The sequence below is a fragment of the Lepus europaeus genome, chromosome 5, assembly GCF_033115175.1.
Source record: "Lepus europaeus isolate LE1 chromosome 5, mLepTim1.pri, whole genome shotgun sequence".
Classification (NCBI taxonomy): Eukaryota; Metazoa; Chordata; class Mammalia; order Lagomorpha; family Leporidae; genus Lepus; species Lepus europaeus.
Window position 1 is genome coordinate 137,137,385 of NC_084831.1, and position 144,179 is coordinate 137,281,563.

At 42.1% G+C, this 144,179-nt stretch overlaps 1 protein-coding gene across 17 annotated transcripts; it reads left to right on the forward strand.

Moving 5' to 3' along the window:
- Positions 1–6,773: 6,773 nt before the first annotated feature.
- PRRC2C (proline rich coiled-coil 2C) lies at positions 6,774–114,890 on the forward strand. Of its 17 annotated transcripts, none has more exons than XM_062192772.1 (36): positions 6,774–6,983; positions 36,901–37,078; positions 38,513–38,690; positions 40,553–40,662; positions 41,638–41,763; positions 43,889–44,112; positions 49,532–49,614; positions 50,196–50,329; positions 50,410–50,497; positions 51,743–51,884; positions 53,745–53,798; positions 61,042–61,666; positions 65,444–65,613; positions 65,810–66,059; positions 67,568–67,778; positions 68,985–71,234; positions 73,499–73,707; positions 78,047–78,201; positions 79,785–80,580; positions 80,852–80,934; positions 84,854–85,039; positions 85,179–85,430; positions 87,155–87,247; positions 90,183–90,284; positions 96,740–96,941; positions 101,400–101,603; positions 102,531–102,643; positions 103,316–103,452; positions 107,228–107,459; positions 107,697–107,819; positions 109,009–109,227; positions 109,562–109,665; positions 110,066–110,192; positions 111,075–111,311; positions 112,842–112,894; positions 113,334–113,497. In XM_062192772.1, exons 2-36 carry the CDS (start codon positions 36,967–36,969, stop codon positions 113,404–113,406), a joined length of 8,457 nt encoding a protein of 2,818 aa, XP_062048756.1. In that variant the 5' UTR covers positions 6,774–6,983; positions 36,901–36,966; the 3' UTR covers positions 113,407–113,497. The 17 variants fall into 17 exon arrangements, with proteins under 17 accessions (XP_062048756.1, XP_062048757.1, XP_062048746.1 ...); XM_062192773.1 differs by having other exon boundaries at positions 112,842–112,890; positions 113,334–113,482; XM_062192762.1 differs by lacking the exon at positions 112,842–112,894 and having other exon boundaries at positions 113,334–114,890.
- The last annotated feature ends 29,289 nt before the right edge of the window (positions 114,891–144,179 follow it).

Sequence of the window (144,179 nt, forward strand, 5' to 3'; positions counted from 1 at the left end):
TCCTGAGGGCCATCTTCAGCCAGCACCCCCAGGAATCGGCCAAACAGCCGTGCATGGGGCACGTTCGATGGTTCTTTCCCCGAGACACAGAACATTTATTTCTCAGATTGATAACCACCCTCTGTATGATAAAGACACATGTGCCAGTCAAGTTCTACTTACTAATTTGTTAATAACATTTAAATTGATGGCCTCAAAGAATTTTAAACAACTTGCCTTCTGAAATCCTCCCATTGCAGGAATAAGACCCCAGTTTTTAAGATGATAATGATGAACTTTCTGTGGAAATACAAATAATTTGAGGAAACTTGGTTCTGCCTACTTTTCTCCATCCTGGCTGAGGGATTCAACCTGCTCTGTGAGTAGTCAGTCCTTGAGTTATCAGCACAGCCTCCTAGCAGAGATGCTCCTGTGTCCACACAAACCATTCTCTACAATGGCCAAATAAACGCTCCAAATACTAACCGCTTATACCTCTAGCAGCTAGCACATAACTTGCACCTAGTATATAATTCATACTCAATTCACATTTGTTGGAAGACAATGTGACTGATGAATAATACATGTTATGCTGTATTTTCTATGTCCTATCAATATAATTCACAAACGTAACCTACACCATGTAATATCCTACCTTCAACTTGATGGGAGGCTCCGATTCCCCCCAGGATAAAATACACAAACTTGGTTTATCAGACTCTGTAATCTTGTTACTGATCACTTCTGAAATTTTGTCTTTGTGCTCTCCTTTTATCTGTTTTTTTTTTTTTTTCACTTTTTTAAAGAGTTATCTTTCATCTGCTGGTTCACTCCCAAATGGCCACAATGGCCAGGGTTGGTCGTGGCCAAAGTCAGGAGCCTGGAACTCCACCCGGTGGCAGGGCCCAAGCAGTTACACAATCTTCCACTGCTTTTACAGACTCATTAGCAGGGAGCTGGATTGAAGTGGAGCAGCCAGGACTCAAACTGGTGCTCATATGGGATGCCAGCATCATAGGTGGCAGCTTAACTCAGTGTTCCCACAATGCCACCTCCTCTTTCATTTTCTAAGAGAGCTACTGAGATCCATTAAAAATCCTCAAACAAGTCATGCTCTCTTTGGCTTCTGGGCTCTTTTCACACAACATTCCTTCTGCCTGGAATTTAGAACATTCTCTAGAATGTTCTAGATGCAAACCAACTGCCTCCCTTTCCCACTGCACCACATCCTGCCATGTCTGCACACACATAGACACACACAGTCATAACACACAATCATCCATGTACCGAATTTCTAGAAAACTCTCAGGGCTCATCTTCCCTTCTTAGCCCCATACTGCAAATCTGCAATAGGTGCTCTTCTTTGGGTTCACCTGATACTTTTTGATTTGCTTATTAGAGAATGTATCACCTGCATGGTTAATTTTATGTGTCGAACTGGCTAAAGTGCACAGATTTGGTCACATATTATTCTGGATTTCCTATGAAAGTGTTTTGCTTGTTTTTGGTTTGTTTTTGACCCTTGAGTGAAGGGTCAGAGAGAGCGTGCAGTCTTCCAATCAACCATGGAAACTGGGAGGTGGGGGTGGAGTGGATGGACAGTAACAGCCTTACTTGAACACCAACTCTGAAATCCATTTCCACTGTGAGTTCAAGTCAAATCACTTTGACTCTTTGAGCCCAAGTATTATAATCTGTATTATAAATTACTGAATAAAATTTATGCAAAGGATTTAGCACAGTACAGGTGCCCAGCAAACATTCAATAATTGGCAGCTATGACCAAGGTAGGACTTAATGCAGCAATAATAGCCAGGAGAAAAGCACACCAGCCACATTTACTTGCTGCCAGGCAGCTCTTCAAACCTAACTTCTCAGCTCTCTGCAGTCTGGCTAATCCCTCAGGATTACTAAGACTTTCTCTTGTAATTTTATGAGGCTCAGTTCCTTTTAGGAGTCTTCAGTAAGAGCATCTTCTTAAGTAGATAGTAAAGTTAGAGGATATTTTATGTTAAAGAAGTTTGGAAACAAGACCCATATTCACATTCCATTGTAATCACCATAGGGTGATCAACTGTTCCATTTTGTCCTGGACTGACATGTTTTTTGGGTTACAGGAACTTCTGTGCTAAAAACTAGGGGCAAGCATTTGGTGCATCAGTTAAAATGCCTCTGGGAAGACCTGCATCCCATAGGAGAGTGCCTGGGTTTGAGTCCTGGCTCCACTTCAATTCCAGCTTCCTGCTAATGCACATCCTGGGAGGCAGCAGGTGACAGGTCAAGTACTTAGGTCCCACCCATGTGGGACACCTGGAATGAGTTCTAGGTTCCTGGCTTTGGCCTGGCCCAGCTTTGGCTGTTGCAGGCCATCTAGGGAGGAATATCAATGGATAGAAGATCTCTCTATATCTGTCTGTCTGTCTCTCTTTGCCTTTCAAATAACTAAAAATAGAATAAACAGGATAGTCCTATGCAAGCTGGAATGGTCGCTCTATCAGCATCTGCACAAGGTTGGGCCTGGGCACCTATAAACCAACAGGTGGAGCTGTCTTGTTAATAAATGTAGTGATTGAGACTTTTCAATTAAAAGTTTTCCATAGGTAATATTGAATTTGGGGTTGAAGAATTTTTTTTAAAGATTTTATTTATTTATTTGAAAAGCAGAGCTACAGAGAGGCAGAGGCAGGGAGAGAGAGGTCATCCATCCACTGGTCTACTCCCCAGATGGCCGCAATGGCTGGAGCTGTGCTGATCCAAAGCCAAGAGCCAGAAACCTCTTCCGAATCTCCCATGAGGGTACAGGGCCATCTTCTACTGTTTTCCCAGGCCAAGCAGAGAGCTGGATTGGAAGTGGAGGAGCTGGACTCAAAATGTCTCCCATATGGGATGCCAGCACCACAGGTGGCAGCTTTATCCATTACGCCACAGCACCTGCCCCAAAGAATTTCATTTCACTGCGATTTACCTGGCCTGTTAAACACTTTGAGAAATCTTTTCTCAATTCTCCTGCAATCAGTGTTCACCTTCTCTCTCATTGCTAACAAGACTGAGCTCTACAGAGTTAACAGTGGTCCAATCCATAGAGTATTGTTCTAATTCCCATTTGAAGCAATTATCACACTCAGGCTCTCAGCAACTCAAAGAAATATTTCTGGAATAACCACTTAATTAACCCCAGCAGAAAGAGGCATGAAGATTACAAAGAAACAAACAAAAAAGCCTGAACTACTCAGGTCTCACTTGTTACATAAGAAATTCTCTCTTCCATCAGAAATTACTCAAACTACCTAGTCCCAGGGCTAAAGAAGAAATTACTATCAACCTTACTTCTCTTAATTACTAGACAGCCTGCTACACCATAGCACTGGCCCTAAAAATACATAAATGTTTTTAAACACTATACTTATATTTATGAGTATTAACTCATGATGTAAAAAATGAAGGAGTCACATTCCTGGACCATCATTTTCCATAGGCTATTCTCCTTTATGACCTTTTTCTGCTCTCCATGTGCTGGACCTGACTGCTTTCTCTTTGCCCTGCTCTCCTCCCGAGCTGTGACTTGTACCTTCACTCACTCACACCTTCACTTCACTCACCTAACTCTGGTGAACTTACAGCCCAAGTACAGCACAGCTGTGAGGCAGCACTTTGTTTTCTCCACCTTCTCCCTCTTTGCCTCTCTTCCGCCTCCAGCTCTTGGAGTGACTAAATATCCCAGATATTGTCGTCTGCTCATTAACAACGTCATGCTCTCCTGACTCGGGACTCACAGCTCCTAGAACAGTTTCTGCTCTCAGCTAAGAAATTCTGGGAAAATTGTGGGTGGACAGTAAATCCCAGTTAGCCCAGACTTTACTAAGGACATGAAAGATGAATAACACTTTTAACCAAAATGTACCTTTTATTCAATTTTTTAAGAGCTAGGGCCAGCCTTATGGCACAATGGGTTAAGCCAGTGCCTGCAATGCCAGAGTCCCCTTTGAGCACTGACTCAACTTCCAGCTGCTGTATTTCCAATCCAGTTCTCTGCTAATGTGCTTGGGAAGGCAGCAGCCGATAGCCTGAGTACTTGGGCCCCTGCCACCCATGTAGGAGACCTGGTTGGAGTTCTAGGCTCCTGGCTTCAGCCTGGCTCAGCCCTGGCTGTTGTGGCCACTTGGGAAGTGAAGCAGTGGATGGAAGATCTCTCTCTCTAGCTCTAGCTCTAGCTCTAGCTCTAGCTCTAGCTCTCTGACTCTTTAAAAAAGAAAAAATGGTTGCTGAGCCAATTATTTATAGCTAGGTAAATAAAACTTTACATATAACATAATTGTATATTGGAATATACAAATTGGCAAAAGGTAAGTTTTTGAAGCACTCTCAATATTTCTTTTTACCTTTATTACAATATTTACATTATCTGTTTTTTTGTTGTTGTTGTTGTTTTGACAGGCAGAGTGGACAGTGAGAGAGAGAGACAGAGAGAAAGGTCTTCCTTTGCCGTTGGTTCACCCCCGAATGGCCGCTGTGGCCAGCGCTGCGGCCGGTGCACCGCACTGATCGGAAGCTAGCAGCCAGGTGTTTCCTCCTGGTCTCCCATGCGAGTACAGGGCCCAAGCACTTGGGCCATCCTCCACTGCCTTCCCGGGCCACAGCAGAGAGCTGGACTGGAAGAGGGGCAACCGGGACAGAATCTGGCACCCCGACTGGGACTAGAACCTGGGGTGCTGGTGCCGCAGGCAGAGGATTAGCCTATTGAGCCGTGGCGCCAGCCTACATTATCTGTTGATGATTTTAAAATGAAGTTATATTCTCACACAATATTTGGGTATTATGGTTTCATCACTTGAGGCTTATTATGTTTCAGTTTTACTAAATGTTATTTGTTGGATCATTGCTGAAAAGAAACCAGCATTTCATGTGCACTTAAACATGTACGAAACATTACTACTAATAAGGAATGATACTTTATTGATTCTTTTATTTATAACCTACCATCCCATAAATCTTCATTTATGGACTAAGCCCAACAAGAGCAATAGCAAATAAGTTTGAGCAGTCACAAAGAAAAAAAGCTATTTTGTTTTTTAGAATCTTTTTTTTTTTTCAGTAAGAAATGAGTTTGCCTGGCAGTTGGCAATTCGATAATACTGTATGTAACAAGTACTACTGGAAATTAAATGACAACTTTCCTTCCAATCTGTCATAGAAACATTTTTGTTATGACAAATTTACACTGATGCAAAGAATCCAAGACAAAGTAAATTTTAAAGGACAACTGCTTAGTTTCAGACATTGTACTGATATATGGAGATTTCAGCCAGATTTTCTTGCCAAGAAATTGGAAATAAAGAATCTAAGACTGCTCTCTGAGGGCTAAACTTCAAGATCACATACAATGGGTAAGAGCAGAAGTAAGAAAAATCACCTTTAAAACACAAAATGGCCTGATTTACTTGTAACTTGATTTTTATTGAAAGAATATTGCTAAGAGCTTTGGGTAGTCATGGAAACAGTGAAAGGAACATGCAGGGGGCACTTCAGGACCAGTGGCCATCCAAATGCTGCCAGGCCTAGAACTAGCCCAAATCAATAAACAGCACAATAGGATGTCCCTATCTTGGAGATCAATGTAGAAATCTGCAAGCACTGAAAACTGAGTAAGCACTTCCACCTTCAGCACAAAATCATCCTTTGGGGAAGTGGACGATTAAGAAAAGTCTAGGGCTAGGTACAACTCCCCTTGTCTGAATCTGTGCTCAGCAAGCAACCACTGAGTAACACCTGCGGTTTCCTGAGTACACAGAAAATACATGAACTCTGCAGCTGTAAGAACGTTTTAGCGCTTGGAAATTAATAAACTAAGATTCTGCTTGTATGTGTCAGTCCCATGACCTTGGTTAATGTCAGCTCATTTGACTGCTAAAGGTATTCTACACTGCTCAAGAGAAACACTCCTGAGACCAGGTCACTCTACACCGGATCCTAAAAAGGTGGGAAATTCGCCCAAGAAATTCTCTGTCCTATTGGGGACAACTGTCCTTTCCCTGGTAATGACTCCATATCAGTCAGCTAGGCTTTTCCATTTCAGATGATCACCGAAACTACTGGGAGGAGGGTGCCTGTGATTTCTCTCTGGTTTGGTTTTGTTTTTGATGATTCTAATAGTGCTACAGTGACCATTCCTTCTGGTGGGGAAGACAGCTTGGACCAGAGAGGGTGGCATGGGATCCGTGCATAAAGAGGACAAAACCTACCATTTGTTAACGCATTCATCACATGTTCAGACACAGTATTACCATGAGTGCTTTCTGGTAAGGCCCAGAACAGGTGAAGGCTACCATCTACCGTATCTGTGGCTGCGCGGGGGCTGAACACTGCTGGAGAAATACATCAACTGAATGGCTGATTTCAAACTCCGACAGTGCTCTCAGCCGAGCCGGCAAGTCCTGCCAGATAACTTCGCACCAAGCCCGCTCAGCCCAGCCCCTGCTTCGCGGAGAACATACTGCCAAGCGGTCGCTGAACCAATCTACGTGGTCTCCCGCCAGATACAGAAGCGGCCCCAGTTTCAGAAGAAGACCAACCTAAACTCAAGAGCTCCTGGGAACGCACCAGGTTAAAGCTCAACCCGGAACAACAACTCTGATTGAAGGAAATCCCTCCATCCAGCAGGGGGCGACGTCTCCCACAGCCGGGGTCGGGCCGCCACGGAAACATCACGTGATCCTGCCGTCTCTGCGCCGGGGGGCGGGCCTGCGGAGATTTGCCGTACGTGCGCGGCGTCATGACGCATTACGTAAGGGCTGGCTAGCCGCCATCTTGCTTCTTTTTCTCGCTCGCTCTCGCCCTCTCGGGAAGGCAGCGAAAGTGCTTTGGCGGTTTGTCCATCCGCAGCTTCGGCTTTCGTAGTCGGGTCGCCTTCGCGGCCACCCCGGTAGCCCCCACTTCCCCTCCCCCTTCCCTTGGTCAGAGTTCGCCTGGATCTGCGAAGTGCGCAAACTTGACACTCACCCTGGCCGGTAAGGAAGGCGAGGGCGTCAGGGCCCTGATCAAGGAGGCCCCCATCGGGAGGGCCAGCGTGCGGTGGCCTGGGGTGTGGGAGCGGATCCCGATCCGGTACCTGGAGGCAGAGCCTCGGGCTCAGCCGTCTCCCCGCTGCTTGGCTCCCGTCATCTCTGTGTCTGGGGGAGCGGGAAACCGGAGTCAGATCCGCCCCATGTGGTCTGCAGCGGGAGTTCCGGGCCAGCGGGTCTTCTTCCCCAGCCCCCAGCTCAGGCCCCGAGAAGAGGGGATTGCACGCGTTGCTGGGTAAGCTAGGGGAGTTTCCATCCCGCCGGATTGGTCGGCGCGCGGTCTTTTTTTTTTTTTCTTCCTAGTGTGGGAAATGAGGGCCCCACCACCACCAAACAGCTCCAGGGCTCTCACCCTGGGCCTTGGCGGACTGCGTGTGCGGCGAGGGTAGGATCTGCGGTGAGCAGTGTTTGGGAGAGTCCGGGTTAAAGACCTGGTTCGGTGAGAGGCTTTTTGGGGGAATCGGGACCTCCGCTAGGGACCGTGCAGCCCAACTCCAAAGGTGGATTTGGGTAGGCTTTTCGCGCTCCAGGCCGCTCCATCTCCTCGTTGGGTGGTGAATCACAGTCCCTGCTTCCTGTCTTTAAGAAAGCACTAGTATTGTGTGGGTAAAAGCCCCACTTTAGGGCTAGAGAAAAGGACCTGGGCTAGGGGCAGCCAGGGGACAGTGGAAGAGGCTTGCTTCCTTTGCACGGCCAGGAGTGCGTCTGATTATTTCAAGGGGACGTATATTTGCTTTGACTTGACTTGAGATCTCTGAGGGTCGGGCATGGTTAATGTTCGCTGCCAAAGCTACCCGGATTTCCGCCTTGGCCGTTCTTCAGCTTAGGTCCATAGATTCACACCTCGGGAGGATTCTCGGGATTGCACAGTAGGCGGCTCTGCTGTAAGATTTTCATTTGGAATGCACCAGAAGAATCGGAAGATCCCTGATTTAAGTGTTTGGTAGCTTACTCCTGCAGACTACAATCAAAGGGTGGCATCAGTGCCCACCAGGCCCAACTCCAGCGGTTTTTTTTTTAAAGTAGATTGGACCTCCCATACTGGTAATTAAGATGCCGCTTTGACTGGAGCCATTTTTAGGTGTGTGTCACAGATGCATTGCAGCATCTTTTGTGGCTCACCACAAATGCCTTGAACTCCTGAAACCTCAGTTAGAGATTGAATTTGAGTTTTATCTTTAGCATACGATTAAGTAGTAATTCTCTTTATTTTCTGTAATGGAATTTTCAGAAAATGGGCTTTTTAAGGCTTTTGTGTTTTTGTTTTTATTTAGTCTGCTGAACTTGCATGTGTGGCTCTCTTCCCTCCATAAGCTGACCTTTAACCATGTGCTGAACACAGTAATAAGCCTTTTACATATGCTATCTTTTTATTATTCCTACTGAGGGAGATGCTATTCTTATCTACATTTTATAGATAAGGAAATGAAATTGAGAGATTAATTTGACCAAGGTCACACTGCAGTTACTGGTGTCAAAACCCGTGTCTTACCCAAAAAGCAATGCTCAACTCCCTCAAATTGCCTCCTTTTTCCTCCTAACTTTATAAATATAGTAACTGAGTAAGATAACAGCACTATTAGTTATTCTTTAGCTTGACTTCAGCATATGAACATTGTTGCATGTAAAGGTTAAAATGTTGCGAGTTTGGTAGAAGCTAATTTTTTTGTGTGTTTAAAGGCCAGCTAAGTCTTTAGAGATAGGTAACTTCACAGTTTCACAGATAAAAATTTTAAATTGTGGGATTTGGCCTATATTGGTAGACTGTTCCCTCATTTGTGAAGTAGCACTTTCCTTAAAGGCTTGCTACAGACTTTTAAAAGGTTATGTAAAGGGCTTATTATTGTGCTCAGTACATGGTAAGGAAGTCAGCTAATATTGCAGATGAAAAAATATTTATAGTCTTGGAATGGCATCTGTATTTCTTGGGATACTTAAAGAGTTAGTTTTTTTCCTTCCCTTCTTCCCTCTTTTTCTCTCTGTTTACATTTACATATTGGATTTTGTTTCTTAAACATGGGTTATTCATACTATAGAGTAAATGTCCTTGGGTTCAGTGTCTTGCTCATAGCTGAAAATACTGAAATTTTGGCTCATTGCAGCCCCTGTCTCCTCCCTTCTCCACCGCACCCTTCTTTCTGGTAAAATGGCTTAGACGATTATATTTTGTCCCTGACCAGTCCTCCTCTCTGTACCTCCCCACCCCCAACACTGTTTCAGTTTGAAAATCAATTGGATAAAGTGTTTTGGATGCTATTTATGTCATATATGTAAAAACCAAGGATTGATAAAATGTTACAGTAAGCTTACAGTGTAGGAAACTGAAAGTTTTGTCTGAATTATGACTAAGGTACTTCGAGTAAAACAGACTTGTCATCGTAGGAATAGGATAACAATGAAAGCTTATCTCAGTCTGTTAATTGTTGCTTAGAAGTCTGAGAGTTAATAGGTTAGTTTTCTGAGTCACATTTTAAGTTCTCAATTTTGAGCACGAAAATATTCTATAGAGAGGATAACTTTAGTAAATTTTCTATTTCATGTTTTCCCCTAAAAAGCTAAGTATAAACCTGTTTTTTACTCCTGCAAGTTACATTTCTAGTGATCATTTTTCCCTAAATTAACCGAATGCCAGTCATATTGTTGGGCCTGTGCCTGCATGTATTTGCTGGCAAATCCAATCAAACAGTGCTTATCATTTAGTTTAATAGGCAAGTTTTGTCTGGTTGGCAGATGCTGAGAGCCTGAACACAATATAGGAATGAAATTGTTACTGTCAATGGGATGTGCTCGCCCATGTGGTTGCAGCTAGATGTTCAGCATTAAGGGGGGGGAGAAGGGATATAATCAACATTTGTGGACCAAGTCTACTATAAAAACACACAACTGGGTTTTATGTACATAGCAAACTACCAAGCAATTTTGTACTTAATTTCTGTGTTCTGATATTAGTTTGTTCTCCTTTACTAAACTGTTAATGTGTCTTCATTACTTTACGTAAACCTAGAGTTTATTGTATCTAGGGTGAATGAAGGTTGGACATACTGAAGAATAGACCCATGGCTAAGTTGAACTAATGAATATCTTTCCATGATTTTTCTTTAATAAAGACATTTTATTATTGAAAGGCAGAGTTAGAGAGAGGGATAGAAGGAGAGGCAGAGAGATCTTCCATCCATGGTTCACTCCCCACATGGCTGCAACAGCTAGGGCTATGCCAGGCTGAAGCCAGGAGTTTCATCCAGGTCTCTCACATGAGTGCAGAGGCCCAAGGACTTGGGCTATCTTCCACTGCTTTCCCAGGCACGTTGACAGGAAACTAGATTGGAAGTGGAGAAGCCAGGAATCATATGGGATGCCTGCATTACAAGAGGCTGCTTAAACCCATTAGGCCACAATACCAGCCCCATGAATATCTTACTGGAACAAAAGAGTATACCAGGTTTTTTTTCCTTTACTTGCCCATTAGAGTAGTGTCACAGATAGCCTTCAAAGAATTTGTGTTCATATAGTATTCATTGTGAGATACATTGGTATCAAATTTTAATTTTTAGGTTTATTCAACAAACAATAAAGATTGTTTTTAATTTTGCAAGACCCAGTGAATCGGAGGAATATGGCTTTTGATTTCCAGTGTCAAAGTTCTTAGTACTAAGGATTAATATTAAAAATTATCTTGTAATCTTTGGATTTATGCCAGTAGGTAAAAACGAAAAGTGTGTAAGAAGAGAAATTTTGTGCAGAGAATCCATATACAAAAAGTTATATATACTACAGATTGAGTGCCCAGTTGATAAGGTGTGATGTCTAAGAGAGATCAGGAATAATTGCAGTTATTAATATTTATTGGGCAGTTATGCCAGGCACTGAGCTAAGAATATGGTGTGGATTATCTCTTTAAATCTGTATTATTGTAAGCTTGGGAAGTAGATGATTTTTTATTACACTACTAGAAAACTGAGATATAAAGAGTTTTAATTAATTTCTTCATGATTACTTAGCTAGTAAATGGTAGAAATGGGATTTGAATAATTGATCGGGAGCCTGAGGGCCTAGCTACATGGCTATCCCAGTGGTCAGTATTTATCAAACTTAAGTCATTTACAATATTTGCTTTATCATCAAACCATCTGTCAGCCAAGAATGAATAAGTGTAAAAAGTCACAACAAAAATCAGGGAAGAGAATAATCTAAAAGAAGGATTGGGGCCAATATCATGGCACAACATGTTAAGCCACCGCTTGTGATGCCAACACATCAACATCCCACATATCAGAGTGCTGGTTAGAGTCCTGGCAACTCCACTTCTGATCCAGATTCTTGCTAATGGGCCTAGGAAGGCCACAGAAGATGGCTCTTGGCTTTGCCTTGGCCTATCCCTGAATGTACTGTTGAAACCATTTGGGGAGTGAAGCAGCAGCTGGAAAGTCTCTCTCTCTCTCTCTCTGTCTCTCTCTCTCTCTTTCTCTCTTTCTCTTTCTCTTTCTTCTGCCTTTCAAATAAATAATATTTTTTTAAAAATAAAAAGATTATAAGAGCCAAATGTAGCTGGGTTCAGAAAAAAATATGTGAGAAGTGGCCTTTCAATTTGGTTGAGAGGTCTTAATGATCTTAAAAGAATTTTGATTAAGTGATGAGGATGAAAGGTTGAGTTGGTAGGGGGAGGAGAGGTAGTGAGACCTTGATTTTTAGGTGTGTTAAGTACTCACACTCTTCTGGAGTTTAAAAATTCACATGTTGTTTCTTTTTATGACTTTGTGCCAGCCATTAATATTGAGGCTAATCATTTAGCTTAGGTATTAGATATATTCACTTGTGAAATGGGATAATACCTATTTCCTAATCTCAGAGGACTCTTGCAGAGATCACACTAAATGTGTTGGTAGGTATCTTTTTAATTTAATAATTTGATAACCACATGATACCACAGTGTGAGTCTTGACCATATTTAAAGCAGAAAAGAGAACTGGGAGAAAAGGAGAAATTAAGAGAAAGAGAGGATAGATTGATTCCTTATGAAATTGGAAGGTTCCCCAGAATAGAAACACCAGAAATCAACCCAAATGTCTACAGCCAACTTATATTTGATCAAGGATCTAAAACCAACTCCTGGAGCAAGGACAGTCTGTTCAATAAATGGTGCTGGGAAAACTGGATTTCCATGTGCAGAAGCATGAAGCAAGATCCCTACCATACACCTTACACAAAAATCCACTCAACATGGATTAAAGAACTAAATCTATGACCTGACACCATCAAATTATTAGAGAACATCGGAGAAACCCTGCAGGGTATAGGCACAGACAAAGACTTCTTGGAAAAGACCCTGGAGGCACAGGCAGTCAAAGCCAAAATTAACAATTGGGATTACATCAAATTTAGAAGTTTCTGTACTTCAAAAGAAACAGTCAGGAATGTGAAGAGGCAACTGACAGAATGGGAAAAAATATTTGCAAACTATGCAACAGATAAAGGAATAATAACCAGAATCTACAAAGAGATCAAGACTCCACAACAACAAAACAAACAACCCACTTTAGAGATGGGTCAAGGACCTCAATAGCATTTTTTGAAAGAGGAAATCCAAATGGCCAACACACATGAAAAAATGCTCAGTATCACTAGCAATCAGGGAAATGCAAATCAAAACCACAATGAGGAGCCGGCGCCTCGGCTCACTAGGCTAATCCTCTGCCTTGCGGTGCCGGCACACTGGGTTCTAGTCCAGGTCAGGGTACCGGATTCTGTCCTGGTTGCCCCTCTTCCAGTCCAGTTCTCTGCTGTGGCCTGGGAGTGCAGTGGAGGATGGCCCAAGTCCTTGGGCCCTGCACCTGTATGGGAGAACAGGAGAAGCACCTGGCTCCTGGCTTCAGATCAGTGCGGTGCGCCAGCCGCAGCGGCCATTGGAGGGTGAACCAACGGTAAAGGAAGACCTTTCTGTCTGTCTCTCTCTCTCACTGTCCACTCTGCCTGTCAAAAAAAAAAAAAAAAAAAAACCCACAATGAGGTTTCACCTCACCCCGGTGAGAATGGCTCACATTCAGAATCTACCAACAACAGATGCTGGCGAGGATGTGGGGAAAAAGGGACACTAACCCACTGTTGGTGGGAATGCAAACTGGTAAAGCCACTATGGAAGACAGTTTGGAGATTCCTCAGAAAACTAAATATAACCCCTACCATACAACCCAGCCATCCCACTCCTTGGAATTTACCCAAAGGAAATTAATTTGGCAAATAAAAGAGCTGTCTGCACCTCAGTGTTTATTGCAGCTCAATTCACAATAGCTAAGTCCTGGAATCAACCTAAATGCCCATCAACAGTAGACTGAATAAATAAATTATGGGATATGTATGTACTCTATAGAATACTACACAGCATTAAAAATAAAAGTGAAATCCAGTCATTCGCAACAAAATGGAGGAATCTGGAAAACATCATGCTGAGTGAAATAAGCCAGTCCCAAAGGGACAAATATCATATGTTCTCTCTGACAACTAACTGTGCACCTAAAAACCTGTTGAAGTGAAATGGACGCTATGAGAAACAATGACTTGATCAGCCCTTGTCCTGACTGTTGAGGAACAACTTACTACTTTATTCCTTTTAGTATTTTTTTGTCCTACTTAATACCATTGGTTGAACTCTTTAATTAGCACACAATTATTCTTAGTTGTTTAAATTTAACTAAAAAGTGATCCCTGTTTAATATAAGAGTGGGAATAAGAGAGGGAGGAGATGTACAGTTCGGCACATGCTCACTCGGACTTATCCCTAATGGTAGAGTTAGAAACGTGCCAGGGGATTCCAATTCAATCCCATCAAGGTGGCATGTACCAGTGCCATCTCACTAGTCAAAATGATCAGTTTCTGTTCATAATTGATCATAATGATAGGATTAAGAGTCAAAGGGATCGCATAAACAAGACTAGTGTCTGAACATACTAACTGATAGAATTAAAAAGGGAGAGAAGGATCCAACATGGGAAGCGGGATACACAGCAGACTCATAGAATGGCAGATGTCCCAAACAGCACTCTGGCCTCAGAATCAGACCTTAAGGCATTCAGCTGGCTAAAAAGCTCATGAGAGTATTTCAGGCATGGAAAGCCAAGACACTGTGCCAAAAAAAAAAAAAAAAAAAAAAAAAAACCTAAATGAAATATCTCTGTGAGTGAGATCCCAGCAGAAAGAACAGGCCATCAAAGAAGGAGGTACCTTTCTCTGAAGGGAGGAGAGAACGTCCACTTTGACTATGGCCTTGTCTAAATAAGATTGGAGTTGGCAAACTCAAGAGGCTTCCATAGCCTTGGCAGCTCATGACAAGAGCCTTGGGTGATTACTGATGTCATTAAATAAGAGTGTTAATTGTTAACAACAGGAGTCACTGCACTGACTCCCCATGTAGGTCTTCCTTTTTCCATTGGTTCATCCCCCAAGTGGCCGCTATGTCTGGTGTGTTGCAGCTGGCGCGCTGTGCTGATCCGAAGCCAGGAGCCAGGTGCTTCCTCCTGGTCTCCCATGCGGGTGCAGGGCCCAAGCACTTGGGCCATCCTCCACTGCCTTCCCGGGCCACAGCAGAGAGCTGGACTAAAAGAGGAGCAACCGGGACTAGAACCCGGAGTGCCAGTGCTGTAGGTGGAGGATTAGCCTATTGAGCATTGGTGCTGGCTGAAAATGAATCTTGATGAAGAATGGGATTGGAGAGGGAGTGGGAGATGGGAAGGTTGCAGGTGGGAGCGTGGTTATGGGGAGAAAAAGCCGCTATAATCCAAAAGTTATACTTTTGAAATTTATATTTATTAAATAAAAAAAAAAAAGAAATTGGAAGGTTCCCTACAAGTAAATCTTTGCGCTTTTTTTTTTTTTTTTTTGAGGCAGAGGGACAGATTAGACAGAAGTACCATCCACTGATTGGCCACTGCAGGCATTTGGGGGAGTCATAGCTGGGAACTCAGTCCAAGTCTCCTGGGTGTGTAGTGGGGACCTAACCATTTGAATCATGCCTCCCCCATGGTCTGCCTTGGCAGAAAGCTGGAAGCAGGAGCAGAACTCAGGCACTAAGATGTGGCACATGGTGTCTTAATTGGCAGCTTATTTGCGAGGCCAATGCCTGTTCCTTAAATGAATCTTGAATCTGTAAGGATAGCCTGCACGCATATGCGGTTAAAGAATGGGTATCTAGAGAAATCAATTAATCTTCCTTCATCTTTCCCAGTGAGTAGTCTAACAGTACAGGGCTGCTTTTATGGCAGTATGGTTAGTGTGCTGCACCAAGGGGCCAGGCTGAAGAAGGCAACAAGAACTGAAATTCACCCCATATTCTGCTTGTAGAGTTGTGTTCCTGGTTTAGGTCTCCCAGAGGAAATTGTGCCTCCACATCTTCCCAGAAAGAAAGAATTTTCTGTTTGCATAAAGGCCCTGTGAAGAACAATAAGATTCCTCGAGGAGACATATTAAGGGAGATGTACTAAGGATCCATTTAGAACAACATCAGAAATAATTATGAAACTGGATGTCCCTGAAGAACAAAAAAGGCTTTGAACTTTTTACTAAAATGGTTTAAGTGGTTGGAGAAATACAGAATTTCCACTTATCCGTTGTATTTTAAAGATGAGTTGTGTAGCTTATTAAATATTTTTAGTAACTCAGAAGCTGTTAGAGAATGTAAAAAATACTTAGCACATTTTAAACTTAAAAAAAACACTGTAATTTTTCAGTATCAAAATTTAGAATTGTGGCAATATGGCTATTATAGCTTGGTCCTTTTTATTTTTTAAGATTTATTTAATTGAGAGACAGAATGACAGAGACAGATGATTTTCCCTCCCCCATATGACCTCAAGAGCAAGGACTGAGCTAAGCCAAAGCCAGGAGCTAGCCCAAGTACTTGGACCATTATCTGCTGCCTTCCCAGGCATATTAAGCTGCTCTAGAATGCCTGCCTTAGTTGGTCTTTTAAGTAATATTTTAATATTAGGTTTTAGTTTTTGTAGATCTGGATTGGCAAGCACAATATGAGAGAAGCAATTACTTCTGAAGATGAGAAAAATGGAGCAGATAGATGATTTTTATTTTACAAATTTCTATGTATTTATCTTCATTTTACTTGAAAGTCAGAGAGAACATTCATTCCTCCAGTGCCTGCAGCAGCCAGAGCTGAGCCAGGCCAAAAAGCCAGGAGCTTGGAACCCCCTCTGGGTCTGTCACATAGGTTGTAGGAGCCCAAGCAATCTGAACTGTCATCCACTGCCTCCCGGGATGCAGTAGCAGGAAGCTGGGCTAGAAATGGAGCAGCCAGGACTCTGACCAGCACTTTGATATGGGATGTGAACAAGTGGCAGCTTATCCTGCTGCTCCACAACACCTATATCCACCTCTGTAGTTTAAGTACATGTAGATTTGTGTAGCCGCCACCGTAATTAGGATACAGATTGTAGAAAGATAAAACATCTCGCAATAATAGAACAAGAGTCTTCTGGCCTCGTGAAGATGGGGGAAATGCTTCTTGTACAGAACTGTTGGGGATGGAAGAAGCCAAGAATAGCATACTGGTGCTTATTTAGTTTCCTGATGAGAAAGAAAAAAAAAAAAAGTTTGTTTTTGAAGTTTTATTTCTTTACTTGAAAAAAAGAGTGATAGGCAAAGAGATCCTGCATCCACTGTTCACGCCCCAAATGGGCACAGCAGCCTGGGCTGGGCCAGGCCAAATCCAGGGGCCAGGATCTTCCTCTGAGTCTCCCACATGTGTGGCAGGGGCCCGAGTCTTTGGGCCATCTTCTGTTGCCTTCCCAGTGCATTAGCAGGAAACTGGATCAGAAGCAGAGCAGCCAGGGCTCCAACCAGCATTCCAATATTGGATGCCAGTTTCGGTGTGTCTAACCCGTTGCACCAAAATGCTGGCCTTGAAGAAAAGATTTTCATTATGCAGTTACATTTATGACAAACTTACACCTGGAAATAATGAAAGTAGAAAGTGGGAGAAAGAGGTTTCCGTGTCTCAAGACCAGGAGAGTCAGTGAGTTGGGGAAGGGTTGCCAACCAATTCTCTAAACTTTTTTAGTGAATTTAAACTTGAAGTTGCAGCCTGTAAAAGCAGTCCTTCAGTTATATGAAAGATTAGAATAATTTATGATGTTGGATGAACATATTAGAAAAAAATAACTTCCCTTTTCCCCTGTAACATGTAGCATACTAGCCTTGCAAACAAATAAGGTTGACTAAGAAACTGTGAGCTTTGGGTTTATTGGTATGTATTAGCTTTGAAAATACTGACTGCCATTTAATAAGCTCTTAATACATAGTATATACTATTCTAAAAGCTTTCCATATATTTTGTTAATCAAGTTTAGCCATACTATTGGAGGAAATATAGCCTACAGGTGAGAAAATATAAATTTGTTGAGACTAAATAATTTATCTGTGGTTTGCTGGCTACTATCTGTTTGAACTGTGATTTAAATGGATTTTTTAAGATTTATTTATTTGAAAGGCAGAGTTACAAAATGGTGGTAGAGGGAGAGAGATCTTTCATCTGCTGGTTCACTTTCCAAATGGCAGCAAAGGCAGGGACTCCACCTAGGTCTCTCTTGTACTGATCCAGGGGCCTAAGGACTTGAGCCAAATTCTGCTGCTTTCCCAGGCTCATTAGGGAGCTGAATTGGATGTGGAGCAGCTGGGACTCGAACCAGTGCCCATTTGGGATGCCAGCATTGTAGGCATCAGCTTAACCTGCTGTGACACATCACGGGCCCCTAGAATTGGTTTTAAGAGAAATGGTTGCATTGTGTGAACAGCTTAGAAATACAAGTTGTCAACAGAGTGCCCTGGCCCCTCTTCATTTAAATTGTAGACACAACAGTTGTGCTTTTCTAGAACACTAGTTTTCAGTACTATATTTCTTTTTCTGATTGTTAAGGCTTTTTCTGCCCCAGAAGCTTAATTCACATGTTTCAGTTTCCAAGAGCAGACTGAGCCCACTTCTACCATTCTGATTAGATCTCCCAACAGATTTATTTACGTTGCACTTTATTTTTTCAAATGACAATTTTAATGTTTTACTGTGATGCTATTTGTAGTAAAGGCCTTGAACATATGGTGGTATTCTTAGTTTTACTATTATAGCATCAAATGTAATCTTAAAACCATTTGATGTTTTCAACCCAATGAAATGATCACATGTTTGAGGTGATAGATGTGCCAGTTACTCTGATCTAATCATTTCAGAGTATGCATGTATTGAAATATCACACTGTACCCCATACATACATAGTTATGTGTCAGTTAAAAATTTAAGAACCTTTCAGTGTCACTCTAGACTTTAGGATTACTAAATGATTTTAACAGTTGGAAGAGATCTTAGAAGTTGGCCAATTCAGTTTTTTTTTTTAAGATTTATTTATTTGAAAGGCAGTGTGACCAAGAAATCTTCCATCCCGTAGTTCATTTTCTCAAATGCCCGCAACAGCCCACATCTGGATGCTATAATTCCAGGGCTAGGCCAGGTGGAAACCAAGGGTTTAACTCCACCTGAATCTCTCATGAGGGTTCAGGTACCCAAGCACTTGAGTCATCTGTCTTCCAGGCACATTAGTGGGAAGCTGGATTAAATGTAGAAGTGCCAGAACTCCGGCAGGTACCCAAAACTCTGATATGAGATGTCAGCATCCCAAGCAGTGGCTTAAAGTGCTGTGCGGCAACACTCACCTCTGGTAATTAATCTGTTTTTAAAATAAAGCAGAGAAGAAGGGAAGTGAATCTAAATGTTTTTAAGGTTTGAATTTTGTGAAAGCTGATTGAATTGGAACTAGGAGCGATGAGGTGAATGTTTTTGCTTTTCAATTTTAAATGGAAAATTTAGTTGAACTTTGATGAATAAAATGCTATTGTCTGGAGTTAATACATGAATTCTGTCATCCCACCCCTTACCCCTGGTATCTCAGTCAGTTCTAGCTGCTGTAACAAAATACTGTGGACTGGTTGGCTTAAACAACAGAAATTTATTCCACATGGTTCTAGAGACTGGAAGTCTGAGATGAAGGCACCACTATGGTGTGTGTAGTTCTGGTGAGTTTCTTCCTGCTTGCGTGCACATGGCCTCCTCCTCACTGTGTCCTTTCATAGCAGACAGTCACCTCTGGTGTCCCTTCTGACGAGGACACTAATCCCAACATAATCTCGTCTAAACCTAGTGCTCTCCCAAAATCTGTTTCCAGTTACCAGTACATAGGTGCTGAAGCTTCAATGTAAATTTTAGGACACAAATATTTGCACAAGCACTTCCTTTTTACAATCTATGATGCATTGGTTCTTAGACTTTTTCATTATTGTACTTCAAATGACATTTCCAACAATTAGTTGATACATTTGTTCATTACAATACTATATTTTGTTGCTATGTCTTGTCCTTGATATTTTATTCTGTAACAGAATAAGGTGAGATTTTTACTTTAAATTTATTTATTTGAGAGAGGGGGAGGGAATGTGAGCATTCACCTCCCACATGCCCAAAATGGTTGTGACTGGGCCCAGGCTGGAACTGGGAGCTGGGAACTCAATCCACATCTCCTATGTGGGTGGCAAGAAGCCAACTAGTAGAGCCATTACTGCTGATTTCCCAGAATCTGCATTAACAGGAAGCTGGAGTCGGGAATCTCAGGCCCTCTGATATCAAATGTGGACATCTTAATCACAAGGTCATTCCTGCACCCAGAATAAATGTTGTTAATGAAAACTGGAATCATTTACAATCTATTAACCTTCAATGACCTGTTACTGTTATATATTTTTAAATTTTGCTGTTTATGTCTTCTATAAAGAAAATTTAATTCTGATTTTTTTATGATGAGCTTATCTTGGGTGCTGGCTTTAATGTCAGCCTGGGTCTTGTCTTGTCTCCTCCACTTTCTGGCTTTATGTATTTTAGGCAAGTCACTTCTCTGAGGTTGTTTACTCATTAGGAGGTTTCGATAACTTAAGCTTTAAGTTCTTTTACTATTCAGTACATTATATTGTATCTTCAGGGCTCTGAATTTATTAAAAAAAACATCTTACTAAAGTGACATTTCTAATTTTGAATGCATAAAACTTGGGTATGTCAGTTAGAAATGGGATAAATACGTATCAAATTACTCAAGGTTTTAAATTTAGAGGTCAGGAAAATGCTTAGGGAAAAGTTGGAAAGGAACATGTTAGGGAGAGTAAATGTTTTTTGTTTTAAATAACTTTTTTTTTGCTATAATTTAAGCTTTTAAGCTTTAGAGAGAAGTTGGAAAAAATACAAAGAATTCTTATATTCATTCAGATTCCCCACTGATTCATATTTTACCATATTTCATTTCCCATTCTTTGTATGTGTATATGCATATGTATATGTATATGCACATACTTTGGTCATACTTACTATATGTGTTTGATTAACGTCAAAGCCGTTTCATCGCTGGAAATCTTAAATTCAAATCATAAGCTCCTATGCCTTCAATTTTCTCACTTAGTACATTTTCTCACTGTTTCTAGTACATGAACAAAGTGCAGTCCATGGTAAACTTGACTCATAGTGACCAGTCAGCAATTGTTATTGCTTTTAGTCTTGCTTAAATTTTCCCTACTCTCTGCTCTCCTCTTTTATTCTCTTTTTTGACTTCCTTTCTGTCTTACCCTGTTCATGCTGGTTTAATAAAGTATCTGACACCAGATAATTTACAAGCAACAGAAATTTATTTCTGTGATTCTGAAGACAAGAAGTCCATTGAGGTGTGTAGTGGGAGCCTGTGTCTGCTTTCATGGTAGAGCCTTGTTGCTGTGTCCTTACTTGACAGAAGTGCATAGCTGGTTTTCTGCAGCCCTTTTGTAAGGCCTTAATCACATCCATGGTGGCAGAGCCCTTATGGCCTAATCACCTCAGAAGCCCCACCTCTTCATACTGTTGTACTGGGCACTGAGTTTCACCGTGAATTTTGGAAGGGACACAAACATTTAGATCATTGCACCTGCATTTTCTCTCTGGATTAGACTTCCGTGAAACATTATTCCACTAATTCTCCTGACAGTATCCTCGTCTCTCTTTTCTTTTTCTTTTTTAAAGATTTATTTGAAAGAGTGACATCTTCCATCCACTGGTTCATGCCCCAAATGGCCTCAATAGCCAGGGTGGACCAGGAGAAAGCCAGGATCCAGCAACTTCATCCGAGTCTCTCATGTGGTGGCAGGAGCCCTAGTGCTTGGGCCATCTTCTTTTGCCTTCCCAGGCACATGTGCAGGAAGCTGCATTGGAAGCAAAGTATCTGGAACTCAAACCAGCACTCCAATATGGGATACTGACATCATACCCAGTGGTTTAACCCGCTGCACCACAACATTGGCCCCTCTCTTGCTCTTCTCGACTTCATTTCAGCTGTTTTTGTGCTCACTGGGTGTGCTGCTGAAAATTGAAGAGCCTCTTAATTTCTTGTACTAGGAATATTGTACATCCCTGTCTCCAGCTTCTACTGGGCTTTCAATGATGTTTGTCAGTGCCTTATTTTTCTACTCTTCTGTTTTCCCATTTTATTTTGTTCTTTTTTAAAGATTTATTTTATTTATTTGAAAGGCAGAGTTACAGAGAGGGAGAGTTAGAGACAACTGGTTCACTCCCCCAAATGGCTGCAACAGCTGTGGCTGTGCCAGACCAAAGCCAGGAGCTTCGTCCAGGTCTTCCACATGGGCCCCAAGGATTCCCACATGGGCCCCAAAGAACCCGTCCTTTCACAGGCACTTTAGCAGGGAGCTGGATCTGAAGTGGAGCAGTTGGGAATCAAACCAGTGCCCATATGGGATGCCAGTGTTGCAGGTGACATCCCAACCCGTTATGCCTCAGCACTGGCCCCCCATTTTTTTTTTTTTTTCCAAAGCTTTCCCAACCATATTTCAACTCAGTGGATGAGACCAGCATATTTCTTGTTCATCTGTTCCTAGCAGTGTCAGGTATATGGCAGACATTGAGTAAATAATTTGAATGAATGAATAGGGAGATTAAAGATTTTCTGTTTGAATTTCTGTCAAGAAATGTAGGTGATGTTTTGATCTATAATTAATTAAAATGTTTATCTAAAGACAACTTGAAGGCAAGTTTTGGAGATTATCCTTCCTGATATTTGAAGCAGTGAGCAGTAGGTGAGATGGCCAAAAGGGAAAGCACATAGAGAAGGGAGAAATGGCAAGAAGTGATAGGAATAAAAAAGAGAGAGAGGACGGAAACTGTAGTCACAAATTCCAAAGGAAATAGTTTTCACAGAAGTGTTTCGCTTTTTGTATCTGTATGTGATGTTTATTATCAGTTAATGCACATGATTGCTTTATTCAGTAAAACATTCATTGAGTACCTACACTATTCTCCTGGAAATATTTGCAGGTTTTTTAAAATTTAATTTATTTTTTAAAAAAGATTTACTTATTTGAAAGTCAGAGTTGAGAGAGAGAGAAGAGAGATCAATCTTCAATCCTCTAGTTAACCCCCCAGATGGCCACAATAGCTGGGGCCAGGCCGAAGCTTGGAGCCAGGAGCTTCTTCCAGGTCTCCCACATTGGTGGCAGGGGCCTGAACACTTGGGCTATCTTCTGCTGCTTTCCCATGCCATTAGCTGGGAGCTGGATTAGAAGTGGAGCAGCAGGGACTAGAACCCACACTCATATGGGATGCTGGTATCACAAGCAGTGGCTTAACCTGCTGTGCCACAGTGCTCACCCCCAACAGGTTTTTTGTTTTTAATCAACATCTCTTAATTCTACTTTCCAAAATCATAAGTTAATTCATTCATTTGAAAGCTAGAGCTCCCATCTGGTGATTTTTGCTCCTCAGTAATCAGGGTTGGGCCAGTTTGAGCCTAGAGCAACTAGCACAAACTAGGTCTCCCACAGGGTTTGAAGGAACTCAGACTTTTGTGCCATCATAGCTGCCTCCCAGAGTGCATATTTGGAGGAAGCTGGGATCTGGAGTGGAGCTGGGACCTGAATCCAGATGCTGAGATACAGGATGCAGGCACCCCAGCTGGAGGCTTAACTGCTATACTAAATGCTCACCCTAGTAATTTGCTTATTTGGAAGTCAGAGAAACAGACAGCTCCCTAAATGACACATCAGTTGGAGTTGAGTTAGGCCAATCCTGGAAGCTGGAAACCAAATCCATATCTTCCGTGTGGGTGGCAAGGACCCAAGCATTTGAGCCATCACCAAATATATGTCCCAGAGTACATATTCACAGCAAGCTGGAATTGGAGCAGAGTTGAGGCTTGAACCCAGGCATTCTGAAAGGGGATGCCAACATCTGAAGCAGTGTTTTTACCTTATGCCAAATGCCCACCACCACTACATCGTATTTTTAATATTAATTATTTAAATCTGTGAGATAGTCTACATTTTTCAGAACTAAAGTATCATCATAAGAATAAAGATGCTTGGATTTTTTGGTTGTTGTTGTTTTAAGATTTGTTTATTTGAAAGGCAGAGCAACAGAGAGGGAAAGACAGAGAAGGTCTTTTACCTGTTGGTTCACTCCCCAAATGGCTTCAACAGCCAAGGCAGAGCTATGCCCAAGCCAGGAGCCAGCAGCTGGAACCAGCAACTCCATCCTACTGTCCCACATGGATGACAGAGTCCCCAGTATTTGCGCCATCTTCCCCTGCCTTCCTAGGCCCATTAGCAGAAAGCTGGATCAAAAGTGGAGAAGCCTGGCATCATGAACAGTGGCTTAATCTGTTTCACAGCACTGGCAACAGCTTGGAAATTTAGACGGCTAGCATGGCTAGAAAGTTGGTTGTGTCATTTAATTGAACTTATTGGATGGTGTTTCCTAAAGTGTGGGGGTTATTTTTTCACGTGTACTGGATTTTCAGTATCACTTAAAATACTCCCAGTATTGAAAATAACAGAATTTTGGATTCTGCAGGAATTTAGATTTTGCTTAATGTCTTTTATAGATGTGACAGCCACTTACAGATGCTTTTCTTCAGATTTTTTTTTTAATTAATTATTTAAAAGGGTTACAGAGAGAGGGGCAAGAGGAGCTGGTTCACTCCCCAGATATCTGCAATGGCCAGGGATGGGCCAGGCTGAAGCCAGATCGCCCATGTGGGTGGCGGGGGCCCATGCATTTTGGGCCATCTTCCACTGCTTTTCCCAGGCCATTAGATGAATCATAATGGAGCAGCTGGGACATGAACTAGTGCCTATATGGGTTGCTGGCATCGTAGGTTACAATTTTACCCTCTATGCCACAGCACCAGCCCTTCTTGGGAGGAGAGAATTTTCATCTGCTGTTTCACTCCCCAAATGCTCTCAGTAGCCAGGGCTGGGCTAGGCCAAAGTCAGGAACCTGGAACTCCATCAAGATCTCCCAAGTGGGTGGTAGAGGCCCAAATATTTAAGTCATCATCTGCTGACTTCCCAGGTGTATTATCAGGAATGTGGATTGGAAGCAGAGGAAACATTACTTGAACCAAGACTCTTAACTTCACATGTTGTGTTTTTTGAAGATTTATCTATGTGTTTATTTGAAAGGCAGAACAACAAAGAGATTCTCCATCCACTTCTTTGCCCCTCAGATGACCACAACAGCCCCCCAGTTAGGCCAGGCAGAGCCATGAACTCCATCTGGGTCTCTTATGGGTGGGAGGAACTCAAGTACTTGAGCTATCATTTGCAACTTCCTAGGTGCATTAGCAGGGGGGCTGGATGGGAAGTTTAGTAGCCACAGCTTGAACCAGTACTCTGAAAAGGGGTTAAAGATTTATTTGTATTTGAAAGGCAGAATCACAGAGAGGGGGCATAGAGAGATCTTCTGTCTTCTGGTTCACTCCCTAAATGGCTGGAGCTGAATCAGTCTGAAGCCAGGAGTCTGGAGCTTCCTCTGTTGTCTCCCATGTGGATGCAGGGGCCCAAGGAATTGGGCCATCTTCCACTGCTTTCTCAGGGAGCTGGGTCAGAAATGGAGCAGCCAGGACTCAGCAGTGCACATATGGGATGCTGGGCATTGCATGCAGTGGCTTAACCCCTTGCACCACAATGCCGGCTCCAGGTTTAGTTTTTTTTTGTTTTTTTTTTGTTTTTTTTGGGTTTTTTTTGTTTTTTTTTTTTTTGTTTTTTTACAGGCAGAGTGGACAGTGAGAGAGAGACAGACAGACAGAAAGGTCTTCCTTTTGCCGTTGGTTCACCCTCCAATGGCCGCCGCGGTTGGCGCGCTGCGGCCGGCGCACCGCGCTGATCCGATGGCAGGAGCCAGGTGCTTCTCCTGGTCTCCCATGGGGTGCAGGGCCCAAGCACTTGGGCCATCCTCCACTGCACTCCCTGGCCACAGCAGAGAGCTGGCCTGGAAGAGGAGCATCCGGGACAGGACCGGTGCCCCGACCGGGACTAGAACCCGGTGTGCCAGCGCCGCAAGGCGGAGGATTAGCCTAGTGAGCCGCGGCGCCGGCCTCCAGGTTTAGTTTTTTAATGTGGACATTTGCTAGCTTATTTTTTTTTTCAGAAGAGTTAGCTCTTGACTTTTTCAGTTGTATTGCTCTATTTTATCATTTACTCATTTCTGGTTTTTCTTCTTTCCTACATTGTTGGATAACTTTTTACATTATTGCTTTGTCTAGTAATAGGAAGATTTAAGGCAGTACTTTTTTTCTGGTTTATATAATTATTTACTTTGTTTCGTTATATACTTTAATTGTTGCACAATTTTGGTTGTGAGTTCCTTTATTGCAGGGGAGAAGTATAATTTCTAGTTGATTCTCTTCTACATTAATGGCTTTCTGCTTAACTTCATAGCCAAAAGAATCTTAAACTTTTTTTTTTTTTGTCAGCTGCAAGAACAAATCACCATTTGTTGATGGTCTGAGATTTTTTTTTATGCCTCAGAATCAACTACATTACTGTGTAGTTCTCAGTTACTCCTTATCAGGGTTACTGGTTTCTCTTTTCTTATCTCGCCCCAGGCTGTTTCCCTTCTGCCATTACCTCCTTCCCTTGCAACCTCCATTTTACCCAACTCAATTTGTGTGTGTGACTCTAATATTTCATTTCCACCTTATCTAATCCCTTGATCATTCTGTTCTTTGCCTTAGTTTTCCCTAATAGATATGTATGCTAAACCGAAGTAAAAAATCTAGAGTTTTTTTAAAATAAATGGTTTTATTGAGATATAATTGGCAGTAAGGATACATGTAAAATTTGCTGTTTGATGTTTTGACTTGTGCATGTCCCTGTCAACAGAAATTGCCTTTAAGCCCCTCCTAATCCCTCTTCCTAACCTCCTCTTTCCTGTCCCTAGTCAGCCACTGATTTGCTTCCTATACTGTGTTTGCATTTTGTGAAATTATATGTAAAGTATAGACGTATAGGTAGAAGGGTGTCTTTCATTCAGCATAGTCTCCAAGACTTATCCATGCAGATCTGTATTTTTTTTTTAATATTTATTTTATTTATTTGAAAGACAGAGTTAAAGAGAGAGGTAGAGACAGAGAGAGGTCTTCCATCCACTGGTTCACTCCTCAAATGGCCGCAACGGCTGGAGCTGCACCAGTCCGAAGCCTTGAGCTTCTTCCAGGTCTCCCTCGTGGGTTCAGGAGCCCAAGGACTTGGGCCATCTTATACTGCTTTCCCAGGCCATAGCAGAGAGCTGGATCGGAAGAGGAGCAGCTAGGACTAGAACCAGCATCCATATGGGATGCCTGCGCTTCAGACCAGAGCTTTAACCCGCTGCACCACAGCGCCAGCCCCCACAGATCTGTATTGATAGTTCATTCTTTTATATTGTTTGGATGGTCCACACCACGATTTGGTTATCTAGTCATTTGGTATGCAGTTGAGCTGTTTCCAATTTGGGGTTATTACAAATAAAACTAAGAACCATAGTGCACATATGAGTTTTCATTTATCTTGGATAAACACTAGGAGAGAAATAGGGAGATCATATGGTAGGTGAATGTTTACCGTTTTAAGTAACTGCCAAATTGTTTTCTGAAGTGGTTGTGCCATTTTTCAATTTCATCAGCAGTGTGAGAGACCCAATTCTTCTACATCCTTGCCAACATCGGTATAACCATTTTGTAATTTCATTTTATTGTCAAGATTTATTAATTGATTGATTTGAAAGAGTGACAAGAGAGAGGCAGAAAGAGAGGTTCCATCCTCTGGTTCACTCCCCAGTGCTGGGCCAGCCTGAGCCTGCAGCTCCATCTGGTTCTCCCACCTGGTGGAGACCTATTCACTTGGGCCATCATCTGCTCCCTTTGCAAATGCATTAGTAAGAAGTTGGATGGGAAGCAAAATAGCCAGGACTCTAATAAAAGATGTGAGTATTGCAAGCAGCCGCTGAACACACTGTACCACAATGCCAGCCTTCTTTCTGTAGTTTTAGCCATTCTTTTACAGAATCAAAGATACATTATTGTGGCTTTTTATTTTGCACTTGCCACATAAAATGGTGCTGAATATCTTCTTGTGCTTACTGGCCATTTGTGTATTTCTGGTATATGAAGTCAAATCTTGTACCCTTTTGAAAATCAAGTTGTTTCTTATTAAATTACTGAGAGTTTGGGGTATGAGTCTCCCATGTGGGTTCAGGGGCCCAAGGACTTGGGCCATCTTGTACTGCTTTCCTATGCCATAGCAGAGAGCTGGATCAGAAGTGAAGCAGCCAGCACTTGAACCAGCACCCACATGGGATGCCAGCTCTACAGGCTGCGGCTTTACCTGCTACACCACAACGCCAGCCCCTCTTTAATGTTTTATAGTTTGCGTGTACAGGTCTTGCATATTTGTCAGCTATATCTTTAAATGCTTGTTACTATTATAAATAGTACCATATTTAATTTCAGATTTTGATTATTCACTGCTGCTTTGGATAATTTGCTTGCATGCCTGTGCCACATAGATACTGAATACTCAAGGGAGAGCTTTTACAGATCTGTAGGGTTTTCTGTATAGCTCTCTTCTTTCCAGTATTATTTCTTAATTAGCTTTGTCTCCTCTTTATTTTTTTCAACTTAGGGACTGTCAGCTTTTTTTTTTTTTTTTTTTTTTTTTTTTTGACAGGCAGAGTGGACAGTGAGAAAGAGACAGAGAGAAAGGTCTTCCTTTGCTGTTGGTTCACCCTCTAATGGCCGCTGCGGCTGGCGCACCGCACTGATCCGAAGCCAGGAGCCAGGTGCTTACCCTGGTCTCCCATGCAGGTGCAGGGCCCAAGGACTTGGGCCATCCTCCACTGCACTCCCGGGCCACAGCAGAGAGCTGGACTGGAAGAGCAGCAACCTGGACAGCATGCAGCACCCCGACCGGGACTAGAACCTGGTGTGCCGGCACTGCAGGCAGAGGATTAGCCTATTTAGCTGTGGCGCCGGCCTTGGGACTGTCAGCTTTCACTTTAGTTCCCTTCTCTGTGCCATGGTTTGGAACTCTTCAGACATAAGTTCAGTCAACTGAATGGCTCAACTCAATTTCCATCCATTAAGGATCCCTATCCATCCTTGCCCAGTGTTGTTACACATATAAACACACACACACAGTCCATTGTTTTTAATTGTTTCAGGAGAGAAAGTAAATCTAATTCCTATTGCTCATCTTGGTTGAAATCATTACTTAGGAAATTCTTGGATAGCCATATTTGATTCATTTTAGGCATCCAAAACAGTTATTAAACATTTCAAAATATCTTAAAATTATTCATAATGAAACTAAATCTTGACCATTCCATGCTTTTGCTGAGTTACTTGGACTCTTTAATAATTTGCCCTAAAAGTAATGTTAATTTTTTAATAAATCACTGACATTTCTCTCCAAGTATGTGTTGAATGAAGTTTCAGCCTAATTCAGATTATCAGGGTATCTCAAGCCTTTCAGAAGCAAGACACCAGAAACCAAACAGGCTAAATTAAACTTCAGTTTTTTGGTTTTTTTTTTGTTTTTTTTTTTGTTTTGTTTTTAAGATTTATTTATTTATTTGAAAGGGAGAGTTAGAGAGAGGCAGAGAGAGAGAGAGAAGTCTTTCATCTGCTGATTCACTCACCAAATGGCCACAAACAGCTGGAGCTGCTCCGATCTGAAGCCAGGAGCCAGGAGATTCTTCCAGGTCTTCCATTCAGGTGCAGGAGATCAAGGACTCGGGCCATCTTTTTCTACTTTCCCAGGCCATAGCAGAGAGCTGGATTGGAATTGGAGCAGCTGGTACTGGAACTGGTGCCCATGTGGGATGCCAACAATGAAGGCGGTGGCTTTACCTACTACGCCACAGCACTAGCCCGGACTGCAGTTTTAAATTAAAAATACCTACACTTAACTGGAAGTCACTATAATGGAATTGACTTTTCTTGTTTTTCCAGTTTTACTAAATGTATATCCTTTCATAGCAGCAGGTATAGTAAGTTTCTCCTTATCTTTTGATTGCATTTATTTCACAGTCCTGTTTGAGCATATATTTATTTTTTCTCCTCTGGAATAGTGGTTACTATGAAACTTGAAAAAAAGACTCTGAAAGCATAAATTTTTTTTCTCTTTTCTGGCATTCTGTGTAGCTGATTTTTTTTCTTCCATCTTTCTTACCTCAGAGAATGCACCCACTATGATTTTGAAAGAACGTGTAAACAGGAGTTTGCCCATTGTGAAAGGAGAAACTTGTGACAGAATTTTCAACCTTAAAAAGAACGACTAAGCATGAATCTTAGGGTATATTTGTAGAAACTTTTATTTTGGCCTTACATAGAAGCTTTATTTTGTTAACAATTGTTGTGGGGATTTTTTTTTTTTTTTTGTATTTAGAAAATCTGTATAATTTAATAAAACTTTTTAAAAGTTTTTTTCTTTTTTAAAGATTTATTTGAAAGAGTTACAGAGAGAAAGAGATCTGTCTTGCATCTACTGGTTCACTCCCCATACTCACAATGAGCAGGGATGTGCCAAAGTGAAAGTCAGGAGTTTCATCCAGGTTTCCCACATGGGTGGCAGGGGCCCAGAGACGTGGGCCATCTGCTGCTTTTCCCAGGCTGTTATCAGGGAGGTATGAAGTAGAACAACCAGGACAGGAGTTGGCACCCAAATGAGATGCAGGCATTACAGGTGGTGGCTTTACCGCTTTGCCACAGCAACAGCTCATGGTTTCTTTTTTAATGAGGTATTCAACATACTGTGTTGGTATACATTTGAAATCATTATTGCCATTTAGCAAAATTACCTGTCCATCATCTTTCATCATAGTACTCTGTGTTAAGAGCACCTCAGATCCACTCAAAATTTTCAGTATAAAATATTATATTAGGTAGTTCATTAGATATGTAGACTTTTTCATCCTATGTAACTGCATGGTTGTAACTTTTGACCTACTTCTCCCCATTCCTTGCCCTGGGTAACTATAGTTTTACTCTATTTATTTCACTTTTTTTTTTTAAAGACCTTGCACATAAGTGTGTGGTCATGAAATGTTTCTTTCTCTGGGTTATTTTCTTTGGTTTAATGTCCTGCAGGTTTTCCACACTGCCACAGATGAAAGTATCTCCTTTTTAAAAGCTGAATGTTCAGGAGAGGGAGCAGGGAAGGGAAGAGGAGAGAATGACTACCAAATCATGATTCATCTGTCAGTAGACACTTAGGTTATTTCTATATTTTAGCTATTGTAAGTAATACTACAATGTACATGGGAGCTGTGAGGGGGGATTTCAAGGTCAGATTGTAGTTCTGTTTTTAATTTTTTGAGGAGTCTCCATATTGTTCTATATAAAGGCTGTACTAATTTACATTTCTGCCAACAATATTCACACCCTTTTCTTCAAACCACCTATGTTTTGTCTTTTTGATAGTAGCCATCCTAATTGATATGTGCTTTTGATTTGTATTCCTCCAGTGAATGGTATTAAGCACCTTTTTACATATCTGTTGGACACAGTTATATCTTCTTGGGGAAAATGCCTCTTCAGAACCTTTGCCCATTTTTTTAAACAGAATTTTTGTTTTGTTTTTGCTGTTCTGTTATGTAATTTCCTTACATATTTGAGATTAACCTTTTCATATCTCCCATTCTATAGGTTACATTTTCATTTTGTTGATTATTTCATTGATGAGCAGAAGTGTTTTTAGTTTAATGTAATCCTACTTGTTTTTACTCCTATTGACTGAGCTTTTGGTGTGATATCCAAAAAGTCATTATAAAGATGAATATCAAGGAGCTCTTCTGCTATATTTTAAAAATTTAATTTCTGAAGTTAAATTTATGTCTTAGATCCATGTTGGGTTGGGTTTTGTGTATGGTATAAGGTAAGAGTCTAGAATGACAGTTATTTTGCATGTGGATATCCAATTTCCCCAGCACCATTTGAAGAGACTATCCTTTACGCCACTGTGTGCTGTTGGTGACCATGTCAACAAATTAGTTGTCCATATTTCCTTGCATTTTTGTCTGGACTCTCCATTCTGTTTCTATGTGTATGTTCTTTTGGTAGTACCATACTATTTTGTTTAATGTTCCCAGTTTAATTTTGTTCTTCCTCAAGGTGATTTTGGCTATTTGGGATCTTTTGTGGTTTCATACACATTTGAATTTTTTCTTTTGGTGAAAAATGCCACTGGAATTTTAATAGGGATTCAGTCTGCATATCACTTTGAGTAGTGTGAACATTTTATTTAAAAAAAAAATTATTTATTTGAAAGGCAGAGTGACAGAGATTGTCCTGCTGATTCACTCTGCAAATGGCTGCAACAGCTGAGGCTGGGCCTGGTCAAAGCCAAGAACCAGGAATCCTGCCACACTGGCTACTGTCTGCTACCTTCCTAGGTGCATTAGCAGGAAGCTGGATCAGAATTGAAATGTCTAGGACTTGAGCTGGCAATCAGCTGTGGGATGTGAGCATCCCAAGAAGCTACTTAACCTGCTGCACCACAGTGTCTTGTCCTCAATTCAATTTTTTAACTACCGTTTCCTTAGGCTGGGCAAAATGTTTGGTAGATTTTTCTTGTTAAAGCCTTGATATAAAATAGATGCTTGTGTTCTACTAAGAGTTGAAACAATTCACAACAAAAAAATATATGTAGGCAGTCAGGTAACATTCTTCCAGAACCACAGTGCTGTTCTGGAGATAAAAATTTGAGATGATCATTTGGCAGTTGAAGCCACAGTAGTTTCTGAAATCCCTACAGAGGAGAATTTATATGAGAAAAGAAGCAAGGACAGAGTTGAGAACATGGGAAATGACTTTAGATGAAATGGGAAGAAAGATAATGATGAGTCTTCAGACTGCTTCCATTATAGAATCACCTGGGGATCTTTCTTAACGTTTTAATTTCTTTTTTGAGAAAGAAAGCTCCCATATGCTGATTTGCTTCCCAAATGAATTCAGTGGACTGATTTTTTCTAGAGGCCCAAGCCAGGAGACAGAAAATCAAGTCAGGTCTCCCATGTAGTTGGAAGGAGTCCAGTCACTTGTGCCATGGCATCTGCTTCCTAGGGTCTATATTAACAGAAAGCTGGAGTCAAGAACCAGAGCCAGAGTTGGATACTTAATGCCAGGTGTGACCCAGGCATCCAGTCACTAGGCCAAACATTTTCTCAAATCTCTCCCGTTATTTAAAAATAGAATATAACTGTTTGTAATACGTTAATAAGCCTTATAGTTTCATGAGCCTTAGAATCAAGTTGGGGTATTTACTAAAACAGTGCTAGGCCCAATCCTCAGAGTTTGATTCAGTATATATGGGCCTTGGAGTCTGCGTTTCTAACAAGTTTCCAGATGATGCCTAGATACACTTAAGTAATAAGATGGAGGAAGGAGAAGATTAATATAGACATGGATGGGCTTATAGATTTACTCATAAAAAGTTTAATTCCTTTCGTAAGATGTTGCTTCCTCTGTGATGTAGACAGAAAGGGTTTCCACCAAGAGCATTGCTTGAATAGTAATGGTGGGGTTATGAAAGGTCTAAGATTTGATAAATCTTAGGTGCTAACGATCAAGTGAGGGTTAAAGAGCAAGTTGACTTTTTGAAAAGAAATTTCTTAATTTGAATGGCAGAGTAACAGAGAGAGAGACAGACAGACAGATCTTCCATTCACAGGTTCGCTCCCCAAATGCCCACAACAGCCAGGGCTACACCAGGCCAAGGCCAGGAGCAGAAACTTCATCCGAGTCTCCCATATGGATGGCAGGAACCCAAGCACTTGGGCTTTCATCTGCTGTCTCCCAGGCATATTAGCAGAAAGCCAGCTTGGAAGCACAGAGAGCTGGTACTCCCATCAGGAACCCCAGTATGGAATGCAGCTGTCCAAGCAGTCACTTAATACAAGGACCACCCTAGTTGACTTTTTGTGGATAACATCAGTTTTTTTTTCTTTTGCCTGATAGAAAATGTTTCAGTACTTTTGTCAAATAGTGAATTGCTATCTTTGTTACTGTAGTTGAATATTCTTCCTCTTTCTGTGTCCATGTCAGTGTTAAAAACATGTTAATGAGATAGATTCTGGTAGTATATCTTTTCACACATTTTTTGTTATTAGCACTCTTGGGGTACAGTTAATCAGTATAGTTTTTATACGTGTTGAAAGCTAATTGTGTGTTAGTGTAGTTCTTTTAGTTGCAAGTGAATCCTTTTCCAACTTAACAAAAGGTGGTTTGTTAGAAATGAAATGTATACTTGGGGGCCCGGCGCTGCGGCTCCCTGGGTTAATTCTCTGCCTGCGGCAGTGGCATCCCATATGGGTGCCGGGTTCTAGTCCCGGTTGCTCCTCTTCCAGTCCAGTTCTCTGCTGTGGCCCAGGAGGGCAGTGGAGAATGGCCCAAGTGCTTGGGCCCCTGCACCCACATGGGAGACCAGGAGGAAGCGCCTGGCTCCTGGCTTCGGATCGGTGCAGCGCTGACCATAGCAGCCATTTGGGGGGTGAACCAACGGAAGGAAGACCTTTCTCTCTGTCTTTCTCTCTCTCACTGTCTAACTCTGTCAAATAAATTTAAAAAAAAGAAAGAAAGAAATGTATACTTGGAAAACTGAATGGTTGCTTAAACCTGTTACATGGGAGGAGGTAGCACAGTGTAATGGATTGGACTAGAAGTCTTGTTTATAGATTGACCTTGAAGCTTCAAATCCAATCTAACTTACCTCCAAACCTCATGTTCTGTAAAACTGGAATGCTAACTGCATTACAAGGTTATTGGACATGTACTACATGTGAGAATGTTTTATAAATTTTATTTGACTGCACAAACATTGAGTAGCAATTATGTGCATATAAAATAATACCACTTACTGTGATGCAGTTGACCATGTAGAACCAATAGAGAAATGATTTATATAGTAGTATAAGTCTGCAGGCTTGACTTTGGTTTTTTTAGGTTTTTTTGCATGATGTACTTATTCTGTACCATCCCCTATGTTTCACGTCTCAGTATGTTTAGCAATTGTAATAGAATTAGCCACTCTCTACACTTCTCCCAGTCTGACACCTCAAAAAAAAAAAAAAAAATCCTTGTATGAAACCTGACTAAATTGAAGATAGAGTAATTCTTTTTTTTCTACTTATTAAAATGTCATTAATTTGAGAAGAGCAAGAGAAAGCAGCCACTGACTCACTCCTCAAAAACCTGCATGCCAGAACCAGGAGCCAGGAACTTAAGCCGTGACCACTGTCTCCCAAGGTCTACAATAGCAGGAAGTTGGAGTCAGGTGCAGAGCTGAGTATTAAATCCAGGCAGTCTAACGTTGGTGTCACTAGGCCAAATGCCCACCTCTCGTGATTTATTTAAGTCTGGAAAAAAAATAATTTTTAATATTTCTTCCCTTATGAGAATAAGTGCATAAAGATATTCTAGTTCCTCAGACAGCTATATTTATACAGTGCAGTGACATTCTAGCCATTGTGACTGAAAGAAACTAGTGAAGCAAATACCTCATTGTACCATTTAGTTTAAATGCATTCTTCAGACCTTAATTCTTACAAAGGAAAGTATAAGTGACAGGAGAATCCCGTTTTGTTGATTACATAATTATGTAGTGTCTACTATACATTGAGAAATAGGTATCATGGATTACACCTCAATATTTATAAGATTGGACTAAGTCATTTAAAGGCTAATAAGCATGTATTGGTGGAAAAATTAATTTCTAAACTTGTAATTCTAAGAGCACTATGCTCTGGTGGAGCATTTCTACTTAGTCACTGAAATTGAAATTTCTCTTCATATTTTAATTTTTTAAAGTTTTAATTATTTTTAACAAATTCAGTGTGCTTTATGGATAAAAGTATAATGTATAATGATATTCCCTTCCTTCCTCCCTCCCTCTCTTGCCATCTCTCCCACCCTTCTTCCTTCTCATTGTCTTATTTTTAGTTTTTGAAATAACATTTTAAATTTACATTACGGTGAAAAGGCTTACTACTTCACCAAATCAGAATCAACGAGTAAAAAGCAAAAAGACCTTAGTTTAATGGAAATATAGACAATGACCGTAAACACCTTGGTTGATTCCAGTTTTTGGCTATTTTGAACAGTGCTGCTATGAACATGGTAGTGCAGGTATCTCTTTTATACATTGTGTTCAGGTTTTTTGGTATATACCAAATAGTGAGGTTGTTGGATCACATAGTGTAAGGCTATTTCTAGTTTTTTAAGAAATCACACTTTTTCCACAGTGGCTGTACTAATTTACATTCCCACCAACATTGTGTAAGTGTTCCCCTTTATCCACGTTTTCAGTCAGCATTTGTTGCTCTTTGGGTTTTTTTGTTTGTTTGTTTTTAAGATTTATTTATTTATTTGAAAGAGTTACAGAGAGGCAAAGGCAGGAGAGAGAAAGGTTTTCCATCTACTGGTTCACTCCCCAAATGGCTGCAGCAGCTGGAGCTGAGATCTCCCATGCCAGGTGCATGGGCTCCACTTCAATTCATCTCTCTGCTATGACCTGGCAGAGCTCTCTGTGTTTTGATTTTAGTTATTCTGACAGGGTTAAGGTGACATCTCAGTATGGTTTTGATTTACATTTCCCTAATGGCTAGTGATGTTAAGCTTTTTTCATATATTTATTGGCCATTTGTATTTCTTCTTTAGAGAACTGTCTGTTGAACTCCTTTGCCATTTCTCAGCTGGATTGGTTTTTTTTTGTTGTTGTCGAGTTTTTTAAGTTGCTGATATATTCATGATTTGGGGTGCATGTCCAAAATTGGGGTACATTAGTTCCAAAGATGGAGAATGTTTGTATATGTATGGATGTTCATTAAAATAATACTGATTTCTAATAACTTCTCAAACATAAAAGGATTTATTTCTATACTGAAAAAATTTCGGAACCACTTATTTTACATTTGGTACATAAACATAGAAAGGCAATTTTTAAATTTTTTGTTTGTGAGGAAATATTTTACCCTTTACAGAATACAGAAGAAGTAGAGTGTTCTTGCTGTTCTAAACTGTTAAATTGATACAGCTTTTGACACGTACTGCCTGAAAATAAAGACATAGGAGGGATGATGGCTGTCTTCAAATAGCTGAATTCTAGGTGTGTAGATTAATGATGGCAGTAGTTCCAGGCTTATTAAATTGAATCATGTGTCTATTACATAGATAGTCTCTCTGCACTGTATTACTGTAACTCTTCATCTGAGCATGGATTATAACCCTCATTCTCTATGATAGATTTAAGCTTTTATAAACCATAGATAATGTGTGCATAGTAATTTATTATTAATTTTGTCATTATTGGCTATTGGAATTTGACAGTATTAAAGAGATCTATCAAGTTATCGTTGATATGAGTTATTAATTTCATTGCTTAGGGTTTTTTTTTTTTAGGATTTCTGTGAATATTTGGGTTTATTGAATTTTTAGTGATCTAATACATTCTAAAGTTATTCTTATTTTTTTCTTTCTTAAGTGAATCCAAAAGACTGATTTTAAGGGGTGTGGCAGGAGGCTTTGGACTCGATGAGTTTCCACCGAAATGTCGGAGAAGTCAGGCCAGAGCACAAAAGCAAAGGATGGGAAAAAGTATGCAACACTCAGTTTATTTAATACATACAAGGGAAAATCCTTAGAAACTCAGAAAACTACAGGTGAGCAAAATCAAGTGACACTTTTCATTTTTCATGTTTCTGTTACTAAAAATGGTATACTAGAACTGAGAACATGATACATACCCCACTTACTGCAGTCCTTTTTACCCTTTTTAATATATGCACACATTTTTCAGGATAAATGAATCTTAAAATTGAAAATGCTTTCATAAAATCCTTTTTAAATATTTTTATTTTTACCCCTTGTCAGCAGAAAATAAGTAGAAATATATAGCTTCAAAAGGAAAACTTAGTTGAGATTGAAAGGCACACAACCATACGTTAGTATTTAGTACATTTTTAGCAACAGAATAAAGTCCTATATTTCTTACTGGTTTTTTTTTTTTTTTTTTTTTTTAGCTTAGGTACCTTGAGCTCAGTATATTTTGTGAAAACTAGAAACATAACCATGTTTGATATATTAGCAATATATATTATAAAGTCAGTGTTTATCTTCTAACATGCTTAGAGTCCCTGAATACATTTTTTTTTTTAAAGATTTATTTATTTGAAAGTCAGAGTTACACAGAAAGAGGAGAGGCAGAGAGAGAGGTCCTCCATCCGATGGTACACTCCCTAGGTGGCCACAATGGCAGGAGCTGCACCGATCCGGGAGCCAGGAGCTTCTTCTGGGTCTCCCACGTGGGTGCAGGGGCCCAAGGACTTGGGCCATCTTCTACTGCTTTCCCAGACCATAGCAGAGAGCTGGATCGGAAGTGGAGCAGCCGGGACTAGAACCAGCACCCGTATGGGATGCCGATGCTTCAGGCCAGGGCGTTAACCCACTGCGCCACAGCGCCAGCCCCAACCCTGAATTAATTTTCAAAACCCATCATTATCAGTGATTTCATTTTCATGGTAGGTCAGGTTGTATTGTTGGAATTTTTAAAGCATCAGGCCGGCGCTGTGCTTCAGTAGGCTAATCCTCCGCCTTGTGGCGCCGGCACACCAGGTTCTAGTCCCGGTCAGGGCACCGATCCTGTCCCGGTTGCCTCTCTTCCAGGCCAGCTCTCTGCTGTGGCCAGGGAGTGCAGTGGAGGATGGCCCAAGTGCTTGGGCCCTGCACCCCATGGGAGACCAGGATAAGCACCTGGCTCCTGCCTTCGGAACAGCGCAGTGCGCCTTACCGCGGTGGCCATTGGAGGGTGAACCAACGGCAAAAAGGAAGACCTTTCTCTCTGTCTCTCTGTCTCTCTCTCACTGTCCACTCTGCCTGTCCAAAAAAAAAAAAGCATCTACTCAATGATTGTTTAATAATTTGACATGGAATTGTGTTATAGATATATGACTTGATTTACAATTCTTACCTTAAAATATTTGGAATAGTCATATTCAAGAATACCATTAATCCCTATTGGTTTTCCATAACATTTGAAGAATAAAATGGCTAATAAGATAGATGTTCTAAGAAAGTTGATGTTACTGATCTTTTAGTTGCAGCTCGACATGGATTACAAAGTCTTGGAAAAGTTGGTATTTCAAGGCGTATGCCTCCACCTGCTAACCTCCCAAGCCTCAAAGCAGAAAACAAAGGCAATGATCCTAATGTGAACATTGTACCTAAAGATGGTACCGGATGGGCATCAAAACAAGAACAGCATGAAGAAGAAAAGTGAGTCAAAACTCAATCCTTCTCCTTTGCAAGAAATTTCTGTTTGAGTACCTACAATGTGCTCAGTGTTTTGTGACCCTTTTAAAGTCTAATTTTGTATAATAACTGTAGTTTAATTTTCCTCATGAGTTGGTTCAGTTTTAGTATTTGTGTTTGTCAAGGTAGAGCAGATGACAGAATTGTTCATCAGAACTTTGCTTAAGTCATAGCATATATCACACCCTCTCTCTAGACATTCTCTTTCTAATGTGATTAAGAGTTAAATTCTGTTACCTAATTTCTATTATGCTAAGGATTTCTGTCTATTTAATTTACTCTATCTCCAGCGTTGAAATTACTTGGGTACTCAAGTAGTGTGTGTTGAATAAATAAGGAGTTAACAAGAAAATTGTGATAGAATCAATAGTGTCCATCTTAATCATCATTCATTGAGTAAATATTTAGCCATCTATGTTTAATGGTTGTGCTATTAGCTAATTGAATGAGTTAGCTAAGTAAAGGTAATTTTATGTTTATATATTTCCTTTGAAAGAAAGCATGATGGATTTCTCCATCTGATTCATACCCCAAATATTTGCAACAGCTAGTGCTGGTCCAGGCTGATGCCAGGAGCTAGGAACTCAATGCAGGTCTCCCACACAGGTGATAAGGAACTTAAAATATTTGAGGCATCAACCATTGCCTCCCAAGGTGTGCTTTAGCAGGAAAGTTGGAAATGGGAACAGAACCTAGGCACTCAGGGGATGTAGGTGTCTTTCCCAAGCAGCATCTTTTTGTTTGTTTGTTTTTTAAAGATTTACTTATTTATTTGAAAGTCAGAGTTACACAAAGAGAAGAGAGGCAGGGAAAAAGAGAGAGGTCTTCCATCCGATGGTTCACTCCCCATTTGGCCAAAATGGCCAGAGCTGTGCTGATCCAAAGCCAGGAGCTTCTTCCAGGCAGGGGTGCAGGGACCCAAGGACTTGGTCCGTCTTCTACTGCTTTCCCAGGCCATAGCAGAGAGCTGTATCGGAAGTGGAGCAGCCGGGACTAGAACCAGCGCCCATATGGGATGCTGGCACTTCAGCCAGGGTGTTAACCCGCTGCCCCACAGCACCAGCCCCTCAAGCAGCATCTTAAACCACTATACTGAATACCCACCCCAGTAGTGGTAATTTTAAAAATAAGAGAAGTCATTGGGTATTTTTGTTTTTGTCTCCTTCTATTATCAAATTTTGGTAATCCTGAACAGGGAGCTTTTTTGGTAAATTAGACTTCTTTTGTAGAATCTTATATCGTTAGCTATAGAAGAATTACAGTAACAAATTGCTCATAGGTCTGATAACATGAATGTATTTTATGAGTGTGTTAAACTACCTTTTCATTTTTAAGCATTATGCATTACAAGGATTGTATAACACTATAAACCCTTATAAATACTTTTACTCGTGGGAATGGATACTGCTGTTAACCTCTAGTAACAGTAATAAGTATAGTGCAAACCTGTTGACAACCACACGGAGGGGTTACTTAGCCTTAGCCCTTGGCTAATTCTACCAGTCCAGATTATATGTATGCATATGCTGTTGTTACTTCTAGTTAAAAATGTTCATTTCTTCAAAACATTTTTCTCAGCTCTATTCACTAAGTCTCATTTTTTTCTTAAAATAGAAAAGTTGCCATTTCATTGAGTTATTTAAAGATGAATGGAAACAAAAATAGCCATAATTTATAGCAATGTTACAGAGGGAAAAAATTTTTGAGATGCATCCAAGAGTTGAATCTATAGCCAAAATAATTTGTATGTAAATTTACTTAGATATAATAATTTTATTTATTTAAACATACAATATCTGAAATAATGGAATCATATTTTTTTTAAGAACACCAGAAGTGCCAGCAGCACAGCCAAAACCTGGGGTTACAGCTCCCCCAGAAGTAGCACCTGCTCCCAAATCATGGGCCAGTAACAAGCAAGGTGGGCAAGGAGATGGTAAGTGGTCATTAGCTGGGAAAAGTGATTAGGCTTGCCAGTTACTGAGCAGCCATGCAGGAGATAAGGGGTGGACTGTATTTTGGTAAGGGTAGAAAGCATTGTCAGGATATATTCAGACCCTGGGAAAGGGTCTTTTAAAAAATATCTTGGCCTAAGTAAATTTCAGTATTAAGAATCATGTAAGATGCAATGATAGTGGCTAAAAAGAGCATCTTTAAGAAGCCCACATTTTCTCTTTCCCCTTACACATACAGTCAAAATCTATACATGCAGCACTTTGAAAGTTAAAAGTACTCAGACCTTGTATAAATAAAAAAAAACTATATTCATCTCTCCCTATGCCCTTTGTCTCTCCTATTTCAGACACTCTGGCATTTACTGGGCGGAGATGAGTCACAAAGCAAAAAGTCTTGACCCCAAGTGATGATGGGATCCCTAACAGAATTTAATTTTCCCACTTGCAAATCAGGAACTGTCTACAAAACAAAATTCAGAATCAGTCTAGACCCTCTAACTAATGAAGTTAGCTTGTTTAATTTATAGAAGTATAAAAGGAAAGTAGATAGCTGAGCAGATGAATAGTGAGGCGCAGTCATTATCCTCCTGTAAATTAAATTAATGAGAACATGTTAGTGACACATTGCAACTTACAGTGTTTGTAAGTTTTTCGGTACTATAATTTGAAATAATTCTTAACGTTTTTAGCAAAGGAATTTGACTTTTACTCAAATGACTTTTACTCAAAATTATAATGAAAGAAACAGATGTGAAACTCTTACCTGTTTTATCTCCTCATGGCTGTTCATTAACATTCAAAAGGAATGTAGATAAATTCAGAATCTTTATGGATATGAGCAGTCATTGTAATATGGACTATTTGTAAGAAAGAGGCAGAGAGCTCTATCCTGGGAGGGTTGTTTTAATTATAGTTAGTATAAAAGTTACTTTTAATTTTTTAAAAAAAATCCATAGGAATCCAAGTGAACAGTCAATTTCAGCAAGAATTTCCCAGCCTGCAGGCAGCTGGGGATCAAGAAAAAAAAGATAAAGAATCAAATGATGACAACTATGGACCTGGACCCAGTTTACGCCCACCAAGTAAGACTACTTTCTATTTAAAAAAGTATATAGAGTGAGATCAAATTTGTATTTTATTTTGTGATAATACTTTCTGTTGTATATGTAAATTGCCTAGTTTGAAAAGGCAAATACTGTATTTGCTTGCTACTCAATTCAGAATGTTTGTACCAACAGTGTCACTAACTAGACAGCTTCATAGGAAAATATAATTGTGGGGGCCAGCATTGTTAAGCTGCTGGCTACTCCATTTCCCATACAGCTCCCTGAAGATGTGCCTGGGAAAGCAGTGGAAGATAGCCTAAGTGCTTGAGCACCTGCCATCCACATGGGAGACCCAATGGAGCTTCTGGCTCTCCTGCCTTCAGTCTGGTCTAGCCCTGGCCATTGCAGCTATTTGGGAAGTGAACCAGCAGTTAGAAGAGCTCTTTGTCTCTCCCTCTCTCTTAACTCTTGCCTTTCAAATAAATAAATAATTTTTTTTTCTTTTTTACAGGCAGAGTTAGACAATGAGAGAGACAGAGAGAAAGGTCTTCCTTTTCCTTTGGTTCACCACCTTTTCCTTTGGTTCACCAGCGCGCTGCGCCGATCTAAAGCCAGGAGCCAGGTGCTTCCTCCTGGTCTCTCATACAGGTGCAGGGGCCAAGCACTTGGGCCATCTGCCACTGCCTTCCCGGGATTGGAAGAGGAGCAACTGGGACTAGAACTCGGGATGCTGGCACCCCACAGGTGCAGGATTAGCCAAGTGAGCCGCGACGCCAGCCAATAAATCGTTTTTAAGATAATAAAAAAATAAATAATAAAAAATAACAATAATAATAATAATAATAAAAGAAATGTATTGTGTACCTTATATCCAACTTACTAAGTCAAAAACTGCATTTTAATAACATACCCCAGGCCGGCACTGCAGCTCACAGATAACAGCTTAAACCACTGCACCACAACACCAGTCCCACGATTTTTAAACGTCTTACTGTGAGTTTCATATTGTCATTAGCAAGTTGTATCTCCAAGGACACCACACATATGAGGAGGTTCCTCTTTGACAGTTGTTTACAAATCCATGTTTCCAATAACCTAGTGCATTTCACATTGCTCTTGGCTCTGTTCAGATCTGAATAATTATACTTTTATTTTTCGATCATGGAATTGTGATTGATCAGTTTACACTTACGTAGATGTGTCAGCTCTACTGTCTTTGAGTTTTTACCATTTATTTGTCTAGTGCTGCAGAACATATTTGGCAATGTAAAACAAACCAAACTGGACTTATGATCTCCCAAAGTATCCAGAACAGCTTAGTTGAGAGCATGGCTGAGGGACTGTTTCAGAAGGCTGCAATAAAGTTGTCATCTGAGGCTGACTTGACTGGGGCTGTGTTACCAAGCTTACTCATGTAGCCTTTGGATCTTTGGTATATTGGCCTCTTAGTGAGCCGCTTACAACATGGCTTCCTGAAAATATTGAGAAACAGATATTCCTCACTCAAGACAGAAGTCCACAGTCTTTTACAACCTAATCTCCAAAGGGATATGCTGCCACTTCTGCCATATTGTACATATTACATAGACAAACGCTGGTCTAATGCAAGAGTGAACCAGGAGGTAAAAACCACTCAGGTCATGTTAGAATCTAGCTGTTAATCAGTGTTTCTTTGGAAAATTGCTGAGCTATTTTATTTAAGTGTAGTTGAACCAGATGCTGTCACTAAATCAGTTCATCTGAGCACTAGTAACTTGCAAACAAATGAGACTATCACTGTCAATCTTCCTGGGTTGTAGAACTCCTGCTCCCCTTAGGAAATCTCAGATATCTTACTCTAAAACATGACCATAGAACATGGACCAAATAAAAACAGTGATTTTCACTATATCAGATATTGATGAAGCTTCATAGAAGAATTACAGTACTATTCTCTGCGTCCCAGAGAATATCCTGGGATATATCCTGGAGCTATATTCTTTCTGCTTTGGAAGTCACAAATCTAGACTTCTTGAAAACCTTGAAAGCATCAAGAGGACATAGACTAGACTTTTTGGATTTTTTCATTGTGCTTACTTGATTCCATTTTCGTGAAATGTGCCCACTTTGGTTCCACTGTGTTCCATTGTTGGAATTTTTTTTTCTTCTTTCTCCATACTAGATGTGGCTTGTTGGAGGGATGGTGGTAAGTCTGCGGGTTCACCTTCTTCATCTGATCAAGATGAAAAGCTGCCTGGCCAGGATGAAAGCACAGCTGGAACATCGGAACAAAGTGACATCCTCAAGGTTGTGGAAAAGAGGATAGCTTGTGGTCCTCCACAGGCTAAACTGAATGGACAGCAGCCTGGTCTTCCTTCCCAGTATAGAGCCATGATGCCTCCTTATGTGAGTATTGTTAAATAAGAAACTGAAATTATGGGTTTTTGATCTAGGGTCCAAGGGAAGAATTGAAATGCAGAAAAGTATGCATGATGGGCCAGCACTGTGACATATCGGGTAAAGCCGTCACCTGCAGTGTTGGTGTCCCATATGGGCGCCAGTCAATCTCCAGCTGCTCCGCTTTTGACCCTGCTCTCTGCTATGACCTGGAAAAGCAGTAAAAGATGGCCCCAGTTCTTGAGCCCCTGTACCCATGTGGGAGACCTGGAAGAAGCTCCTGGCTCCTGGCTTTGGATTGGCCCAACTTTGGCCATTGTGGCCATCTGGGGAGTGACCCAGTGGATGGAAGACCTCTCTCTCTCTCTCTCTCTCTCTCTCTGTCTCTGTCTCTGTCTCTGTCTCTGTCTCTCTCTCTGCCTCTCCTTCTCTCTCTGTGTAACTGTGACTTTCAAATAAATAAATAATAAATCTATTTTTTAAAAAAGTACGTACAAAGGTACTTCAGAAGGTTCATGCAAAATGAACTAAATAGTTTATTTTGGTTCCAGGAATTTTAAAACTCATACGTAAGTTGAGTCTTGAAAAAAACTTGTAGGTTTCAAAAAATTTTTGCACCAAAATAAAAGGTCTTCAATTTACAGTTTTCCACATTCTTTTTGAACTGCCCTTATTCTTCAATATATTAAAAAAAAAAATTCAAGATTTATTTTTTATTTATTTGAAAGGCAGAGTTAGGAGGAGAGACAGAGTGGTAACTTCCTTCAACTGGTTCACTCCCTAAGTAGCTGTAAGGGCCAGGGCTGAGCCAGGCTGAAGCTAGGAGGCAGGAACTCCAGTCTGCTCCCACATGAGTGATAAAGGCCATTTTCCACTGCATTCCCAGGCACATCATTAGGGAGCTGATCAATAGTGTAGCAGCCGGTACTCAAACTGGTGCTTACATGAGATGTAGACAATAGCATAATCCACTGTACCACAGTGCTGGCCCCCACAAATTTATTTTTAAAATAGTGTATTGACAGAATTTTAGCACAATTGTATTTCATTGAGATACTATATATTTTAGATTATGAAAGGAATATATTTCTGAAAAGTTTATAGAATTAGCTAGACTGCCAACGAGGTTCATGACAAACACAGAAAGTTAAGAATACCTGCTTTAGTTTGAAAGCTTGAATGAGTGTATTTTTAAAAAATATTTTCATTATGGAAATTTTGAACATCACAAGAATAAAAATTTTGCAATGACTCCTGATTTTCTACTACTTAGGATCACTAAGCTATTCTTAGATTATTTCATCTGTGAATATTTTAGGTTGTATTTTAAAAGATAAAGACTCGGGGGGAAGGGTGGAATGCATAATACCATTGTCACAATTAAGAATGAAATGCTTAATAATCTCAAACTCATGTCAGTATTCCACTTTCTCAGATTGTCTCATAATTTCCAAGAAATATTCATTCCTTGATTGGTTCATATTTCTTAAGAGTCTTGTTTGTATGTCTTGTTAAAATTTTTTATCCTGTGGAGTTTGTCATAGTGCATTTTGCTGATTCAGTCTTTGTGGTTTCTTTAGATATTTTTTGACCCCTGTATTTTCTATAAACTAGTAATAACATTTGTTGCTCTCATTCTATTATTTTTTTTAGAAGTTACATGTGCCTATGTAAATAAATGTACAATTTCCACAACACCCATTATTCATAGAGAAAAAAAGTTTAGGTATTAGTTTTTTGGTTTAAATCATGTTAAAGTTCTAAGTAGCTACTATATTTTCTATTCATTTGTAGTTTTTTTTTTTAACCATTATATTAATGTTAAATTGTTAAATTTAAATTGTTAAATTGTTAAAATGTTAAAATTGTTAAATACAACAGAGAGAGAGAGTTTACATTCGCTGGTTTACTCTGCTGATGGTAGCAACAGCCAGAGCTGGGCCAAGCTGAAGCCAGGAGCTTCATCCTAGTCTTCTACATGGGTGACAGGAAGTCAAACACTTGGGCCATCTTCTGCTGCCTTTCCCAGGCCATTAGCAGGGAGCTGGATCAGAAGTGGAGCAAAAACTGGTGCACATGTGGGATGTGGCAATGCAGGTGGCAGATTTACCCCACTTTGCCACACCACCACTTGTTAAGTATTTTTAAGAAGAAGCTTGAATATGTTAAATCCTAAACTCTGACCTGGCCTTAGAAAATGATTTATACTCAACTACTTGCCTCCTAATAATTTTTGAATTATACTTCCAAAGACACCTGAACTTCCAGTGTGGGAGTAGGGCAAGGGAGGGGAAGATACCAAACAGGATTTATTCCTGTTTCATTGATTATCTAAATGAAATATTCAATTAATTAATAAAAAATTTTATTAACTTTTATATATTGATGATTGAGAAAGATTGTTTCTACAATTATATTTGGGCATATTACTAAATTTAAAGCATTTAACACCACATTAAGTAAATCTTTGAATGATAAGAGAAAGGATCTAATGCAACTTCATCTGTGAACATTAACCTGCAGTGGGGAATTTACTTACTACAGTATAGAAATGTGATAGAAACATAAATTCTCTGGAGTATTTCCCCCACCACCACCACCAAAAAAAATAAAAGCTTCCCTGGGGATGGGTGTTATGTAGCAGTGGGTTAAGCTGCCAGTTGGGATGCTCACATTCCATATCCCAGTATCTAGATGATAAATTTTAAATAAAAGAGAAAGGAAATTTCCCCAGTTGAGTTTCAACATGGAGTTAGAGAGGCAGAGAGAGATCTTCTATCTGCTGGCTCACTCCCCAGATAGCCACAACTGCCAGTACTAGGCCAGGCCGCAGCTAGGAGCTTCATCCTGGTCTTCCACATGGGTTCAGGGGTTCCAATATTGGGCCATCATCTTCAACTGCTTCTTTAGGCAAATCAGCAGGGAGCTAGCTGGATCATAAGTGAAGCTGCCTGGACTGTAGACAGCAGTTTAACCCACTATGCCATAGCACTTGACCTTTATTTACTTATTTAAAAGGCAGAAGTAGAGGGAGAGACAGTAAGAGAGATCTTCATCTTCTGGTTCACTCCGCCCTTGAAAGGGACTGGGCCAGGCTGAAGCCAGGAACCTGGAACTCCTGTTTTGTTGGGGGATGGGACGTGCACGTGGGCCATCTTCCACTGATTTCCCAGGCTCATTAGCAAGGAGCAAGATCAGACGTGGAACAGGTAGCTGATTCATTCACTGTGCCTCTATGCCAGCCCCAGAAGAAATTATTTGGAGAACATAATCATATAAACACAGCTTCTCTTCAAGTATAAAGTAATTTCTTCAACTAACAGATTTTTTTTGTGTTTTTTTTGGACAGGCAAAGTTAGACAGAGAGAGAGAGAGTTATAGACAGTGAGAGAGACAAAGAGAAAGGTCTTCCTTCCGTTGGTTCACTCCCAGTGGCGCTGTGCCAATCCGAAGCCAGGAGCCGGGCGCTTCCTCCCGGTCTCCCATGCAGGTGCAAGGATCCAAGCACTTGGGCCATCCTCCATTGCCCTCCCGGGCCACAGCAGAGAGCTGGCCTGGAAGAGGAACAACCAGGACTATTACCCGGTGCCCTAACCGGGACTAGAACCCGGGGTGCCAGCGCCGCAGACAGAGGATTAGCCAAGTGAGCCACGGCTCCGGCCCCATCTAACAGCTTATTTTTAAAGACAGGCTAATCTATTTCAAGATAAAACTTAGGTGTTTAAGGCAATAAAGTTTATCATTATTTACATAATTGGCCTAGATACATGCAAGTAGTAATCACCAAGCACTTCGTAATACACTTCTTTCCAAATCATAAGACAGTCCCTTGGTTTTACAGTCTGTTTTCTAACTTTTTAAAATTAAATTTCTCAAGCCAAGTTCCCCCAGAATCATCTTGACCTGTTTGAACCTAAGTTTATAATTATTATTTGTGTAGTAATCTGAGAATACATTTCCTACTCACAGTTCCCAAGCAACCTCCTCACTCCCTCAGCTTATAACCTTTTTTATCTGTACAAGAGTTCCTTTTTGGGGCCGATGCTGTGGTACAGTAGGTTAATCCTCTGCCTACAGCGCCAGCATCCCATACGGGTACCAGTTCAAGACCTGGCTGCTCCACTTTCGATCCAGCTCTCTGCTATGGCCTGGGAAAGCAGTAGAAGATGGCTCAAGTCCTTGGGCCCCTGCACCCACATGGGAGACCTGGAAGAAGCTCCTGGCTTCGGATCAGCACAGCTCCAGCCATTGCGGCCATTTGGGGATTGAACCGGTGGACAGAAGACTTTTCTCTCTGTCTCTACCTCACTGTCTATAACTCTACCTCTCAAATAAATAAATAAAATCTTTGGGAAAAAAATAAAAGAGTTCCTCTTTGTCAATGAATCTGCCTTCAGTTAGTCTACTCTTGATTTAGCCTGAAGTTTCATATCCTCTGCCTTTAAGTGTAGTCACATAATGGAGACTTTGCAGTTTTCTTTGGTGTTTGTGTGTATACCTATGTTGTCTTTTAAATTTTTCACATCAATATACAATCGTGTGTAATTGTATTATTAAGATCTAGAAGTTTTAGGCTAATCCTCCGCCTTGCGGCGCCGGCACACCGGGTTCTAGTCCCGGTCGGGGCACCGATCCTGTCCCGGTTGCCCCTCTTCCAGGCCAGCTCTCTGCTGTGGCCAGGGAGTGCAGTGGAGGATGGCCCAAGTCCTTGGGCCCTGCACCCCATGGGAGACCAGGAGAAGCACCTGGCTCCTGCCATCGGATCAGCGTGGTGCGCCGGCCGCAGCGCGCTTACCGTGGCGGCCATTGGAGGGTGAACCAACGGCAAAAGGAAGACCTTCCTCTCTGTCTCTCTCTCACTGTCCACTCTGCCTGTCCAAAAAAAAAAAAAAACTAGAAGTTCATTGTATGGTTTGCCCTTATTACCTGTTTTGTAAAGACTTGATGGAGGCAGTGATCTTGGAAATAGCTTGTTATTGAAGATGGGTAATCTGTACCAGCCAATAAAAATTAGTTAATAGTACTCTTACTGTTTAATTCCCCCTCCCCAGGGACTTAAAGTGTTAATTAAGCATGGGAGGAGGGGCTCCATCTTGGACACTGCTTTCCTCCTCCCGTTTGCCTTTTCTGGATGGATTTAAGGTTCTGTTTGTCCTTGGAGACTTTGAGTCTCTGCATAGTGAGGCACTCCTACAGGATAAAACTGCGCATGTCCTGAGTCCTGTCACACATGAGCATCATGTGCTTGGTGTGGCATCCATGGTAGTGGCTGTGTTCATGTACATGCTCCGTTTTTGACCCTTTGGACCTTTTTGAGGCTCACAGCCATGGGGTACTTCAGAACCATGGATACTCTTTATTTAATAGGCCAGGTCACATGATTTCTTTTTTTAATGGCTAGATTAAATTTTTTTGTTTCCGTTTTTAGATGTTTCAACAGTATCCAAGGATGGCATATCCTCCTCTACATGGTCCCATGAGGTTCCCTCCATCTTTATCTGAAACAAACAAGTAAGGCTATTGAGTGAAGTCTTCAAGGAATATATATACTCATTAACATCTGAAATTTGAAAGGATTGAGATGTTTGGTTAATTTTCTCTGTCCTCAAAGTACAATTGCCATTAACGAATAATTGGCCAACTTTTAGAACAATTCTTAAAAAATTTAAATTAACAAAATTCTGAACTTATAGCTCTAAAATTCATAATACTTATTTATACTTTATTCCATAATTTTAATCATTTCCCATTCTCTGATTAATGTGAGACTTAAATATCTTCTTGAATTGTTATTTTTCTTAAAGTTGTTATTTTAATTTTAATCAAACTATTACTTGTGGCCTATTTTTTTAATCTTCAGAAATTTGTTTTCAGAAACCCTGTCAGCTTTTAAATACTTGAATACAAACTATGTATAGTCACACATTTGCTAGTATTAATTTCTTACCTATGTCAGTACAGAACATTTTGTATATTTGGTATAAAAACACTGATGCTAAATTGAAATTAACTAAATGCGATCTTTGGATATTCCTCTAAATTGGCATTGCTAAAACATTGTATCTTTTCCCATTGTGACCTTCATTCATTAGAGGCCTTCGAGGGAGAGGCCCACCTCCTTCATGGGCCTCTGAGCCAGAACGCCCATCCATCCTTAGTGCATCAGAACTGAAGGAGCTGGATAAGTTTGATAACCTAGATGCTGAAGCTGATGAAGGTTGGGCAGGTAAAAAGCAAAGTTCGTTAAGTACTTTATATTGATAGATGCCTTTAAACAATCAGTCTGATTTTTCCTTAATTTAATAGGTGCTCAGATGGAAGTAGATTATACAGAACAGCTGAATTTTAGTGATGATGATGAACAAGGAAGTAGTAGTCCTAAAGAGAATAGCAGGTAAGTTGTGATGATCATTTACCAAAAAAATATGAATTTGTTGATATGACATTACCTATTTATTCAGAAAGGCTTCATTAATAGACATTTGTTCCTTATTTATAGAATATCTACATTCTCCAAGAAGTTTTACTGAGTAGGAGGGTGATTAATGAGCCAAATTAATACAGTACAGCTAATCAAGAAATTAAGGTTTGATGTTTCTTGAGAAAGTATTTTTTTTTTAAAAAGATACTTCAGTGCTTTGCGCCTAATTGGAGATTTTTATTTTTTTAAGATTTATTTATTTATTTGAAAGAGTTACACGGAGGGGGGAGGGGGGGGTCTTCCATCCGCTGGGTCACTCCCCAGATGGCCGCAACGGTCGGAGCTGTGCCGATCCGAAGGCAGGAGCCAGGAGCTTTTTCCGGGCCTTCCACATGGGTGCAGGGGCCCAAGGACTTGGGCCATCTTCCACCGCTTTCCCAGGCCGTAGCAGAGAGCTGGATTGGAAGAGGAGCAGCCAGGACTAGAACCTGTGGCCATATGGGATGCCAGCACCTCAGGCCAGGGCGTTAACCCGCTGGGCTACAGCGCCGGCCCCTAATTGGAAATATTTTGAGAGTCATTATTGGGCTATTTTAAATGGTTACTTGCTGGAGTAACTAAATCCACAAATAATTCCTTAGGTTACTACTTGTTTTGCTTTTGTTTTGTTCAGTTTCTTTTGTTTTTAAAGCTTAGCAAGCAGCATTAGGGCCTCTTTTGCTTTCTTATGGAATACAGGAACACTACAGTCAGGAATATTTGGGTTATCTATATCATAAATGTTGGTCATTACACAGGAATCTGCATGCACATATCGGTGTAATTTCTTAGCCATGGCATTGGTGATATACTACCATTTCATAACCATTCGTGAAAAGCCTGCAGTTTGTTACTCCTATTTAAAAAAAATTTTTTTAATATTTATTTATTTGAAAGGCAGAGTGACAGAGAAGAGGAGATCTTCTGTCTACTAGTTCAATTCCCAAATGTTCACTCCAGCCAAGGCGAGGCCAGGCTGAAGGAGCTGGGAACTCCCTTTGGATCTCCCTCCTGGGTGGCAGGGATTCAGCTATGGATTGGAAGCAGAGACGTGACTTTATCTCAGGCACTCAGACAGGAAATATAGGCATTTCAAGTAATGGTTTAACAAGCTGTACCACAACACCTTCTGTTTGTTGCAATAGTTTGATTTACATATTTTTGATTTTGATTTTTCAGTGAAGATCAAGGGTCAAAATCCTCTGAAAACACTGAAAACCGTAAAGAAGCGGATGAAGTTTGCAACACTAAATCATCTCAGATAACTGCCCAGCCACCAGGAGCAAAGGGTCCCTATGGAAAAGGACCGCCATTTAATCAGGTTTGTTGGACTCAGATTCTTGAAAGTACAGATGCTGTGGAAAAATTAATTTTGAAATCATTGGTAGTCATTGGAGCCTGAATGTGAGAAATCATGCGTATTCAGGACACCTAAAATTTCGAGCTATGTTGAAGAACATTGTGGAAGAAGGAAAATATTTGGGCAGCAGATACACTTGATCTCAATTTTGAGAAGATAAAGGGCTGCAAGAGCTGCATTACAAACTGGAAATAAAAAGGGGTTACCTTGGACAGAGTACACTTAACAGCTATTAAAGAATCATGGTGTAGTCACCATGTGTTTGTAGAATTCATACAAAACAGATGGAGGGCCATGTCCTTTGAGGGAGTTTAAAGGATGTAGCTAATAGCCTCTTTAAGAAGGAAAAAGTAACCAGTAAGCATTGATTACAGTTCAGTGTGATAAGTAGTATAATGAGAGTGCACATAGTGAGTTCTTAGAGAATTCAGTCAAGGCAAGACTTACTACTAGAATTCTTAAAGAAGCAGAAATGGAAGAGAGGTGTTCCATGCACTAGGAACATGTACAGAGTAGAGAATGAGAAAGCATAGCACATTTAATAAGTCCTAAATAGCTTGATAGGCAAAAGTGTTAATTCTTGGATTTTATTCCTAAGGCATCGGTGAGCTGTCATTTAATAAATTTATTAAAAAGAAGGGCTTTTCATGCAATGATACAATAAAATTATTGGTTCATGTGACCTTATGCTTATTGATATATTGTGGGATAAGAATTGTTAACGAATAGAGGGATAGATAGAGCAGGTCTTGATTGCTTGCCATTTTTGTGATACTGGTGTATAAATTAGCAAGAATTCTATATATTATAACCTGTCCAAATATATTTTAGATTTAAAAAAAAATTATTTATGTATTTGAAAGGCAGACTTAGAGAGAGGCAGAGGCAGAGAAAAAGAGAGAGGTCTTCCATCCACTAGTTCACACCCCAGATGGCTGCAACAGCCAGAGTTGAGCTGATCGGAAGCCCAGAGTTTCTTCCAGGTTTCCCATGTTGGTGCAGGGGCCCAAGAACTTGGGCCATCTTCTACTGCTTTCCCAGGCCACAGTAGAGAGCTGGGTGGGAAGTGGAATGTCCAGGATTCAAACCGGTGCTCACATGGGGGCTTTACCTGCTGCGGCACAGTGCCGCCTTACCCCACCCCACCCCACCCCTTTTTTTTTTTTTTTTTAAGATTTATTTGAGAGGGAGAGACAGAGAAAGGTCTTCTGTCCACTGGTTTACTCCCCAGATGCCTGCAATGGATGGAGCTGGGCCTATCCAAAGTCAGGATGCAGGAGCTTCTTCCAGGTCTCTCACATGGATGAGAGGCCCAAGCATTTGGCCTGCTTTCCCAAGCCATTAGCAGGGAGCTGGATCAGAAGTGGAGCAATCGGGTCTTGAACCAGCACCCATATGGGATGCTAGCACTGCAGGTGGAGGCTTAACCTACTATGCCACAGCACCAGCCCTGAGATGTTTGTTTTCTTTAGATCAAATTCGTATTTTGAGTTTGCCATTGGAAAAAAATTCAAAAAAATGTATTATGTTTAAGCAAGATAAAATTAGTGATTTGGGGTTCACCTTGGTCAGAATTCCTCCACTAACTTGCTGTAGTTTGCTATGTCATGAGATTCTAACCTCATTGAAATGATAGGATGATTTCTATCGGAATTAATTTTGCAGTGATATTCTTTTTATTAAAAAGGAGAAAGGGAGAGGTGAGTTTATATTCAGTAATGCTGTGATCTCATTAAGATTGCATGATACATTCACAAATATGTATAGTAGATGTCTTTTTTTTTTCTTAATTGATTATTTTTTGACAATCCTTTGTAATAGGAACGTGGTCCATCTTCACACTTGCCACCACCTCCAAAGTTGCTTGCACAGCAGGTAAATATTAATTAAATGCTAGTTTGTAGTGTATATATTTGGTGGTTCAAAGGTGCTGCATGTTTTTTATTTTTAACATTTATGAAATAGTTAATCAGCTTTTCTCTTTGTTGGTTTTGGTATGTCTTCCTCTTCATCCTTTCTGTCTTCATTCTCAGCTGATAGCCATGTTCAGAGTTTGACTTAGGAAATAAGTACCTAGCATATACCTGGTTTTTTCCCCACTTCACAGCTCATTTTATTTTCCTTGTTGGCCTTGCTACTAAGGACAGTTGTTTTACTTGTTCCTTGGGTTCCATCTTCCACTTCTTAATGTAATGTTACCTCTCAAATTTTAAGAAAAAAACAAAACAGTAAAACAGATCCATTAACCACCCCATCCCACCTTATACTCCCCTCCAGCACCTACCCTAACTCTCTGATTTCCAGCACAGCAAAATTCTATTTTTTTTTTAAAGATTTTTATGTATTTGCTTTTTTTTTTTTTTTTTTTTGACAGGCAGAGTGGATAGTGAGAGAGAGAGAGAGAGAGAGAGAGAGACAGAGAGAAAGGTCTTCCTTTTTGCCATTGGTTCACCCTCCAATGGCCGCTGCAGCCGGTGCATCTCGCTGATCCAAAGCCAGGAGCCAGGTGCTTCTCCTGGTCTCCCATGCAGGTGCAGGACCCAAGCACTTGGGCCATCCTCCACTGCCTTCCCAGGCCACAGCAGAGAGCTGGCCTGGAAGAGGGGCAACCGGGATAGAATCCGGCGCCCCAACCGGGACTAGAATCCAGTGTGCCGGCACCGCAAGGTGGAGGATTAGCCTGTTGAGCCACGGCGCCAGCCAAGATTTTTATTTATTTGAAAGTCAGAGTTGCACAGAAAGGAGAGGCAGAGAAAGAGAGAGAGATGTTTCACTCCCCAGTTGGCCACAACAGCTGGAGCTGCGCCGACCCAAAGCTGGGAGCCAGGAGCTTATTCCGGGTCTCCCACGCAGGTGCAGGGGCCCAAGGACTTGGGCCACCTTCTGCTTTCCCAGGCCATAGCAGAGAGCTGGATGGGAAGTGGAGCCGCCTGCTCTCGAACCAGCACCCATATGCTTTAGGCCAGGGTGTTAACCCTCTGCACCACAGTGCGAGCCCCAGCAAAATTCTATTTATACATGCTATCTTTTTCACTGTTCCTTGATTAATTAACCCTCTTAAAGCATACTTTCCTCTTCCAGTTATCTTTTGAAACTATTACCAAAGTCACTGATGGCATTTCTCTTAAGAAATCCAGTTCTTGGCCGGCGCCTCAGCTCACTTGGCTAATCCTCTGCCTGCGGCGCCAGCAACCCGAGTTCTAGTCACATTTGGGGGCAGGATTCTGTCTCAGTTGCTCCTTTTCCAGTCCAGCTCTCTGCTGTGGCCTGGGAAGGCAGTGGAGGATGGCCCAAGTGCTTGGGCCCTGCCCCAACATGGGAAACCAGGAGGAAGCACCTGGCTCCTGGCTTCGGATCGGTGCAGCGCACTGGTCGCATCAGCCATTTGGGTGGTGAACCAATGGAAAAAGGAAGACCTTTTTCTCTGTCTCTCTCTCTCTCTCTCTCTCTCTCACTCTGACTGTCTAACTCTGCCTGTCAAAAAAAAAAAAAAGAAATCCAGTTCTTTTCTCCCAATCTCATTGGCATCTTTAACCTAGTTGATTTGTCTATCACATTTATTTAATTCTGGGCCTGCTATATCTTTGAGTATTGGGAGACTCAGGTTTGTGTTTTCATTCCCTTTTTGATCTCTAACCTTTCCATAAGAGATGTCTTTTAAGTGCCAGTAACATTCAAATATATGTCTCTAATCCTAAAAGCTTTATCCTGACCTCAAGAGTCATGTATTCACCAATCAGTTTCACATTGCCACTTCCATCTCCGGTAGGCATATCATACTTAATATGTCCAAGCTATAATTCAATCCCCACTTCGACATCTGCACAATTCTGCTTCTTCCTCCTATCTTCCCCATCTCGAGGAAAAGCATCATCATCATCATTCACCTGTTTGTTCAGGCTCAAATCTGGAAGTTATTCTTGACTCTTTTTTTTAATTATATCTAGGTTTATCTGTTAATAAATTATATCACCTACACCTGCAAAACATATTAATACACTATTATTGCTTATTTCATTTGAACTATTTACATTGGTTCTTTTTTTTTTTTTTTTTTTTTTTAAACAGATGGAGTTAGACAGTGAGAGAGACAGACAGACAGAAAGGTCTTCCTTCCATTGGTTCACCCCCCAAATGGCTGCTACGGCCGGAACTACGCCGATCCAAAGCCAGGAGCCAGGTGCTTCCTCCTGGTCTCCCACACGGGTGCAGGCACCCAAGCACTTGGGCCATCCTCCACTGCCCTCCCGGGCCATAGCAGAGAGCTGGACTAAAAGAGGAGCAACCGGGACTAGAACCCGGTGCCCATATGGGATGCCGGCACCTCAGGCGGAGGATTAGCCAAGTGAGACGTGGGGCTGGTCCCGACAGGTTCTTAACATACTTTGCTTTCTTATTGCTGGCTGGTCACCTGCCACCTTCAGCTCAGTTCTTCTGTAGCAGCTATGATCATCTTAAAACTATATAGATTGTTCCTGTGGTTTTTCTTTTTTTAATTTTTAATCTTTTTTTTTTTTTTTTTTTTTTTTTTTTTTTTTTTTTTTTGACAGGCAGAGTGGACAGTGAGAGAAAGAGACAGAGAGAAAGGTCTTCCTTTTGCCGTTGGTTCACCCTCCAATGGCCGCCGCGGCTGATGCGCTGCGGCCGGCGCACCGCGCTGATCCGATGGCAGGAGCCAGGTGCCTATCCTGGTCTCCCATGGGGTGCAGGGCCCAAGGACTTGGGCCATCCTCCACTGCACTCCCTGGCCACAGCAGAGAGCTGGCCTGGAAGAGGGGCAGCCGGGACAGAACCAGCGCCCCAACCGAGGCAGAGGATTAGCCTAGTGAGCCGCGGTGCCGGCCCTTAATCTATTATTTTTTAAAGAATTTATTTATTTATTTGAAAGGCAGAGCTACAGAGTAGAGAGAGAGAGACGGAGATCTTCTATCTGCTGATTGACTCCCCAAATGGCCACAACAGCCATGCCAGAAGGCAGGAACCAGGAGCTTCTTCCAGGTTTCCTATGTGGGTAAAGGTGCCCAAGCTCTTGGGCTATCCTCCACTGCTTTCCCAGGCTATTACCAGGCATCTGGATCAGAAATGTAGCAGACAGGACATGAACCAGTGCCCATATGAGATGCTCACATCGCAGGTGGTGGCTGTACCCACTACACCACAACACCAGCCCCTTAATTTTTGATTTAAAAAAAGAGGTCTTCCATCCACTGATTTGCTCCCCAATGGTCCACAATAACCAGGGCTAGGCCAAGCCAAAGCCAGGAGCTGAGAACTTCATCTGGGTCTCCCAAATGGGTGACAGGGAATCAAATCCTTGAGCTCTCTCCTGTGATGCACATTAGCAGGAATGGGATCAGAAGCAGAATAGCTAGAACTCAGAGAACCAGGCATTCCAGATTGGGATGCAGGCATCCCAAGCGACAGCTTAACGCTTGTGCCAAACTCCCACCCCTGTTTCTCACAGTTCTCTACTTTTCTGACTCCATCTGTTCTTCTCCCTCTTCTTCCCCACATAAATATTATTGCAGTTCTCTTTTTATAATCCTTGTTCTTTCCTGTAACTGGAAGATACTTTTCCTAATATCCATTGTTATCAAGTTCTGTGCCTACATATTACCACATCAAGAGTCCTTGTCCAGTCGTCCAGCTCTGAAAGCAGCTTCCCTTACCACAACCACATCCATCACCATCATCTCCACCCAGCTCTCTTAACCACTGAATTCTCTTCATATCCTTTCTTTGTACTTAGGAGGTAAAACAGCCATTTAGATGAGATTCATTATGAACTTGGTGCTGACAGAAATTTCTTGGCAAAGATTCAAAAGTCCTGAAGTTGTCATTTGCACTTCAAGGCATACCTCTTACCAAAATAAAGATATATGTTACAGAAAAAAATTCCTAATACATCTAATTTTTAAAGAGCTGTATTTACCAAAAACAAACTAAAACTCAGAAAGAAAAATAACCCAACAATTTGAAATTCACCTTACAAAAGAAAACATTTAAGTAGCCAAGAAGTACATGAAAAGATATTCAGATGTCTTTAGTCACTAGGGAAATGCACATTGAAATTACAATGAGATTTTGTTAACACAACCGAAATTTTAATGGCTGGTTACATCATGTATTGGCAAGGATATAGAGCCGCTGGCATTTTCTACATTGCTGGTGAGACTATAAAACCTTACAAGCACTTTGCAAAAACAGTTTAGCTGTTTCTTTTAAGAAAAAACATTTTTACCATATGACTTGAGAGCAAGAATGTTGTTTATCCAAGAGAAATAAATGAAAGCATTTGTCAACACCAAGGACTCATGAATATTCAGAGCTTTTTTATTTATGGTTTAAATCTAAAACAGTCTACATGTCCATGCTAGATAAAATGGTATGCCTACAGTGGAATACTGTCCAGTAATGAAAAACACACTAAATAACCCCAAAACCATTACACTGAGTCATGAAAGGTAAAACTATTGAATGTTATGGTTAGGAATGCTTGGGCTTAGACAGAGGAACGTTGGGAACATTCTATCTGAATGGAATCAAAGGTTACACAAGTGTATCTTCGTCCAGACCTATCAGACTATACATTTAAAATGCTTCACATCTTAAATAAATTATATTTCCATGAAATTGCTTTTTTAAAAATATTACTCTAAGTTTACTGTGTGGTTAAATGCTTTTAGAGAGGAGGAATTTGGCTTTTCAGCTTGGTGTCTTGAGCTTTAGATCATGGAAATCACCGGCTAAGAAAGAGATAAGTGGTTTATACTCAGACCGTTGTTTTCAATTACAAGATTATTTTATTTTAATTATTTATTGTATTTGTTGGATGGAGGTGGTCTTCAGTTTGCTGATTCACTCCCCAAATGTCTAAAACAGCCAGGGCCAAGCCAGACTAACGCCAGAAGCCAACAGCTCAATCCAGGTCTCCAACATGGATGGCAGGGACACAAGTACTTGAACCATCATCTGCCTCTTCCCAGGATGTGCATTTGCAGGAACCTGGATCAGAAGTAGCATAGCTGGGACTTGAATGAAACAGTCTGTTATGGGACTGTTATAGGCCTCCCAAGCAGCGCTTAACTGCTATGTCACAAACTTAGACCCGTTATTTTAACTTATGTAAGGATTCTGTGTTGTGCTCATGTGTAGTAGTTAAGCTTTATCCACCCATGGAGCCGGCGCTGTGGCACAGCAGGTTAACGCCCTGGCCTGAAGTGTTGGCATCCCATATGGGCACCGCTTCTAGTCCCGGCTGCTCCTCTTCCGATCCAACTCTCTGCTATGGCCTGGGAAAGCAGTGGAAGATGGCCCAGGTCCTTGGGCCCCTACACCTGCGTGAGAAACCCGGAAGAAGCTCCTGGCTTCAGATTGGCGTAGCTCCAGCCATTGCTGCCAATTGGGGAGTGAGCCAGCAGATGAAAGACCTCTCTCCCTCTCTCCCTCCCTCCCTCCCTCAATCTCTCTCTCTCTCTCTCTCTCTCTGCCTCTCCTCTCTCTGTGTAACTCTGACTTTCAAATAATTAAAGAAAAATGTGAATTAATGGTATAACTAGTACTCAAACAGTACTTTATACTTTGTGTTTCTGTGTGGGTGCAAACTGTGGAAATCTTTACTTAGTATATACTAAATTGATCTTCTGTATATAAAGATAATTGAAAATGAATCTTGATGAAGAATGGGATGGAAGTGGAAGATGGGATGGTTGTGGGTGGGAGGGTGACTATGGGGGTGGGGGGAAGCCGCTAGAATCCAAAAGTTGTACTTTGGAAATTTATATTTATTAAATAAAAGTTAAAAAAAAATTTTTTTTTTTGGAATGACAGGCTATTGAGATGGAGAACAGATTAGTTGTTTGCCAGGGATTAAGGATGGTGGTGAGCATATTTTAAGTGAACGATACATGGGACTTCTCTGTGCTAAATGCAACTTACTATGAATCTGTAATTATTTAAAAATAAAAGGCTAAAAATGTAAAAAAAAAAGAAAGAAGAAAAAAAGATTTATCCACCCTAGTAGCTGTTAAATTTTTTCTCCTCCCTTTGTGTGCTTCACATCCTTCTTTTCCATTCTGCTGTTTGCATATTCATTGGCAGCATTTTTTTTTCTTTTTGAAAGATTTGGTGAGTTTGTGTGTGTGAGAGAGATCACAGATCTTCCAGCCACTGGATCAGAAGAGGAGCAGCTGGGATTCAAACCAGCGCTTGTATGGGATGCTGACATCGCAGGCAGTAGCTTAACCCACAGTGCCAAACCCTAGCAATGTTAAGCTTTAGTAATTGTTTTATAACTCCTTAATGAAAAGTAAATCATAAAAAAACTTGATTTCTGAGGTGATACTCCCACACTGTACTGTGTAGGTTCTAGATATCATTTTCTGGATTTTTCAGTCTAAAGATAGAACTCTGTACCCAGGCTGATTTCTAAAAATTTCTTCTGGAGGTGCCTATTAGCTAGCAATGTTTCTATCTCACTATGGCCTTCTGTTTTCCCTGTATCTTTCCCTTAGCCTTCTCAGAGTTTATATGCTATCATGCTATCAATTTGGATAATTTTTTAAAAGATTTATTTATTTATTTGAAATGCAGAGTTACAGAGAGAGAGAGAGTAGTCTTCCATCCCTTGGTTCACTCCCCAAATGGGCTCAATGACTGGAGCTGTGCTGATCCAAAGCCAGGAGCCAGAAGCCTCCTCTGGGTCTACCATATGGGTACAGGGGCCCAAGGACTTGGGCCATCTTCTACTACTTTCCCAGGCCATAGCAGAGAGCTGGATTAGAAGTGGTGTAGCTGGGACTCGAACTGCAGCCCATATGGGATGCTGCACTGCGGGTGGCGGTTCTACCTGCTACACCACAGCACTGGCCCCTGTGACCTTTTCTCCATCATGAATTTCTGCTCTGTCAGCTGCTGTTAACTGCTGCCGCCTCACACTGTAAATTTCCTTCATCTCTAAAGTTAGATTTGGAGATTTCTTGTTGTGCTTTTAATTGTATGCAGCATAATGAGTGACCAAGAGTGTCTGGCACAATAAATAGGTACATATTTAGTGAAGCCTGTGATACCCATTGTTGGTCAGAGTTCTCCTACTCATCTCGTAACTTCTGTGTTTCAGCATCCACCTCCAGATAGACAGGCAGTACCTGGAAGACCAGGCCCTTTCCCCCCCAAGCAGCAAGTACCTGATGAAGATGAAATATGGAAGCAAAGACGGAGACAACAGTCAGAAATTTCTGCTGCAGTGGAGCGCGCACGGAAGCGGCGGGAAGAGGAAGAACGACGGATGGAAGAACAAAGGAAGGCGGCATGTGCAGAGAAACTGAAACGCTTGGATGAGAAGCGTGGCATCGTGGAAAAACAACCATCTCCAGAAGAGATACGGGAAAGGGAGCGAGAAAGAGAACGGGAGCGTGAGAAAGAGCTTGAACGAGAACAAGAACAGGAGCGTGAGAAAGAGAGGGAGAAGGAGAAGGAGAGGGAGAGGCAGCAGGAAAAGGAGAAAGAGCTGGAGAAAGAGCAGGAAAAACAAAGAGAAATGGAGAAAGAAAGAAAGCAAGAAAAAGAGAAAGAATTAGAACGGTGGAGGGAAAATGAAAAAGAACTACAGAAGATGAAAGAACAGGAAAAGGAGTGCGAGTTGGAGAAGGAAAGAGAGAAAGTGGAGGAAAAAATAGAACTCAAAGAGACTGCAGTGGAGCCTGTGGTAGAAAAACAGGAAAGTGAAAACCTCTGTAATAAAGGTATCGTTATCTTGTTCACTTTTATTTAAACCTTACAGAGAGTTTCATAATAGTTATGCTTTGGGTGCTTGTTTGTTTTGTTTTGTTCTGTTTTCCTTTTTAAAGATGTATTTCTTTGAGAGGCAGAATTACAGAAAGAGTCTGCTGGTTCACTCCCCAAATGGCTGCAGTGGCTGGATCTGTGCGGATCTGAAGCAAAGAGCCAGGAGCTCCTTCTGGGTCTCACACATGGATTCAGGGACCCAAGCACTTGGGCCATTAGCTGGGAATTTGATCGGAAGTAGAGCTGTCTAGCCTCAAACCAATGCCCACATGGGATGCTGGAACTGCAGGCAGAGGCTTAACCTTGCTGTGCCACAGTTCCAGTCCCAAGGTGCTTGTATTTTTAATCTGTGTTTCAATAGAAGCACCTGTTTTTAAGGTAGCAATTGCATTACAAGAATGCTGTAAAGCCATGTTTTGTAATTATAAACATCCCCTGACAAGTTTCTCAAACTTACTAGATGAATTTCAATTCTGTTTTGTCTGCAGAATTCTATTGACTTCATAGTGACATTTAGTGATTCTTATCCTGCTTTTTTTCTGACTCCAGATATACTTAGCAAACTGATTAGAGCACCTGTTACTAATATTTCTAAAGCTGAACTTATATAGAGTTTTATTAGAATTTTGGATTGTCATAATTAGATTACTGTACCCAGTTTGTGATTTGAGAATTTTTTTTCGGCCTGTTTAAATAGATAAGCTTCCACCATATAGTTGATATACTGTTAGACTGCAATGTACCAGAGTAATTATATTCTTAGTTAAAAGTCTTTTTTTTTTCTTTTTTTTTTTTTTTTTTTTATCTATTTATTTGAGAGGTAGAGTTATAGACAGTGAGAGAGAAAGAGACAGAAAGAAAGGTCTTCCATCTGATGGTTCACCTCCCAAATGGCCGCAACGGCCGGAGCTACACCGATCCGAAGTCAGGAGCCAGGTGCCTCCTCCTGGTCTCCCACACGAGTGCAGGGTCCCAGGTACCCGGGCTGCCCTCCACTGCCCTCCTGGGCCACAGCAGAGAGCTGGACTGGAAAAGGAGAAACCAGGACTAGAACCCAGCACCCACGTGGGATGCCGATGCCGCTGGTGGAGGATTTATTTGAAAGGTAGAGAGTTACAGGGAGACAGAGGCAGAGAGAGAGACAGAGTTCTTCATCCATTGGTTAACTCCCCAAATGGCCGCAACAGCAGAAGCTGGGCCAATCCAGAGCCAGGAGTTTCTTCTGGGGCTCCCACATGGGTGCAGGGGTCCAAGGACTAGGATCATGCTCTACTGCATTCCCAGGTCTTAGCAGAGAGCTGGATCAGAAGTGGAGCAGCCAGGACTCAAACCGGCGCCCATAAAGGGTACCAGCACTGCAGGTGGTGGCTTCACCCACTATGCCATGGCACCGGCCCCAGATTGTTTTTTTCTAAATCTGATGGGTTTTTCATTCTTGCCAAGTTGGTTTGTAGACTAAATGACAATTCAAATATAGTATTAAACCATGGCTAACTTGTTGTGAAATTCATTTTTAATGAGCGGCTTGAATTAGTTTCAGTATGTTTTCTGATACAGAAGTATTACACGTAGAGTGGACATTTGGCCCTACAGTTCAGACAAATACCAGTTAGGACACCTGTGTCCCCGGTCAGAGTACCTGAATTTGATCCCTGGGTTCAACTCCTGATTACAACTTCCTGCTGCTGTAGACCCTGGGAGGCATCAGTGATGACTCAAGCAGTTGGATCCCTGCCAACCTGTGTGGGAGACCTCGCTTGCCTGCCTGCCTGCCTGCCTGCCTTTCTCTCTCTCTTTCTCTTCCCCCTCTCGCTCCCCCCCTCCCTTTCTTCCTTTCTCATTCACTCATTCATTCATTCATTTTTTTAAGGTAAATTCATATGCAAGATTACCTTCACACTTGGCACTTAATATGACTATAAAAGAATGTTTTTCTTTTTTTGTAGTGAGATAGGGCCCATTGATCATTTACTGGGTTAAGATCATCAGATTCCCTAAGTCTTCTTCATATTAATCAGTCTAGGGAGAATTTGATGTGTTGATATTGGGCTTTTAAACAGTCCTTATTTGTTAAAGATCTTATTTTCATTCACATTTTATCTCTCACAGCAGTTTACTTTTTAGCTTGATTTGTCAATGAGATATACCAAATTGATTTTTAAATATTGTGCCTGCATTGCTTTTTTTTTTTTTTTTTTTTTTTTTTTTTTTTTTTTTTTTTTGACAGGCAGAGTGGACAGTGAGAGAGACAGAGAGAAAGGTCTTCCTTTGCCGCTGGTTCACCCTCCAATGGCCGCCGCGGCTGGCGCGCTGCGACCAGCGCACCGCGCTGATCCAATGGCAGGAGCCAGGTGCTTCTCCTGGTCTCCCATGGGGTGCAGGGCCCAAGCACTTGGGCCATCCTCCACTGCACTCCCTGGCCACAGCAGAGAGCTGGCCTGGAAGAGGGGCAACCGGGACAGGATCGGTGCCCCAACCGGGACTAGAACCCGGTGTGCCGGCGCCGCAAGGCGGAGGATTAACCTAGTGAGCCGCGGCGCTGGCGCATTGCTTATTTTTATCCTTCACTATTTTACTTTCCTTTCACAACATTCCCTTTTTTTTTTTTTTTTTTAAGATTTTATTATTTTAAATGCTAGGTAACATGGTGAAAGGGAGAGAGAAAGACAGAGACTGAGATCTTTCATTTGCTGGTTTACAACCGAAGTGTTTTCCCAAGTGCATTAGCAGGGAGCTGGATCAGAAGTGGAGCAGCTGGGACTCAAACTGGCACTTCAAGCAAGATGGGCTACTGGTGTCATAGGTTGAGGCTTTAACCCATTGTGCCTTCATACCAGCCCATTACAAGATTCTTAATATCGAACATAATGTGGACAAGAAAAATATAATTAATGATTCTTAACAGCATTTTTTTATGTCAACAAAATAAAACATCCTTTTAAAAATTCATATTATGGGCCCTGTGCCCATAGTGCAGTAGGTTAATCCTCCACCTGCTGTGCCAGCATTCCACATGGGCACCAGTTCTAGTCCTGGCTGTTCTTTTAATCCAGCTCTCTGCAGTGGCCTAGGAAAGCAGTAGAAGATGACCCAAGCACGTGGGCCCCTGCATCCACATGGGAGACCCAGAAGAAGCTCCTGTCTCCTGGCTTCAGATTGCCCTAGCTCCTGCTGTTGTGGCCATTTGGGGAGTGAACCAGCAGATAGAAGATCTTTCCCTCTGTCTCTCCCTCTCCTGTCTATCTCTTACTCTACCTCATTAATAGTCATTTGAGATATATTTGTAGTATGTCTGGCTTTGTAACTGTTGACATGGCATGCTCTCTAATAAACATGTATCATACTTGACCCTCTTAGAATAATGGTGATGATGTTTGAGGATGACTAGTGATCACTCTGTCATCCTCAGATTTAAGTAACCACATTAGTCTTTAAAAATAATAGTCTCTTGATTTAATAAAGTTTGAATAAGTCAATGTGCTTAATGTTTAAGTATTTTCAGGCTATTTTTGTTTTTATGCAGGTGCTCATAGTAAATATTGACATTAATAAATGTAATATCACATTGATGTACACCACTATCAATACAAAACAATGTTTTGGAATGTTAGGGACACTTTTCTTCCTGAAGTTTTATTGTACCTCACTCTAATCATCTCATTCCAGCACAGACAGCATGTATTTGGTAAGTATCATGGATGAATACCATTACCTTTCACCTTTTCTTTGGGCAGAGGAGAAGCCAGTATTTACTAGACAAGATAGTAATCGCAGTGAAAAGGAGACCACGCAAGTGGTTCATGAAACAGAACCAGAGTCAGGATCTCAGCCTCGGCCTGCTGTATTACCTGGCTATTTCAAACAATTTCAGAAATCTTTACCACCACGATTTCAGCGGCAACAGGTAAGAATAAAAACATACCATATGCTTGTGATTTCTCAGCTTTCTGAGAAATTAATTTGACATGAAACCTAAAATATATAAAGTATGGAAATTTTCATTGAAATTCCTTTTCCCTTTTAATAAATGTTTATTAATATTAATAAGCAGTTCGGTTTAATATGTGCAACTAAGATATCAAGATGTGTTACTTTTCCAGGAACAAATGAAACAGCAGCAGTGGCAACAGCAGCAGCAGCAAGGTGTACTTCCACAAACCGTTTCTTCACAACCATCTGGTAGCACTGTCCCTCCTCCACCACACAGACCTGTTTACCAGCCCATGCAACCTCACCCTCAACATTTGGCATCCATGGGTTTTGATCCTAGATGGCTCATGATGCAGTCATACATGGATCCTCGAATGATGTCAGGGAGACCTGCTATGGATATTCCACCCATTCATCCTGGTAAGTTGAAATTACTGTCTTATGGTTCATTTATAGTTTGGTAGAATCAAAAAAAAAATTTTTTTTTTTTTGCTCCCATTTTGCATTCACTGGGGCATTGTGAATTGTTTGAGTTTAAATAGGACCACTACACTATATAATTTTATTTTGAAAAATGCCAGACACTTGTACCAGCTGTGGCAAATACAAAATACAAGCACTTCTCTGTTTTATAAATATTGTTTAGATATTGAATAAAAAAGTATTTCAGCGTTGAAATTTATGTATGCCACCCTTTTCATTTCTTATATCATTTGCCAGCCTAATCCTTAATTTTCTTCATAGCTTAGCAGATAAACAACTGAGTTAATCTTTTATAGAACTCATGAAAATGAATCCAGATAATCCATAATCAAAATGGTGTAGCTCAAGACTTGCTCCTCCCTCCCTCTTTATTCACTTATTTCCATTTATTTGAATGACACACAGAGGTCTTCCATCTGCTGGTTCACTCCTGACATGGCCACAATGTACAGGCTAGTTAGGATCCCAGAACTTAGTGTTTGTCTCTTGTGCAGGTGGCAGGGACCCAAGAACTTGGAGCTATCACCTGTTGCTGCCTTTCAGTATGTGCATTAGCAGAAAATTCATATTTAAAGCAGAACCAGGACTCTAACCCAAGTAGTCTAATAGGGCATGGAGGTGACCAAAGCAGCGTCTTTAACTGCTGTATACCAAACGCCTGGCTTAAAAATTACATCTTGTGGACGGCACTGTGTCATAGTAGGCTAAACATCCACCTGCAGCACCAGCATCCCATATGGCTGCTGGTTCGAGTCTCGACTGCTCCTCTTCTAATCCAGCTCGCTGCTGATGGCCTTGGAAAGCATCAGAAGATGCCCCAAGTGCTTGGCCCCTGCACCCATATAGGAGACCCGGAAGAAGTTCCTGGCTCCTGGTTTCATATCAGCCCAGCTCCAGCCATTACAGCCATTTGGGGAATGAGCCAGTGGATGGAAGACTTTTGTCCCTCTCTCTCCCTCTCTCTGTCTGTAACTATGCCTCTCAAGTAAATAAAAATTAAAAAGACTATTTTTTTTAAAAAAATCATATCTTGATTTTAAAATTTATACGGATGATTTGAAATTCAGATGGCATGTTTTATAGAATATTACTCATCTAAAGTAAGTGGAATTTGCTATAAAATAATTTTCTTTTTTTTAAAAGATTTATTTTATTTGTTTGAAAGAGTTACAGAAAAAGGCAGAGAGAGAGAGAAGTCTTCCATCTGCTGGTTCACTCCCTAAATGGCTACAATGGTCCTTTAATGTAAAATATGTGTTTTTAGGGTTATGTTTAATTTTTAAATGAAGTCTTAACAGTAATAAAGTAGGATTTCCACCCCTTTTTTGCTAAATTAGGTTTATTTAGGAAAATTTAAGAAAATTCCATACCTATTAGAATTTTTTTTTTTTTTTTTTTTTTTTTTTACAATTCTCATTTCACCTTTTTCTGAACTTGGATTACAGGAATGATTCCTCCAAAGCCATTAATGAGAAGGGACCAGATGGAAGGGTCGGCAAACAGTTCTGAATCATTTGAGCACATGGCTCGATCTGCAAGGGATCATGCGGTTTCCCTTTCTGAGCCCCGTGTGATGTGGGGGTCAGATCCCTATCCTCATGCTGAGCCTCAACAGGCAACTACTCCCAAGGCACCTGAGGAACCTGAGGATATAAGGTAATTAGCATGGATAAGACTAAATAGGTTGTTCAAAGCTAGTGTCCCTGGAGATCATTTGATAATTTAATACTGAGCCAAAAAACTAATTTCCTGCTGTTTAGTGTACTTCGTTTCATCTTTGGACATACTTTATTTTTCCTAGTGTTTTTGTATTGATTAGAGTATTTTGTAGTGTGATTTTGTGTGTTAAATTGTATGCTGAAATTCAGCATTAGATGTTAAAAATCACAGGTCTTTACTATAGATGAGATGTGAAAATTTAAATGCATCTACCATGCTTCTGTAGGCCTGCTAAAATGTTGGTGTAGTTTTCCACTAGTGAGAAGGGTAGATTTGTTTATCAGTATTATCAAAATTTTTTGGAACCAGAATAAGAAGAGATACTAATTTATAAAGTTATTTGAAGTGGCAGTTGGTGGTATGGCATCAAGTAATCTATAGCCATATAGTTAGAACTTCTGCCCTTATACAGGGTATAATTTATATTTATAATGTTTAGAAACTTTTTAGTTGATTAGGATAGATAGACCGACTCTAGTGCACTCTTTTGTTCTAAGTGGAAGTGCGTAGTCTTTATGGATTAAAAATTCATGTCAGCGTGGGTCTCGATGTTTTTTTCTTTAAGGAATAAACTTGTATTTCCAATCTTGGCACAAAAAAAAAAAAACACACATTTGTGCTTTTAAATGTACAATGCAGTATTGTTAACTATAGGAACAATATTATGCAGAAAATCGTAGTAACTTCTTCATCTTACATGACTGAAAATTATACCAGTGGAATAGCATTCCTCATTTCCCCCAACCAATGGGCCTCTAGAAACCACTGTTCAACTTTGACGAATATGATTTCTGTAGATTAAAAAAAACTCATAAAAGTGGAGTCATGTGATATTTGTCCTGACTAGCTTAGTTTTATCTGTGTTGTATATAACAATATTTCCTTCTGTTCTTCATTAATATTCCATTTTGTGTTTGTGTGTCACATTTTCTATACTCATTCAGCTACTGATGGACATGTAGTCAGTTTGTCCTTCATAGCTGTTATGAATGGTGCTGCAGTAAGTGTTTTATGAAGAGATAAAGATACTTTTTATGGTTAAGATACTGTTTTTCATTTTTAAAGTATATTGTTATGCTCTGTATCCTTACATGTGGGAAAGATAACTTGATTGATTATACCTTTGAATTCTCATCATTTTAGGCCTGAAGCTGCACAAGACCAAGAACAGATCACTGCTGCTTATCCTGTAGAACATAGTCATTTAGAGGCTCATCCAAAAGCAGACTTTGTCAGAGAATCAAGTGAAACAGAAGCACAAAAGTTTTTAAGTAGATCTGTAGAAGATGTTAGACCTCATCATACTGACACAAATAATCAGTCTGCTTGTTTTGAAGTACCTGACTCAAAGGCTTTATCCACTCCTTCAGAAGATCGGATTTCAGGTGTAGAAAGTCAGCCCGTCCGGAAGCGAAGTGTTTCCCATGGATCTAACCATACTCAAAAATTAGAAGAGCAAAGAAATGAGCCATCTGCAAACGTCCCTAAAGTAACCAGTAGATGCCCTGATTCAAAAGAACCAGCAGAAAGGCCAGAGGAGAAACCAAGAAAGGATGGTTTCATACGCTCTTCTGAAGGACCAAAACCTGAAAAAGTATATAAATCTAAATCAGAAACTCGCTGGGGCCCAAGGCCTGGCTCCAACAGAAGGGAAGAAGGTAATGATAGACCAGTGAGAAGATCAGGTCCCATTAAAAAACCTGTGCTTAGAGATATGAAAGAGGAACGGGAGCTAAGGAAGGAGAAAGAAGGTGAAAAGGTTGAAAAGGTCCCTGAAAAAGTGATAAAACCCGAAAAGACGGAAAAGAAGGATCTTCTTCCTCCACTCCCACCACCTCCAGCACCAGTTCAGCCACAGTCAGTTACACCACCAACTCAGCCAGAACCTGAAAAATTGTCTTCAACTGAAGCTTCAGCTGTGGCTCAAAAGCCATCCCAAGATATCGAGGTGACTTTAGAAACTGTGAGTAGCGTTCAGGTGGAGCCTGCAGTTAAAACTGTGAACCAACAAACTATTGTAGCACCAGTAGTCAAAGAAGAAAAGCAAACTGAGAAACCTGTCAGCAAAGAGCTTGTTGTAGAGAGGCCTCGACCAGATTCAAGACCAGCAGTGAAAAAAGAATCAACTTTACCACCTAGGACCTACTGGAAAGAAGCTAGAGACAGAGATTGGTTTCCAGATCAAGGATACAGAGGTCGAGGCCGAGGTGAATATTACTCCAGAGGTCGAAGCTATAGAGGCTCTTATGGAGGGCGTGGCAGGGGAGGCAGAGGACACACTCGTGATTATCCTCAGTACAGAGACAATAAACCAAGAACAGAGCACGTGCCCTCAGGGCCTCTCAGACAGCGAGAGGAAAGTGAAACACGAAGTGAGAGCTCTGATTTTGAAGTCGTCCCCAAAAGAAGACGACAACGGGGTTCAGAGACTGACACAGACAGTGAAATTCATGAAAGTGCAAGTGACAAGGATAGTTTAAGCAAAGGTAAACTTCCTAAAAGAGAGGAACGGTCTGAAAACAAGAAACCTATAAAGTCTCAATCTTCTTTCAAGCCAGAAAATCATGTCCGAATAGATAATAGACCACTAGAAAAGCCTTATGTGAGGGAAGATGATAAATCTAAACCAGGTTTTCTTCCTAAAGGGGAGCCTACACGGCGTGGCAGAGGGGGAACATTCAGGCGTGGTGGAAGGGATCCTGGAGGTCGTCCATCCCGCCCTTCCACCTTACGAAGGCCTGCTTATCGGGACAATCAGTGGAATCCACGGCAGGCAGAAGCTCCTAAACCAGAAGATGGAGAGCAGCCAAGAAGACACGAGCAGTTTATTCCTATGCCAGTAGATAAACGACCTCCAAAGTTTGAGCGAAAATTTGACCCAGCTAGAGAGAGACCACGCAGGCAACGTCCTACCCGACCACCAAGGCAAGATAAGCCTCCTCGGTTTAGAAGACTAAGGGAGAGGGAGGCTGCTTCAAAGACAAATGAAGCAGCATTGCCCACCAACGGCACAGTTAATAATGTGGTTCAAGAACCAGTGAATCCTGCTGGAGATATTTCTGGGAATAAAACACCAGACTTGTCTAACCAGAACTCTTCAGATCAGGCAAATGAAGAATGGGAAACCGCTTCTGAAAGCAGTGATTTCAATGAACGGCGAGAAAGGGATGAAAAAAAAAATGCTGATTTGATTGCACAAGCAGTTGTGAAAGCCGGAGACAACGGTTTACCTCCAAAGAGAGAAATAGCAAAGAGAAGTTTTTCTAGTCAGAGGCCTGGAGTAGATCGCCAAAATCGACGTGGCAACAGTGGTCCACCCAAATCAGGAAGAAATTTCTCAGGTCCTAGGAGTGAAAGACGAAGTGGCCCACCATCAAAAAGTGGGAAGAAAGGGTGAGTACTCTTTAAAGATTTATTTGGTTATTTGAAAGGCAAAGTTATGAAGAGAGAGGGAGAGACAAAGAGATCTTCCATTCACTGGTTCACTCAGCAGATGGCCACAACAACCAGGGATCTGAGCCAGGAGCTTGGAACTCTATCTGGGTCTTCCTGCTTATCCAGGCACGTTATCAGGGAGGTAGATCAGAAAGAAGTGGAGGACCTGAGACTCAAAGCAGCACTCAGATGGGATGCTTGGTGTTTCAGGCAGCAGCTTGATCCATTGCACTGCAAGCCTGCTCCATGCATTCTGTGTTTTAGACATTTTGTTTGAAAAGGCAGGAGAGACAGAGGTCTCCCATCTGCTGGTTTACTCCCCAAGAGCTTGCAACAGTTGGGGCTGAGCCAGGCTGAAGCCAGAAAACAAGAACCTCCTTCTGGATCTCACCTGTGGCTGCCAGGAACCCAAGTACTTGGACCATAATCTGCTTTCTCTTCAGGTACATTAGCAGAAAGCTGGATAGGGAATGCCAAGAAGTCAAGACTTAAGGGCCAGCACTATGGCATAGTGGGTAGAGCCACTGTCTGCAATGCCAGCACCCTATATGGTTGCCGGTTTAAGTCCTGGCTGCTCCACTTCTGATCAAGCTCCCTGCTATGGACTGGGAAACCAGTAGAAGATGGCCCATGTCCTTGGGCCCCTGCACCCGTGTGGGAGACCGTAAGAAGTTTCTGGCTTTGGATCAGCTCAGCTCTGGCCATTGCGGTCATTTGGGAAGTGAACCAGTGGATGGAAGACCTCTCTTCTCTTTCTCTGTCTCTGCCTTTCCAATAAATAAATCTTTTTTTAAAAAAAGTAAAGTAGTAGTTTAGACTCAGAATGCCTAGGTTCAAATCTGGACTGTGTACTTTGTAGTTGTATAATACCGGGGTTTAGAGTAAGCAATCATTATTAGAGAATATCCCGTTTTTTACATCAGATTCCTGGATTTGCAACCTGAACTGATAACCTGAACTGTATTGGACGGTACTGTATTAAATTTAGATGCTTGATTACACATAGCATTCCAGATTGCTGTACTGGTAAGGGAAAATAATTTTGTTTTCCTGATAAGTTAGAAAGATGTTCCAGGTAACTAATGAGACCAGTCCTGAGTACCTGCCCCTCTTCCTTTTTGAAGATTTATTTATTTTTTTGGAAGGCGGAGAGCAAGGTCTTCTATCTACTAGTTCACTCCCCCACATGGCCACAACAGCCGGAACTGGTCCGACCCAAAGCCAGGAGCTTGGAGCTACTTCAGTTCTCCCACGCAGGTGCTTTGTACTGCTTTCCCAGTACATGGCAGCGAGCTGGATTGGAATTAGAGCAGCCAGCACTACAGGCTATGGCTATACCTACCACGCCAGAGAGCCAGCCCCCTGAGTACCCGCCTTGGCTCTGAATTTGAACATCCCTCTAGTGGTTCCAGAGATGAAGATAACAAAAATGTTGGCTAATTCATTGACTGTAACTGGATTGTTAGAATTTCAAGTAATAACACTCAAGGGAACTCTGGATTTTATTTCTGTGTCATGTAGATAACACCAACTTTAAAATTATAGAAATAGTGGTGACTGATTATAGTTAAAACAAATGTCGGACAAGAGGTTAAATTAGAAGAAATTAATTTATTCTTCAAATGCTTGAAGTCATGGTTGGGAACATGGTAAGCTTTTATCTTGAGTAATACTATAGGATAAGATGAAAATGTATTAATAAACACATTTTCCATAACCTATTTTCATCTGGATATGTAAACTAAATCTAAGAATTAATCTGTTAGGAAACAAAAACTGTAGGACCACATTTTGTTTGTGAAATGACTTATTTCCATACTAAAAGTAGTTTTTATGTTTATATTACATATAGATGAGTCAGCTTTTTAAAAATTTGCATTTCATATACTACCCATTTTTGGAAAGTATCCAGTCCATTTGATTGAATCATAGAGTTATCTGCTGGCTTCGCTTATAGATAGGCAACTAGAAACAATTCAAGCCTTCTGGCAATAATTAGAATTCTAGAATTTAATTGCTGGGATGTGCTCTAGGAAGCTAATCTACATAATCAGGAAGCTCAGTTTTAGGAAGGTTGTTACTCAACAGAAGTCACTAAGGCTTATTGATACTAAGAGTTAGCACTTTCAAATCCAGTGTTATTTCATCTACATTGAATTTATAAATCTGCCAGTAAGAGCATGTTTCCTTTGGAATTAGTAATATCTCAAATTTTTTTTTAGGCCATTTGATGACCAGTCTGCAACCACTGCTGTTGTTGATTCTGTCAATGGCAGCTTAGCACACCACCAGGAAGGAGTGCTTAATGGTACAGGACAAAAAACTTCCAAAGATCCTACTGGGAAAAAAAGAGAAGACCCCAAACCAGGTCCTAAAAAACCCAAAGAGAAAGTAGATGCTCTGTCACAGTTTGATCTCAACAATTACGCAAGTATGTCTTAATGTTCCTTTCATTTATTTTTTGCATTTGAGTAGATTCTATAAATAAATGAAGTCATCAGAGAAAAAAAGAGCCATTCAAGGTAGAACTAGAGCCTGATTGTGAAACACTGATTTAAAGTAAAATAACATGTACTTTTTGCATAACCTTGAATGCTTCATGAAACTTGCATGCTTGGGAATCCAAAAAGGAGAAAATCACCCTCTTTCCAAATGCTTGTGGAAAAGCACAAAACCAAGTGAAGATGCTTAATTATATCTGTGTAGATTCTGTGTGCTTAAAAACAAGATATTAGGAAATGTTAAACTCAGGGTGTTATGACTTTGGTAAATTGGTATCTAAGATTATGATGAATCGAGAATAAATAATTGGATGAGAAGGAGTAGATATTTTCAGAAGGCCATGAAGTGAGAGCATCAAATGTGTAGGATAACATAAGCAATAAGAAAAAGAAAAGTTTGCATGAGGAAACTAAAATGAGCAAATATGTTTATATGTTAAAGTGGCACTATTCTGCCTATCATTCAGATGAAAATGAAAGTGGAGATACTGGCCAGCGCTGCGGCTCAATAGGCTAATCCTCCTCCTTGCGGCACCAGCACACCGGGTTCTAGTCCCGGTCGGGGCACCGGATTCTATCCCAGTTGCCCCTCTTCCAGGCCAGCTCTCTGCTGTGGCCCGGGAGTGCAGTGGAGGATGGCCCAGGTGCTTGGGCCCTGCACCCCATGGGAGACCAGGAGAAGCACCTGGCTCCTGCCTTCAGATCAGTGCGATGCACCGGCCGCGGCGGCCATTGGAGGGTGAACCAACGGCAAAGGAAGACCTTTCTCTCTGTCTCTCTCTCACTGTCCACTCTGCCTGTCTAAAAAATAAAAAAAATAAAATAAAATAAAAGAAAGTGGAGATACTGAATGAAATTGAGAGATAGGTGCTTAATTCCAGTTTTTAAAGAAGTAAAAGAGACTTTCTGTCATGTAGCTAATGGTTACTTAAATCCAGATTTGGACTCAGGTCTTAGACACTGTTCTCAAAGGGTGGCCCCCCAGACCAACAGAACCACCTGGAATATTGTGAGAAACCTCCTAAATCAGAAACTCTGGAAGTGAGACACAGCAGTCTTTCTTAACAGGTTTTCTAAGTGATTCCAGTGCATGGTTAAGTTTGAGAACTACTTTAATGATGTGAGATGATTGAATGCTTACATGATAAGGTGAAGTGAGGTGAATCATGGAGCATTAGGTTAGTAATTTGGTTATAATTTGTGGCTATTTCAAAAGAATTCTTTATGGATAGATTCCCTGTAATTTTCCTGACAAACTTTGCCATTACTTACCAGCTATCACCATCCTGAGTTATGTACTTAATGTTCTCAAGGAAATAGCTATTTTTATTATGCTTCAATTAAAATATATACTTGTAAAGTTAAAACTTATTTGAATTGCCTGTTTTGAGATTTATGTTTTTTGTGACGACATGCTTATAATCAATAGTCACATAACCTGAACTACTTTAATTTTTCAGTTAAATGTTTTTGAAGTGGCCGGCGCCGCGGCTCACTAGGCTAATCCTCCGCCTTGCGGCGCCGGCACACCAGGTTCTAGTCCTGGTTGGAGCACCAATCCTGTCCCGGTTGCCCCTCTTCCAGGCCAGCTCTCTGCTGTGGCCAGGGAGTGCAGTGGAGGATGGCCCAAGTGCTTGGGCCCTGCACCCCATGGGAGACCAGGAGAAGCACCTGGCTCCTGCCACCGGATCAGCACGGTGCGCCGGCTGCAGCGCGCCAACCGCGGCAGCCATTGGAGGGTGAACCAACGGCAAAGGAAGACCTTTCTCTCTGTCTCTCTCTCTCACTGTCCACTCTGCCTGTCAAAAAAAAAAATAAATTAAAAAATGTTTTTGAAGTGTTTATTTTTTTTAAAGTTTTTTAAATTTTATTTATTTGAAAGAGAGAAAAGGGAGAGACAACGAGAGAGATCTTGCATCCACTGGTCTACTCTCCAAATGGCCTCAATAGCAGGGACTGGGCCAGGACAAGACCAGGAACCAGAAGCTTCATCCGGGTCTCCCATGTGGGTGCAGTGGTGAAAAGACTTGGGACCTCCTCCACTGCTTCCCCTCACACATTAACAGAGAGTTAGATCAGAAGCAGAGCAGCTGGAACTAAAACTAGCACTCAGACGGGATGCAGGCAACTCAGGTGGCAACCTAACCCACTATGCCACAACACCAGGCCCTGAAGTGTTTATTTACTGAAAAGTAGAAAGAGAAGAAGAGACACTGATCCATCACCTGTCCTATGGCCTCCTAGAATGCTTGTTACGCTTGTTACCAGGAGGATGGGATCAGTAGTAGCTCTGGGACTGGAACCCAGGCTCATCACAAGTGCGGTCTTTACCACAGAGTGAAATACTTGCCCCTGAAATATTAAATGGGTTTAGATTTTATATTTACTGAGATACAGTTTTTTTAAGGATTTATTTTTTTGAAAGGAAGAGTTACAGAGATAGGTTTTCCATCCGCTGGTTCATTCCCCAGATGGCCACAACAGTCAGAGCTGGGCCAGTCCAAAGCCAGGAACCAGGAGCTTCCACCTGGTCTCCCCACGCGGGTGCATGGCCCCAAAACTTGGGTCATCTTCTGCTGCTTTCCCAAGCAACAGCAGAGAGCTAGATCAGAAGGAGAGCAGGCACCATATGCCTACTCACTACACCACAGCACCAGTCCCCTATTTACTGAGATATAATACAATTTTAAGAAGCCCAAAATAATGATTATTGGACAGTAAGTTGAAAATATGATTATTTATTGGATGGGTGATTGTGATGTTTATACATCATCTTTAACCAGAGAGAGAATGGGGGAGAGGGATGTTAGCTAGAGATATGTCTTATCTACTGGTTCATTCCTTGAATGCCTGCAACAGCTGAGGCTGGGCCCGGCCAAAGCCAGGAGCAGGGAATTCAACCCAGCTGTCATATGGGTGGCAGGAACTCAACTTCTGCCTGCTGCCTCCTAGGGTGTGCGTTACCAGAAAACTGAAATTGGGAGCAGAGCCTGAGCTTAAACCCAGGCACCCTGAAATGGGATCTTGGTGTCTTTGTATATCACTACTGCTCTATATTTGCATTGAACTTTCACCTAGGTATTTCCTTTCTTTCTTTCTTTCTTTCTTTTTTTTTTTAAAGATTTATTTCATTTGAAAGGCAGAGTTACAGAGAGGCAAAGAGACAGAGAGATCTTCCACCCTCTGGTTAACTCCCCAGATGGCCACAATGGCCAGAGCTGTGCCGATCTGAAGCCAAGAGCCAGGAGCTTCTTCCAAGTCTCCCAAGGACTTGGGCCATCCTCTCCTGCTTCCCAGGCCATAGCAGAGAGCTGGATTGGAAGTCGAGCAGCTGAGACTCAAACTGTTGCCCATATGGGATGCTGGCACTGCTGGTGGTGGCTTTACCCACTATACCACAGTGCAAGCCCCTCCATTTGTTTTTAACAGCCACACATTGTATATAGGGTCTACTAACAGACACATTCAGAGTCCTAAAGCCAGCTAGTTGGGTCACTTCACCTGTAACAGATCAGCTTCTCCGCTTATTTCATCCCTTGAAAAGGGGAGAGAATAATAATGAGAACCTCTTTTTTTTCTTTCAGAAAGCTTTTATTTAATAAATATAAATTTCATAGGTACAGCTTTTGGATTATAGTGGTTCTTCCCCCCCATACCCGACATCCCACCCCCATACCATCCCACCTTCTACTGCCTCTCCCATCCCATTCTTCATTATGATTCATTTTTAATTATCTTTGTATACAGATCAACTTAGTATATACTATGTAAAGATTTTAAAAGTTTGCACCCACACAGACGCACAAAGTATAAAGTACTGTTTGAAGACTAGTTTTACTGTTAATTCGCATAGTACAACTCATTAAGGACAGAGGTCCTACATGGGGAACAAACTCTTAAGAATGGTTAGATGCAAATAAGTGTAGAGTACTGTGATCTTTAAAGCACTGTGCTGATCCTGTGCTGGAGGTGGAAGTCATGAGATAATTTTTATTTATTTATTTATTTTGTTTTGTTTTTACACAAAAAAGACATTCAAAGCAGATAAGTTTAGGTCTTTTAATTGTAATCTTGCTTATGAAATCTTTCATAAATCTGTGAACAATCTTTTCAAATTTTACTAATGAATAGACATTTCAAAGTAGGAAATAGGTTATACTGTATGTAAGTTGTAAGATCAAGATCTGTGACTTTTTTCATTGTCCTACTAGGTTAAACATTTCTGTTTTCATTTGGACAAAAAAATTTTTAAATCCTTCGCATCCACAGGTGTTGTTATAATTGATGATCATCCTGAAGTAACAGTTGTTGAAGACCCCCAGTCAAATTTGAATGATGATGGTTTTACTGAAGTGGTATCCAAAAAACAACAAAAACGTTTACAGGATGAGGAACGGAGAAAGAAGGAAGAACAAGTCATACAGGTTTAACGCTTACTTCAATTTACTGCTAGTTATTGCCCAACATATTTTAGTAAATGTTCAAGGTTTTGATCTGCTGGTAAAATCAAGGCTGTATTTACTATTCAGATGTTGAAAGTGGTTTTCATTTTTACAACTTAAAACTTTTAAACCTGGCTGGCGCCATGGCTCAACAGGCTAATCCTCTGTGGCGCCAGCACACCAGGTTCTAGTCCCAGTCAGGGTGCCAGATTCTGTCCCCGTTGCCCCTCTTCCAGGCCAGCTCTCTGGTGTGGCCTGGGAGTGCAGTGGAGGATGGCCCAAGTCCTTGGGCCCTGCACCCCATGGGAGACCAGGATAAGCACCTTGTTCCTGGCTTCGGATCAGTGCGGTGCGCCTGTTGCAGCGCGCCAGCCGCGGCGGCCATTGGAGGGTGAACCAATGGCAAAGGAAGACCTTTCTTTCTGTCTCTCTCTCTCTCTCTCTCACTGTCCACTCTGCCTGTCAAAAAAAAAATTTTTTTTAAATAAATAAACTTTTAAACCAGAATTTTGGTAAATTTGAGACAAAATATTATCACTGTAATTTACCAGTTACATGAGAGAGCATCTGTACTTTAATTCAACAATTTATGTGTCAATACTGATTATCTCATTTGTTCCAAAGGAGATGAGTTAATTTAATTACCTTTAAATTCCATGATCTGATAGATTGTAAATTTTTGGCCTATGAGAGTTTATGTTGTAAGTAATTCATTTAAATACACAAAATAAATTAAGGTAAATTATTGAATTTATTTGAACATAATAACCCTTGGAACCAGATATTTTCAGAATTTTTTTAAGAGATTTATTTATGTATTTGAAATATTTACAGAGAGGGAGAGGCACTGGTTCATTCCCCAGATGGCCGCAATGGCCAGGGGCTGGGCTGGACCAAACCCAGGAGCCAGGAGCTTCATCCAGATTCCTGTGTGCATGCAGGGTCTAAACACCTGGGGCTTCCACTGCTTTTCTCAGGCCATTACCAGGGAGCTGGATCAGAAGTGGAGCAGCCAGGACACAAACTGGTGCCCATATGGGATGCTGGTGTCACAGGTGGCAGGTTTACCCACTATGCTACAATACTGGCCCCCTCTGTATTTTTGTTAGGAAAGTAAATAGCAAAATACATAATCCATACTCCCAAAATTAATGTTTCTGTTGTGAATATAAGTTAAGTGTAGACAACATAATATTTTTATTTATATATACATGTGTATAAATAACATGGAGACTTCTGTCAGTTCAAGTTGTTTGCTACCAAATGGATTTACTGCAAACTTCTTTTAGTTTTTGTTTTTGTTTTTGTTTTTTCCAATTTCAGAATTGTGGAAATAAAATTCTGGTCTTGTTTATTAAGAGTACATTATGCATATGTTTTTCTCCATTCATCTTGCCTTTTGTGGTTTAAAATCTAATTCGCAACATTGACATTTTTTTCCTCTATGTATACCAATTTGTTAAAGGAACTAAATTAGCTGTAGGTAGTTTTATTAGAAATTGCATTATGAACTGTTTCTTTCAGGTACATTATTTACAAAAATTATTCCCACCAATTATTTTAAGGTCTGGAACAAAAAAAATGCAAATGAAAAAGGAAGAAGTCAGACTTCTAAGCTCCCTCCAAGATTTGCCAAAAAACAAGTAACAGGGACTCAACAAGTTCAGTCTCCAGCCTCAACTTCAGCTCCAGTCCCCTCATCTCCTGCAACTACAGTTCCAGCCTCCACTATGGTTCCCATTCCTGTATCACCTGCAGCTCCAACTCCAGCCTCAACCTCAGCTCCAGTTTTAACCTCCACAGCTCCAGTTGCAGCCTCAGTTTCAATTCCAGTTCCATCTTCCACTTCAGCCATAGCCACAGTCTCTTCATCAGCCACAGCTCCAGCTCCAGCTCCAACCCCCATCCTTGTCTCTGCTTCAACACCAGCTCCTGTCCCCATTCTTGCCTCAGCTTCAATTCCCATCCTTGCTTCAGCCCTAGCACCAACTTCAGCTCCGACCACAGCCTCAGCACTCTCGGCCCCACCTGCACCAGCCATCTCAACCCCAGCTGCCCCCGTCTCAGTGCCAGCTGCCTCAGTCTCAGTTGCCCCAGCCTCATCCTCAGCCTCCACTGCGCCAGCCCAGACTCAGACACAGACCCACAAACCAGCCCAGAATCCACTGCAGGCAGCACCACAGTCTTCTAAACAGCCACCACCTTCAATTAGGCTACCTTCAGCTCAGACACCTAATGGCACAGATTACGTAGCCACAGGAAAATCCATTCAGACTCCCCAGTCACATGGCACCCTTGCAGCTGAATTATGGGATAACAAGGTGACTCCGCCCGCTGTCCTGAATGACCTCTCTAAGAAATGTAAGTGTGCATCCGACAAGTGCTTCCGCTTTATATATTCAGTAAGGTTTTTTTAGCCATCTCATTTTTTTTTTTTTTCAATAGGAAGCAGTTAATAATCCATTCTTAATTTTCTCTCTTTCCTTTATTTTTTGTTTGTTAAGAATCTCTCTTTAATGGTGATGTGAAAAGTCCTTGTTTTGATTTCTGGCTACTATCAAGAGAAAAATGCATTAGGCATTATTAGCATTAAATTTTAATGATCACTTTTCCTTTGGCTTCTTCTTTTCAGTAGGTCCCATTAGTCCACCACAACCACCTTCAGTCAGTGCATGGAATAAACCGTTAACATCATTTGGATCAACTTCATCAGAGGTAGGCATAGACTTAATGATAGCATTGGTGGGATTGATACTGGCAAGTGTTTCTCAAAAATAAACTTTATAGCATGCCTCAGAATCACTTGGAAGGCCATGAAACAGATTGCTGGACCCATACCAAAAGGTTCTGATAGCAGGTTTGGGTAAAAGCCTGAATATATTTCTAACCAGTTTCCAGTTAGTGCTAATGCAGATAGACCTCTTGAGTTTATAAGCTCTTCTTCACCTTTAACTCTTTTAAGGTTAAACATTTGTTTTCTTTCTAGTCTCAAGAAAAGACCTGTGATACAGAATATTAGTGCAATTACTGTTTCCTGGGCTTTTTAACATGTTGCAAACTCAAATACTGAGAAAGTTTAGAGGTTCACACACAGGTCATTGATTCATTATTCATTCAATGAGGAAATGTTTATTAATCACTGGCATTATACAAGATGGTGGTCTTATTTGCAACTGACAAAACTGGGTCTTGAAATAGAAAACCATAGCTTGATGGAACTTCCATTGCAGTTAAGGAGAAGCAGATAATAACATTGTATATTTGAGGGTGATCAATACAGAGGAGAAAGGCAAAGCAGGTAAGCTACATAAGGACTATCCCAGGGAATGTGGTGACAATTTAAAGTGGGGTATCAAGAAAAGGCGACTTAGCTGACATTTGAATTAAAGATTTGATGGAGTTAAGAGAGCATTTTGCGTTATTCAAGTGTCTGAGGGAAAACGATTTCCAAATCCAAAGGTATGGTGGTGTGGTTCATTGGGCTAAACCGTTGCTTATGACACTGGCACCCCACCTTTAAAAAAATACAAAGACTGGCCAGCCTTGTGGCACTCTGAGTTGAGCACTGGTTCAAGCCCAGCTCCTCTGCCTTCAATTCAGCTCCCTGCTGATGTGCCTAGGAAACCAGTGGAAGTTGGCCCCAGTGCTTGGGCCCCTACATCCACGTGGGATTTCCAGATGATGCTCTGGGCTCCTGACAGTGTGGCCATTGCAGCCATGTGGGAAGTGAACCACCAGATGGAAGATCTCTCCCTGTTTTTCTCTGTCATTTTGCCTTTCAAATAAATAAAATAAATCATGGGGGAAAAAGCTCCAGACTCAGAGAAAAAGAAATACAAAAGATATGAAACAAGAGCATTCCTGGTATGTTTGAAAAATTTAGGGAAAGCATGTGGATGGAACAAAAAGAAGAGATAGAGAATAAGTAAGTTGAAGAGCCAATAGGGAGTGGAGAGTTTTGAAAACAGAAGTGATAGGATCTGACTTCTCAGTGGTCTGCTAATATCGCAGGGCAGGAAAAAGATTAGAAGTTATGATATCATTGAATTAATGGAACGATAGCATGTAGAAGATATCATTAGATGTTATGAGAAATGGTTTCTGGATATTTGAAGATCAAGCTGACAAGATTTATTGATGGGTTAAATATCAGGTATGAGAAAAAAAATTGAAAGTCCAAAATTTTGTCATCTGAAGGAAAAAAATTCCCATCTGTTGAGTGTGAAGTTAGAAATGGATCAAGTTTGGGACAGAGAATTAAGGGAGTTAGGGGACATATTAGAGTTAAGATGTTCATTACACATCTGTGTGGAAATGTCAAGTAGGTATATGAGTCTGTAGTATGAAAGAGACTGTCTAGTTTATAGATAAAAATTTAAAAGTCATTAGTATATAAATGTTACCAGTAAGGAAGAACTATGGAAGAGGTTAGAAAAAGAAGAGAATAAAAAATTAAGCCTTGGGCTTTCTAACTCAGGGAAATGTAGGAGATGAGATACTAAACGATTAGTGTCCTAAAAGCCAGGTGAAAATAAAATTTAATGAAGAATGCCTGGGTGTTTCAGATTTTCCTATAGGATGGGAAGTTAGCAACGTGGAGGTTAACAACTGACAAGGGCAGTGTTGGTGGAATAGTAGGTGCAGAAGTCTAGTTAAAGTGAATTTAAGAAAAATACTGAAGGAAAGATGAGCTTTCAGTCATCATGCTACATAACAATGAAATTGTCCAAAGTATTATATTGTCCAGAGATGTCATAGCCTTCTTAGTTTATCTAAGTATACTCCACAATGTTTGCCCAGTGAGATTGCCCAGCCTTGTATTTCTCAGAATGTATCCTCAGAGTTAAGCAGCACATGACCATATGTGCTATAAAGGGGTACAGAGAAGCATTACATGAAGATTATGTTTGAGAGGGGTTTTTTTCCTTCATAGATATCTTTCTGCTACCTTCTACGCCCACTCTGTTACAGTGATCTTGAGTAGGCCTCATGGTCTTTAATGTTAAAAGTTCCTTGGATAACTCTGTATGATCAAAATCAAGAGTCACTATATTCAGTTTTTAAGAACCTTAATTTATTTTTTTCTTCTGCTTGTTGGTCTTGGCATTATGGTTGTTCTTAAACAACCTTGCTTACATACAAATTTCAGTGTATAAAGGACAGAGTGGAAAGTTTCGTTTGCTGTCTTTGTTGCTCAGTTGCAAGAATTTATTTACAGGCATTCTACAAGTTTGCAGTGGTAAAAGGATGTTTACGCTTATCTTCACCTTATCTCATTTTTCTTTTACATTTTCTTTAGCCTCTTTCTGTTTATGCTCTCTGGATAGAAGATGATTTTTCATGAATGTTGTATGTGACTTTGGAGTTTTCCTTCATGATGAAATTTTGGATTAGCAAAATTGACATTTGACAGGATGGAAAGAATTCTCTAGTGAGATATTTTCTTCAATGACTCTAGAGAAGTAGAATTCTAAATGATTATTATTATATCTAATGCTATGACTGTTAGTTATGCCAAATGGGCTCAAGATTGGTATGATAATATAGTCTGAACTTTGTTATCATTCTCAGGATGTAATAGGCTCTTTTGATAATAACTGCATTTATACTTAGAAAAATATTTTAAAAAGAATTTCATCACTGAATAAAGTTAATATTAATTTTTGTTCTATTAATATATATCATATTTGCTTATATTGGAAGGTGAATATTTAAATATTTAAAAATGAATCTGGTGGTGTTATGGCACAGAGGGTTAAACTGGTTTGGGATGCCCACTTCCCAAATTAATGTGCCAGTTTGAGCCCCAGAATTTCTATCCAGCTTCCTGCTACCATGCCTAGGGAGCAACAAATGATTGCCCATATACTTGGGCCTCTGCCACCCACCTGGGAATACCAGGGGTGGCTTTATTGTCTCCTGACTTTGGCTGTTGCAAGCATTTGGAGAGTGAAGCACAAATTGAAGGTGTCTCTTCCCTTCTTACTTTGCCTTTCAAATAAATAAATAAATAAAACTTATACAAAAAAATATATTTGAATTGCATGCCTTATACTGTTGACATTCTTAAACGGATATAATATTAACTGTATACATTATGTTTGGAACATCAAGTTCAAGGATGCCAAAAATGATATGAAGTGATAATTCAGTTAGTAGACCAAAGCCTACTTTGAACTACAAAACCAGTTTTATGTTTTTGTTTGTTTTTACATGAAAAGATTTAAGTTAACTGTAACAAAGCCCATATCATCTTTTGCAAACTACTAAGAAGTAGGTAGTTCTGGTATTGCTTATCCTTCTCTTCTTTTTATTTATCTGTTTTATTGTGTATTTGTGGCTTTTACATTTGTTTTAAGTGATCAGATAATTTGAAGGCATAATTTGCCTGTAATCACACTTATGAGAGACAGGACTTTAAAAACTTCAGTCTGGTCATAGTTTTCATTTTACCATTTGTTTTCTAACATAAATCAAGAGTAGTTAAGGGAAGGTTCTCCTAAAACATAATCAATGTCAATTTATCTCAGTTAATATGTATAGCTCCAAACCTCCTGTCAAATCTGAAAGTCTGTTTTCTTTGATAACAATATTTTTTATAACAATTTAATGATACTAAATATTATTTTACAAGGGAACAAAGAATGGTCAAGACAGTGGAGTTGAAATTGGAATTGACACTATTCAATTCGGTGCTCCAGCTTCAAATGGGAATGAAAATGAGGTTGTTCCTGTGCTTTCGGAAAAATCTGACAAAATACCTGAACCAAAAGAGCAGCGCCAGAAGCAGCCACGGGCAGGACCTATCAAAGCCCAGAAGGTAAATATAATTCATAATCTATGTTGAATTTCATGAAAACCGTTAACACATGGTAAGCAGATAAGTTTTTAAATTGAGTTGGTTTTTTTAACGAATTTTCTTTATTGTGATGCATTTTTGTCATAAACATTGACTTCAGCTTCCAGATTTGAGTCCAGTAGAAAACAAAGAACATAAACCTGGTCCTATTGGAAAGGAACGTTCATTAAAAAATAGAAAAGTGAAAGACGCCCAACAGGGGGAGCCAGAGGGACAGGAGAAGCCAAGCTCTACTACCATCAGAAGCACAGATCCTTCCACCACGAAGGAAACCAAAGCAGTCTCAGAAATGTCTACTGATATAGGGACCATGATCTCTGTATCATCTGCAGAATATGGCACAAATGCAAAGGTGAGCAACATGCCATGATCTTCAGTTCATTTGATATGCTTGCTTATGAAATGAATGACAACATTATCAGTGTGTGGTGTTTTTTTTTGTTTGTTTGTTTGTTTGTTTTCTTTTTTTTTTTTCTTTTTTTATCTGAGATGTATGCATTACAGCCTGTGGGTTATTTCTATAGAAATTGTATTTTGTGGTATACTTACATAATATAGAATTCTTTATAAAAAGTTAATTTTTTGTAGAAACTTATTTCTGAATTACTTGAGTAGCTCAAAGTGTGATTTTTCTGTGCAAGATTGAAATATTTCTCGTGGGTTTATAGGCTTAAAAAGAATGGCTCTGTATTTTATTAATAATAGAGTTATATGGGTTGTCTTTTACACTTTTGTGATTTCAATATCCAGAAATAAGCTAAACTTTTAGTGACTGCAGTCATGGTTGAAACAGATCACAGTTCTTTGGTTGAGTATTAGAGAGTGTAGACTTGTACTTAGGATCCACATTGAATGAAAGATTTTTTTTTTCTTTTTTAGATTTATTTATTTTACTTGAAAGATTTATGTATTTTACAATTCAAATATTTATTTATTTTACTTGAAAGAGTTACTGAGAGGGGAGTAAGAGAGAAAATCTTTGATCTGCTGATTCACTCCCCAAATGCTGTCAACAGGGCTGGGCCAGGCCAAAGCCATGAGCCAGGAGCTTCTTCTGGGTTTGCCACATGGAGACAGGGGCTCAAACACTTGGGCTATCTTCTGCTGATTTCCCAGGCACATTACTAGGAAGCTGGATGGGAAGTGGAGTAGCCAGGACATGACCCGCCCATATGGGATACCAGCATTGCAGACAGCAGCTTTACCCTCTATGCCACAGCGCCAGCCCCAAAAGATGTAGTTCTTTAAAAAAAAAAAACTATACCCTATTTCCATGGGATCAACCAAGTACAGATCAAAAACATTATAAAAGTTGTTTCTATAGTATACATGTATTTTTCCCTTGATGTTATTTCCAGAAAAATTCAGTATACAACTATTTACATAGTGTTTACACTATATTAGGCATGATAAGTAACCTAAAGGTAATTTAATGTATTTGGAGATACATGAGTATAACATGCAAATTGCTATTTTACTTATCTGCCATACTTATCTGGGACATAAGCTGAGAAAAAAAGGAAGTGGGACTCTTAAATGAATTAATATTTTTCTCTTTTTAATTGCTGTACAACTGAATTCATGCAAGTAAAAATTTATGTGAACCAACTTTACCATACTCATATTTAAAGAAAAAAAATCATGATGATAAACCTAATTTGTTATGTATGAGAACTAAGATTTTGATATTTTTGCTTATCTGTATCATTTTTATTTTGAAGAATAACAAATAAGTAGTTGGCAGCAAGCTATAGATTGAGTATAAGAAGCACATCAAAAAATTTTTAATAACATAAAAATAAGATACTTGGTATTATTGACAACCTCCCAGCACTGTGCAGTGCATTTTTTTAAAAGTGCTGGAGCTCAGTCAGCAACAGTTAATGTTGCCTTTGATGGTGGGTCTATGTTGTATTATCCCATTAGTAGATAAATCAGTATTTGAGTGACTTGAGTTTTAAGGTCTGCTCTCTCCTCCTGCTTTTTTCCAAAACAAATTTTACAGCTATTAGGCTGTCATTAGAAAGTGAACCATTAATTCAGTTTGAAACATATTTCTCTATTACTACTCCACAGGAGTCTGTAACAGACTATACTACACCTTCTTCTTCTCTGCCTAACACTGTGGCTACTAATAATGCAAAGATGGAGGATACTTTGGTTAATAATGTAAGTAATCAATCTGAGGTGTGGAGTTTAGTAAGGAGCATGGCTGTTGCTGTCTGGTACCTTAATAACAGCTGGGTTTTTTTGTTTATTCCTTGAAAGCCATCACATTTCCATTTAAGATCAAGGCTTATTGTGCTTAGTTTGGATTTCATAAGTACTAATCCTATTAACCTGGTTTTGGGGGAGAATTTTTGTCCTTAGTTCTCAAATTCTACAAATTCAGCATTTTACTTGGTTTGTATTTCTATTAAACAAAGCTTTTTGATAGTGTACTGAAATCTTACTTATTAAATATAATGAGAATTAGCATTTTAAAACAAAACATTTCTAAAAAATCATGTTTCTTAAATTTCTTATGTATATAAAATTTTACACATATATATTAGACCATAACAATATTCCTATGTTGAATATTGAGCTATAGTTTGTAAGTAAGTACTCAGAAACTCTTAAATATCCGAATGTAAGGTGATACTAAACCATGTTGTAAATTAAGCCTTATTTTCCCAGAACAACTATAATTTAAGATTGTCTTACCAGTTAGTGGAGTTTATTTTTCCTAGTTTGCTGACTGATATAAAATTGTAAGTTCAAAAGTGTTAGGCAACTAGTTAAAGTGTAATTTAAAATAATATTTTAGAAGGTATTCATATGGTCCTTGTTTGCAAAGCTAGTATGGTAACTATTTGGTAAGTTTTTCTTTTTTAAATATAGTCCTCTGCAGTAAGCAAAAGCTATTGTTCAAGAAATATTGGTCCTTTATTATTATTATTACTTTGGAAAGAGTTGGCAGTGGGGAGAGAGATCTTCATCCACTTGTTTTCTCCTCAAATGGCTGCAACGGCCAGGGCTGGGACAGGCCAAAACCAGGAACCAGGAGCTTCATCTAGGTCTCCCATTTAGATAGCAGGGGCCCAAGAACTTGGGCCGTCTTCTGCTTTGCCATGCCTTTAGCAGGAAGTTGGATTGGAAATGGAACAGCCAGAACACAACCAGCATCGCAAGCAGCAGTTTTACCTGCTACACTACAATGCTGGCCCCTTTCGTCATTCTTTTAAAACATCTTTTACATATAAATATTTAAAAATCTCTTGTAAAGGACTTTATCATTTTGAGTATAAAAGTCTTGATTTTTTTTTCCTTCTCACATTTTTCCCTCATGCTATCTATTCTTCCCTTTAGCATCAAGTGTATGGAATTTTAGAAAGGTAAAGATGCGTTGAGGGTCACTTAATCTGGTTTTTGTAGTGCTTAGGCAAAAGTGTAGGAGGGAACCATATACTTGGTGATAGCTTTCTGAGAGTTGATTAATACAATTTGTCCAATTTTTCAGATGTCATAAAATTTCACTTTGTGTGCCAAATCTATCTTTGCTCCACATACCTTGACTTAATGGAAAACTTAAAGAAAAAAAGGCTTCCTTTCTGTTTAAGTGCTGATTTTATTATTTAGATTAACAAATATTGAATAGTTTATACAGTAATTTTGGTGTCTTTTTCTCATTTAAAAAATATATTCATAAGCTCTTTTTCAAAAACACACATACTACTTTTGGCCAATCTACCTGCTATAAATATAAAGTATGAAATATGAGTAAGAAAGTAAAAACACTTCAGAACCCTTTAAAGTCATGTGGTCTATGTAGATGAGCATTTTTTAATGGTTTCTGTATTAACTGTAAGGTTAATTAATATAAGGGCTTGAAGACTGATAACTAGTAGAGGAATTCTCACATATAAATGTGTCCAGGGTACATAAGTATTTGCGAGCAGAAAAACAGTTTGAGTCAGGGATATTGATAAATGATTATCAGTTTGGAATTATTTCAGTGTTGCTGACTTATGCCAAATGAGAGGTAATTGTAAATTTAATATAGTACTGACAACACATGTCCTATGTGGGAAATTTTCATTTGGAATTGTTCTTTTCTTTCTTTCATTAGTGTGGGGCTTCCGTTTTATAGATAGAACTTTTGTGTTTCTAAAAATTATACTTGAAAATGATTTTTCCCCCTCAGGCTTAGTAGTATACTTTTATGGTCCTAACTGATAATGTCTGGTATTACCCAGTATTACAATGGTTATTTATCTTGAATGTCTTGAAGATTTAAATCTAGGTGGTCTTTTTTATTATTATACCCCAACTACTTTCAAGATTTAGAAGAATGTCTATGCTATTACAGACCTCTGAGCAACTAAGTGAACCATTAAAAGCAAACATATAAGAGTACATAGTTCTAGGGCCTTAGAAACAAATAATAAAAAAAATAGATTGGTAGTGAGTTTCTGTATCTTTCAGTTTCTAACCTATTTGCCATGGACGTTTTATTACTGTCGAAACAACAACCTAGTGTAGCAAGGTGAGAGGAATAGTCTGCCTTCCTTCCAGGATTACCTTTCTGCTTGAATCTAATTATGAAAAAGTAGACTTTTGAAGGAGAGATCCAGTTTCTCATACCATCACTGTCCTAATAACAATCTCTGTTAGATATGTGGATCCCTCTCAAATATGTATGGTAAGATTCCTCAGAACTTCACAAAAAGTAGCTCCATAGACCACCAACATCATTAATACATGGAAGATTGTTTGAAATATAAAACTTCAGGCCCTAACCCAGATCCACTGAATTGGAATCTGCATTTTTACAATATCTCCAAATTATTTGTGCACACATTAAAATATGACCAGCACCACATCTTATATTTAGAGTGTTCTTTCTGCTAATTTATACATTAAAATGCAATATTTGTCTTCAAAAGTTCTACATACTTGTCAGTTGCTATAACCACAGTATAAACTCAAAAGTAGTCAGAGATACTTAAGTTGGCTCTGATAAATAATGACCACCACCCTCAAGAGTCCTTTAGCATTATCTTTCATGGGGCTTTTGTAGCAGATTTAGTTAGATTGTGATATGTGTTACCTGCCTTTTCAGGTGCCCCTGCCTAACACCCTACCCCTCCCTAAGAGGGAGACCATACAACAGAGCTCGAGCCTCACTTCAGTTCCTCCCACTACTTTCAGCCTCACCTTCAAGGTATGTACTTACACCCATCTCTAAGGGCCCTTAACTATTGCATGCAAGGGGATTTAAGTTAACAATATGTTTTTTGTATCTTAACTACTTTTATGTGGTCAGCAACAATACTAAGATGAGGAAATAGTAATACTACATTATACCTTGGAAATGTATTAGCTTGTAAGAAGCACTTAGCAGTACTTGATATCCTTAGATTTAAAGTGAGACCTCTTACATTTGTGATTTTGTCTTAAAAGTACAATATATATATATATATATATTCTGTATTTGTTCTGAATGTCTCTTAAAGATCCTTCATTTCTGTATATATTAGTTATAATACCAACTTGGTATTACATTTTTATTTGTTAGTCCTATCCTAGCTATTAGTAATGGTAAGGAAGTTGGGTTTTTTTTCCCTTTCTTTAAATCAGGTATGAATTGAATGAATGCAATATAGTTCCTATTTTATAAGAATGTAGTTGATTAATACAAGTATACTTTATATGCAAAATCAGGAAATTTTTAATTTTTTTCAATAATATATTTACAAATTTATTAATTTGAAAGGCATAGATAGAAAGAGATTGATATTCTATCCACTGATTCACTCTCCACATGGCTGCAATAGCCAGGGCTGGGCCAGACCAAAGCCAGGAGCTAGGAGCTTCTTCCAGGTCTCTTATGTATGTGCAGGGGCCCAAATAGTTGGGCTATCTCTGCTGCTTTCCCAGGCACATTAGCAGGGAGCTAGATTGGAAGTGGAGCAGCAGGAACTTTAACTGGTGCCCATATGGGATGCTGGTGCTGCAGGCAAAGGTTTTTTTAGTACTTTTTTTATGTCCAGAAATTGTTTATAATTATGAGCTATATTAGTGCAAGTTGAGTTATTTGAGGGTATTTTAAATCAATTGTCAACCTCAAGATTAGTCTGTAGTTAATAAAAAGTAGAAACATGGAATTAGGTGAGAATTTTGTTTAACTGCATTTATTGATTTCATTGGTGCTCTATTCAGAGTCTAGGCAAAAACAGTTCTTGACCACTGTTACAGCAGGGACTCCTAAGGTTTCACTGGTTTATGATGAATCTCTTTGGCAGTGTTCAGGAGTGTAGATGAGGGAAAATTGAGTTGTTCTATTATGTGGCCAAAGTTCACTTTTGGACTCTTTGCAGTTGAGTACCCAGCCTCCTAATCACTTCTCCATGTTCCTCCTCGCCTTCTTTATAAGAGACTTCATAACTACACCTTTGAGATTATATAATTTTTTTTATTTGAAAGGCAGATTTACAGAGAAAGAGATCTTCCATACGCAGTTCCACTCCTCAAATGGCTAAAAATGGTCAGGGCTATTCCAAGCTGGAGCCAGGAGCTTCATCCGGGTCTCCCATATGGGTAACAGAGGCCCAAGCACTAGGACCATCTTCAACTGCTTTTCCCAGGTCATTAGTATGGAACTGAATTGGAAGTTAAGCAAACAGTACTAAAACCATGCCCATATAGGATGCTGGCATTGTAAGCAGCTACTTAACTACCTATGCCACAATGCCAGCTCCAAGATTATATAATTTTTTTAAAATATTTATTTATTTATTTATTTGAAAGTCAGAGTTACACAGAGATAGAAGGAGAGCCAGAGAGAGAAATAGAGGTCTTTCATCTGTTGGTTCACTCCCCAATTGGCCGCAATGGCCGGAGATGCCCTGATCCGAAGCCAGGAACCAGGAGCTTCTTCCGGGTCTCCCATATGGATGCAGGGGCCCAAGGACTTTGGTCATTCACCTGCTTTCCCAGGCCACAACAGAGAGCTGGATCAGAAGTGGAGCTGCCGGAACACAAACCAGCACCCATATGGGATGCCGGCACTGCAAGCAGCAGCTTTACCCACTACGCCACAGCACTGGCCCCAAGATTATGTAATTTTATAAGACAAAAACCTCTTCTCTGTGTCACTTCTGTCTTTCCCCAGTCGTTACTGTGCATTGCCAATTCCTGTTTGGCCTTTGCTGTTGTTTTTCCAATTGAATGACTCTCAATCTGTGTTCTTTACTTTGTATTATGATTTATATGGTTTTCATCATTATACTATTAAGACAATAATCAGATTTCATATAAGCATTTTAATGTCATCTTTAATTATTTTCAAGCCACTTGTTAATTCAATGGAATACTCGCTCATTGTTGCCTTTAACTTATTTTTAACACTTCAAGAAAGTATAATGGGGGCCAAAGATGTGGAACAGCAGGTTAAAACCCTGACTTGAAGTACGGACATCCCATATGAGTGCGGACATCCCATATGAGTGCCAGTTCAAGTCCTGGTTGCTCCACTTCCAAACCAGCTCCCTGCTAATGCCCCTGGGAAAGCAGTAGAAGATGGCCCAAGTCCCAGAACAAGCTCCTAGCTCCTGGCTTCAGATAGGTTCAGCTGCGGCCATTGTGGCTATTTAGGGAGTGAACCAGTGGATGGAAGACCTATCTCTCTGTGTCTCTACCTCTCTGTAACTCTGTCTTTCAAATTAATAAATCTTTTTTTAAAAAAAGATAATATGTACATTTAGAATTCATATAAATTTAAATTGCCTTTGCTTAAATCCTTCTAGAGTATTCTGACATCTGTCTTGCTTTAGTGATAGATGAAGAATGGACAGTTTCTCCTGTCTTTGACATTATATTTGCCAGTTGAAAAAAATGAGCATAGTTATAGAATTGGAATTTTTAGCTTCCTTGAATTCCCATAAATATGTTTCTTGCTGCTTAACAAATCAAATTAAGTTGATTATTTATGCCCTATATATTTTACAAAATTAAGTACAACAGTTTATATGCTTGCAACACAGGTAAATTAATACAGTAGATATTGCACTTGGCCGGCGCTGTGGCTTAACAGGCTAATCCTCCGCCTTGTGGCACCGGCACACCGGGTTCCAGTCCCGGTTGCCCCTCTTCCAGGCCAGCTCTCTGCTATGGCCCAGGAAGGCAGTGGAGGATGGCTCAGGTCCTTGGGCCCTGCACCCACATGGGAGACCAGGAGAAGCACCTGGCTCCTGGCTTCGGATCAGCGCGATGAGCCGGCCGCAGCGGCCATTGGAGGGTGAACCAACAGCAAAGGAAGACCTTTCTCTCTGTCTCTCTCTCTCTCACTATCCACTCTGCCTGTCAAAAAAAAAAATAGATATTGCACTCCAAAATTGCTGTAAGCCACAAAATTTCAGGTGTACAAGTAAATTTTATTATTGCCAACTTTTTCTTTTTCTTTCTTTTTTTAAGATTCATTTATTTATTTGAGTGAAAGAGTTGCAGAGAGGGAGATTGGTCTGAGCTGAGCCAATCCAAAGATGGGAGCCAGGAACTTCTTACGGGTCTCCTACATGGTTGTCAGGAGCCCAAGTACTTGGGCCATCTTCCGCTGCATTTCCATGCCATTACCAGGGACCTGGATTGGAAGTGGAGCAGCCAGGACTTAAACTGGTACCCATATGGGATGCTGGTGGTACAGGCAGAGGCTTAACTTACTATACCACAGCATAGGCCCCAAAGTTGGTTTTATTTTAAAATAAAATGCATGTGATGTCAATGTTATTATGGTTTTATTGTGATATGATGTCTGTTTTTAAAGGAATTCAGAGTAAAATATGTGCTATTTAAAAGTTGAAACTTTAAAACTTAAACTTCAAGAACCCATAAATTTCCTAACAATGATGTTAAAAATACTACCTCTCGGGGCCATTGCTGTGGCTCAGTAAGTTAAGCTGCCACCTACAGCACCAGCATCCCATATAGGCTCCAGTTTATGTTGCAGCTGCTCCACTTCTAATTCAGCTCCCTGCTAACGCACCTGGGAAAGTAACAAATGATTGCCCAAGTGCTTGGGTACCTGTACCCATGTGAGAGACCAGGATGAGGCTCCTGGCGCCTGTCTTTTGTGGCCATTTGGGGAGTGCATACCAGCAGTTGGAAGATCTCTCTCTGTGTCTCTTCTTCTCTCTTTAACTGCCTTTCAGGTAAACAAATCTAAAATAAATAAATATATATATTTTTTTATATACACACACACATATATTTTCATATATATATATATATATACATATATATATATATATATATATATATATAAAGTAACCTCACATAAGACATAACCTCTGCTGGCTCACTCCCCAGATGGCCACAACTGCCAGGTCTGGGCCAGGCTAAAGCCAAGAACCAGAAACTACAACTTGTTGTCCCACATGGATGACAGAGACCCAAGCACTTGGGGCATCTTCTGCTGCCTTCCCAGGCATATTAGCAGAAAACTGAGTTGGAATCAGAGCAGCCAGTATGAAATGATAACATTACAAAAAGCAGCTTCATGTACTTCACCAAAATGCCAGCCCCCATAACTAGATCTTGTTAGATATCTTGAATTTGCCTCTTAGCCCATTATTCTGACTAGTAATGCCAAAAACATCAGAATCAATTTATCTGTTCCTTTCTTTTTAAAGTAGCTTCATAATATTTAAGTATCTAATCTGTGCTGTTTACTGCAGTGTCCATTCATTATATGTATTGAGCCTCTGAAATGTGGCTAGTCCAAATAGAGGTGTGTTGTTAAGTGTAAAATAAAATAAAGGCTGTATCCAAACTTTTGACCAACTTAAATCATTTTAAATTTTAATTTAATTAAATGATATAAAATGTCTCAATTTTACATTGATTTGTTTTAATTATAATATAGATTTATTGGACTGAATAAGATGTTATTTTAAGATTCATTTAATTTATTTGAGAATGTGACACTTAGAGGGAGAGAACTTTAATCTGCTGGCTCACTACCCAAATGACCTCAACAGCCAGAGCTAGGTCCAGGCCAAAGCCAACAGCTGGAGTTCCATCCTGCTCTCCCACATAAGTGGCAGGGGGCCCAAATAGTTGAGCCGTCTTCCTCTGCTTTCCCAGGTGCATTAGCAGGGAACAAGATTGGAAGCAGAACAGTGGGAACTCAAACCAGCGCTCTGATTTGGGATGCCGGCATTGCAGCTGGCAGCCTAACCCTCTGCGCCACAACACCGGCCCCTGTTACCAAAATTAACATTGCCTCTTTAATTTTTAAAGTATGACTACTAGAAAATTTAATTTACACAGCTTACATTTGTACACGTGCTGAACATTGCTCAGTAGTGCTGCTCTACATAGATTGAAATAAGACATGCTTCTTTTAAGAATCTGCCAGACTATAGCTAAAACCAGAAACCACAGCTGTAGCCAGGACCTAAAATTCTGGATGTGAAATGAGAAGTGTTTCTGTTGCACCCAGACCTATCTGGTTATGTTGCCTCTTAGAACACAGGGCATGAAACAGCCACCAAAACCTGGCCTGCCACCTGCCATTTCAGAAGTGTTGTTTTGTTTTGTTTTGTCTTAAGATTTATTTGTTTATTTGAAAGTCAGAGTCACACAGAGAGAAGGAGAGGCAGAAAGAGAGAGAGGTCTTCCATCCACTAATTCACTCCCCAGTTGGCTGCAATGGCTGGAGCTGCACCAGTCTGAAGCCAGAAGCTTCTTCTTGGTCTTCCTGCACGCGGGTTTAAGGACCCAAGAACTTGGGCCATCTTCTGCTGCTTTCCCAGGCCTGAGCAGAGAACTGGATTGGAAGTGGAGCGGCCAGGACTTGAACTGGTACCCATATGGGGTGCTAGCACTGTAGGCGGCGGCTTTGCTCACTACGCCACAGTGCAGCCCCAAGAAGTATTTTCTTAAAGAGAAAGAATGGAGGGAGTGAGAATTCCTGAAGATCTTTCCTACTAGAGTCAGAGCTTTCTGTTAGTCCTTAAGGGGGCATGGTATTTCCTTCTCTTATTTTCTGCTTGGGGAAGGGGATTGTGATTCAACAGTACAGGAGCTGTGATGTTTAGTTCACTAACCTGATTTTCAGTGCCATCAGCAGTTCAACAAATTCTCTGCAGAAACAGAATTAAATCCCCACTGCCTTTCAGTTTGTACAAAGGAGCACATAAAAGATTTGAAAGTTCTAGGGTCTTTATATATATATGTAAAGGTTTATTTATTTGAAAGGTAGAGTTACAGAGAAGCAGAGAGAATCTTCAGCCCACTGGTTCACTCCACATATGGCCACAATTGCCAGAGCTGGGTACATCCAGGAGCCAGGAGCTTCCTCTGGGTCTCTTCCATGCAGGTTTCAGGGATCCAGGCACTTGAGGCATCTTCTGCTGCTTTCCCAGTACATAGCAGAGAGCTGGATCGGAAGTGGAGCAGCCAGAACTTGAACCGGCACCCACATGGGATGCCTACACTGCAGGCGGCAGCATTATCCACTATACCACATCGCCCGCCCCGTCTTGTTCTTTATGGTTTTGAAAGATTATATTTGGAATTTAAATAGTCACACACATTTGTGTGTGTGTGTGTGTGTGTATATAGTCTGTATTGACTGTTTTTTTCTTTTTGTTTCATCAAATGTCCATTTTATTGTAGATGGAATCTGCACGCAAGGCATGGGAGAATTCTCCAAATGTAAGGGAAAAAGGATCTCCAGTAACTTCCACAGCACCTCCAATTGCAAGTGGAGTGAGCAGCAGTGCCAGTGGACCAAGCACTGCCAATTACAATTCGTTCTCAAGTGCATCAATGGCTCAGATTCCTGTCGCTTCAGTCACTCCTACAACATCATTATCAGGTAGAACTTTTTTGTACCTTTCCTTTAAATATCTTAAATTATTTAAAATTTGTTGTGATCTTCTGTTTGCTACCCCTGCCTCAGAGTGTTAAGTAGGAGTCTGTGTTGTGGCACAGTGGGCTAAGCTGCCAACTCTGCTGCCAGTATTACATATGCATATAAATATCAGTTCAAGTTCTGGCTGCTCCACTTCCAATTCAGCTCCCTAATTTGAACCTTGGAAGGTAGGGGAAGCCGACCCAAGTGCCTGGGCCCTTGCCAACCATGTGGGAGGACCCAGATAAAGTTCCCAACTCCTAGCTTTGGGCCTGGCCTAGCCCCAGCCATCGGGGCCATTTAGGGAGTGAACCAGCAGATGGAAGATACATTTCTTTCTCTATCTCTTGCACTATCAAATAAAATTTTTAAAAGCAAAGTTGTTATTTACGAAGATTTAAGATTTTGCATCTTTGCCGCATCTACTGTGAGAATGAAGACCATTCTCAGCAATCAGACTGTCGACATCCCAGAAAATGATGACATCAGTCTGAAGGGGCGCACAGTCATTGTGAAGGGGCCCAGAGGAACCCTGCTGAGGGACTTCAATCACATCAATGTGCAACTCAGTCTCCTGGGAAAGAAAAAGAAGAGGCTCCGGGTTGACAAATGGTGGGGAAATTGAAAGGAACTGGCAACTGTTCGCACGATCTGTAGTCATGCACAGAATGTGATCAAGGGGGTCACACTGGGCTTCCATTACAAGATGAGGTCTGTGTATGCTCACTTCCCCATCAACGTGGTTATTCAAGAGAACGGGTCTCTTGTTGAAATCGGACATTTCTTTTTTTTTGACAGGCAGAGTGGACAGTGAGAGAGACAGAGAGAAAGGTCTTCCTTTTACCGTTGGTTCACCCTCCAATGGCCGCCGCGGTAGGCGCGCTGCGGCCGGCGCACCACGCTGATCCGAAGCCAGGAGCCAGGTGCTTCTCCTGGTCTCCCATGGGGTGCAGGGCCCAAGCACTTGGGCCATCCTCCACTGCACTCCCTGGCCACAGCAGAGAGCTGGCCTGGAAGAGGGGCAACCGGGACAGGATCGGTGCCCTGACCGGGACTAGAACCCGGTGTGCCGGCACCACAAGGTGGAGGATTAGCCTAGTGAGCCGCGGCGCTGGCCGAAATCGGACATTTCTTGGGTGAAAAATACATCCGAAGGGTTCGGTTGAGGCCAGGTGTTGCCTGTTCAATGTTTCAAGTCCAGAACTATGAATTAGTGGTTGAAGAAAATGACACTGAATTTGTTTCAAATTCAGCTGCTTTGATTCAGCAGGCAACAACAGTTAAAAATAAAGATATCAGAACATTTTTGGATGGTATCTATGTCTCTGAAAAAGGAACAGTTCAGCAGGCTGATGAATAAGACCTAAAAGTTGTCCGGCTACAGAAACAAGAACCCAGATTGTGTCTTGTGGTATTTTAATAATGCAATAAAATACTATTGATTTGAAAAAACAAAAAAAAAAGATTTTGCATGAGGTACTTACAAGCTATTTTTTAAAGCCAGTGTTACTCCTCTCCTCTGCAGTTTCCCAGTTGTGGTTTGCCAAATACTTACCTACTGATGGCTACTAAAACAGATTTTGCTAGATCTCTCTCCTAACCCCTACCACAAATTATAGATACTAAAGAGTAATCGATTAAAGTTATTTTCCTCAAAGTTTTTCTGTCAAGTTTACAACTTGATTGCCATTTTTCTTATCTCAGAAATTACAGATACTTTTTCTTAAAGTTTCACTGAAGTGTAATCTTTCATTGAATAATTTCATTTGAACACTCACAGTTCTAAAAGAGTCAGGAGTTTCTGAAATGCTTGATTGGCAGAGTGTCCCTTTATCACATTTGTGCTTAAGTTTCTCCCATTGAAAACACAAATTTCATTGCAAGGTTGCCCAGTAGTCTGTTTCTAAAACAGAGGTGACCTCTTTCCCAGTGGATTTGGTTTGTCCAGTAGTATAGAATTGACTTTGGCTGATTCTCATTTAGTGACTACAGTTTTGTTTTTCAGCATTTTGGCCTGTTGTGCTATTCTTAAATCCTAGGAAAAACAATAGTTTTGAGGCTGTCCTACAGTTAGTCTATATTATCTGGAATGAAAAGTATGCATGAAGATATGAAGTATGCAGCTTATATACTGCATTATAATTTCAAATCATTGTTCCAGCTATATCTGTTCCTTCTTTAAAACCCTTCCAAGCATTTTCCTGTGCCATTTGCCAAAGACTTTCCACTTATGCTCACTAGACTAGCTTAGGTCCCAGTCTACTTTAGTGGGAATTATGGGTATAAAGGAACAGGAATTGGAGGAGAAAGATTCAGAAATACAGGGACTAGAAAAATTCCTAGCTCGCTCTTTGTTTTGTTTTGTTTTGTTTATTTTTTGACAGGCAGAGTGGACAGTGAGAGAGAGAGAAAGGTCTTCTTTGCCATTGGTTCACCCTCCAATGGCCGCCACAGCCGGCGCGCTATGGCCAGCGCACCACGCTGATCCCAAGGCAGGAGCCGGGTGCTTCTCCTGGTCTCCCATGGGGTGCAGGGCCCAAGCACTTGGGACATCCTCCACTGCACTCCCGGGCCATAGCAGAGAGCTGGCCTGGAAGAGGGGCAACCGGGACAGGATTGGTGCCCCGACCGGGACTAGAACCCGGTGTGCCGGCGCCACTAGGCAGAGCATTAGCCTGTTGAGCCACTGCGCCGGCCAGCTCGCTCTTTGAAAACTAACCACTACTTTTTCCCCAAGTCTAGATTTCTCCCCTTTCCCTTGACTAGGATTTTTTTTTTTTTTTTTTTTTTTTTTTTTTTTTTTTTTTTTTTGACAGGCAGAGTGGACAGTGAGAGAGAGAGAGAGAAAGCTCTTCCTTTTGCCACTGGTCCACCCTCCAATGGCCACCGCGGTAGGCGCGCTGCGGCCGGCGCACCGCGCTGATCCGATGACAGGAGCCAGGTGCTTCTCCTGGTCTCCCATGGGGTGCAGGGCCCAAGCACTTGGGCCATCCTCCACTGCACTCCCTAGCCACAGCAGAGAGCTGGCCTGGAAGAGGGGCAACCGGGACAGGATCGGTGCCCCGACCGGGACTAGAACCCGGTGTGCCGGCGCCGCAAGGCGGAGGATTAGCCTATTGAGCAGCGGCGCCGGCCAGGATTTTTTTTTTTAAGCTAACACATAAAACATTGTACATTTTCATGGTATAGCATGTTATATTACTAAACATTTGTACACTGCAGACTGTTCAGTCAGACTATGCATATATGTTTCTTCAACTATTAACATTCCTTTATGGTGAAAACATTCAAAATCGTTTCCTCTAGTTTGCTTGCTTGTTTGTTTTTGACAAGGGCCTGCTTGCCCATTTATCCTGCTAATAGAGACCTACCTGGAAGAACAGATGCATCCGAATCTTGGTCCATGCTTAGGTGAGGCTGAAGAAAATAAAAGCTGTATACCAGTATTGTTATTTTGCTGCAATCTTATAGTCATTACAGCTCACTTTTCAACAGAACTAACTGACCTTTGAAGAAAGAAGCTTTGGTAATTTCACTAATTTGTTAAGTAGTTTGTCTTCATTTGTTTTTGAGATACTACTATATGCCAGTTTTTAAAGGCAGGGTAAAATCAAACCTTAGAAGTATGAGTTTTTAGGAACAATGGTCCTTAAAACCCACTTAAATTTGAAATTATTCCTTAGGTGCAGCTCTTTGTCCTTCTATGTCCTTAGGTCTGTGTCTGGTTATAAATGAATGAAGCTCTTGATTTTTCCTCTTTGTGATGATTAAATAATAGTTTGAGGCTAAATGATGACAGCCATGTAGGCTCTCATATTCCTTATTTTAATGTGTTTCTGTGTTTCTTCTTCATTTTGATATTTATATTTTCCATACTTTTTTTATATCATGTTTGCTTTTGATAGGTGTTCCTTCCTTCTGTAAAAGCCACTTCATGTCTCCTTTTGGCTTTAGGTAGTATAAAAGTTAGAGACTTCCATCAGTATTCTGGCAGATTCATTCCAGAAAGAGGTAGACAAGTGCACACGCATTCTCTGGCACAGGTACCAAAGTGCTCATATGCTCAAGTCCCTTATGTAAAATGGTATATTTGCATATAACCTATGCAAATCCTATATACTTTAATAAGTACTACTAGATTATTTATAATATCTAATACAACATAAAGCCATGAAAATAGTTGTTACACTATAATTTAGGGAACAAAGGCAAGAAAAAGAGTCTGTACATAGTATAGTTATATAATTTTCCCCCCAGTGTTTTCATCATGGTTGGTTGAATCCCCAGAATAGGTGATACATTTGGAGAGACAGCTCACTATAGGAATATAAACATTAATTTTCTGACTTCTTTGGTACTGTGAACAGCCTTGGCACTTATAAATATATTTTCCCCTTATTTTATTCTTCCCCCCAAATATAGGAGCTGGTACATATACTACCTCTTCTTTGAGTACAAAATCTACAACCACTTCGGATCCTCCTAATATTTGTAAAGTGAAGCCCCAACAATTACAAACAAGTAGCCTGCCTTCTGCAAGTCATTTTTCACAACTAAGCTGTATGCCTTCCCTTATTGCCCAGCAGCAACAGAGTCCACAGGTTTATGTGTCTCAGTCTGCAGCAGGTAATATTGCTGTGTTGAATTTAGTTTTGTAAGTGAAGACATTTTAAAATGCTTGTTTATTTTCTCAACCCTTTCTAGTTTTAAATATTGTGATGTTCTTTGCAAATATGTATATCTCCATATAGAGTAGAATGCTATCTCTCCTTAATGAGAATTTGCAAGATAATTTATACATTTGACAATATTCCAGTCAAATTACAAAATTTTTATTATCTGAAGTTTGACGGTTAATAATGCCAGGTGTAGGGTGGATTACCACATGTCACAGTGAAACATTTAGAAAATATTCAAAATCACTCACTTAAATTCAATATTAGATAATAATGAGGCTATTTCTTACCTTTCATAAAAAGATTGGTCATACCTGGCATGTTAATATCAGCTCTTAAAGTACATTGTTGTATAAGGGTAAATTGGAAGTAACAGTTTCATAACTAGGAAACTTACTATACAGATATTCTGAACCCTATTAAGAGTTGTATGGTTAAGTATGTTCATAGCAGTAACAAAAATGATGTGACAATTTCTGCAGAATATACCACCATCTGGAAAAAACGGGTCACAATAGTATATATAATATATTACAGGTCATTAATCACTACACCAGTTACTCCCAATTCTTTTGAAATGTTTTCCCATATTCTGGTAGGCATTTGGAGGAAATTTGCTCTTTCAGTGGGTAGGTTCATTTTTAATTATAGCAATATGTGATATGTTATACCCGTTGACAGTATGTTAGAGTGTATTTTTCCTACCCTCAAAAGTACTAGTGTTACATTGTATTAACTCACATGTTATGTCTAGTTTTCCCATGGCTTATATTAAGTTTCAGAGGGCCCAGTTAATTTGAAATATACTACAAAACTTGTATTTATTTATTATCTTAAATTCCGTATTTTTCTGCTTGTTTTTTCTAATGACATATAGCTCAAATACCAGCTTTCTATATGGACACAAGTCACTTATTTAGTACCCAACATGCCCGATTGGCTCCACCATCCTTGGCTCAGCAGCAAGGTTTCCAACCAGGTCTTTCTCAGGTAATTATCAGATTTCTTCCATCTGTATTTGTTTCTTGGCATTTTTATGGCTATAGTACTTATCTTGTACTACAAGTAATAGACGAAGTTATAATCTATCCATGATTACCTTGAATACTATTAGTGAAATTTTCAAACTTCCCATAGCTTAAAGGTTAACAATATAGACGTAAGTCATGGGTAAAAAAGAAAATTTACATGTTATTTATTTTTGTTTTAAAACTATTCATGGTATTGATCATTTATTCTTTGTCTCAAAATTTTTTTTAGATTTATTTTATTTATTTGAAAGTTACAGAGAAAGGTAGAGACAGAGAGAAAGAGGTCTTCCATCTGTTGGTTCACTCCCCAAATGGCTGCAACAGCCGGAGCTGAGCCAATCTGAAGCCAGAAAAGCCAGGAGCTTCCTCCAGGTCTCCCCGATGGATGCGGGGGCCAAAGAGCTTGGGCCATCCCCCTACTGCTTTTTCGCATTAGCAGGGAGTTGGGTCAGAAGTGGAGCAGCCAGGACTCAAACTAGCACCTTTATAGGATGCTGCAGGCCAGGGCTTCAACACACTTGTACCACAGCACCGGCCCCTCAGATTTTTATTTTTGAGTGTTGTGATTTCCTTGTCTGATATTTATATGTAATACATTTACATGAATAAGTTGTTTTGCATTTCATTGCAGCCAACTTCAGTTCAGCAGATTCCAATTCCTATTTATGCACCACTGCAAGGGCAGCATCAGGCCCAACTGAGTTTGGGGGCTGGACCTGCTGTTACCCAGGCTCAGGAGTTATTTCCTTCTTCACTTCAACCATATAGGTAACTGCTTTAAAAATTCTGTTTGTCATACTGAAAATAATTGTTGATCTTCCTTCCCATAATCCCTATTGCTCCTTCCTTATCCACCAAACCTAGAATGACTGTTGTGAAATACATTAAATAAATAACCATATTGATTGTATGTCATGAACCTCAGCCTCTAGTAATTTCAACCAGATTTTTTTTTTTTTTAAGATAATGTTAATCTACTTTTTGTTACTTAAACTAAAATACCTGATAAAAATTCCTTTGGGAAAGCAAAGTTTTTGTTTTTTTTTTTTTTTTTTAGCTCACAGTTTGGAGATGACAGGATTAGGCGGCCCAGCATTTGATGGAGCCTGGTCATAGCTAGTGTAGAGGCAGGATGACATGATAGGCCAGGCAGGAGAGAGAGCACCTAGGCTATACTGGAATTCAGAGAGTCAGACAAACCTCTTGTGAGAACTGCTCTCCAAGGACACACTTCCAGTGACCCAAAGACTTCCCATAGTAACAAGTATAGTGTACAGCGCAGAAAAAAAGTATCTTCTCTGTAGATTCATTAAGACATGGTCTAAGTTATTTTTGTAATCAGGGAAATAATGAAAAGTGATCTTTATTGAACTTTCCTTAAGGAAGCTGTTCCACCCTTCATATACATTAACTCATTTAATTTAGTCTTAACACAACCACATAAGTATATGTGACATCAAAACTCAGAGAAGTTGAATATTTTACCTAAGGTTACACTATAAACAAATGGCAGAGCTCAAGTGTCTCTGATCTCCAGCTTAATAAGGGTGAACAAGTGGAGGAAGAGCCACGTGTTGAAGGCAGGACATCATGACATAGGTATTATTCTTCCTCATGATAATAGCCCTAAATCTTCACGAAGAAAAATAAATTGTGTTCAGTACATTTAGTGTAGGAAGGTTGCAAAGGTATGCATTTGCTTTTGGGAATATGTTATTTTTCATTTTTAGAAGTGGTTCAGATAAAAATTTAAGGTTTATTTTATTTATTTGGAAGACAGAGTGAGAGAGAGCTTCCATCTTTTGGTTCATTTCCCAAATATAGCAATGACCATGCCAAAGACAGAAGACAGGAATTCCATCTGGGTCTCCCACTTCAGGATAATCTTCAATGTTGTGTTAAAAATAAAATATTAATTTCTAATCTTGGAAAAACAAAGATTTATTCTCAGAAGCCAGTATCCTTTTAATTACTATGTCTGCTTGAAAGAAACACTGTTGAAAAGTTTGCATCCACTTTCCAGCTCTATGAAAAGAGTACATGCTGAATTAGTATTTTCTTTCATGGGCATGGGAGATGGAATAGCAGCAGTGCACTGATATTCTACATTTGTCATCCCCTTTTATGAAAGATATACTTTTTAAGGTCAGACCTGTTCAATAGAAGTATATGTAAGACGTATGTTTTGTACCTAGGGGCTACAGTACAGAGGCACTTCACAAAAAAATGAAACAAAAATTGTTAACAGTGCAAAAAAAAATTTGGAGTCATGTCTTCAAAAAGTTTATGGAAAATGTATTATGAAAAAACATATGCACGGGTTTCTTCTTCCTTTTCTCTTTTTTGAACCAGTGACAGAGATCTTCTATCTGCTGGTTCATTCCCGAAATGGTCGCAGCAACCAGGGCTGGGCCAGACTGAAACAAGAGCTTCTTCCACGTCTCCCACATGGGGGCAAGGACCTAAGCACTTGGGCCATCTTCCACTGCTTTCTCAGGCACATTAGCAGGGACCTGGATCAGAAGTGGAGCAGCCAGGACTAAAATTGGTGCCCATTTAGGATGTTAGCATCGCAAGGCTGAGGCCCTACCCATTATGCCACAATACCAGCCCCTTTCCACAAACTTAAGAAGTAATTTCATATGGGAAGAAATGGATAAAAATTTTTAAGGGGTCCCTGCTCTCCCCACATGGGAGAGCCTGAAGAAGCTCCTGGCTTCTGGCTTCAGACTGGCCTAAATCCAGCCATTGGGGCCATTTAGGGAGTAAAACAGTGGATAACAGATTGATCTCTATGTAAACTCTATTTTCAAATAATGAATTAATTAATAAAAAATTTTGAAAGCACTTTTGTCTTTGTAACTTAGCACAGTGTCTGTTAATGGAGAATCTTCTATATTGATTTCTATAAAGGCCTTGTAGATTATAGCAGTATGTGCCAGTGTTTCCCATTCTACATTTTAAACAAATTATGAGTAGATACCATGAAGAGTCCTGGGGATCCTAGATCACTTCTCAGGTTTAATGACTTTTGTTCCTGCCACCAGGCCAGTTTTAACAAGGCATCGTATTCTTATTCATAAAATTATCTTCAATCTACTATTGTGATTCTTTATTTTCCTTTACTTATAAGACAGAAAAGCTAAGATGCCTCATTCACTGGTTCACTTCCAAATGGTCACAATGTTCCAAACTGGGCCAAGCTAAAACTAGGAGCTGGAAACTCGATCCGAGTCTCCGATATGCAGAGATCTAGGTACTCCAGCCATAACCTGCTGCCTCCCAAGGTGCATGTTAGCAGGAAGCTGGAATCATGATCATGAACAGAGTTGGGACTTGAACCCAGGCACTCTGGTATGGGATATAAGTTTCCCAAGTATCATCTTTTTTTTTTTTTTTTTTTTTTTAAGATTTATTTATTTATTTGAAAGAATTATGGAGAGGCAGAGAGAGAGGTCTTCCATCCACTGGTTCATTCCCCAAATGGCCAAAACGGTCAGAGCTGAGCCAATTCGAAGCCAGGAGCTTCTTCCAGATCTCCCACCTTGGTGCAGGGGCCCAAGGACCTGGGCCGTCTTCTGCTGCTTTCCCAGGCCACAGCAGAGAGCTGGATCGGAAGTGGAGCATCCTGTCGAACCAGTGCCTGTATGGGATACTGGCACTGCAGGTGGCATCTTTACCCACTACACCACAATGCCACCTGCCCCCTCCCCCACCCCCAGCATCATCTTCAGCACTGTGCCAATCACCATCCCTAGTCACTTATCCCTTATCTTAGCAACTTGTAATGTACAGACCGAAGGCTTCCATCCCAAAACTGATGAGTCAGTGTGGTACTAGATTCCAGCATTGTATTTTCAAAACAAACAAACAACCTTTTATGGCTGATGTTTTTTGTTTGTTTGTTTGACAGGCAGAGTTAGAGAGACAGAAAAGTCTTCCTTTTCCATTGGTTCACCCCCACCCCCAAATGGCCACCATGGCCGGCACGCTGCACTGATCTGAAGCCAGGAGCCAGGTGCTTCCTCCTGGTCTCCCATGCCACTGCAGGGCCCAAGGACCTGGGCCATCCTCCACTGCCTTCCCAGGCGACAGCAGAGAGCTGGACTGGAAGAGGAGCAACCGGGACAGAATCCAGCGCCCCAACTGGGACTAGAACCCGGGGTGCTGGCGCTGCAGGCAGATGATTAGCCAAGTGTGCCACAGCGCTAGCCCTTTTATGGCTAATCTGATGTGAAATAATACTCTGCTTTATTCCAGAGGTCTTGAGGCCATTTAAATGAAACACATATTTGCAGAGGGAAAAAAACATAACCAGTTTGTCAGGGAGCAGGGCTTTTCCCAGAATTTTTACATGTGGAACTTTGTCTTATACAAGGCTCTAAATCTTGAAGCAAGTTGCAATATACAGACTATATTTTCTGCCTCTTTATTTCTGTGCTGACCAGACTCCTTTGTCATTTAGGATACTTTTTCTGAGGATTCTCAATTCCGGATAAAATTAACTTCTCATGCAATCTTCCTCCCTTTAATATTTATGTAGATCTCAGCCAGCCTTCATGCAGAGCAGTCTGTCCCAGCCGTCTGTGGTCCTTTCCGGTACTGCTATCCACAACTTCCCAGCTGTCCAACACCAGGAGCTTGCCAAAGCACAATCAAGTCTTGCTTTTCAACAGACTTCAAATACTCAGCCTATTCCTATATTGTATGAACATCAGCTGGGGCAGGCTTCAGGACTGGGCGGTTCCCAACTGATTGATACACATCTTCTCCAGGTAAGCCAAGGGCATGATCATTGTATGCCTATGCAGCAGATAATTTTGACAGCATTTTTTAAAGAAAAGATGTTAAAAGACACAGTGAAAAGCAAAGATCTTCGTTTTTATCTATACTAAAATTGGCTAAAGGTTAACTTTAAAATAATAGCTTCCCTCTCTGCATTGGAAATTTTTTCAGTCTTTTACTGTTTTTGTTTTTGTTTTGTTTTGTTTTTGTTTCAAATTTTGTTCTAGGCTAGAGCAAATCTTACCCAGGCCTCAAATCTTTATTCTGGACAAGTACAACAGCCTGGTCAAACAAATTTTTATAACACTGCCCAGTCACCGAATGCTCTCCAGCAGGTAAACTATGGCATGGTAAATTTCCTCAATTTTCTTTATTATTATTTTTATTGCTTTTGTTGTTACTATTTGAGAATTTAAATAGAACCAAGATAGGAAGATGGAGAAGTGGTTTTCAAACTGTTTGCTGAGGATCCTGGGAATTCCATTGGGTCCACTGGGGATAAAAGAAGTTGCTTCAGTCCCATAGCACAAATCCCTTTACTGCCCAACCACACCCACACCTAATTTCATTTTGTTTTATTTTTACATCCTCTCCTTTTTTAAAAACTAGATTTCTGTGTAATAGTTTAACAATGGATTTCTTGAACCTAAAAGTTTGAAAACCATTGTCCTAAATGCATATCACTGTGATAGGCAGTTTATCTGTTAGTGTTAGAGATGAATGAAGATTCTCAAAACCATCAGACAAGTTTTACACATAGGATTATGTGCAGAGTATGACAGCATAAATGATGAACACCTTTAAGTGTGCTGGTATAATACTTTCCAATGAAAAGTGCAGTTTAAAAAGCATATTCTCTAGGAATATCATTAATCAACTTACTCTTTAAAAGTTGGTGGAGAGTTAGGAGAGAAAAGCAAACCATTAGCCATTTTCTCGAGAGTAACTGTTCTTGATTGCCATTTTACTACTTGTTGACATTCAGGTGAATACGCCGCCTTTGTATAAACTGAAAGCTTTTATTGTCAAAACTCATTTTGACAAGACGTGATCGACAAACCTGTTTGGGGTACCTATTTAAATCATGTTCCCAAGTATCTTGTGTTTGAGAATACTATTGATAAACTCAAAGATAATCATAATTATCTCTGTTGTATAGTTTCTTCACTGTGTTAGCTAAACTTCAGGCATGCACCACATAATGTTTCCCTCGGTAACAGACTGTTTATACTCCAGTGGTGCCATGAAATTATATGGTATAATAACATCTTCACTAGTTTGTCTAAGTTCTGTGATGATACAACAGTATAGACTCAAAAATGTTTGCACAACCTAATGACATGTGTCCCTTTTGTTGTTCTTTTAATAAGAGAATCGAGATAGTCACTAAGCCAAAGTTTTGTATGTGAAGTATATTAGTAGATTTGTATATTCTATTTAAGTTTGCTCAAAAATTACTTGAAGAGTTGTATATTGTTAACAGGTATAGTTATACAACAGATATAAGCAAATGCTAGTTTCTGTTTGCTTGTTTTCTAGGTTACAGTACCTTTACCAGCATCCCAGCTTTCCTTGCCTAATTTTGGGTCTACAGGACAGCCTCTAATTGCTTTGCCTCAGACTCTGCAGCCCCCATTACAGCACACCACCCCACAGGCCCAGGCTCAGAGCCTGAGCCGTCCCGCGCAAGTAAGCCAGCCTTTCAGAGGGTTAATCCCTGCCGGAACACAGCATAGCATGATTGCAACCACAGGAAAAGTGAGTGAAGAGAAACTTGGATCACTTCTTTCAGACTACAAGACTGTATGTTTAGATGTTTGCATTGTGTAGTTTCTGAAACTGTTCTGTACCACTCCGAACTTTAATCAATACACTTATTTTTTGTTTTTAAGTCAAAGAAGTCACAAATTTTGTAGACAAATTGGATTTACAAAGTCGCAAACATGATTATCCAGGCTTACCTATAGGATATTTGGTTTTTGTTTGCCCTTTCCTAGATTAAGCTTCATATGTAGGACATTAGGACAATAAACACAACACTGAGCTTATGGAATTGAAGAAATGTTAAGTTTAGTTTATGCTTTTTTTTCAGATGTCTGAAATGGAATTGAAGGCCTTTGGAAGTGGCATTGATATTAAACCAGGCACACCTCCAATCAGTGGTAGAAGCACAACGCCAACATCTAGTCCTTTCCGGTAAAATGGACATTTAAATATGCTTACGAAATTTCAAAATAATTGACCATTTGTGTGCCAAATAATTTGTTGTCATCTCTGTGTTAAGCAGCAAAGAGTTAATAAGACATTCATTGTGATAGTTTTATTTGAATTGTTAAGTTTTTAGATTCCTAAGACTTCATCTGTTAACACCAGATTAAGAAACTTCTTTTAATACAAGAGCAAGTTTACAAGTCTAGCTAGTATTCTTTTTCTTTTCTGCCCCTCCAGTGTGTCTCCTACCACAATATTTAGTAACCTTGTTAAAATTTTATTAGCCAACAAATGTGGTGAAAATACCAAGACCAATGTCTAAAAATCTCTAACAGTATTATTTCCTTAGTGACACAGTACTGACCAGTTATGGCTTCTTTCCAAGGGCTACTTCCACAAGTCCGAACAGCCAGTCCAGCAAAATGAACAGCATTGTCTATCAGAAGCAGTTCCAGTCAGCCCCTACCACTGTGAGAATGACACAACCATTTCCTACACAGTTTGCACCCCAGGTGGGCAGATATAAGTGAGAATGAATACCACTTACTTATAAATGTTACTAATCTGGCTAAATCTCTGATTTTATGGTTTTGCCATTTGTTAACCCACTAGGAAGTATAGTTTAATGAAAAGATTTCTGATTTTGACAGTAAATTCATGTTATTGAAATATGTTCTTTGCAATTTATAGCTAGACAAAGGTAGTAATAATTCAATTCTAAAGCAGACAATAGATATAATCAAGATTCCCCACACAGCTCTGATAATTTGAGTCCTGTTCCTTTTATCTTTATCTTCGAAGAAGTTGACTTTTCAGCGAAGGGTCCCAGTGCTTGAAGTTTTCTAGGTTTACCGTTGGGGGGGCTTTTTGTTTTTAAAGATACCTATGTACAATTGAAGTAAAGTTTCCATAAAGGTGTTCTGATATATGTATAAAAAATGTGTTGGTTTTTCTTCCTTTTATTGATCTTATTGAAGAACTAACTAAAATTGCAAAGAAATCTCACAAAGTAGAATTGCTTTCTGAAAAGACACATTTGTTGAGTTAGTATTCATTTTAATTTGCAGATTGTGTTTGGCCTATGTGCCTTTTCTGCACTTGTGTCTTTTTTAAAGATAGCCCATTTAGTAGCCTTTCCAGTCCCCCTTCAGAATTTGTAGCTGAGATGCTAAAACCAACTGAAGTGCCATAGCATGCTTTGCCTTTTGCTGAGAAACTCTCCAAGCATGCCTGTTTGTTATGGGTCCCTGTTAAAGCCATGGCACAGTGCAAAAACTTCCTTTCACTGGCAGGATGGGCACAGATTTACTCTGGGATAAGCCAACCTGATCTAGTTGGCAATATATTTTTTTTTTTAACAGTTCAATGTTGTATGTTTTGTTTTTTTCACTCAGATACTCTCTCAGCCTAACCTGGTCCCTCCATTGGTAAGAGCCCCACATACTAACACCTTCCCAGCGCCTGTTCAGAGGCCACCAATGGCACTGGCCAGTCAGATGCCTCCTCCGCTGACCACAGGCCTCATGAGCCATGCTCGTTTGCCACATGTAGCCAGGGGCCCTTGTGGATCACTATCTGGAGTCAGAGGTAATCAGGCCCAGGCTGCGCTGAAGGCTGAACAAGACATGAAGGTTAGTACAGTGTTAAACAGCCAACAGAGCAAGAGTCTGTCTCTGAACCATGTCTTAAAATGCCTCTGGACCCATAACCATATAATCCAGGCATTCATTTTCTTGGAAGACTTAACCAAGTTAACTACTTTTATTCATTCCCTTTTTTATTTCAGTTTTGTTTTTGTTTTGTTTTGTTTTTTTAATCCCTTTCTTCCTCCAGCCTTTTTCCACCTTCCTTTTTTCTTTTTCTTTTTTTTTTTTTAAGCAAGTATAGTGAGAAAATAAATTAACATTTTAAACTTTGTGGCCAAGTTAATTGCTTATAAAATATGTACTTTAGGAAGATCTGAGTTTAGAGGTATATTTTTTGGAATAGTAAAAAAGTCATTTGAGTGATTATAGGCTTCCCCGTTTTTGTTCAGTTTTTTCTTTGTTTTTCTTCCCTCCCCTTCTCTCCCACCCCCCACCCTCACCTGTCTTAATATATAAATCAAGGTTACATGAAAACCATGGGTTTTCTGGAATGGGTTAGACATGTTACCTGTCTTGATTTTTCTTCCCTCGTGATTTGTATAAATACAGTTTTTTGTCAGACTGATTCTGTACCCATTTTTTTTTTTGTCTACCACTTGGAGTGGCCCTGTTTCCCAGTGGATTGTGTAGTTGTAGAAGAATAACTCAGGAAAGCACTTTGGGATCCTTCAGGTTGATAGGCACTGATAAACAGGAGATTTGCTAGTGGAGAAGAGTGCCTTCAGGAGTCTGTGTGGGGACAGTTTTCATAGCATAAACCTTACCTGTCTGCCTGTACAGCCAGTTGAATACGCTTATTTCTGTATTAACTATAGACTTGCCTCTTTTGTCACTACTAGATCAGATCCGATAAAGAAAAGCTTACTGCTTTCAAACAGGAAGCTACACAGTAATGCTTTACCCTGAATTAGAATCATGTTTGTGATATTCCTACAGAGAAATCAGCAGTTGACTGACAAAAGTTTCTTTCTGGGTTGGCATCCCTTGTATTTCTGATGCTGAGTAATCAAATTTAAATACTACCCTGCATAGTATTACCTACTTTGATTAAGGCTATGTGCCTAGGATTTCCATCTGTTCATTACTAGTAAAAATTTTAGTATGTGTGAAAGTCTTAGCACTGGCCTCCATTTCCAGTTCTGCTCCTGACTCTTTGGAACTTGATTTCCAAACATTCTCATGTTGGAAATGACATTAGAGCTTAATAAATGGGGTGGGTTAGGTTGCAGATTTCTTAGAAATTGCATCATATCTTTGGATAGTACAGGTTACCAGTAGAACATGAAGGATTTTTGTTTTTGTTTTTTTGTTACATGCAAAAGTGTAGATACTTAAGTTTTAATTGTATATATTATGGTGGTAAAATTTACAGATTGACGTAAGTATACTCTTTGGGGCACATAGTCAATAAAACTTAAGAAATTATTTTACCAGCTCAGAATGTGGTAGGAGCTATCAGAACTTAGTGATCAAGTGAAGTTGTAGTTACTAATTTCTGATGCTCTTCCCCTGCAGAAGAGAGCTGTGGGAAGAGGACTCAGCCACAAGACATTTGGTCCTAGGTGTTGGTAATGCCACAATATAAGTGCTTCCTTTTCATTTTATTGTAGACCACATATTGATAACTAGAAGTTTTTTTTTTTTTTTAAGTGTTACCTGTATGTTTTCAGATTGCAAGCAGCCTCCCTAAATAAAATTTGAGAGCAATAAGCTTGTTCCAGAAGTTACAAACCAGCAGCAATTTATATTTTATTATTTTTTAAGAGGGCAGACTTTGAATAGGTGGTGGGAGGTGGTCCTGTTGTTTCAAATATTAAAAACAATCACTTGGGATGTTTTCAAAGATAGGAAGAAATTATGCATTATAAGCTCCAAGATCAATGAGGTACTTTTGGCTTGGGCCAAAACAACATGGGGAAGACTGATTTGTGATTGGTCAACTGAGATTGATTTGACAGGCTTTGGTAATGCTGCAGTGTTTTCAATTACTCTTTCTCATTTTTTAAGGCAAAGCAAAGAGCAGAGGTTCTTCAATCCACGCAACGGTTCTTCTCTGAACAGCAACAGAACAAACAGATAGGAGGCAAAGCCCAGAAAGTGGACAGTGATTCAAGTAAACCTCCTGAAACACTGGCTGACCCTCCTGGTGTCTGTCAGGAAAAAGTAGAAGAGAAACCACCCCCTGCACCCACCATAGCCACCAAACCTGTTAGAACTGGACCAATCAAACCTCAGGCCATCAAAACAGAAGAAACAAAATCTTAAAAGCTGTGCTATATTGCAGGGGTTGGGAAGGGTTGAGGGGAGAATGAAGTCAGATATTGCCAGCAGCCAACGGGGTAAAACGGTCTGTGACATTATCCTGTCCAGAGTTTAGAGATACACAAGGAACATAGGAGCAATTTACACTGACACACAGCTGCTGCACCAGTAGAAATGAGGCTTTGCAAGCTTGTACCTTCTATATAACGTGCTCAGTTGATGGCCATGTATCTTCAGTCGAATTTCTATACAACTATTTGCACAAGGTTCTCAAGTGCATACAGTCTAGACCTAAAAATCCTTAATGGTCAGGTGAAACAACAGAACCAAGAGAAAAGTCATACTGCAGAGGAATGGCTCTGCCTGAACAATGGTGGTCTCAGCTAAAACGTCAGATGTGGTTTCTTTGTCCCCTTATATTCTTTGGATGTGGTTATGCCATTGATAGGCTTGCAGGTGAAGAACTGAAGATGACTGGTGCTGGATAGAGGAGCCTTATTTTTTTATTATGGCAGCTTTGCTATTTTTGTAACATGGTGATTGAGTTGAACACAATCAAAGTACAGTGGTAACTGATCTCCCCTTCCTGAATGAGTGAGCAGATGATTTCATATTGATGTCAGCATCCTTGACCTGCCAAGCGAGCAATGTTTGGTTTCTGCTTCTGTTTGAAATGATGCTGTGTTTTGGTTGTGGTCCAAAGCTTCAAAGCACTGTTTGGCATTTCCTTTCTTCTATGGAGCTCTCACCATTCACATGTGACAGATCTGGTAAAATACTAGTTAGGTTGAATCTTGCTTGCCTCCACTCCGTCATCTTTGTATGAATCGAATTTTCACGCGTGCCCCCCCCCCTTTTTTTTTAACGGTTTTTTAGCTGATGTTCTTGAAGAGCAGTGAGTACCTAGAACTGTGCCACTAATGAAAGGAAATCTCATCAAAGAAGGTACATTTCTTTACAGAGCTGTGTCATACCATCCTTTGGGCACTCTGCTGGGAAAGTAGAATCAAGTCTCAAATAATGCCTTTTAATTGTATCCTCTAGGATTTAGATGTAGGACAGTACTGTATCATACCTCTGTGAATGTAAAATATCTTGTACCTGCTTCATGATACGTAGTAGTGACTGTGCTTTATCAGAGCTGTTTTTAATGATGTTATTCTAGAATGTTTTCTTTACAGATGATTGAGAAGCTAATTAAAAAAAATGGTGCCAGGTACCACGACAGTAACAAAACTTTGCTGTTTTCGGGGTTTTGTTTTTTTACCTTTTTTCTTTTTTTTTTTTTTTTTTTTTAATGGAGTGTGCTAGATGTCTCTATAATTTTGTTCAAATGACTGCAGAACCTGGAAAAGCTGTTGCTGCTATTGATACATAACATACTGCTATTACTGGTCTTTTTATATAAATATATATATATATACATATATATAATTGAATTTTTGGAAACTTTAGCTGTGCTGTCAACTTTGAGAAAAGTATCCCAGTTTACCGTGTTGAGTTGGCATTGTACAGAAATTAACAGCCATATTGGTCTAGAAACGTTAAACTTAATTTTTTTTTCCATTTGTACAGGGGTAACGCACTGTATTAAATATGTAAGGTCTTATCTACGTGGGTTTGATTACAGAACTAATAAAGTATTCTCTAAATAATGAAATCTCGGGAGCTTCTCGTCCTTTCTTGAAATCTGAAGCTAAGTCTGTCATGTGTACCAGAAATATTGGTACTGCATTATGCTATAGGAAAAAATGATCCTCCAAGGACATGATTTCTGAACTTCCAAGAATTCTAAAATTTATTAAATCAAAGTAACTATTGTTCTGGAAGATAATAGTCATAGCTATGGTTCTCGGGGTAGCCAAACTGTAAGTGGAAAATTTTTTGTCACAGAATGCACATGTGAAAACAAGTTTTACCATGCCGCTGGGCAGAAATTTGAAGTATCAAAAGTAGATCTCTGCCGGCACAGCGGCTCAATAGGCTAATCCTCCACCTGCGGTGCCGGCACCCCAGGTTCTAGTCCCGGTCGGGGTGCCAGATTCTGTCCCGGTTGCTCCTCTTCCAGTCCAACTCTCTGCTGTGGCACGGGAAGGCAGTGGAGGATGGCCCAAGTGCTTGGACCCTGCACCCGCATGGGAGACCAGGAGGAAGCACCTGGCTCCTGGCTTTGGATCGACACAGCGCGCTGGCTGTAGTGGCCATTTAAGGGGTGAACCAACGGAAAAGGAAGACGTTTCTCTCTCTCTCTCTCTCTCTCTCTCTCTCACTGTCTAACCCTGCCTATAAAAAAAAAAAAAAAAGCCATTGTTTATCTGAAAGTCAGATATAATGGGGTGACCTGAACTTTTGTTTGCTGTATTTGGCAAGGGTTGGATGGCCTCTATGGGGGATACCCTCTCCTCTCTCTGGTCTGCAATCCCCAAGTCCAGGGAGATACCCACAGCACCCCATAAAGGTGTATGAAGGAAACAGTAGGACTCCAATTTATATGAAAAGTGAATGCTACTGACATTGCTGTTTGGTGGGCCTCATGCCCTCACTATGTTTTGGGAGATCACACATAAGCAATAGGTCCTTCCTGGCTCAAGGGTCAGGGTTCAAGGCCAAGGCTCCTGTTTTCAGATCAGCGCGGTGCGCTGGTCACAGCTGCCATTGGAGGGTGAACCAACGGAAAAAGGAAGACCTTTCTTTCTGTCTGTCTCTCACTGTCCACTCTGCCTGTCAAAAAAAAAAAAAAAAAGTAGATCTCAGTATTTGCATTTAAATATGCATTCTTAGACATGGTCGCCTCCTTATTTGTCATGTGTTCAGTTTGTAAAGTGAAGTACCAAGGTACCGTAGCTGCTTATCCTAAAACCCCATCCCAGGACACATGGCCTGCAGACCCAGCTTTATCTGGTCACTTGGTCACAAATGAGATATGTGTTATTTTGACTCATGGATGCTTTGATTCTTAAACACTTAAAATTCTATAGTACCAATAAGCCTTGTCTTGTTTCAGTTTAAAATTTTCTGGATATGATCTAAATTAAAAGTTGGGAGAAGGAATATGATCTATGTTTCTCCACAGTTTGATCATGCAAATCTTGTTCCTGGCTTCTGACACATGATGTGATAATCCAAAAGATGGTCAATTAATAGTTGACAAAAAATTAGGTCACACGAAATTTAGAGCATTCTCTGCCCTTTGAACTGATGTGATAAGTAGAGGGCAGGTGACCTTAGTTAATAAGTGTGCTTATGTTAGGAGGGGAAGTGGGGTTGGAGGATGTGAGAAGAGTTTGAAAAGTCTTTGAATTATTTTTACAATACCAAAATGTGCTTATTTCTATACAAACACTTGGCTGCAGACAAGGGTAAAGCTAAAAACTTGCCATGGAACTCTAAATCCCATAATGTTGGCAGGTACTAATGCCATCGTACTAATTAAAGGTATCATTTTAAGTGCTTAACTGATGATAAAGATAGGAATAAATTTCAAAGGGATCACATAAATTAGACCAATAGCAATAGATAGTATTAAAAAGGAGAGAAAAATCCCAACATGGGAAGCAGGCCACCCAGCAGGCTCATAGAATGACAAATGCCCCATACAGCACTCTGGCCTCAGAATCAGCCCTTGAGGCACTCTGATCTAGCTAAAAAGCCTATGAAAGCATTTCAGGCATGGAAAGCCAAAACATTGTGGCAAAAACTGGCCTACTTGAAAGATCTCTGTGAGATCCCAGCGGAAAGAAGGGATCATCAAAGAAGGAGGTACCTTTCTCTGAAGGGAGGAGAGAACTTCTACTTGGATTATGGCCTTCTCTAAATAATGTTGGAGGCCAGCGCCACGGCTCACTTGGCTAATCCTCCACCTGTGGTGCCGGCACACCGGGTTCTAGTCCCGGTCAGGGCGCCAGATTCTGTCCCTATTGCTCCTCTTCCAGGCCAGCTCTCTGCTGTGGCCCGGGAAGGCAGTGGAGGATGGCCCAAGTCCTTGGGCCCTGCACCCGCATGGGAGACCAGAAGAAGCTCCTGGCTCCTGGCTTCCGATCAGCGTGGTGCGCCGGCCGCAGCGCACCCGCCATAGCAGCCATTTGGGGGGTGAACCAACGGAAAAGGAAGACCTTTCTCTCTCACTGTCTAACTCTGCCTGTCAAAAAAATAATAATAAATAATGTTGGAGTTTGTGGACTCAAGAGGTTTCCATAGCCTTGGCAGCTCATGACAAGAACCTCTGGTGATCACTGATGTAAATAAGAGGTCAATTGTTAAATCAACAACTGGGCACTTGCTCGCCATGCAGGACCTCTGTCCTTAATGAATTATACTGTGAGAAATAACGGTAAAACTTCAAACAGTACTTTATACTTTGTGTGTCTGTGTGGGTGCAAACTGTTGAAATCTTTACTTAGTATAGAGTTGATCTTCCAGTTCACTCCCGAAATGGCTACAACAGCTGGAGCTGGGCTGATCTGAAGCCAGGAGCCAGGAGCTTCTTCCGGGTCTCCCATGTGGATGCAGGGGCCCAACCACTTAGACTCTTCTACTGCTTTCCCAGGCCATTAGCAGAGCGGCATTGGAAGTGAAGCAGTCAGGCCTTGAACCAGCCCCCATAGGAGATGCTGGCACCACACGTGGTGGCTTTAACCACTACACCATAGCACTGGCCCCCCAGAGTTTAAATGCTGCCATATTAGTATCTGGTCAAGTCATCACCAAAGGGGCCAGTGTTGTGTAGCAGGTAAAACCACCGCCTGACACTGGCATCCCATATGGGTCCCGGTTCGAGTCCTGAATGTCCCACTTCTGATCCAGCTCCCTGCTAATGCACCTTGGAAAGCAATGCAAAGATGGCCCCTGCACCTAAGTGGGTGATCCAGAGAAGCTCCTGGCTTTGGCTTGACCCAGCTTTACCCACTACACCATAACACCGGCCCCATCAGCACTTTTGAAGTCTATAATTTTGTGTGGTCTGCAAATGATATAAATATCCATATGGCCCTTGACAGAAAAAAAGTACCCACCCCTGTTCTACACTCTTCTTGAACCTCAAACCTACCTGCAATTACAGGCTGTGCTTAGTAATCTCTCTGTTCCCCACTAAACATTGTTATTTGGGAACTTTGTCCAGCCCAGATGATGGAACTTCTTTTGCTCATAAACCAGTAAGACTCAAATTTTACATGTAATCTACTTATTAGTGTCAGAAATGGCGAAAAACAGGCCAGATCAGAACTGCCTAAAAACAAGATTTCATTCGTGTTAAGAAAGTTGGGCAGCACGGATCAATGGAGGGAAAGAGCTACACTGGAAGAAGGCTTGAGGTTTTTATGAAATAGAGGCCAGGTTCCAAAGACCTCAAGCCATGTTTCTTCACCGCACCCATTAGATTGTTCTGAAACTTTCTGTATTCCCAGCACCTGACAAATCAGTCTAGTCATACCATAGTCTCGTCCTGTTTAAATGCTTGTTTGGGACTCACTTGGGATTACCGGGCCCCATGTCCCATCCTGTCCCTTTTGAGTCCTGGCTCCTCCACTTATTAAGCTTTCTGCCAATGTGCCTGGAAGGCAGATGATGGCCTAAGTACTTGAATTCCTGCCACCCCATGGGGAGACCTGGTGCTCCTCCTGGCTTCAGCTTGACCTATCCCTGGTTGTGGTGACCATTCGGGGCATGAATGAGCAGAAGGGAAATTTCTCCACATTTCAAATAAGTAAATGTTAAGAAATGTCTCTCCAAGGGTTAGACAGAAGATGGCAAGGCAATGTAGAGCTTCTATTAAGAAGCTATGAGGCCAGCGCCGCGGCTCAATAGGCTAATCCTCCACCTTGCGGCGCCGGCACACCGGGTTCTAGTCCGGTCAGGGAGCCGGATTCTGTCCCGGTTTCCCCTCTTCCAGGCCAGCTCTCTGCTGTGGCCCGGGAAGGCAGTGGAGGATGGCCCAAGTCCTTGGGCCCTGCACCCCATGGGAGACCAGGAGAAGCACCTGGCTCCTGCCTTCGGATCAGCACAGTGCGCCGGAAACAGCGCGCATGCTGCGGCGGCCATTGGAGGGTGAACCAATGGCAAAGGAAGACCTTTCTCTCTGTCTCTCTCACTGTCCACTCTGCCTGCCAAAAAAAGAAAGAAGCTATGAAATATGTGGTGATGCCAGTATTAAAAATGACCGGTGACCTTGCCTGTTAGAAAAGACATACATAAACACATTTAGACTAACAGTGTGTTCTCAACCCAAGATACATTCTCATTCTACCTTTTATCTCTCTTCCTTCCTTCCTTCCTTCCTTCCTTTCTTTTTTTTTCTTTTCTTTTCTTTTCTTTTCTTTTAGAAAGCAGAAGGAAAATTCTCTCGCCCCCACCCCCGACTCTCAAATAAATCTTTGAAAAAAGAAAAAAAAAAAAAAAAAAGAAAAGAAAATCCCATGAGGAACACGGATTGCATTACAAGATACAGCAGCATCTTCCGTCAGGAGGAGTGCTGAACTCCAACCAGGACTAAACCATTTCTGTGGGCCCAGAGGGTTCAGGGCTTCCAACTGTTGCAACCCACAACTTTCATACAAATCTCAGAGTCCCGATGCTATTTAACCTTTACTGGGATAACTGCTTTTCTAATTCAGTCCTAGCTTCTACTTCCCTTGGCTGTGTGCTGCCAAGGAGGCCTCTGACCTCATTCCTTCCCTTCAAATGCTGATTGATCTTCGCAGTCTTTCTCAACTCCATCAGTAGCACTCAGCAAGAGGTATTGTCTTTACAATTTGTAGTTCCCTAAACCTCTCAAGAAGCTTGACATATTGCACCTGCCAGTTCATTCCCTTCCAACAGTACCGCTTCCAATTTACCACCAGTGGAGTTTTTTGTTTTGTTTTGTTTTTATTTGACAGAGTTAGAGAGAGAGAGAGAGAGAGAGAGAGAGCTATGCTGATCCAGAGCCAGGAGCCAGGTGCTTCCTCCTGGTCTCCCATGCAGGTGCAGGAGCCCAAGCACTTGGACCATCCTCCACTGCACTCCCAGGCCACAGCAGAGAGCTGGACTGGAAGAGGAACAACCGGGACTAGAATCCAGCGCCCATATGGAATGCTGGCACTGCAGGCGGAGGATTAACCAAGTGAGCCACAGTGCCAACCCCAACTAGTGAATTTTTTTTTTTTTTTTTTTTTTTTTTTGGACAGGCAGAGTGGATAGTGAGAGAGAGACACAGAGAGAAAGGTCTTCCTTTTTGCCATTGGTTCACCCTCCAATGGCTGCTACGGCAGGCACATCGCGCTGATCCGAAGCCAGGAGCCGGTTGACTCTCCTGGTCTCCCATGCGGGTGCAGGGCCCAAGGACTTGGGCCATCCTCCACTGCCTTCCCGGGCCATAGCAGAGAGCTGGCCTGGAAGAGGGGCAACCGGGATAGAATCCGGCACCCCAACCAGGACTAGAGCCCGGTGTGCCGGCGCCGCAAGGTGGAGGATTACCCTGTTAAGCCACGGTGCCGGCCCCAACTAGTGAAATTTTTAACAGTTGTACCATTAAGCTTGCCAAGGAGTATTTTCGTAATTAGTGATTGATTGGAGAAGAGAGAGGGAGAAAACTCCGACCTGATAGTTCACATCCCAAATGCACACTGTGACGAAAACTAGGAGCCAGAAACTGAGTGCAAGTCTTCATGGTATCACTGCTGCCTCCCAGGCTCCACATTGGTAAGAAACGAAAGTGCCTGGTATTGGATCCAGGCACTCCAACATGGGACATGAACATCTCAGTGGACATTTTAACTGCGAGGCCAAGCACTAGCCCCTGCCAAGGAGTATGAATGCTGCACTCAGCACCAGTGGTGGGCCCTCTGCCCAGCTGATTGTATAGGCAGTCTGAGAGCTCAGAGGGGCCTTCAGAGTCATCCTAGATCGAAGCAGAGAGATAGCCTTTATGCTCCCACACAAGCAGGTCATTGGTTAGAGGCTAACAACATCTCAGTGTTATGCCCAGTTCAGTCGTCCCCGAAGACCACCAAGGAGCCGATACCGCTGTAAAGCACACGAGGGTTTTATTACAGGTCCGGGCCGGGTCTCTCAATCAACACCGATGCAGCGGGTCTGAATTGAGAGCCCCGACCCTTCAGTTAACAGGGTTTTTATAGGGTTTTCAGAGACATTCTATACATCATGGTACCATTTAGCAAATCATCTCATCCCACGGGAAATTCAAAGGACATCCCCTAGAATTCATTAGTGCATCCAGTGGTGGGAATGGACCTACTAAAGGTGGTTGGATGGCTTTGGGGTTGATGCCTTTTGAACTGATTGGCCAAAGCATAGGGTCCGAGCTGCTGGGGTGTATGTGCCGAACTGTGGGGTCTCGGGTAGCTATCAATCACCTTATCTGCCCTGAGAAGACACTAGGAACTCTAGGTATTTCTCTGTTATCTGTTAATTGGCTGTTGCTAGGAGAGTTTATTGCAAGGGGAGTTCATTTATTTACTTTTTAGGAGCTTCTGGCTCAGAGCTCAGGGCTTGGTCAGGCCCAAGTACAAGATGGAGGCCTAATTAAAAAGAGTTACACCTTGATCCAGGCTCAGGTCTCACATCAGGAGGGGGTATGAACTTGGTGGAGGCAGCTCTTCAGCTGAAGCACTGCCTGGGATGTGACCAGCCACCAACATGCTGGGCAGCTGGGGAAACAAGTGCCTCCCCTGAAAGGAATCAGGATGGTGCACACAACCACAACATAAAACAGGCGTAGTTTTGGGTGTTGAGATACAGCAGTGAATGCGGCATGGAAAATGCTCTTCCTGTCATTTAGAGGGAGTAATCAGAAAAGGCATCACTGTGCAGGAGACATTGACCAAAGACGGAGGAAGAGAGAATAAACTGGGCGTATCTGGGGAAAGAATGTTGCATGGGGAGGCAACAGCAAAGGCAAAGACTTGGCTTGAGGTGGGAGGGAATGCCCCTGGGTGTTTGAGCCACAGTGATGAAGCCGCGTGGTTAGAGCAGAATGAGGAAAAGGGAGAGGAAGGCAGTTGTGTGATCAGGAAAACGGGGGTGGGGGTGGGGGATTAAGGGAGGAAGGTAGATGGTATGAGACCTTGAAAGGCATTGTAGGGGCCAACACTGTGGCACAGCAGGTTAGGCCGCCGCCTGTAGCACCAGCATCCCATGTGGGCACCAGTTTGAGTTCCAGCTGCTCCACTTCCGATCCAGCTCCCTGCTATGGCCTGGGAAAGCAGTGGAAGATGGCCCAAGTCCTTGGGCTGCTGCACCCATGTGGGAGACCCAGAAGAAGCCCCTGGCTCCTGGCCCCTGGCTTCGGATCGACACAGCTCCAGCTGTTGCAGCCAACTGGGGAGTGAACCAGTGGATGGAAGACCTCTCTGGCTCTCCTTCTCTCTGTGTAACTCTGACTTTCAAATAAATAATAATTTAAAAAAAAGGCATTGTAAGGTTTTTGTTTTTACTGAGTGGAGTGGAAAATCACAGAATAGTTTGGAGTAGAGGAGTAATGTGATGTGACATATTTTTAAGAAATAGTTCTGGCTATGTGTTGCAAATAGACTGAAAGAGGAAGCAAGCATGAAAGCAGCGGTCTGATGCAGGAGGTCTTGCAATAATCCACACCAAAGAAGATGGCAAGCTGGGGCAGGGTGGTCACAGCAGAGATAATAAAGGAGAGGTGGAATTCTGGGTATAACTTTGAAGACGAGACCTGATGATCCATCTGCCAATGTATTGAATGTGGATTGGAGATGTTGGGGGGTTGGGAGGCAAGGATGGCTTCATGTTAAGGGGCTTGAATGGCTAAAATGGAGAAGGCCTCATTCAGAAGGCTAAAATGGGTTGAAGGCATCAACCAGGAGTTCAGTCTTGGACATTCTGAGTTTAGATGTTTGTTCATTCAAAGATGGCCTCAACAGTTGACCAGGAGCCTGAAACTCCACCCAGGTCTCATGTGGTGTGGCATAGGCCCAAGCACTTGGGCCATCCTCTGCTGCTTCCCCGGCACATTAGTAGGGAGCTGGATCAGAAGTGGGGCAGCCAGGACTCGAACTGGCACTCATAAGGGATGCCAGCAGCACAGGTGGCAGCAGCTTAACCCTCTGTGCCACAACACCAGCCCCTGCGGTCATGAATTTAAAATGAGACCAGTCATCAAGGTTACACATTGTTCTCCAGACACAACTGCATGGGTAAAGAAATGAAGGTAACTTGGGTTGGTACCTAGCCAAGGAAGTTTGGAGATTCCAGAGCGGATCAGAGGAGCTGAGGGATTCACACGGTAGTGCTGATTGTCCTGTTATCTGCACTCTGCTTATGTCCACCAAAAGTTATGTCTGCCTTCTGAACGTGGCAGAAACTGAGAAGGGCTAAGACACATTCATGGTAGAGAGCTAGAGTCGTCAGTATCTGCTGTAGTAGGGAAGACGAGATGAGAGCACCCCAGATATGTCTTTGGCATTCCAGTTCAACGCTTCCCATGAGGCCCTGTGGTTCACCTGCTCGGCGCCGTCCTCGTCCAGCAAGAGACAGAGACCGAACACTTTGCACGGGGTTCCTTTATTGCTCGGCAAGCAGGAGATCCAGCTTCGATCTCTTCTGGGCAGGAACTTCCCTTACACCCGCGTAGCAAGGGTTTATATGCACAATACACGTCACAAATCAGGTGATAGGCTAGAAGCGCGGGGATAGGACAATCTCGTGGCAAGGCGGGAAGGAGCGAGCTAGAGCGGGAAATCTAAGGCGGGAAGGAGCGAGCAAGAGCGGGAACTCCCTGAGATGAGGAAGAACCCGGAAGCAGGGAGTCGGCGCCATCTTAGGGGCACGGTTCCTCCGGTCTGGTTCCCTACATCTCCCTCCTTTTGTTTTTGCACAAATCACATCCCCGACGGCCCTGGCTCATGAGGGCCGGGAGAATATTTACTAGGCAGAGAGTAGAGGTGCATACCCAGCGTGCTTGTGATCCGTTAGTTACGGAACTTCAAGGGCCTGGCCACAACCCCTGATGTTTCCGTTAGGGATCAGTTTTTATTCCCTTTTGCTGGGGCAGGCTGGGAATTGAACCTGCATGCATATGCATATGCTCTCCCAGGACCCCCGGAACCCCCGGGTGGACTCCTGCTGCAGTACCTTTGGTCTCGCATACCCAGTTTTTGCTCCCCGTCAGGGATGGGTGATACAGCCCAATGAATGAGAGGGGGAACAAGACAACTCGAGGAAGGTGTGTGCCTGATGGAGGCATTGTCCATATGTGAGGCGTGAGTAGGGATGGGGGGACGAGGGTTTTAATCGCTGGTATGGACCCGGTCATAAGTCATGCGAGCCAGCATGGCATATGCATCCGGATCACGGTGATGGAGAGCAGCATACGCTGCCGCGCGGAACTGATGTCTGACGCTCTCCAACTTGTTGTTGATGAAGGAGCTCACCCAGCGAAGTACACAGGGACGTCTCGTTGTTTTGTTGCAATTTGTCGTCCTGTGAGAGCGTGGTAATCTCGGTTATCTCGGGGGAGATGTCGTCCGTAGGTGATAGAGGTGTATCTTGTGGCGGCGGGGCTGTTTTTCTGACCAATCTTTCCGGTATCCAGAGAGGTTCTCTTCCAGATTCCTGTGGGAAGACACAGACCGCGCCTCGGTTCCAGCATAATACCGGATCCGGGCCGTACCACTTTCCCGTGAGGACATCTTTCCAACGGACATAGCCTCGTGAAGATGGCTCCTTTAACATGTGTCTCTCAGCGGGGGACATAGAATGATCTGTCAAATTCAAAAAGTTTATAGTAAACAGTGCAAGGGAGAGGCGCATTCGAGGGGTTTTGCCCGTGGCAATTCCCTCCTTTTGTTTTAAGAGAAAAGCCTTGAGGGTTCGATGAGCCCTTTCAATTATGGCCTGTCCCTGAGGGTTATAAGGGATTCCAGTTTTATGTTGTACCTGCATACGGGTGCAGAAATCTTGGAATGATTTACTTGTGTATGCAGGACCATTATCTGTTTTTAAAGTTTTTGGTTTGCCCCAGGCTGCCCATGCAGCAAGGCAGTGATTAATGACATGGGTGGTACGCTCACCCGTCTCCAGAGAAGCAAAAATTACTTGGGAACAGGTGTCAACTGACACATGAACATACTTTAAGGTCCCAAACTCGGATATGTGGGTGACATCCATCTGCCAGATATGTCCTGGTAGTAATCCTCGGGGATTAACCCCCACCGAAGGCACAGGGGTTAAAGTAGGGCATGCGGCACAATGGCGAACAATATCGCGAGCGGCAGCACGAGAAAGACCGAATTTGGCGGCAAGGGTTTTTGCGTTTACATGGAACTCTGAATGAAACTGGATAGCCTGCTCTTCTGGGGAAGAAAATTGGAGTATCCAAATGGGGCGTGTGGCTTGATCAGCTATAGCATTGCCTGTGGTCATGGGTCCAGGTAAGGAAGAATGAGCTCTAATATGAGTAATAAAGAAAGGAGCAGACCGATTCCAAATAGATTTTTGCAGGGTGAGGAAAACTGTCGCTACGGAGGATGAAGAATTGACTAGTCCTGCGGCCTCAAGGATAGACACAGAATTAACCACATAGCGTGAATCAGACACAATATTGACAGGTCCGGGGAAATCAGAGAAGACTTGGTTAACTATAAGAAGTTCAGTTACCTGGGGGGAGTTAGTAGCGAATTGGAATGTTTTTGGCACAGATCCTGAAACAACATATGCACCGACTCCTGTTTTAGAACCGTCGGCATACACTACTGGGGCTCCCTGTAAGGGCTTTTGGGATGTGGACTTTGGAAAAATAACTGGGTGAGACTGAACAAAGGTTAGCAAAGGATCAGAGGGTGTTCTGTTTGTAATAGTTGCGGAAGTGGAGCAGACTAAAACCGCCCAAGCATCAGTACAAGCGATTAGCACACGTACCTGTTCCATGGAATAGGGGACAACAATGGTGGATGGTTCGCGTCCAAAATGTTGGATAGCCCTCTGAATGGCTAGGAGAGTTATCTCCGCCACTGCCACGGGATAGTAACTAATAGATCTAGTAGATGACATTGAGGGATGGATCCAGAGGAGAGGCCCATCCTGCCATAGGACCGCGGTGGGCTGTTTAAGGGTGTCGAGGACCCAAAGAGTAAGGTCTCCCGCAGGGTCCCAACGTTTTAGGGCAGCTTTACTAAGGGCATCGTTGACAATTGACAGTGCTTGTTTGGCCTCAGAGGTGAAGGTTCGGGGGGAAGCAAGATCCGGGTCTCCTTTAAGTATATTAAAGAGAGGCTGCAATGCAGCATTAGGAATGTTAAGGTAGGGCCTAATCCAATTGATATCCCCTAAAAGTTTTTGTAAGTCATTTAGAGTGGAGATAGCATTGATTTTTATTTGAATTTTTTGAGGTCTAATTTGAGTAGGGGCGACTATAGCCCCAAGATAAGAAACTACAGACGACAATTGCACCTTATTAGGTGCAATATGCAGCCCTGCCCCTTCCAGCACTTGTTGGAGTGTACTGTATAAGGCCAGGAGCCTCTCTGCTGTGGGGGCTGCACACAGTAGGTCGTCCATATAATGTAGGCACCTGCAGTCGGAATATCGGTCTCTAAGAGGTTTTAGTACTTGGGCTACATAGACTTGACACATGGTGGGGCTATTAGTCATACCCTGAGGCAAGACTGTCCACTCCCAACGCTTGTCCGGTTGTTCCTGGTTCTGGGTGGGGACAGTAAAAGCAAAACGTGGGGTATCCTTTTTGTCCAATGGAATGGAAAAGAAACAATCCTTAAGATCTATTACAATAACAGGCCATTGGTTGGGAAGTGCCGAAAGCAGAGGAAGACCACGTTGCACAGGGCCCATAGGCTGCATCTGTGCGTTGACTGCCCTAAGATCATGTAAGAGTCTCCATTGACCTAATTTTTTGCGGATGGCAAAAATAGGCGTATTCCATGGAGAGGTGGATGGGATCAAATGACCAGCGTTGACCTGCTCCAAGACCAGAGTGTTGACTGCCTCCAGTTTCTCCTGAGATAGGGGCCACTGTGGAACCCAGACGGGTACGTCCGTTAGCCACGAGATGGGTAAAGGCTCCACTGGTTTAGGAGGCGAAACAGTGACCCCTAGGAAAAACCCAGGCCAACTTTACTTGGTCTTTGTTTTGGTTCAATGGGGGAAGGGTGGCCCTGGAGCTGGACACCGAGTCCCTTGCCTGGGACGTAACCCATATTTTGTAGCATAGATCGTACTGCAGGGGAAGTGGTGACCAAAGCAACATCCATTTCGGCCAGGACGTCTCTCCCCCAAAGGGAAATGGGTAGAGGTAAAATGAATGGAGAAAACTGTCCTCTATGACCCTCGCTATCCTGCCATGACAACAAGGCTGCACTGATTTTTGGGAAATGAGCAAAACCAAGTCCTTGCAAGGTTTGTTCCGCCACATTTGTAGGCCATGTACTAGGCCAGTCCTTTGTTGCTATAATGGATTTGTCGGCTCCTGTGTCTAAAAGTCCCTTAATGTCCTTGCCATTAATCTGCAACACTAAAGTGGGACGTTCATTTAAAAGCATATGTAAGCCGGTAAAATTAATGCCAGAGGACCCAAAGTTACCAGCGCCGCGAACGTGGTTTTTAGCTGGGATTAAAGAGTGAAGACTGGGCAGTAATAACATTTGTGCGATACGGTCTCCAGGATTGATTACTAAAGGTCCCTGAGGGGCCTGAACCATGATCTTTACTTTACCAGTGAAATCAGAGTCAACTACCCCGGGGATCACAGCTAGCCCTCGGAGGGCGGCGGAGGACCGACCCAACACTAATCCAACCGAATCCGGGGGCAGAGGACCGGAGCAGTCGCTCTCCACTAATTGTACCCCCATCTCCGGAGTTAAGAGGAGAGGGGAGGTGGCGCGGAGGTCCAGGCCTGCGGACCCGTGAGTGGCACGGGCTGAGGGTGCACTGGGTGTAGCGCAGACACGGGAGGTGGAACCTGAGAGTAGATTTGATTTTGGGGGCTCCTCGCTGGGTTGGGGAGCCCCCTCTGGCCGTTTTTTGGCCCCTGGGCGCTACCTGTAAGTGGGTTGCCATCGATATCGAAAGCAGAACGGCATACCTCTGCCCTATGAGGGCCCTTGCGGCAACGGCGACAAGGCTCTATGCCTGAAGGCTGTGCCGTGGAATACCCATGGCTGAGATTGGGGCAATCGCGTTTTCTGTGACCCGGTTGATGACATTGGAAGCAAAGTCCTGAAGATATGGGGGGTCGGGTCGATTTAGATTTTGGACTGTTTTCTTTGACTTTTGCCAGCATCGCAGCTAGGCCCGCATTAGTAAGTGGCCCACCGGTATCTCTGCAGTATTTTAACCAGGAGTCCAGAGATTTATGTCTATATTGTCGAAGAATGTTTTTGCACTCTTTATTAGCCTGCTCAAAAATAATTTGTTTGACCAGTGGCTGAACGTCAACCTCGGAAGGGAAAATACGCGACGCAGCCTCAAGTATGCGAGCGACAAAATCAGCGAAGGGTTCGGCCGTGCCCTGAACGATCTTGGTGAGGTGGCTAGCTGAGTCACTTGGATTGGACGCCTGCCTCCACGCACGTTGGGCACAGTTGGAAATTTGCCTGTATACTTGTCTAGGGAATTGGGTCTGGTCAGCCTGATAAGGTCCACGCCCTAAAAGCATATCAGCATTCCACGTAGGGTGGCCGTCCTCAGCATTTTTATCTGCCTGGTCATGACAGCACTCTGTATTTATAGATTGCCACAAAAGAAAGCCGCCTGGACTTAAACAGGCCCGAGCCAATTGGGTCCAGTCGCTAGGTGTTAAAATGGACTGGCCGACTGATTCAAGGAGTGACAATGTGAATGGGGCTGTGGGTCCATAGTCATGGACCGCAGCCTTAAGTTGTTTTAATACTGTCATGTCCAATGGTTCGTGCCGGGCCTCTCGCGTGCCCAAAGCCAAAACAGGGTAAGCCTGAGCGGGGGCAGCGGGAGCGCCAGTTTGCAACTGTTTCCAGGCTTGTTGATGAAACTGTCTGCCTGAAAAAGGTGGCACATTTGGGACGTTTAATGGCCATGGCGGCACGGGTGTTAGATGGGGCTGAGGCACGCCTACATGACCGCCAGTAGGAGGCGCTGCGTCTTTAATCTGATGGGCGGGCACGACATCGATAGGAGGAGCCGTAGGCACTAGAGGGCGTAAACAGGCATCTTTTAACTTTTGCCGCAGCTGCGCATACGTAGGAGGCGGGGATTTAGGATCGCCGTCCCCTTCCCCCTCAGACTCAGAGGAGGCGGAGCCACATTCGGAGCCTGAGGCCAGTGAGGAAGTCTGGCATCCCGTGTCCTTAAATTGTATGAGGTCCCGGGCGCCGTCCGAGCTCTGAGAACGAACTTCCTCGAGAGCCTCGCGAACCGCCGTAAGAGTCGGGCGGTCCGCTCCCACCGACCTCTCCTCTTGGAGGCACGCCCGCAGTAGTTCCCATAAGGGGAGAACAACGGGGTCGATATCGGGTTCCTGGGGATCGTTAACTGTGCGCCGGAGATCCTTTCCTAATTTCTCCCAAGACTCAAGAGTTATTTGGCCCTCGTGGGTGAGCCACGGCGCAAAGAAATCAACACTTCCAAGGAACCTGACAAGTGTGGTCTTAGAAACCTTAATCCCTTTGCTACGCAATAATGCTTTTAACGGATTAAGCAACATTGAATGGCTAGATGAATTTCCCATTTTCAGTTTAAAGCGGGAAGACACGTCCGCTATCTTATTTTTAGTTTAAAGCGGGGGAACAAGTCTGCTATTCTTTCAGTTTAAAGCGGGGAAACACGTCCGCTATCTTAGGGTGCGTCCACCCTCCAACCACGAGATATACCTCACTCGCGGGGCCCAGACGGTAAGACTGACCTCGCTTACCTTCTACTTACCGGGCAACATAGAGGAAGCTCCCCGTACGGGCCACCAGCTGCTCGGCGCCGTCCTCGTCCAGCAAGAGACAGAGACCGAACACTTTGCACGGGGTTCCTTTATTGCTCGGCAAGCAGGAGATCCAGCTTCGATCTCTTCTGGGCAGGAACTTCCCTTACACCCGCGTAGCAAGGGTTTATATGCACAATACACGTCACAAATCAGGTGATAGGCTAGAAGCGCGGGGATAGGACAATCTCGTGGCAAGGCGGGAAGGAGCGAGCTAGAGCGGGAAATCTAAGGCGGGAAGGAGCGAGCAAGAGCGGGAACTCCCTGAGATGAGGAAAAACCCGGAAGCAGGGAGTCGGCGCCATCTTAGGGGCACGGTTCCTCCGGTCTGGTTCCCTACATTCACCTTTCCTGTTCTCCCAAGAAGACCCTGTCTCCTCTAGCCTTGAGTCTCCTCACAACAACCTGTGTCACTTGAAATATCCTCAGTCTTTTTCCAAGCAACCAAGAGAATCTAACAAGTTTCAGTGTCTGTCTTTTTAAATTACTGACAATGGGTTGTGGTTTGGTTGTATGCTTTTTTTTTTTTTATATGCCTGTTTAAGTAAGTAATTATTTTTATTTAAAAAAATATTTATTTATTTGAAAGAGTTACACAGAGAGAGGAGAGGCAGAGAGAGAGAGAGATAGGTCTTCCATCTGATGGTTCACTCCCCAACTGGCCGCAATAGCTGGAGCTGGGCTGATCCGAAGCCAGGAGCCAGAAGCTTCTTCTGGGTCTCCCACATGGGTGCAGGGACCCAAGGACTTGGGCCATCTTCTACTGCTTTCCCAGGCCAGAGCAGAGAGCTGGATTGGAAGCTGAATGGCCAGGTCTCAAACCGACACCCATATGGGATGCCAGCGTTTCAGGCCAGGGCATTAACACGCTGCACCACAACACCAGCCCCAGTAATTCTTTTTATAAAGAAGTTTTTTTGGCTCTCAGTTCTGGATGCTGGAAAGGCTAAGAGCAGGGTGTAGGCATCTGGTGAGCACTTTCTTGCTGCCTCATAGCAGGCAAAGGTATCTATCTTCATCCACTCATTCTTTCTCTCTTTCTCTTTCTCTCTCTCTCCCTCCCTCTCTTTAGAACCTACTGATGTATTTACCCTTGTGGCATCATTTTATTTTTCTTTTTAAAGGAGTTTATTAATATGTCACATTGTCAGGGCCACAGCAAATACATGGTAGTTACTGTAACACAATTCTCACATTAATGTGATAATAATATAAAGAGAACAGATTCCATGTAGTTCATAGATAGAATTCTAAGGTCATAGTACTCTCCTTCCTTCCTTCCTTCCTCCCTTCCTCCCTTCCTCCCTTCCTCCTTCCTTTTTTCCTTCTTTCCTTCTCTTTTAATTTTTTTTCTATTGTTTCTAAAGGATACATGTTTTTATTTTATTTTATCCATGGAAAAATGTAGTTGTTCAATTGACAAGCCTTGGTGTCAACTTGACCTTGGTTTGATTTCAGACTTTATTGCATATTATCATTCACAGATGGCAGATGTTTTATGTTGTTGTTTCATTATCATCAATCCAAAGAAAAACAGACTGTTATTGTTCAACTGCCTTAATATAGGACATAACCTTACATGAAATGTAAACTTCATGTTTGGATGCCAGGATTCAGGAACACATTTTACATACGTGTGGCACATCCTCAAAGGTTGTCACTTCAGATGTATCTGAACTGCAGAGAACTCTGAGGGTTCTTATTAGTTCAGATGTGGTCTCCAAAGGCAGTGAGACAAAATAGTAATCAACACATACAACACAAGTTATTTTAAGAAAGGAGTACAGGGGCTGGTGCTGTGGCATAGTAGGCTAAGCCATACTACATCTCATATGGGTGCCGGATCAAGTCTAGCTGCTCCACTTCTGATCCAGCTCTCTGCCTGGGAAGGCAGTGGAAGGTGACCCAAGTGCTTGAACCCCTGCACCCAACATGGGAGACCCGGAAGAAGCCCCTGGCTCCTGGTTTCAGCCTGGCCCAGCCCTGGTCAATGCAGCCATTTGGGGAATGAACCAGTGGATGGACGATATCTCTCTCCATCTCTCTTTTTGTCTCTCTGTAACTCTTCCTTTCCAATAAATAAATCTTTCAAAAAAGAAAAAATTGAGATTTTTGCAAATTTTTTTAAATCATCACAACTGCCCTAGAAGGTAATGACACTCCTGTATTATGAATAAGAGGTTAAATTACTTGCCCAAAATAACTCAGCTCAAAAGTAGGAGTTCTAGGCCGGCGCCGAGGCTTACTTGGCTAATCCTCTGCCTGTGGCACCGGCACCCTGGGTTCTAGTCCTGGTCGGGGTGCCAGATTCTGTCCCGGTTGCTCCTCTTCCAGTCCAGCTCTCTGCTGTGGTCCGGGAAGGCAGTGGAAGATGGTCCAAGTGCTTGGGTGCTGCACCGGCATGGGAGACCAGGAGGAAGCACCTGGCTCCTGGCTTTGGATCGGCGCAGCGTACTGGCCTTAGTGGCCATTTGGGAGGTGAACCAACGGAAAAGGAAGACCTTTCTCTCTCTCTCTCTCTCTCTCTCTCTCACTGTCTAACCCTGCCTGTCAAAAAAAAAAAAAAAAAGTAGGAGCTCTGGGTGCCGGTGCTGTGGTGCAGTGAGTAAAGTCACCACCTGCAGTGCTGGCATCCCATATGGGTGCTGGTTTGAGTCCTGGCTTCTCCACTTCTGATCCAGCTTCCTCCCAATGCACCTGGGAAAGCAGTGGAAGATGTTCCAAGTCCTTGGGCCCCTGCACCTATGTGGGAGACTCAGAAGAAGCTCCTGGCTTTGGATCAGCCCAGCTCTAGCTGTTACAGCCATTTAGGGAGTAAACCAGCGGATGGAAGACCTCTCTCTCTCTCTTTCTCTGCCTCTGCCTCTCTATAACCGCCTTTCAAATAAATAAATAAAGCTTTTTTTAAAAAAAAATAGTTCTGCAGTAAACTCCTTTAATTCATCTTAAAAATTCCTTTTAAAAGCAGAGAAATGTTCCACTTGCTGCTTCACTTCCCAAATGCCCACAATGGCTGGTCCTGAAACTGGAAGCCAGGAATTCAAACCAGGAACCAGGAACTCAGCTCATGTCCCTGGAGGGTGGCAAGAACCCAATCACTTGAGCTATCAGCTCTGCCTCCCAGGGTCTGCATAAGCAGGACTCTGGAGTCAGGAGTGTAGCTGGGTATCAAACTCAGGTACTCGATTAGGGGAGGCAGGTGTCCTAACTGATACCCTAACAGCTTCGCCAAACACCTGCCCTCAATTCCTTTAATTTCAAAAATGGGGGCACCTGCCACCTAAGCAGCAGTGTTCTCAATTGTCAGGAAAAGAAGGGGTAGGCGATTACGATGGTGCTGGGAGCAGGGGCATACCTGAATCCACTTTTAAACCTGTAGTCAACAGATACTGGAACAAGATGTCATGCTGGGGGCTGGCTCTGTGGCATACTGGGTAAAGCTGCTGCCTGCAATGTATTATGATCCCCATTTGACAGATGGGGACAGGGAGCAGAAGAGCAGCAGAGAAATTAGCCCACTTCCTCAGGAGGAGGCACGGAGCTAGAATTTGAATCTAAGTCTATCTAGCCTCAAAGGTTATGCTCTAGAGGCCGGCACTGTGGCGTAGTGGGTAAAGCCATTGCCTGCAGTGCCAGCATCCCATCTGGGCATGGGTTCCAGTCCTGGTTGCTTCTGTTCCGATCCAGCTCTCTGCTATAGCCTGGGAAACCAGTAGAAGATGGCCCATGTCCACAGGCCTCTGCACCCATGTGGGAGACCTGGAAGAAGCTCCTGGTTCCTGGCTTCAGATTGGCCCAACTCTGGCTGTTGTGGCCATTTGGGGAGTGAACCAACAAATGGAAGACCCCCACCCCTCCCGTCTCTGCCTCTTCCTCTCTGTAACTCTGCCTTTCAAATAAATAAATAAATCTTTAAAAGAAAAACAGATATTATGCTGACCAGCATCTAAGCGAATGCTTCCCAGTGGCCCAAGTCACAAACAAAACTCTACCTTGACCTGCTCTGCACCCAAGACCCATCTTTTCCCTGCTGCATCTGTGGAGGTTTCTCAAGGCTACTCCTGCGGGAATAATTTGTGCCAGCTGCTACCAATCCAATTAACTCAAGTTCCTGAGAGAGACCGACAGCAGGAGGATAAAGGACTTGAGGAGAGGAAGCTGAGGTTGGTGGTCCTTTTCCTTCTGGGGGGAGGGGGAGTAGCTGCTGTGTGGGAACAGGGTCATGCAGGCATTTTTCAGCAGGCTATGAGCCATGAGCTGAAGTGTGCAAGTGGTTGTAGACTAAGCTGATCTGGAATTAAAAGGTAAGTCGATTGGGCACCCTTGTAAGAATAAACGGTTCCAGCCAGAAGGTCACAGAGAGAAGCTGAGGATGATGTAGTTCGTGTCCTGACGCTGCAGTGTTGCCATGTGAGTGCGACCTGGTGTCCAGGAATGGGAACTCAATTCTTATTCTTTGGCAATGACTCGGCTGCAGGGCAGAACTTGAGAGTTGTTGGGCTCTGTAGTCTAGAATATAATTTTTATTTTTTATTAAGATTCATTTTATTTATTTAAAAGAGTTAGAGGTAGAGAGAGAGATCCTCCATTTGCTGGTTCGCTCCCCAAATGGCCGCAACAGCCAGGGCTGGGCCAGACCAAAGCCAGGAACCAGGAGCTTCTTCCAGGACTCCCACGTGGGTGCCGGGGCCTGAGGACCTGGGCCATCTTCCACTGGTTTCCGGAACAGAAGCAGCCAGGACTGGAACCCATGCCCAGATGGGATGCTGGCAGTGCAAGCGGCGGCTTAACCCACTACGCCACAGTGTCAGCCCCTAGAGCATAACCTTTGAGTCTAGATAGACTTAGATTCAAATTCTAGCTCCGTGCCTCCTCCTGAGGAAGTGGGCTAATTTCTCTGCTGCTCTTCTGCTCCCTGTCCCCATCTGTCAAATGGGGATCATAATAATTGTTGAGTTACTATGATCATCTAATAAAATAATGTAGGTGGCCTGCAGTGCATAGTGACTATTGCGTCTGTCTTTAACATCGACCTTCCAGTTTCTGCGCCCTGTGAATGATTAGACAAAGATGAATCATTAGACAAATTAGAGGCCCCAGCTTTGCCTCTGCCCCCTTCCGGTTCTTTAGAAGGTGAGTGCTGCAGGCAGAAAGCCCTGTGCATATCATTGACACCGAGAGTCCACTGGGGTGGCACCCTTAGAGGGGAAGCAGCCTGGGACAGGGCCTGCTGTGCAACCTGGAGAGAGTCAGTCCACCTCTCTGGGCCTTCGTTTCTCAGCCATCGCCTGGGGATAACAATAGCTTCGCTCAGCTTCCTCACTGCCTGATTGAAATAATCATGTCTGCCCTATCTAAATGGCTGGCTAGGACCTTGATTTCTCTCCCATCGAGTCCCCATAGCAGGTATTTGGGAGAGCTTCTGCGAAGAGGACCAGACTATAGGGAGGACCCACTGAGAATATAACAGTGAAAGTCCACTGTGCTGGACCGAGTTGGGGCGTCCTCCTGACCCCGGAAGCATACTTGATGTTCTGGATTCACAGGTGCAGTGGATCTAAATTCCTCACGTGGTCTGAGTAACAAGGCTATGGCTCAGAAGAGCCTCAAGAACAAGAGCATTACCTTCCCCTATGAAGACCTGGCTTCCGAGGTGACCAGGCGCAGAGTCACCATGACCATGAGGTACCCGAAAGCTCTCCTCTACCTCTCTGGTGCAGTGCGGTGCGGATGGCATGGGGTCTGAAACTGCAGGAGGTCCTGGCTCACATCCATGTATTCAGGGGGGAAGCTGCTCTGCACCTGCTAAGGAGACCAGAGCCTTCTCCCACAGCCCTTCAAGGGGGTGATGTGTGTCTGCTGTGTGGGTGGGGGGTGAGCATCCCGTCAGTGACCCTTGGCCGCTGAGGGAATCCCTTTGGTACTTCAGTAATGGGAGACAAGTTATGATGTAGCAAGCCTGTATGAAAATGTGTCCCTTTCCAGACAAAGTCTGGGCCAGGGCACACTCCGCGAGTTCATCCTCACTCCTCCCACGGTGTAAGCCTCTTGCTGGCGAGGACTGTGCGTGTCTCCTTCGCCACTGTGGCCTACACATAGACATGAGGGAGCCAGAGAGCCTGTACAGAGGCCTTCACCTGCTGGGTTGGCCGGAAGAGGGGTCTGCCTGTGGGTATAGAGCCACAGTTCTGGGAGATCTCAAATGCCTGAGACTGCTCCACCAGGGTTGGCAAATAAAACATAGGAAGCTTAGTTTAACTTGGATTTTAGATGAAAAGAAATTAACCAGGCATGGGGGGGGGGAGGGTGGCAGTGGCTTGTGGAGATAAGACTTCTAAGTGATATTTGTGGTACATTAAAAATTAGCTGTTGTGCCGGCACTGCGGCTCACTTGGCTAATCCTCCGCCTGCGGCGCTGGCACCCTGGGTTCTAGTCCCGGTCGGGGCTCCAGATTCTGTCCTGGTTGCTCCTCTTCCAGTCCAGCTCTCTGCTGTGGCCCGGGAAGGCAGTGGAGGATGGCCCAAGTCCTTGGGCCCTGCACCCACATGGGAGACCAGGAGGAAGCACCTGGCTCCTGGCTTTGGATCGGCACAGCGCACTGGCCGTAGTGGCCATTTAGGGTGTGAACTAACGGAAAAGGAAGACCTTTCTCTCTAACTCTGCCTGTCAAAAAAAAAAAAAAAATAGCCATTGTTTATCTGAAAGTCAGATATAATGGGGTGACCTGAACTTTTGTTTGCTGTATTTGGCAAGGGTTGGATGGCCTCTATGGGGGATACCCTCTCCTCTCTCTGGTCTGCAATCCCCAAGTCCAGGGAGATACCCACAGCACCCCATAAAGGTGTATGAAGAAAACAGTAGGACTCCAATTTACATGAAAAGTGAATGCTACTGACATTGCTGTTTGGTGGGCCTCGTGCCCTCACTGTGTTTTGGGAGATCACACATAAGCAATGGGTCCTTCCTGGCTCAAAGGTCAGAGTTCAAGGCCAAGGTCAGTGGGAGCTTCTTGATTCGCTTTCAGCAAGTGCCAGTATGTTGTAGTTTGCTTGGGTTAGTTAAATGGATTTACAAGTTATATTAGTCTTGGCAAATATAACCCCCCCTCCCCCCAAGAGACAAGTGGTCTAAAACATTTCTGCCAAGAAATTCTGCATTGAAATAACTGTACTAGTACAACTATGAATAGACCACAAAAACCAGCAAAAATGACACATCTGGCTTGAGCTCTTTGTCAAGTACATTATCAGCTTAAAAATAATGATCTTACTAAACCTGAGAAGCATTCGGTTAAAAATATTAGAATTATTGGTAAACATCGAATCCATCCATAATATGGACGCCATCTGATACTCATTCCCATGCCCTTGACTTTAGAGGTTCTTGGGATATGTTATAAATAAATTGATAGAATTGTGTACAGTTTCTTCATTAACATATGAAGCGGCTTCACAAATATTCATTAATATTTGTGGTTTTTTTTTAGATTTATTTGTTTGAAAGAGTTACACACACACACAGAGGCAGAGGCAGAGAGAGAGAGGTCTTTCATCCGCTGGTTCACTCTCCAATTGGCCACAACAGCTGGCGCTACGCCGATCCGAAGTCAGAATCCAGGAGATTCTTCCAGGTCTCCCACGCGGGTGCAGGGGCACAAGCATCTGGGCCATCTTCTATGCTTTCCCAGGCCACAGCAGAGAGCTGGATCAGAAGAAGAGCAGCCAGAACTAAACTGGCACCCATATGGGATGCTGGCACTGCATGTGGCGACTTTACCTGCTATGCCACAGTGCCAGCCCCTCTTTATTTTTTAGACAGAGCTCACATCCTCTGGTTCACTCCTCAAATGGGGCTGGGTCAGGCTGAGGCTGGGAGCCAAGAACTCAATCCAAATCTCCCACATGGGTGGCAGGGACCCAGCTACTTGAAATATCATCTGCTGCTGCCTGTTAATGTACCCTGGCACATTAACAGGAAGCTGAAATCAAAAACATAGTTGGGACTTGAACCCAGGTAATCTGTTATGGAGTATGGTACCCCAACTGGCTTCTTAACCAGCAGGCTAAAAACCCACCCCATACATTATCTTTCAGTTTGATTGTTCCATGATTTTTTGAAGTCACCTTATATGTGGGTGCTGAAAGTCTTCACTGATTGGGTGCATAGACAATTGACTCCAGAAGGCTGTGGTCGTGGTTCTCTCGTGATCACCCAAAAGGGACTCCATGACACAAGTCTGCGGCTTCTGCTGGCCACCAGACAACCCCCGACTCCCAGCACCAAGGAAGGGCTCCAACAGCAGTGAACCTGTTGCCAGATCCAAATCCAACTTTAAATCTCAGTTCTGCCTCCTGCTGGCTCCACAACCGCCACAATCCCCTGTCTCAGCCTTCTCCCAGAATCTCTGTGCAGCTCCTCTCTGGTTTCTAGCTAAGTTCCAGTCCCTGGGAATATAGTAAGTATTCAGAACAGTTAAATCTGAACCTGTGGTAGCTTGGCAGGCTGCTCTTACTCTCTTGAAGGCAGGGCTTGCCCAGCCCTAGGGAGATACTTGGAAAAGTTTGTGGGGAATGAGCATTTTCTCAGGTGATGAAGACATCACTTGGATGCCTTCGTCTCATATCCCAGTGCCATAGCGCCTGGGTTCAAGTCCCAGTTCTACCTCTGATTCCAGCTTCCTGCAAATGTGCACCCTGGAGGCAACAAAGGATGGCTCAGCTGGTGGAGTCTCTGGCACCCACATGGGAGACTCAGTTCCTGGCTTCAACCAGGCGCAGCCCTGGCATTTGTGGTAATTTGGGAAGTAAACAGGCAGATGGTGGAGTTCTCGCTCTCTTGCTCATGCTCTCTGCTCTCTCTCCTCTCTTTCAGTATATCTGTCTCTCTGCCTTTCGAACAGTTTGTGGAAAATGGAATTAAAAGGTGAATTTATCATAATGCCCACAAAATTTTAAATCCATGCATAAAATTCTTCAAATTCATGGAAGATCTGAGAAGACTATGCATAGATTTCAGAACTTTTTGCTCCAAAATAGTTATCTTTTAACTCCATTTCTGGCACCCTCCTACTTTCGTAGAAGGGAGGAGACCTCCGCAGGCTGGGTACAAGGGCAAGGTAAGTCCACAGGAGACGTGAAGTGAACCCAAGGTTGGGTAGACCCTGAGAAGAGCTGCAAGGCAATTGAGACAGAGCCTGTTGGGTGGAAATGTTGAGAGATGGTCTGGGCAGGATGCAGAGAACTGATTGATGGGAAGACTTCTTTTTTTTTTTTTTTTTGACAGGCAGAGTGGACAGTGAGAGAGAGACAGAGAGAAAGGTCTTCCTTTTTGCCGTTGGTTCACCCTCCAATGGCTGCTGTGGCCAGTGCATCGCGCTGATCCGAAGCCAGGAGCCAAGACTTCTGTTCTAAATCCAAGAGCCCCTCCTGGAGATGGGGAACCCCAGCCCCATTGGTTGTATGGGATCCTTGGAGACCATCGAGCTCACCTGAGGAAGCTGCCCCCTGCCCCTAGTCAGCAGTAGAGATAGAATGAACTCCGTTTTTGCAAGGTGACAGCTCTGGAAGTGTGGGGCGGGGAGCCTGGAAGCATGTCCTCCTACGTGTCGAGGACTTCAGCCTGGGGGCTGCTTCCCTGATTTCCACTTCTTCCATCTCTGTATGATTTGACTTGAATGCCATTTTTGATTGACATTTGAAAGACATCTATTTTGATTTGAATGACGTTTCACGTGCTTTTCCTTTTAGAGAAGAGGTCTTCAGCACGGAAAGGGATGCCGCCCTGGAGATGCTCCTGTACTCCCAGTCAGACTCTGAAGCAGCCGTTCCCGCCTGCGCTGCTGCCGCCCTTGGAGCGCCGCCCGCCCCACCTCCTTCTCCGGCCGAGAATCCCACGGACTCTTAGGCACACACAACTCCAGGGATTTTGAAATGGGCATTTACATAAAACTCCAGAACACACCTGTGGCATTGCTGGGTTGTCTTTGAAGGCTGTCTGGGAGGATCTTTGTTCCAGCATCTTCTCCTGAGCCTTGTTTACCCTTGCAAGTGAACTTAGAGTAAGTTCTGGTTTTTCAAGTCGGGTCCTTCATATGAAATGTGTGTATTTGATCTGTAATGTATGCTATGCTGTAGAGCACTTGCTGTAGTCTGTTATATTTGAAATAAAATAACTATCAGGCCTTGGTGTTACTAAATCCCAATCAGCCAGAATCACAGGCCTCTGATTTTAAAGCAAGAGTATTGAGGTCCAGAGAACCTTGGGTATTTGGATCCTCAGAACTCAGCCTGAGGGGCTGGTACTGTGGCATAGTGGGTAAAAGTGCTGGCATCAAATATGGGCATCAATTTGAATCCTGGCTGCTCCACTTCCGATCCAGCTCTCTGCTATTGCCTGGGAAAGCACTAGAAGATGGCCCAGGTGCTTGGGCCCCTGCACCTGCATGGGAGACCCAGAAGAAGCACCTGGCTTCAGATTGGCTCAGCTCTGGCTGTTGCTGCCATCTGGGGACTGAACCAGCAGATGGAAGACCATTCTTTCTCTCTCCTCCTCCCTGCCTCTCCATAATTCTGCCTTTCAAATAAATCTTTTTAAAAAAACAGCATGACCGACTGGTGCTGTGGCAAGGTAGGCTAAGCCTCTGCCTGCAGCACCCACATCCCATATGGGCACCAATTCACGTCCCAGCTGCTCCTTTTCTGATCCAGTTCTCTGCTACAGCCTGGGAAAGCAGTGGAAGATGACCAGGTGCTTGAGCTCCTGTGCCCGCATTGGGGACCCAGAGGAAGCTCCTGGCACCTGGCTTTGGATCCGCTCAGCTCCGGCCATCATGGCCATTTGGGAGTGAACCAGTGGATGGAAGACCTCTCTCTGTAACTCTGCCTCTCAAATAAAATCTTAAAAACAAAACAAAACAAAACAAAAAAAACCTCAGCCTGAGACACCAATTTTTTTTTTTAAGAGTTAGACAGAAAGATCTTCCTTCCATTGGTTCACCCCCCAAATGGCCCCTATGGCCGGAGCTATGCCAATCCGAAGCCAGGAGCCAGGTGCTTCCTCCTGGTCTCCCATGGGTGCAGGGCCCAAGGACCTGGGCCATCCTCCACTGCCTTCCCGGGCCACAGCAGAGAGCTGGACTTGAAGTGAGCAACCGGGACTAGAACCTGGCACCCACATGGGATGCTGGTGCTGCAGGTGGAGGATTAACCAAGTGAGCCATGGCGCTGGCCCTGAGACATCACAGTTTTATGCCCCCTACCACCACTTTTTTAAAAATTTGAGAGGCAGAGAGATGGAGGAGTAGAAAAAGATCTTCCATCTATTTGTTCAGTTCCCAAATGCCTGCAACAGCTAGAGCTGGTCCAGGTTAAAGCCAGGAATGCTATTCAAGTCTCCTAGGTAGATACCAAGAACACAATTACTTAAGCCGCCATCTTCTGCCTCCCAGGGTGTGCATTAGCAGGAAATTGGAATCAGGTACTATGAAAGGGAATGCAGGCATCCAAGTGGCTTATTTTTATTTAAAGATTTATTTACTTATTTGAAAGGCAGAGTTACAGCAGAGAGAGAGGTCTTCCATCTGCTGGTCCACTCCTCAAATGGCTGCAACAGCCAGAGCTGGCCTGATTCAGAGCCAGGAGCCAAGAGCTCCATCCAGGTCTCCCATGTGGGTGCAGGGGCCCAAGAAGTTGGGCCATCTTCTGCTTTCCCAGGCCATTAGCAGGGAGCTGGATTGGAAGTGAAGCAGGTGGGACACTAACCAGCACCCATATGGAATGCCAGCACCACAGGCAGCAGCTTACCCTACTGTGCCACACGCTGTCCACCCCCAAGTGGAGTCTTAACTAAGTGTTCCACGCACCCTCCCTTTTTATGGGCCTTTTATCCTGTTTTAACTGACTGAATTCCCATTCCTGTGCTGGTGCCAGGGTTGAGTTTCACATTCATTGACAACATTCTTTGCAAAGTCTTCTTCCAGGAGAGTGATGTGATTTTTCTTTTCTTTCAAATAAATCTTAAAAATAAAATGGTCTATCAGTTAAGATATCAGCATCTGACATTGGAGTACCTGGGTTTAAGTCCTGGCCTCACTTTTATTATTTTTTTTAAGATGCATTTATTTGAAAGTCTTTAACTCTTTAAAGAGAGAGGGAGACACACACACACACACACAGATCTTCGATCCACTGGTTCCCTCCAAAGGTGGCCGCAACAGCAAGGGCTTAGCCAGGCTGAAGCCAGGAGCTTCATCTGGGTCTCCCACGTAGGTGCCAGGGTCCAATCACTTGGCCATCTTCTGTTGTTTTCCCAGGCCATTAACAGGGAGTTGGATCGGAAGTGGAGCGGCCAGGTTAGATGCCAGCATCACAGGCAGCTGCTTTACCTGCTACGCCACAATGCTGTCCCTTGGCCCTATTCTTGACTCCAGCTCTGGCTAATGCGGTCTCTGAGAGACTCAAGTAGTTGGGTCTTTGTCACCCACATGGGAGACCTTTATTGACTTCCTGGCTCCTGGCTTTGGCCTGGCTGAGCCCTAGCCATTGTGGGCATTTGGAGAGCGAACAAGTAGATGAGAGCTCTCTCTTTCTATCTGTCTCAGTCTCTCCTACTCTCTGACAAGTAAACAGAAAATTCTAAAAGAGTCTCTGTACCCATGCAGTCAGTGGGCTGTGCTGCTGGGGTGGGCTTCAGACAATGAGGGGCGGTTGGGGGAGCATGCACTGAGCACCTGCCACTGCCAGCTGGGTGCCTGACACACATCACCTCATCCTCAGGCAGATGAGCAAACATACCTGCACTGTCCAGTTGTCCAAGGGGATAGCCACTAGCCATGTGTGGCTACTTAAGTTCATTACAATGAGAACAGTTAAATATCCAGGGTAGGCATATGGCACAGTGGGTTAGCTGCTGATTAGGATGCCCACAACTCTTAGAGTACTGGTTTGAGTCCTGGCTACCCCATTTCCAATCCAGTTTCCTGCTAATGTGTCCTAGAAGGAAGCAGGTGATAGCTCAAGTGCTTGGGCCCCTGCCACCTATGTGGAAGACCTGGATGAAGTTCTGGCTCCTGGCTTTGGCCTGACCCTGCCCTGACTGTCACAAGCATTTGAGGAGTGAACTAGCAGTTGGAATATGACATTCTCCCCTGACCCATTCTCTCCCTCCCTGCTTTTCAAGTAAATGAAAATAAACATTTTAAAAAATTCAGTCCCTCAGTCACATTAGCCACAATTCACTCAATAGCTATAGGTGGCTAGCGGCCAGCTTATTGGATGATGCAGATTTATAATATGACTATCATTTTAAAAAGCTCTGTTCCACAGTGCTGGGACAGAAATTAAATGGCAGGCCCAAGGTCACACGGAGCCAGTCAAGGATCAGGGAGCAGGGACGAAGTCACCACCTGCAGTGTGGGCAGCCCATGTGGGCGTCAGTTCAAGTCCTGGCTGCTCCACTTCCAATCCAGCTCCCTGCTAATGGCCTGGGAAAGCAGTAGAAGATGGCCCAAGTTCTTGGGCCCCTGCACTTGTGTGAGAGACCTGGAAGAAGCTCCTGGCTCCTGGCTTTGGATCTGCCCAGCTTCGGTTGTTGCAGCCATTTAGAAAGTGAACCAGTGGTTAGAATACCTCCCCCCCCCCTTCTCTGTAACTCTTTCGAATAAATAAAT

What these genes read in the sequence shown, in the direction of transcription:
- PRRC2C (XM_062192762.1), top strand. Translation starts at nt 36,967, where the DNA reads ATGTCGGAGAAGTCAGGCCAGAGCACAAAAGCAAAGGATGGGAAAAAG. An exon ending in AGGATACTTTGGTTAATAAT is followed by an intron (nt 87,248 to 90,182) that starts GTAAGTAATCAA and finishes CTGCCTTTTCAG; the next exon opens with GTGCCCCTGCCTAACACCCT. An exon ending in TCCAACCAGGTCTTTCTCAG is followed by an intron (nt 102,644 to 103,315) that starts GTAATTATCAGA and finishes ATTTCATTGCAG; the next exon opens with CCAACTTCAGTTCAGCAGAT.